Source organism: Electrophorus electricus, chromosome 4 (assembly GCF_041902795.1).
Source record: "Electrophorus electricus isolate QZ-2024a chromosome 4, ASM4190279v1, whole genome shotgun sequence".
In the NCBI taxonomy this organism is placed as follows: domain Eukaryota; kingdom Metazoa; phylum Chordata; class Actinopteri; order Gymnotiformes; family Gymnotidae; genus Electrophorus; species Electrophorus electricus.
This window is the reverse complement of record NC_137500.1, coordinates 12,018,862-12,163,040: the sequence shown is the minus strand read 5'-3', so window position 1 is coordinate 12,163,040 and position 144,179 is coordinate 12,018,862. Positions and strand designations below refer to the sequence as shown.

Below are 144,179 nucleotides of genomic sequence, written 5' to 3'. Positions count from 1 at the left end.
TGTGGGTACTCTTCAGCCATTTCCACTGTACTCTATGGAAAACAACACCTGATTTGGCAAATATCAGGCAAATGTGTGCTCAGCTCAGAGTGAACCAAACAGTGGCTTAGTAAGGTGGATAAATTCACATAAGAGCATTGTATGTGACAAATATTGTTTAAGCTTCAAACTGCAGTAAAATTGAGCTTGAAGTAAGTTATCAGATTCTTTGAGACTCAGGTGTTAGCTGTTTCACGTTATGTTAGGACATTTCCATCTCTCCTAGTGGAGAAGTTTGTTATTTTCCATATAGCACCACTCAAACTAAGCAGCAAAAATCACTGGTTAATATAACCCTATAAAGTCTTTCACTCAACAGAATTCAGAGGGGCCAGCATTCAGAGTGTGTTATAGTGAGCTGGTTTACAAACACATCCTCTTTCACATTATTATTCCAACACATATAGGGCAAACCTAAATAATTCTTTACCTTGTAGCAGTAAGATATTAAAATTAGTCATTTGGTTTCAGATATTAGTGATTTGGTCTCACATATGCCTTACAGTGATTTGGTCTCACATATGCCTTACAGTGATTTGGTCTCACATATGCCTCACAGTGACTTGGTCTCAAATATGCCTCACATTGATTTGGTCTCACATATGCCTCACAGTGATTTGGTCCACTGCCTACCATCCCTGAACTCCCACACAGATTAGTCTGTGGAACAGTCTAGGATATAGTGGCTGACCTCTAGTAAGTAGCTACTTTGTAAAGGTTAACTTTAAACAAAGTATGTGTTAGACAGATTTCTTTGTTTCTTGCCTGTCAGTAGAATTAAACAATTGTAACTACAATTGTAACCAGACATTTTGTTCACTCTATTACCTTGCAGGTGAATCTTGTGTGTCAATGCTGCTGCCATACTGGTATGGGCAGCTGCTTCTCCTACTGCATGTCTACTGAAGCAGGAGATCAATTAAAATCATCATAACTCACTGTTCCACCAATGTGTCATGAGCTTAATTCAGCAGAACACAGAAAATGGGAGATGCCTATACTATGACCCCTGTGAAGAGCTTGTGATGTTCTATTATGAAGTGAGTGGGCTGAGCCCTATATGAAACTCTAATGGTTTGGCACAGGGTGTTTGACATCTTATCCTGTGTATAATTACAACTGCACATGGTTTGGTTTGTCACAAATGATAGTTGTGTATGATACTTGATTCTCATACCAAAATACTCTTTTGTAGATGGTAACAGCAATATTTCTATAATATAACATTTAAGATGAACTTATTCTGTATAACACCGCTGATGCTGGTCCTAATCCCGGAGGAAGAAGGAGGAGGGTTTGGCGCCGGGATAGCAATTCAACCCCGTAAAATCTAACTTGCTTCAGAAACAGCAAATGAAAGGAGGTTAGTGCCTGGATATGCTGGATTCTGAGTGCCAAAACAAAACAAATATCTGAACAAGAGAAGCGTGAAGACACATCCACTGGCTGAAATTGTTACGGAATGGCATATAAAGTTGGATTCGGACAGCAAAGTATTTTTGGAACCTTTGATATTCCCTTCAGAAATGGGTTTTAAGAAGTTTTTCGGTGTATTGTGAACAGTGAAATGAAATATCTGCCCAGGCTAACCCCTCTGATCAATTTATAAGAACATTAATAGTTAATTAGTTAATTAATTAACCACTAATACACCCTTCACTTGAATGCAAGTGAAGCTTCACTTTAGACAGCATTACACAATGTAAATGCCAAAATATCCAATCTCTGCTGCTTGTCATGGAGGAAGCCCTTCACGAGGATCCCACATCAGGGGACTCTGAAGGCGATGAGCCCATGGTGCCTAATGCACCACGCAGAGCATGCCACTCTAGAGCCCACAAGCTCCTCCATGTTACTTTCAAAGAGGTCACATCATCAGTGCCCAAGTACCTAAAGGCTTACATTACTTCAAGCTTCCCTGGACTTATCAATTCTTTATCTGGCCCAATTTTCCACATACCTGTTCCTGTTACCGTCCCCATCTACATCACCATAACAGTGCCAGTCCCTTTGTCTCCCTTTGTGTTTGTTCCCCTTCCCATCAATGTGCCCATCCCTGTGTTTGTCATTATCTTGGTCCCTGTTGCTCAGTCCCCTGGCCTTGCCGTTTGGCATTGGTCTGGGGGCCATGGCCTGATAGGCTGGTTGTGCTTTGTCGGTGTTTGACAACATGTTGTACACACTCCTTTTGTATTACCTGTATTATATCATGCTCTACCATCTATTGTGTTTTGACAGTTCCAGATTTTTGGTGTGATAAGTTTTGATAAGGTTTTATTATGGTAAGAATGCTGCCCACATAGACAACTGTTGCAAGCTCAGGGTAAACAGACTCAGAAGAAAATCACAGCCTGCCTGGAGTAAGTGAGTATGTAAGTGAATGTGAGTACTTCCTGAATTTAACTTTAAGTAGCTGTGTGAGCATGCACAGAGCTGGTGTGCACTGTGCACATACAGACTCTCAGATGTTGCCACATCTCAACTTTCCAACTGGCAAGTGTGCTGCCCTGGGGCAGGCACCAAATAAATATAGTTGTTACAGTGGGCGATGGAGGAGTGCAAGGTGACATGTCATGGGCTTTGTGCTGTGTGTGTGACTGTGGAAAGGGATGGAAAAGAACAGATTATCCATGTGCTGCATGCTGATTTGATGGCATTTGCGTGGCATTCAGTGATGTGCTCAACATATAATGACTGCATTAGGAAAGCCCTAGACAATTTGGTGGCCATCACATACAGAACTGGGCACTGTTAAGTTGAAGTGGTTCCATGGAAGCACACATGCCATCTCTGTGCACCGATGTCCACAGCCACATCCATTTATGCTTAAAATCTAAATATATCTTCAGTTTTTCCTTAGCTTTTGAACCTTGTAAACACACAAACAAAGCAAAAAAAGATACAGTTTCAAAACCTTTTTTCTGCTTCTGAGTGTGAGTGTAAAGTGTCACCTGGGATAACTATTATTTATTCATGAGTAAAGTCATGCAGAATCTGATAATTATATGTTAATTATAAAGATGATTTTGAGCAATAGCACTAATGGAAGGTTTAAGTCCTTTTTTGCATCAAGAGAATAAAACTCTCATCCAGCAAAATAAAATTAAATTCACTTACAGTAAGACTCTCAAAGCTTTGGATATAGAGTGATCTAGTCAGAATGGAATGGCAACTGCACAACAGGGAACACAAGGAATGTGTGAATGAATGTGGGGAGGAATTGGCTTGTATTAAGTAAACTGCTGTGACCTACATCTTCTAACATCTTAGTTGCATGTCTTAGATATACTGGCCCTTGAAAATTTAAACAAAGATTCTGAAATGGAAAATATTTTAGAGTCTCAGGGACAAAACAGCAGCGACGCATGTTACAGTGTGCCATTGCAATCCTAGTGCCACACAAAAACTATTTTATGTCTCATTGGTACAGTGCTCATCTGTTATATGTCTCATTGGTACACTGTTCATCTGTTGTATGTCTCATTGGTACACTGCTCATCTATTGAACGTGTCATTGGTACACTGTTCACCTGCTGTACATCTCATTGGTACCCTGCTGCTCTGTTGTATGTCTCATTGGTACACTGCTCATCTGTTGCCTGACCTTTGCACAAACTTCGTGCACTTAAATCACTTGCTTATCAAAACCAGTTGGTAAATAGGCTACATACTAATGAAAGCTAAAGCAGCAATATGTTCAAAGAATGATAGTAAAAGGTAAGGAAAACAATTTTAATCTCCCTTGTCTTTATGCAACATAAAAGCTTCCATAAACACATTTGTGGCACTATTCATTGAGCCAGTATAACTACTGCTAGTGCATTCATTTAAACAGAGAGTACATGGCTCATAAAGTCTTATCTGCAGGTGATGCTAGATGGCATTTTCTTTGGGTAACCTTTGTGTAGAGAGCAGGAGACTTATCTCAGGAAATAGTGCTGAATGCTGCAGTGCCTGCAGGGTAGTGCACTTCTGTCATTGCCCCTGTCTCTCATTATAAGGCCTGATTAGAAATTCATGGCCAATATTAAATGTCACAAAAAGGGCAGGGAATTGTTATGCAAATGTTAAATGAAAAATATTTTCACTTCAGTGATATGTTTTCTTTTTCCCTAAATTTTAACCTGTAAACATGAGCTCATTGCGATCCAAAGTGTACCTGCATTGGTGATGTCTCCAAAGATATACAGTACCACCCAAGCAAACAAGCACTGTTGTCTCAAAAGACAAGATCTAATTGACAGTTTCCTTAAGTGGGTAAAAACAGCTAGGGTTTTGTACAGGACAGCAGAGTGTGGGGTTTTGAAGCCAAGTCTCACAGGAGAGGAGGGCCTCACAGGCACATCTAAATACACTCACAGACACAACTTCCAGTCTCACAAGAGGGCCTGAATACACTCACAGACTCTGATTGACATGATTCAGTAATTATACTAATGAACCCCGCCTCCACTGGCAGGCCTGGACACACTCTCAGGATCCTCACACACACCCAGCAAAAGCTTTTTCTTAATACCCTCATATGAAACAGAATTATGTATGTAGCAGTTAATTCATGTTCCACTTTTCATATATTTTTAAATGGAGTGTAAAGTGCTGTACATGTAAAAATCTAGACAAACATTTAATAAGCTCGTTTATGTAAATCAGAAAAAAAAAAAGCTATCAAACTGATTATGACTAAGGGAACCAATAAACAAAGGTCTAATCAAATAATAATTTTCAGACTCACCTTGAAGCTTATGGGGTTAAATGGTATTCTGCAAAAGTCATAGGCACCCAAGATTTCATAAGCTATTTATTTGCATGTTAAGCACCATATCAAACCTAAATAAATGCCACTACAATAAAAGATCACTATAAAATAACATGAATACAATATAGGTAATAACAAGATTTATTGGTGTTTTTAAATTGAAAGTATAGGCAAATCTATCCTGATTGGCATTCTACTTCCAACGGTGCCCTTTTGAGTAAGTACAAACCATTTTGCAGCATGGTAATGACTTCAAATATAGTGAAAGTCAATTAAGACTTAGACCAGTGCAGCTATAAAATGGACAGTACTCAACTTAATTAAGCTGTGGGATGACTTGGAGGGGGGAAAAAAAAGAAAAAAAAAAAGAGCCAAATTCAACAGACGAAGCTCAATCACAGTTTAAACACAGTTTTTTAGGTACCCAGGAATTTTGTGTTGTACTTTACATGATGAATTCCAAATGTGTGCAAAGCTTGCCTAGTTTGGAGTACTCAGTAAGTTTGCACATGTTCATATAAAGGAAAGTCCAAATGTTTGATTCAGCCACATGCACAGATGAGCAAGACCACTGAAAACTTTAAAAAATAGAAAACAACTAAGGTAACAAGAAGAAAATCTCTTCACTTACTCACCAGTACAGATAACCAATACAGATAACATTTGCCAAGTGGTTTGTTCCACATATGTTTTTATTTTTCCACCTTTATCATAGCAATATCTTTTTCAAAGCAGCCATGCTGGAATGTATTGCCATGCTGGTCAGTGTTCAGCAATACTCTGGCAAGTGCACATTATAAATGAGAACCCACTGGACCTACCTCACAATCTCTAATGTTCTAGAAATTTAACAAGGATTCCTGCAGCTCCTGGTCTGGGGCCAAGATGCTCTGTGTCACAGCTATCAAATATTATTACCATGGAATGGATGATGTGGTCATTATGGCAACATACCATCCCCTCTATCATTTTGTGAACATAAAAAAATGACGTTCTGATTAGATTTTTTTTCACAGGTGGGCTATAGCCATAACCAAGAATCACTCACCAAATAAGCAGTACATGTTTGGATGAAGTCATCTTATATTTTAACTCCTCTCAATCTTTCTCTTTTTAATGTATCTTCATAAGATTTCTTCAGATCTATGATATTTCTTAATATCCTGCATATTCCAGCTGTATGTGAAAATGACTCACTCAGTCTTTGTCAAGTAAGGAACAGTTTTTCATTGTTTAAATCTCATTTTCATAAAATTATTTTATAATGTTTCTTTTGTACTCTATTAAACAAGGAAGGGTGAACAGCACCTCCACAACAGGGGAAAGAAAAAAGGATGTGTCAAAGGAAGAAAACAATCTCTGCACTGCCCAAGTAGAATGCCATCCTGTCTCAAGTAACAGCTGTTTATAAGCCAATTATCTCAGACAGAGATTTAAAATACGTTAGAGCCAAATAATTTATGCAGTATTCAGATAAACCCCAGCGGGCCACTATGTCCAGTGAGGAAAAAGAGCTGCTGCTCAGCACAGCATTTTACATGTCTGTGTTTGCCTGCCACAGAAGTGCGTGTTCTGGAGAAGAAGAAAAAAAAACATTGCGTGACATCTGTGATGTCTTTGCACTGCTGAGAAACAGTCAAGTTTTCTCCACAATTATGAGGAGGTCGCTCTGGGGGCCAGCTAGGTTATGACAAGCTGCTCAAAGTAAATCCTCCGCTGTCCAGAACTCCTTCTTAAGCATACCAATGAATAATGCTTTGTGTTGATGCTCAAATCATTCCATTTAAGGCAAAGAACCAGTAAAGCAATACTGTCTTAAGAAGCCCAAGTGGCGAGGCTACAAACTCTTGCCCTGGCTGACAAAAAAATATTTTTTGGTCACAATTTTGAAATCCACGCTGTTTGAAACTGTTACTGAGATTTTGGTTCAGGATATGAGTGCAAATACAAACATCATCTTGATTTTTTATCCATACCAACATGTCCCACAAAATCTTTAATGTTAAATGCTTCTGTGATTTTCAGATCATCCTGGAAAAATCTTAACTGTGATGTGCTGTGTCTGTCAGATAGATTTATGATTTAAATTTAATTGAGCAATGTTCATGTGTTCAATGCAGCAGTGACTGAAGTCTTAGTGGGCTATGTTACATATGGTCGAGTGCTTTGGATAATATCGATTCAAGTTTGGAGAATACAAACTTAAATCAGAGAAAGATGTCCAAATGACTACTGTGTGAATTTGTTAACATAAAAAAATGAGATGATGTACAGTATAACACAGTACAAGATATTATGACATTTTATAACAGTATAATTTGAAATTTATTTCAATATAAAATTATAATGAGTAAGAATTACTTATAAGACAATATAGTGTAAACAAACATATAATATGTCAGTGGAATAGTTTTTAGAAGGGGGGCACTGTACTTCACTATACAAAAGTACTGCAATTTAGATTGTGATTTTCATATTCATGGAACTCACCATTATATCTAACTTGATCTTCAGTAGAGGTCATTAGAGTTGTTAAGAAAAACTGATTTCCCCCTTTACATGAAGCAGTCAGAGGCATATGTATTTGAAGGTCTAACAGATTATAATGGTTCCTACTTTCTTCACTGTAGTTACTATACAAATCAACACTAATGGAGTCAATCACATTTAGGATTTTGCTAAATGTGTTTAATATATTACAGATGTGCTCTTGTGCTCTTTGCAAATCACACCCTCTGTGCCAGGCCACAGAAAGGATTACAGTGAGGAGACAATAGTGTCTGCTGCCCTGGAACATCCATAATGGTGCACATCGCTTTCTTTGTGCTCTCTGTTAGTCATAAGCATCACTTTATTCCCTGGTAATAAGGCCAGCCCTGTTCTCAGAGCACATGCTGGAACAAATCCTGCACGTGGAGTGAAAACAGGAGTGGGGAGAGGCTGAGGGTTATGAGAACAAAGTGAAGTTGCGCTAACTGATCCCCCTGACATGCTGGTAATGAGGGCTGACATTTAGCACTGCTGATTGCGGTGGCAATTTGATTAGCCTGTGCTGCAGGTGCAAGGCCTGTGTCTCCTTCTGCTGCTAGGGCTCAGAGAGAAGTGTGCTGACCTCTGTACAGTTGTGCTAATGAGAGTTGCAGGTCACTGCATGAGCATAAATCAGCAGGGCAGCCCAAAGACAACAAAGCCAGCTCTTAGAAGCACTGGTCAAGGGATTGGTGCTAAGAAACTAATTTTCAGTCATTAGAAAAGGGAGAATATGTCATGGCCTAGTCTAGGCTTTAATTTTTACTACTGTAAGAGTTCTAAGGCATATAACAAAAGCATCTGGTTCTGAAGTTCTTCAACACTATACCATGAATCATCATATTATAGCCTTCTTTGGGAAATGTAATGAATTAAAGGGGAAAAAGTCCACAAATCTGCCTTTAATCACTATACTACTCTGGCATGAGTGCTATTATTGTGTTATCTATAGTTCTAGAAGTGCAACTAACTGTGTTTGTTTATTTTAGAAATGTTTTAGCAGAAGACTGTCTCTGGAAGTTACGGCACTGTAGAGCCAGTGGTGAGGAGACAGCCAGCATGGAACCCCTTCAGGTGGACAGAGAACTGAGCAGAGAGGCAAAGTAGCTGATCTGGAAGGCAGGGAAGCAGCAGGGGTCAGGAAGAAACAGGGATAGACCAGCTGTAAAAAGTGAATCTGGGAGCTTGGAACCACAAAACCAAGCATTCCAATTTGAAATTTAGTGAAGTGAATATAAACACATTACTTTGCATTTTGGCTGAGCAAGCTAGGTAAAGTGTCCTGGGCTTTGTCTTGGTAAAACTACCAAGACTCTAGAAAACAACACTGTAGACATGCAGGGACATAGACTGAGGCCCAGGCAGCAGTAAAGCAGTTATTACTGTCATTTAAAATTGATGGTACATTTACAAATAGAAATTGAGTTACATGGGCCTCAAGTTCAACACCATTCACTAAATGAAGTCTTCAGTTAATTTAGACCACAGCCTACATGATCAGTAATAGAAAGACACCTGCACAGGGCAACACATTTCCCAATGTATGGCACCTCATGAATACAGAGCATGTCTGTAACAAAATAGATCTGTCAAGGTTTATTAAGTCAAATCAGAGAATGGAAAGAAATGTACAACTCAAAAGTGTTTTGGCTAGAGTAATGTCTTGTTGGCTAGAGTGATGTCTTATCAGCACTATAAGTTGGATGGCCAAATACACAGAAAGTTTGAGAAAACAATGCTAGCATCAAAAATAAGAGTAGGCCTATGCAGTGATGCTCTATTGGGGAAAAATACTAAATTAAATGCAAAATTAAATGTAGATCTTTGGCTAATCTTATCACTCTCATAATATTTAACATTTACAGCATCTGGCAGATGCATTTATCCACTATGACAGAAGCAGACTCCCTGGGAACTCACCAAAGGTTATTAGCACCTTGCTCTACCAGGTGAGCTACAGGAGCAGCTAACCTAACTGTTACGAACCCCAGGAACAACCCTCAGACCCCGCACAGCCACGCCCACTCGCACACCCCTCCAATCTGACTCACCAGAATTCTAGCACACACCTGATTCCCATTTCCCTCATTACCAACCCCCCTTTATAAGCTTCCCTCTCCGTGTACACATCGCAAAGTATTGCTTAATCTATGTGGTGTACTGAGCATTTCCTTATCCTGTGTGTTTTCCTGGTTATTGACTCCTGCCTGCTTTCTAGACCTCATCTCCTGCCTGACCCTTGGACACCTCCTGGACACTACCCCATGTTTCAACCCCAGACTGTCCCGACTATGCTTACCTGTCTGACTCTACAAATTAGTTTGTTTGCTAATATAACACCTCTAGCAATTGGATCCTCTTCTGTGGGTGTGCAAACATTACACTAACCATCTTCTTAACTACACCTCAGAAAATCTCCTAATTATAATTCCATATTTTACACACCTTTAAATGTGTGTCATTTTATTAACACAGACCTCCCACCTCACTTAAAAGCAAAACCTAAACTTCCATCATATAAGTTATGGGCAAACAGTACTCTCACATTCTAATTGACTTGTGCAATTGATCTGAAACTCTACCCTCAAGGGCATTTTTTTGCATATCATGGACTATGTGACAAAATGCATCCTGTCATATGTGACCTCTTTTCTCAATTTGGGGTGATGAGATGGGTTGTATTACATAACATTAAGCAGTATTTAACAGAAAGAGCTGTCCAAGACAGCAGCATAATGGCTTGCTGTGTTAGGGACTCCCGATTTCTTACCTAAGGATGTGTGAAGAATATCACGTGTCTCCACTGCTGTTCATCCAGTGGGAGGCCAATTATGGCAGGGATTCTTCAACAGGAGTGTGAGTGCATTGAGTGCATGTGTATCAGAGATAATGGAGACATCTGACACCTTGTTCTTCTATCACTGCTCCTCACCATGCTCCCTTGCAGTTTGCATACAGGGTCTGCAGACCAGTGGATGATGCGGTGAATTTGTGCCTACATTTCATCTTGAAGCACCTGGGCCTTAATGGCCTTTACAACTGAAGGCAAATCAGTTTATCTGGAAATGGATCTACATTTTTCTTTCTAATGGGAACCAGAATATTTTAGGTGGTCCCTACCTATCAGCCTTTCAAACATAACAGTGCTCTTTCCATTCCACTGATCTCTGTATACCAGATCCCAGAGACTCATTGGTTAAATTACTTAAGCTAACAATGTCGCCACCCTTACAGGCTTATTCAGACACAGTGATGAGAGCATGTACAGAAAAGGAAGTAGACCGCCTCTCCATGTGGTGCGTCAGTGACAATCAGGACCTCAATACAGCTAAAACTGTCAAAATGATAATAGGCTTCAGGAAGCGTCCTCTACCAGCTGTCGCCACAGCAACTGCTGCTGTCAGTGTCAGTGCCCTGGAATGTTCAGCATTCCATGGCACTATCTTAGATACTCTTGGCTGGGGAGAATAAAAGCTTGAAATCTATCACAAAGACAACACAACAGCACAATCAGAATTTTGTCCACACTTTTGTCCATTTTTATAGATAACAGTATGTCATGCGGTTTTAGAAGCAAAATAAACAAGTCTACTGAAGACTATCCCAACAAGGTTTGAAACAAGTGCTGCACAGTGCTAATTGGTGGACATAAGGCTGTTAGATACCAGAGCAGTGGATCACCATTTTAAAACTAAAGAAGCAAAAATTTGGACACCAAGCATATTTTGGCGGGTCCAAATCAGGAAGGGGGCCGGGGGCAGCTGTGGGAATGAGATTTGTTGTAGAAATATTCCTTTAAGGCTCAGAGTCATATCTCTGCTTAAGCAGCACCATTACCCTTACCCTAGAAATCCCAATTTCAGCTGAAAAATGCCAAACTGTTATTAATGCTGATGGTCTCACACATCTTGCACTAAAGGATTGAAGTGTTTCACTGTAAATGCTTACATAACTGCATTATTTTTCTCACACCATATTCTTGCACAGGAAAATGTGTTTTGTGATTGCCCCTGTGCTTTATGTTTTATGTATAACTACTCTGGAAGTAGTGTCTGGACTAGTCTGCTCTTCTTGGTTACTGTTATGAAGCCAGAAAAGGCTCAAAACTCTGATAGATATAGCATAAAACATGAGAATATTGACTATTTTATATGATTTTGTTAATTTCAGTAAAATGTAAATGACCAAAATTTTGAAGTATTTACTTTTAAAAATACTAAATATAGATTTCCTCAAATGTTAAACTGCATTAGTCAAGCCATCAGGGCATGCTGTTAATTTCAAATGCATAATATGATCAAAACAGCAAACATTTTTGTACAGCATGTCAACACTTTCTCATTGCTCACACACCAATCTCCATTCCTAATGGATTTTTTTTTCAAAACAGATTTTGTTAACTCAAAAATCACATGAAAGTGTGTAATCGGATTTTTCCCATGCTGCATTGGCAGGGAAAATATTCTTTGCAATGTTGATGAGCACATGTATCTCAATATCAAGGAAATGCTATATCATGCAGAGCAAAAAGCAAATGGCAAACCTCTAGCTTGTGTTTTGTTATATAATATTACAGTATTTTTGTTTGTTTGATATTTTAAGTATGCCCCAATACTATATTGTATGAAGCGAAATAAAATAACTGTACTTACCCTGAAGATGTGTTTTCTCATGCTTTCATTTCACTTTGCTGGACCGTGTGTGTGTGTGTGTGTGTGCTGATGATTTTACTGTAGTTGAAATGAGTCATGGTGAATTACATCAGTAAGACACAACCATTGCACTTTAGAACCAACCCTAGGTTGTGATCTGCATGACTGATTTATTGCACCATGACTGATTTATTTAGACCATGCCACGATGTCACATTACATGCAACATCTAAGCTATCAGGTAACAAGTCTTGTAGGGCACTTTCGTCTTTTTTACTTAACAAGAAAAAGTGTCTGTCTGTGTGTGTGTGTGTGTGTGTGTGTGTGTGTGTGTGTGTGTGTGTGTGTGTGTGTGTGTGTGTGTGTGTGTGTGAGTGTGTGCATGTGTGAAAATGAGAGAGTGTCAGTGAGTTCAACTCTGTTTTTCCTTCTATTTTTTAATATGTTTATCTATTATAACTTTTCCAAGAAGTCTTTATAAATATAGAATACTTGGCATAAGACTTCTTTAAGACACCATTATTATATTTCTTTTAAGAAGAAAACAGAAAAGTATATGTGTGGGTGCTTTTTTTTTGGGGGGGGGGGGGGGTTTGCTTGTTTGTTTTTGTGGCCAAAATTAAACAGTAGTACATTGTCAGTGAGCACAGCTAGAAATACTATGCAGCCAGAATGGTCCAGAGTGAGAGTGACATTTAGGTTTTGACCGCTGATGTTATGGATATTGAGAAAGGCAATAAGCAGGCTCATACAGAGTTTAGAGCATAGTTTTAATGCTAAATGTTAATTATTTTTGACGTTCTATTCTATGGTAAACCTGTCATCATCACTATAAACATTACAAATTTTGTGTCCTATATAATTTTTATACACCAGATGTTTATCACAGAAATTATTTCAAGGTTTTGAGAATGGCCAATTTTGCTATAATTATTGTGAATGTTTTTAAAACAGGTATTGCACTTATCAAACGTGCTCAAATTTTCTTGTGTGACAGTCACTTATGATCTTTTTAGGTAAAAACAAAATATAATTATTTCACAGCCATAGCAAATGTAAGATATCAAAGTCTCGCTTTGTTATAATACAGCAAGACGGTCATGTCTGATGATGCAGCACCTTGCTTCAGCTCACTCAGGCATGCCAAAGCGTGGGTTCAAGACTGACTTGTTTCCATGACAACACAGCCTTATATACCTAACAACAGCAAAGAGTAACAGTCTTTCATTGTAACGACTGTGTTAATGAATGTTTCATTAGCAGTGAAATGGTTGTGTTTCGTCATGCCGGTATCACAATAGCCTTGACATTTTGTTACATGTGCTGGATACACACTGAAATCACAGAAAAGGAGGACGACTGCGCTCATTAAGAAGGCATATGAGTTATACTTTGGATTTAAAAATGTTGTCCTGGGTTTCTCACATATGCTACGCAACATGCACTGCCAGTCTTCAAGCTTGTCTGAAGGGTGTGCGAACTGCCGTTCACCATCCCAATGACATAGAGGGAGAAAAAAGATCATGTAACTGGTTGTTACTTCTGTATGATAAGTGTGTCAGGATTTTCTTCAATGAACAAGAAGTTTATTGAGTATTTAAACATTGCCTCATCAAAGAGACCAGTGCCACAAGATGAATGTCTTCCAGTTACTCAGCTGCTAGAGGTGTGGACACTAAAGGAGGAGGAGACAATGATGGGTGAGTGGATTGAGATGGAAGCTGCTGCTTATCCATATTTTGAACCAGCAACATCCAGCAGTCCTCATTTAATATCTCAAGCAGAGTTAAACGATCTGGTCGGAGATCTGATTTTATCGAAGGGTTGGGCAGAACTATCTGGATCAAGGCTACAAGGCTGTAATCTGTTCTCACCAGATATGTCATGAAGATATGAACATTTTTTTAGCCAAGTTGGCAGTCTAACTTTTTGCAACGATATCAGTGGATTGTTTGATATTTGGATGTGACTATCAGGCTTTGGCTTGTTTCCATGCAAAGAGTTTTGAATGTTTATTTATTCATTAAGCTTAAGTTTGAAGTTGTCTCATGGGCAATATCTGTCCTTCCATACCTGTTGAACATGCCACTTATATGAAAGGAACATATGAGAACATATAGCTTCTGCTAAGCCACATTCAGTACTCAGGGTACAACTGGAATATATTTTGTGATTTTAAAGTATTTGTAATTCTACTAGGTCTGCAGCTTGGCTACACCAAGTACTGTTGATGCCATGTGAGTGGGATAATTGAGCAACAAATTCACATTATGTCAGACAGGACTGTTCACTAGAAATTAGGGTTCAGGGCAGAAGAATGTTGAACATTAACCACTGGTGGTGCTAAAGAAGATCTTGTTCTAGATTTAATCCTTCAGCTAAGAGGCACCATATAGAGATGATGCTTCAGTAGAAGATTCACTGAGAACTTTTGATCCACGGAAGATATTACTTCTGCTTCTATACTTTAAACTTGGGCTTCTATATATTAAACTTTTTCTCAACCAACCTTGGGGCCATTATTCATGAACATCATGAAAGGCTTCACCAAGAATTTGTCAAGATGGACAAATAGTACCAGTGCAAATGGAATCTGTCTATGACTGACTATTGTTGAACTGTCATCTGTGAAGTATTGGACAGTGATTACAAATGAAAATCTACAGCAAAACATTTTTAATTTTCTTTATTGCTGCTGAATTGCATTCAAAAATGTATGCCACTAGAGATTTAACAATTTTTAAGCCATAATTTCATTTTTGTTTACAAACTTTATATAATACAGACATTATTCATATGTGTATTTAGCATATTTAGCAAAATGTTCTCTGAAATTTGTTCTATAATGTTACAGAGTAAGCATACTTTATCCTTCTTAGCTGTGGTAAACATTATCAGTGGACAGCAGTGGAAAATACACTTAGACATATTACTTTAGTAACAGATGTATTGAAAAAGTACCACTTTTACTTGAATACCTGCTTTTTTTTTCATTACAGAGTACTTAACACATTTTCCTCCATTTTTAAGACTGTTAAAAAATGAAGGAAACTATAGAAACTGTTCAATTAATTCATCCAGTGCAGTTCACTGCTATCCAGAGCCCCCTAAAAGAGAATTCAATATTTTTCTCAGAAAGCATATATTCTGCACCTTTCATGTGTTTTAAAATGATGATGGTGGCCCTTTTGAGAAATGTATAAGGTAAGATATGGCACAAGCTTCCACAGGGCTCAGAACAATAAAGCAAAATTACTTTTTTAGAAACTCTAATATACCATTTATGCAGTGACATCGTATTTCCTAACAGACATTATTTCAGTCTTCTGGTAGGATTTGATAGTCTCGATAGTCTGATAGTGATACATCACTAATCTTTAAATCAATGCTTCCTGGAACTGCATGACATATATAATTTGTAGATCACTGGGTGTGTACAGCACACTTTCAATCTTGGTGAATGATTCTTAAATTACAGTTGGCCAGGAAATTATTACAAATTTAGTTTAAAATTTACTTTATAACCATTTCAGCCTCCCACCCCTTGATTCAATGGAGAACTAGACACCTAATTCAAGGGAAAACACATGGCCTTTTTGAGATAAGGGAAATTATTCTTCAGAACACTGATATATTATTCAGAACACATATATCCTGTTGAAAACTCATGTGTTCTGGTAATAACTATACAGTATATAGCCTATACAGTTAAAGGACAAATTTCTGCTAACTGCATCCATAGAAAGAGGTGTCTGTAGCTATATACTCACACGCAAGTTTTTTCTCAAACAAAGCATAAATAGAACAATTTGAAAGATAAATTTACTAGTGCAAATATACTTATTTATTTCCCCAGTTATTAGAATTACTTTTCTCACTAATGCAGTTTAGCCTATTTCTCTCTATTTTACATTTCACTCAATCAATCAGTCAATCAATCAACTATCAACCAACCACATGACTGACAGGGCTATTAAGAGCTTCATTGGCTCAGTGGTCCAATTTTATCCTTTTCCATGGGACAATCTGACTCCCAGTCAAAGCATGAAACAGTGTTCTTGTGTGTTCTGAAGAAGGTGGGAAGTGTTGTAGCCCTCACTTTAGCACCCGTGCCGTTTACAGTCATCATGCTTTTACTGAGCCCAAGAGGCCCGTACTAAGTGCGTCTAAAAAATTTTTTGTTGTTTTTTTTCTGATGCTGGACATTCAGCATGATTTATAGATACATGACCCAAGTGGACTGATGCAACAGTGCAGTAACACAAATGTTATGACCATGAGAGCCACACTCAACTGGTCTTACCACTGATAGAGGCATCTGCTGCTCTGATGATAAACCCATATTTTATACCTCCAGTTTATTGCCATTGTAAAATACTGAAATAATTGAAATAACAAAATCTGCCCTGTAGTTCAAAATGGCTCCCTGAAGGGGTTAGTAACAAAAAATTTCCACAGCCTCATTTTTGAATTCACTTAGAACAATGAAGCCATTCAAACGAATTAAAGCCACAACCATGCATTTGTGAAATCAATTTTGTTTACATTACGATTGCTCAACTCCAGTCCTTGGAACTTAATTCTGTAGTATGGTAAATCCACAAATACTGGAGCTCAGTACCCCCCATGTCTATTATGTTATTGTGATATTCTGATTGACCATAAAAGATGACAATCTTTTAGAATCCTGGTGTGCCAAATCCAACTCTTATACCCTGCTAAAAGTCAAAATAAAAAAGCATTGCTTCTTTATGCGACTGACTTCTAGCATGCATAGTTCTAGCATGCAGAACTCTACACACTGATAGAAGGCACAAGGCCCTCAGCCCATTCATTCAAAGATGGATTACTGCATTTACATTTCTTTGCCCATCACACAAGTCTGGATGTGTAAAGAGGTTACTCCACTTCGGAGTCATTTGGGGAGAAGGGGAGCATTTAGCATGTATTGTGTTCTCTGTCTGATAGGTAATTAATTTCAGCCGGATCACTTGTCACACTGGCTGACATTTTAAGCAGCAGCACGGACACCAAACGTATTTGGGTTAAGTCTGAGCCGAAACTCCAAACATTTATTGGTGTGACCTAATTATCCAGCAAAAACACATCAGCCTACCTGAATACCAGTGCTGCATTATTGTTGCTGCCTCAAATCTATGGGTGAAACTTACAGAAGACCCAAGTGGTCATCTCATTGACCAAGAATAGTTATCTGCTCTCTGCTAGGATAGGCAAAATCTGTTTAATCATTATAAGTAAAAATATGTAAAAGATATACAAGAATTATAAATAACAATAAATAGACATCATAATGTTTATACACAAATCATATATGATGTTGGGAGAACTATGATGAAAAAGTATCCTTCCATATTCCATATGGAAGTATAACGGCATGGTTGTGAAAGTGGGGTAGAGGGATGTGAGGGCCATGTTTGGCAATCTTGGCTAGGGTGGCACTGGAAATAGTACTGTGTTGTACAGTCTCAAAGCAGAACGTGTTTACCCTTTCAGCTGCCAGGCCTTGTTGGACTGTCCAAGGTCTGCGGGCGTGAATAGAGATGCTCTTTTGGTATGTGGGCGAGCAAGAGAGTGTGTGTGGGCCAAACTTTTCATGTGCCCAGAAGCCCTCTCAGCATGGAGAGCCTCTCCTGCCACTGTCAAATAAAGCCTCCATCAGCCAGCAACACTCTCCAACCAAAACACCTCACCACTCTGCTAAGCGTACATTTTTATATGGATTTATTGTGCTTGTGTTCCACATACCAAAGTCTCAGGCACTCTGGTTATTATGATTAACAATGGGCACTATATTATCAAACAAGCTTGTATCTCAAGCTCTGGCTTTGATAAAGCATGCATCCATCATTAAATCTCTGCAGTCATATGCTATGAAACTATAAAACGGCAGGTAAAAAGTCTCATATTTCTGAGATCAGAAGAGGCTTAGGAATCCCTTTCATTTAAGGTACAGACAGGCAGAGTGTGGCTTTCAGAGAAGCTTCTCTGTCACATATTATTATTTTGGCCGCACAGTGCGCTCTGGCTCTCTTCCATTTCAGTGATTCAATAAAAAAAAGCACTCTCAAAGGAAATACAGCAGATCCTTTCTGCTGGGTAAGGGTTGTGGCATAGCAACACATGCTGCAAGGGAATGGCATTGTGTAAGTAATGTCTCATAGTTAATGTGGATAAAGGTAATAAATAAGACCAGATGGAATTACATTCCATTTCTAATAAATTATTCCTGACAACTGTGCACACATATAAATTATTCTTGACCTATAGTGAAATGTCCATCATTCTTATTCTTACAGTGCCTTGTATAAGTATTTTCCCACCCATGAACCTTTTTACATTTTGTTGTGTTATGACCTGGAATTGAAATTAATTTAATTGGAATGATGTATTATGAATCTACATAAAATCGCTCTTAATTTGAAGTGTAGGGAAGTCAATATAGTTTGTAAAATTATTCACACATAAAAAAGTATTCACTACCATTACTCTGAAAACACCTAGGTCTGGTCCAACTAATTGCCATCAGAAGTCCCCTAATTGATTGTACAGTTCACCTGTGTGCAACTCAATATAAACACACCTTCTCCATAAAGGTACTTGAGATTGAGAGCATACCTACACAAATGTCAAGAAGACCCAGAAGCTATTGAAACAACTCCTGGTACAACTTTACAGAAAAGTATTGATCAGTGTGTGGTTATAAAAAAATATCCTAAAACTTGAACACTGAATGAAACACTGCTAAGTCCATTATTAAAACATGGAAAGAATGTGGCACAACCACAAACCTGCCTAGACAGGGCTGTCCATCAGTTGTCAGTATACCAATTAAGGAGGGTAATGATTAGAGAAGCAACAATATGCAGAAGGTCACTCTAAAGAAGCCGGAGAGATCTACATTTGAGATGGGAAAATCTGTGCACAGAGCATCTATTTCCCAGACATTCCACAAAGCTGGATGTTTTTGAAAAAATCCATTTGAACTCACATTTTGAGTTTGCCAAAAAGCATGTTGGAGACTCTGCAAATTTCTAGAAATAGGTACTCAGGCCTGATGAGACCTTGTTGCAAAGCAAACAAATACTGCACATCAACTGGAGAACACTATTCCCACAGTGATGGCAGTATCATGCCATGGAGGATGTTTTTCATCTCTAGGGATTAGGATCCTGGTCAGAGTTGAAGGCAAGATGGATGGAGCCAAATACAGGGCAATCCTTTAAGAAAACCTGCGCTAGTCTGAATGAGACCTGAGACTAGGACAGCACTTCATCTTCCAATAAGCTACAAAGGAGTGGTTCAAAAGCAAGAACCTCAATTTATTAGAGTGGCCAAGTCAAATCCCAAACCTCAGTTCGAAAGATAATCTGTGGTGAGATGTAAAAATTGCTCTTCAACAGTCTCCAACCAATCTGTGAAACCTTGAGCAATTTTGCCAGGAAGAATGTACATATATATCAGGATCCAGATGTGTAAAGTTTATATACACATTCTAAAAGACTTGCAGCTGTAATTGCAGCAAAAGGTCATGGGAGGAAGTATTGTTCTGGGTAGGGGTTGAATACTTGTGCAATGAACAGTCTAATTTTTGTTTAATTAGCCTGTGTTTCACAATAAAAAGCATGTTAAAGTTGTTGAGGAATGTGTTAGTCAAATGGTAAACAAGCCAGTTAGTGTTTATTCCTAATTGTAACATTACAAAATGTGAATGTGACATTGCAGAGGTGAAACACTGAAGCAGGATGTAGGCACATGCCAGGGTTTATTGGGATGACAAAACAAAGCAGAAACTGAAACTCATAATTAATGAGGGTGAAAATAAAGATGCAAGAAACAAACTTCCAAGGCACATTAAACACAGTCACTAGAACATAACACACTTTCACATAACATGTTCGATAATCAACAACAAGGCTGAGAGAACACAAGGCTTTTATATACACATAAATGGGGAAGAAACAAGAGAAAACTGAGGATGATAAAGGGTGGGGAAAAACAACACAGGGTGAGGGCAGAGGCAAGGAACAAAACAAAAACAAAGAGCACATGGCACTAGGTACCCTGAGAACCTTCACAGTGAACCTTCATGGTGAATGCTTATGCAAGGCATTGTAAGTTTCCTCTAGAAAACATTCAAACTGCATATGCAAGAGCAAATCTACTGATTTGCTTGCATTTGAGCTACTTTCTCTGCAAGGTAAGACCATACAAATTCAAATATTGGATGGATTTTTCTTGTAATAATGAGTAAAGAAATTTTGCAATTATAAATGATTTAGGTAAAATTTGAAAATGCAGATAGTGCTCCAAACTGAGAGTACTTCATCCAACATCAGCAGATAAGGAACCTCTAAACAATATAGACGATCTGTTAAAAATATTTAAAGTACTTACATTTTTATATGGAAAAAAGATCAAACTTCATTGTTGGCTAAAACATACATTTTGATATATGTAGGTATTGTATGTATGAATGTTTTAACAATATAAATAATTCAACTTTATACTTTTGTAGAAGTTGAGTCAGTTAAGAGGAGCTATCTTATCCCATTTGTGTTAGGTGCTCATTTGTGTCCTGTGTCAAAACTGATGGATAATCAGCCCCTGGATAATGATTAGCATAAGTTCTGGCATAATGAGAGCTATATAAATATTTGCAACTTGATAAAGACAGGCATACTGTCAATTATTAAAGCAGAGGTCAGTGAGAGATGCAGGGGGCCAGAATGCCAATACAGAAGAGGAAACCAGCACACCCACTGTCAACCAGTGTGATAAATTATGCCATAAAACATCACATCATTACAAATACACTACAGCTCTTAGATGTGAGAGATGATTGTTAATCACAAAGGAGGTCTTTGTTTAGGTAAGTGGCTATTTTGATGAAAGCAGACCTGTTGAGTGGCAAGCTGTCAATGTCCTGTTATAACAGGTAGTCATGCCCCATCAAGTTCAGTGTGGCAACAGCAGTGTGGCCTCAGTGAAAAAAGCGATGAACATTCTTACTAGAAATTTGCTGTGGTGCCATGGGAGAAAGGATAGTGAAGATTGCTGAGGGATTGATGTTTACTTTAAGGCTAAAAGCCTCTGCTCCCCTGTCCCTATGAGACTCTGCCCTCCCAACTGTCCATCAGCTTCTGTTATCCAGGGCTTAACTTCCTGCACAACTCCTCAGAGAGAAATGGATCACCAGAAAATGATTTCATCTGCTTATGCAAGAGCTATCCGCAGAGGGGTTAAAACAATCAAATGCCCATTCGTATCCATTTCACGTCCATTCTGGAGCTTGTCTCAGCCAGGTTGGCCAGGTGTGCTTTTCAGCCTGACCAGGTTCTCCAGAGAATTGAAAGAGTCGCATGGCTTTCAGAGGTTTCGCTGCTGAGTGTGGCAAACATACAGCTCTATAGCCCTCTCACGAACTCTCTTATATTACCCAGGGAAACAGCAGCAAATTCTAAATTAGGACACAGAAAGCCTCGATACCAATAAAGCCCAGAATCCTGAGTCAATGGACAAAAAGATCAGGGTTTGCTGGAGGTGGTGTTAAATCATTCATCGCTTTATACGATTTGCTCAGAGCAATTCTCTCTCTCTTCTGCTCTCACTCTCTCTCTCAATTGGCACGCAGAGCACACGTTTTCCAGGGGAATAGCAGGAGCATGCATTTCCTTCCATCCAGACCCACATCTTCAGTTTTATACCACACCATTCAAGCTCGTCACACCAACAGACTGTATTCATGTAAATACTGTATCAAATGAAATCGATAAGGTACATGTTCTGCCAGCTGTGGCCTATCATATCCTTGTAGAAAGAAATTACATTACAGGCATACACACACTCAAGAAATCAATTCCAAAATAACCATATCTTTATTGAGCACTTTCATAACTTCACAGCCCACAGTCTTTCACCTTCCATCCTCCCACTATAAATGACCCATGTGAAGGCATTTTGTGTGAGCTATTGTTTGTTTTAACAAGTTTTGAGTTATGAATGCTCAATTATTTAATGATATTGTGGCATCCACCACTGGATCTAGGGATGGGCCAAGTCTGTGGATGCACCTCTCCACAGACTTGATATGGATTAATGTAAATATTTAAAGTAGTTGGTAGAAATTTAGATTTGTTTGTGTACATTTGTTTAGTCCAGTTTTGTCTTTTTAGTCTAATGAGTATATAAGGAATGTGTTTGCTATCTTTGTGGTGTGCTTGTCTTTTTGTTAACCTCTTCCCATTTACCCATTAGTGTTCTGTTTTTCTGTGTTTGCAGTGTGTCTTTTAACGCTACAAATACTTTAACATTTAAATCATTAACATGAGTTAAAAATGTTTAATTGTTTAATGTTTAAATGTTTACTTTTTATTTATTTATTTTGCAGTAGAGCTTATTTGGCTAGCATGTTTTGACAAATGGCATTAAGTCTCATTCCTCATTCTCTATCCCTTATTGGGACATTTAACGGGTTAAGGAGGATGCAGGGACGAGGCACGTTAAACAGAACATACGTTTTAATATCAAGCACGACTCAACGCACACACAAACACAGTACGTGGGTCATACACCGACAACTTCGACGATATGACACGAGACTTATATACACTCATCACAATTACACGCAACAAGGATCAGGTGCACAACACAAGAGGGCGTGGCAATACAGACGCACACAGACACACACACAGACACACACACAAGGGGGGGAGGGGCTGTACCGTGACACTTATTCTATACTTCTTCTCTGCTTTACGTACGTTATGAATATATTCTGAAAACTTTTTTTTTTTAAATTGTCCCCTATCTTCAACAAGAGCTTAAGTAGTACCTTTGTAACGGTACGGCAATGTTTTTCTCTCGCAAGTGCTGGACCCACTGAAACTAAACTGACACTAAAAGTGAAGCACAGAGACCACTCTCTTGTTTGCTCGTGTCAGAGGACACATGAGCTGAATGGATAAAGTTTTTATGGCATTGTTCCAGCTACAGTTGGGAAAACCTGTGTGCTAACCACTCTGTGTCTGACTGCCTTTCCAAACGGAATCAAGTAAAACACAAGATTAGCAATAAAACCTTTACTGAAAACGGAACCAATACCAACTGTCGGTCACTAAACTGCAGAAAGGGAAATGTATATAAAAATAATTATGCTAACTTATGTGTTTCTTTGCCTGTCTAGCACTAGCTAACACAAAGGTAATCTATTAGCTACATGTGATTTTCTAGAAGGTTATTGGTGTTACTTGCTCAACAAAAACTTTAATGCGATTAGTTTGTTAGGTGAATGTCAGTAAGATGTACTTCATCTTATCAATACGTAACGCAAGAGCAAAAGTCACAAAGGTACAGTTGTACTCCACTCATAGATTGTATATATAAATGGGCATTACATCTCTGTTGACTTCCATTATACATATTTGAAGCCACCAAGGTGGCTGAAAAGGGAGCTACCATCTTGTTTGTGCTTGCACAGTAGCATGCGCTGTAGAGACTGTAGGACAACATTCACCCAAATCCCAGCCATATTTGTTAGCGCACACCTCCTCTTGCTTAATGCTGGGAGTAAACACGATAAGAGATCTCATCTTTTACATTAGCGAGTGATCCGTGATCCATGATCACACAAACATTAAACAGGTTCCTTAATTTCCTTCAACCACTTTATGTACATTTGTTTAGTCCAGTTTTGTCTTTTTAGTCTAATGAGTATATTAGGAATGTGTCTGCTATCTTTGTGGGGTGCTTGTCTTTTAATGCTACAAATACTTTAAAATAATGAACATGAGTTAAACATGTTTAATTGTTTAATATTTAAATGTTTCATTTTTATTAGTATTATTATTATTTATTTTATTTTTTGCAGTAGAGCTTGTTTGGCTAGCATGTTTTTACAAATGGCTATTAACTCTCATTCCTCATTCTTTATGCCTTATTCTATGCTAACTCTCTGCTTTATATACATTATGAATATATTCTGAAAAGTTTATTAGTGTTGGATTTATTGATGTTGGGTTATATTGGTTTATTGGTGTTGGGTTTATTGGTTTATTGGTGCTTGCTCAACAAAAACTTTAACGCAATTTGTTTGTTAGGCAAATGTCAGTAAGAATGTCAACACGTAACACAAGAGCAAAAGTTACAAAATTACAGTTGTACAGTAAACATGTTCCTTAATTTCCATCAACCACATTCTGGTATAAAGCACTTCTTCATCACAAAAATATCTTAACAACTTAGCAAAATATTTGATATTTAGTATAAGCTAGCTAATTGAATAGCTAACCATACATGAAACATTTTTAAATTTATCATGCATATTCAGTCTTTTAAGATGAGATATTTAATAATGAACTATTATTTCTCTTTTAGCTAATTTCAGGACAGTGTTCACATTATTTATTTTAATGTGACATGACAACAATATTTTAATAATCAACTCAAATTAAAGTTTGATGTGAATTGCTTTAGTGTAATTTTGACAAACTAGCTAGCTTTTAAAACATTTTGTTCAGTGAGATAGCTTGCCAGGTAGTTTTCCAAGAAACTAAAACCATTATAAAAAGTATGAATTAAAACAAAAGGCAAAACCACAAATAAAATAGTAGGGCCAAAATAAATCACACAATGCATAAATGTATCTTTTCTCATCCTGAAGTTCAACAGACATTCTCTGTCAGTCCAGATGTTAATAATGTGTTCCCACCATGCTTTGGAATGTGGCTTAATCCAGTTCTTCCTGGAGGAAGAAAGATACATAAACACTTTCATCAGCACAATTAATGAATGATGTATGAAGTATTCCATAACCAAGTATGCTACAAGTATACAAGTATACAGATGATGTGAAAAGACATTTAACATATCACACTTTCTGAACACGCCTTTGGTTTACCATTTTGATGGTTAGCATATATATATATATATATATATATATATATATATATATATATATATATATATATATATATATATATATATATATATGAAAATATGAGGTACAATTTCCAATTTTAGAAATGTATCATATATCATGTGAAAACATTAATTTACTCATGTGAACCAACTGTTTTGGTGTTTGGCAGTTTAGTAAGAGTTTGGTGCACAAAAGTAGTGAAATATATGAACAAAGTAATATAGAAATTTGTAATAAATGTCTAAAATGACATTTTGTACAATTGTTTATTGTGTACAAGTGTGGTCTGTCACACTTTCATCAAATCTAAGAGGGGCTGAGATAAAATGTGACTTTGTATCAACCCTCATGTAATATTAAAATATCAAGCTTCATGTGTGCAAGTGAAAAGTGAGCATTGCATCAACTAAAAATCATATTACAGTGTAATAACCCATTGTAATAAGAGATTAATATAGATTAATATATATTAATATAATGCATTGTAATAATAATGTAATAGCACATTGTAATTACAAAGGTTATTAATATTGTAATTAACAAGTTGTAATAACATGTAACATGTTGTAATTACACTTTGTAATAACAATGTAATTACAAGGTGTAATTACAATGTAATAATATATTGTAATGATAGTGGAATATTAATGTAATACACTTTATAATAACAATGTTTTAACACTTTTAGAAATTGTAATGATACTAAAATGATGCAATAACAATTTGTAATAACACACGACATTTTGCTGGGTGTGAAGATGGTAATGTTGATAGCTAGACATGGTCAAGATGACCTGCTGAAGTTCAAACTGAGACTGGTTTAAGCCAATAGAAAGGCAGTAACTCAACAATTACTCAAACAACCACTTTTTATAACTGAGGTATGCAGAAGAGCATCTCTGAGTGCACAACATTTTGAACCTTGAAGTAGATGGGCTACAGCAGCAAAAGACCACATTGGGTGCCACTCCTGTCAGCTAAGAATATGCAACTGAGACTACAGATCAAGCTGATGGTGGTTTAATGGTGTGGGGAATATTTTCTAGGCACACGGTGGGCCCCTTAATACCAAATGAGCATTCATATCAATACTGTCAAACTGGTTTCTTGGACATGACAGTTCGTTGTTCTCAAATGGCACCAGATCTAAATCCAATAAAGCACATTTGGAATGTGGTAGAACAAGAGATTTGCAATGTGGGTGTAAATGTTGGTTTGCAGTAACTGCGTGATGCTATCATGTCATTATGGAAGAAAATCTCTGAGGAAGGATCCAGCACATCTATGCCATAAAGAATTAAGGCAGTTGTGATGGCAAAAGGGGGTCTAACTTGGTACTAGCAAAGTGTCCCTAATAAAGTGGCTGGTGAACATATGTATACATCATATATATATATATATATATATATATATATATATATATATATATATATATATATATATATATATATATAACAATGTTATATAAATATATATGTTGTATATATATATTGCACTTTGCGTGCACAGCTGATGAGGAACCTCTGTCCCAAACATCCTGTTTCTCTGGAAACGATTTTGAACATCTCTACTTCTTTTACAAAAGTACAACACTGCAAAATTCCATTACACCTGGAATTGTCTTCGGAGACAATTTATATGTATAAATCCACACACTGATCAGCCATAATATTCATCAGACCAGGCTACTTTCTTCCATGGTCCATGGTGCAGTTCTGATGCTCACATGCCTAATGTAGGTGCTGTATGGTGGACAGGGATGAGTATGGGCACACTGACTGGTCTGCCGCTATGCAGCCCCATACACAGCAACCTGTGATGCACTGTGAAATATCTACCGGAATGGAATGGATGGAATTCCACTACTTAATTTCAAGAGGAACAAGAACTTTTCAGAAATGAAGGTCACCTTTAACAGCAGAGCAAAACCTGGAGGAGACTAAAACTCAAAGTCACCACCAAGCTTGTCTAAAAATGAACAGTGCATGTACCTATATACTATCCCAACCTATAACTTATGGTCAGGAAGATTCTCGAAACTTCTAGAGTTTGTTCAATATATAGCTCAATTGTTGGACTTCCTCTGGCAAAACCTTACACACACCTGTGCCCAAGATATAATATGTGTTTATCTCTTCACATGAAAATCCCAGATGTCCTTGACCAATGTGTGTTGAAAACTGCATAGATCTGAACTGGGAAAAATATACACTTATTATACTTGCATTGTTTGTAATTCAGTAATTATAAACATAAATAGCACCTCTTTTGCTTATGCATTCCTAGGCACTGGCCTCTCCCACACTTCCTCCCCAGATAACTTTGGCCTTCAGAGTTGGCTTATCCTCTTGAATGAATCAGCTAGAGGACTGTGTGGCAAGGACCTGCAAGAACAGATTCTTACGTGTTACTTCTGTTTTTCCAATGTGGGTCAGATGCAAGTTAATCATGGATTGTTCATGGTTCACAAAGGATATGTTGGTTAAAAGAAAACCTTCCTACATAGAATCCTAATAGGTAAAGCCTATAAATATTAACCACTTTTCCCACTGTCTGTTCTGACACCTTTCTATCATATCCAGCATTAACCTGTTCAACAATCTGTGGTAGATCTTCTGTGTGATCATATGGGCTAGCTTTCACTCCCCATGGGCATCAATGAGCCTTTGGCTCCCATGACCCTGTTGCCAGTTCACTAGTTGTGCTTCATTGGACCACTTTTTTTTTAGATACAAACCACTGTATGCCAGAAATACCTCCTGCCATTTGGGAGATGCTGTGACCCAGTCAGTCATCCAGCCATTACAATTTGGCCTTTGTCAAAGATGTTCAGATCCTTTTGTTTGACCAATTTTCCTGCTTCCAAAACAACTTCAAGAACTGACTGTTTACTTGTAGCTTAATATATCCCACCACTTGACAGCTGCCATTGCTATGAGATAATCAGTATTATTCACTTCATCTCTCAGTGCTTTTAACATTATGTGCAGTAATATATATACAGTAAGCAAGTAGTGGCAAACCATCCAGACATCGTGAGAGTAGATAAGATGCAGAAACAACAGTGCTAATATATGTTGCAGTTTTTGGAAGCATTCAAAGAATGTATTATGGAAATATATTAGAAATTGGAATAATATCAGGAACTAAAAGAAGAAATGAAAAAAATGTGGGAGGTTGTTCCAGTGGTGTTCTACTATTCTACTATCTTGAAAAACAATTTCAGTGCAGTGTATTGTTTACTGGTTTGGGTGCAAGCAATTATTTAATGATACTGAATAACAAGCAGTTTGTAGTAACAGTTTCATGGTCCAGTCCATCCTCAAACACAGATGGTATAGACTCCTGACATTATGCTGTGGTTGAGGGAATGCCATTGAAACAGACATTTCAGTCGCATGGTCAAATTGGCTAATCACAGTTCTTCAGCGCCCAGCCATATGTTTCCTGGTGAATATCCACCCATTCCATTAGAAAGGCAAATTAGAATGCCACAGTTCGATCTTGAGAGATTAAAAAGTGTCCAGAACAGAGGTCTTAACAAGGGTATACATTTTTGCTTGCCCATTCCTAAATGTTTTTCTAGTGTCCCCTGTACAGTGTTCATGCTCTGTTTCCTGTCAGGGAAGTTCAGATTCCTCCAGTGCCTCTCTCCACTGTTCTATATCTCTGTGGCCATTAAGGCTGACTAATCTCCTCTTACTTGTTTCTGCTGATGTGGACATACAGATTTGTTGACCTTGACAAATGTTTGCATTGAAAAGACTTTGCGATTAGTTAACCTGCACACATATTTTTCATGCAAGGGCACCCCTGTTAGTTTTAATGATGTTTTACATGCTGCATTGTTTGAAATGAGACACGCCATACACTTCTGGGAGGTAAGAAAAATACATCTGGCAAGCCTTCACTTTCAATCTGCTTACTAGAACTGATCGAGCATGTTGGCGATAAGGTGTTGCCAAACACACTTAGGGTCAGCACACAAATATTTTCATCAAGAAAATATTTTAAAGCAGGCAGTTAATGTTGACTAAATACCCACCTCCTCAGCAAGTACTTATATGAGCACTAATTCCTGCACTTGACAATAAATAAATAAATCTGTACTTGTACTCTGCATATTTTTGAAGCTGTATAGATGCCTGTTTCAGATAGGGCTTTAGCCTTTTTGTATTGAATACATTTTCTAAAAGACAATAAAGCAACACTCCTGTAAGTCACTCTGGATAAGGGCACCCATTATATGCTGTGAAGGTAAATATTTATTATTATTTATGTCGTCCTGTTAATGTAAAAATCAGTTAAGAGCTTTTGCCATTATTTTTGGTATCACCTTAAATTTTCTGTGACTCCCCAGTCAGCACCTAGCCAGAACAGCTCCCACATATCCACCAATCACATGCCTAATCACTTTGCAGATACTAATAACCCATTTATTAGTTTAATTCCCATCACCTGCCACCTGTTTGTTTCTCCATCTCAGAAGCTTTGCATTAGTCTGACAGAAGACTAACACTACACAGCAGCAGCTAATGTTGACATGTTTCCTGCTTTCTTTCAATTTCATTTGGTATTTTCTTGGCTTTGCCTCTTTGTTTTCTGTTTAATAAACTGTGTTCACTTCTTCTCTAGCAGCTCATTCCCTGATTCGCACACCCCTTGACCATGTCACATGTGTTTCATTTTAATAGAAATATGAACAATTAAACTGTACCATAAACCATCAGATGCTCATTCACTGGTCATTCATTCACTGGTCTGGCTGATTAAAAATGACAGGAGAAAAAGCTCTTCAGTTTGGTTAGTGCTGAAAAAAGTGAAGACGGATTAAAAAACACAGAGGACCTGAGACCAAATTCAATCCTATGTTTTGACAGCCAACTTTCGCTGCCAAGCTCTGGCTCCGATGAAAATATGAGGATTGGATTTCATTAGTTGCGATTCTTGCAATTCTGAGTGCAGTTCAGCTCTCTGCCTCTCTCTTCCTCCTTCACTCTCCAAGCCACCCCTCCCTTCTTCTCTTTCTCCCTCCCACCCTCTCCATCTCTTCCGACTGCAGCTCCTCCTTCCACCTTGCAATGTCCTGATGCCCCCATTTCCCTCTCTTCTCCTCTCTCTCTTTCCCCTCTCTCTTTCATACTCTTGCTCCCTCTCTCTCTCTCACTCTCTCTGTGCTGATGGTACATAGTCTGTGTGTGTGAGTTCGCACGTTCAGAGCTTGTCTGTGTTCCTGCATGCCTGCACCCAACGGATGGATAACGGCCAGCTCACTTGACTGTCTCCCGCGATCTATTTATCAACAATTCTGGCTGGTTTTGTCTCCTGTGAAGGGTCTAGTGATGTACTGGCAGATTCTCTCTGATGGCATTTGCTGCCTTATTGCCCTGTGCTGGATTTAATAACTAGTGCTCTGGATACAGAACCAGACTAATGCAAAGAACTCTGCATTAGTTACTGATCTGGTAAGACCTTTTTCATTGGATTGTTCTGACAGCCAGTGGGTGGGTAAATTCAATGCCTGTTTAAGCAAAAAAAAAATCTGCATTCTGGTTGAGATGCAAGACAGGATGACTTGTCAAGCATAATCCCAGTGTCATACTAATCAGAATTCGATATGCTATTTCTTATGTGACTTTTCATTGTACAAGCTTTTTACAGAGGATGTTGTCAATGTGTGCATCTCATGTGTTTTCTGTTAGCAAATAGCAGTAAGTGAACCAATACATTTGTACATGTGAGGGGCTGGCAGGGAATATATGTCCTAACCCTTTGTAATTTGTTCTGAGCTAAATGCTTTGAAGGCCCCCCTGAGACCCTGGAAGTGCCAGATGTCCACTTTCCTTTCCATGCCAGACAACTCTGGACAGGTGGAAGGAGTCTAATAGAGATGCTTTTATCACTTCTGGAGTGTACTCTCTCTCTCTCACACACACACACACACACACACACACACACACACACACACACACAGAAGCTTGATGGTTTGATGATGTAGCACCCCACTCTTTAACATGCACAAACAAAATATGATGCTGAATATAAATAATTTACTGTGTCAACAATGGAAAATTTGCTTTATTTAGTACTTTAGCAATTGCAACTTGCAAGACAGGTTGAAGTCATCTGCACATTTGAAAACTATTTGGATGCCTGAGTTACAGTAGTGTCTTGCTTGCTCACATAAGCAGAGGTGGGTAAGGGGGAAGAAAGAGAAAGGAAACACAAGCCATGGTAATAGATTTTAGATCACCTTACAGGGTTTATCTTACAGTAGTTTGGAAACTATAGATCAGTTAACATACATTAAAAAAAGACTTATAGACTAGCTGCTACACAAATAACAATCTCAGCTGCTTTTATTGTACAGAACATCAATATTTATCACATTTCTTATTTCACAGAAGAAACCACAAATAGTCACTCTGGGCAGGAAAAATAATAAAGGCTAAATCAGACTAGCAGCCATGGGCAGGGTTCCAGTCCTGCTCCTTCATCCATTCTTCATCTCTACAGGTTCATAGTGGCTCACAAAATGGGATGGACAAAATAGTATGTGTGCATTTTAATTCAAACAATTTTTACATGAAGCATTTTATACCATTTTTAGACAGATTTAAAATGCCATTTATTTTGTGTTTTACCCAGTGAAAGATGCTGCTAATTATCTGCAGTATTTGCTAATTAATATTTATAAACCTAACTATTTTACTTTTATACCAAAATTAATTCCAAGCTGAAGGAGTATTGTAAATAAAATCCATCTTGCCAAATTTGGACTGTATGACTGGAACATCAAATTGGATAAAACTATTAGAATGTAAATCATGCCTTATTAAATCATACCAAGTCTTATTTGTTAATGAAAATGAAAGAAAGAAGCTGATCAGTAAAAGTTTTGCTCACAAAAATGGTCCCATGTGTTTGTCTTCACTCTGAAAGTGGCATCTAACCCATTTCATAAAGATTCATTGAATGAATCTTAATACTGATAATAATTACTCCTTTAACCCCTTTAAGTATCTAAGTATCTGACTGTGCTTTGTTGATGTGTACTTTGTAGTGAAATTTGGTTGTAGTATAACAACAGAACCCTAAAATCTGAACCCTGAGAATAGATTTTCTGATTAGTAATTGTCAATTAGGTGTCATTAACTGTTTATAATCCAGGCAAAATCAAGCAAATATGTCTAGCTACATTCATGATTATATGAGGTCGCAAACTCATTCCCTTAGTACCCTCCTCCATTTTTTATGATTACCAACTGTTCATCTGTGCAATATGAAATGATAATTTTAAAAGCCATAAATAGCCTTAAAAGTATTTTCCTATTTTAAACTCTGAATGTGTCCCACTTGGATACTGAAACATCACTGGAGATAATCAATAATAATGATATCTCATGCATATTGCACTTGTCTAACAAACAAAATTGCTGTACAAGTTAAGCATTCAGCAAGGTGAAAGGAGAAAAGATCAGAGAAAACAATCCAGGCAATATTGATCTGTCTGAGTGCTGGTAAGGAATTCCTTTCTCTCTGTAAGAGAAAGCAAGTCTGTAAAGTGCTCAAGCATGATAACCACTGGATGATCCAGTGTTTCACTCAGACAGCCCACACTGCTCTGAGCAAAGGTTTGGAGAGATGCCATAAACAACATTAAACTGTTAAATTAAACCATAAAGCACACTGTGGACTATCTAATTCAGACTAATGAAAGAAATTCACGAGTTCGCTGATTGTGTGAGATGAGCCGCTTCACTTTGACCTGATATTAATGCTCTTCGCTAGTGATTGATTTTAATCACTTTGTTGAGGCCTGTCGAAAGGAGGATATTAGCATCTTTGAGCCAGTGATGTTGAATGAGCTAATCATTGCTAATGGAGCTAAAGACACCTGCTGCTAGCTGTCAAACAAAATGCAGGCCACTACTCCTGACATAGCCACTGCTGTGTGACAGATGAGATTCAGTATGTTAAGCAATTATTTGCTTTACCAAAGTTTATAAATCTGTCCTGTCATCAATATTAACCCAAAATAAATATAAGAACTAGATGTGATGGCTATTTGATGTTATATCTTTATAGCGAAGATATATTCTGTAACCCTGTGTCAGTCTCTCTGTTATATGGAGACCTATTTAATATATAGCTTAAACACTGCATGCAATGCTTTTTTGTCACCTGTGTTAGCAACCACACAAATCTGTGTAGTACTGAGAGGAACTGGGACTATGGTTATGGATGAAAGAGCAGGTACTAGGAAATACGTGTTCAGCAATATAAAATTTATTTTCTTGAGTGTAAACAAGACATCTGTGGAGGAAAAAGTACAGCACTGATGGCCTGAACTATTTCCGCATGGCTGCATGCTTACTTACAGTGATTAATTCCACATATGTAAGTAGAGAAACGAACATGTGACCTCTTGCTGCATTAAATCATTAAATCCCACTTTACTCACTAACGTTTTCTTTCACGATTTACAAAGGTCAGATGGGATTATCAGAGGTGTATATATGTGAGTGTGTGTGTGTGTGTGTGAGAGAGAGAGAGAGAGAGAGAGAGAGAGAGAGAGAGAGAGAGAGAGAGAGAGAGAGAAATGGTAGCGTGGTGGCTAGGTTGGAGAAGCAGAGAATAAATTAAGGTAGGGTGATAGTGAAATAATTGAAAGCTTTTTTTAATGTATTTGGATGTATAGGGTTCATATGCTTTCAAACAAGCTTTCAAAGCCATGTCAACTGCACTTGTCCTTTTTGACTATCTATTATAAAATAAATATTCTAATATTTTAAGAAATCTGGACTTTAAGGGAAATAGTATATGGTTTCTGAATTTGCAGCAGGCATTCACTGCAGATTAACATGGGCATTAACTTACGACTGGTGGTTGTTACTGTTTTTTTTATTGTTTACCTCCTAGAAGAGCATGAAGAGCATTCTTTTGTGCATACAGGTCAGTTTAGGAATGTGATTTGTTCAGACTAACTGATCAGACAGTTTAGACTGTTGGATATAGGTCACATTAAAAAGGTATTGTGTACAGCCTGTACTTGCTGTGTAATAGCAGACAGAGCTTATAAGGCATGTGCATAACTAGTTGGCTTTTGCTAAAACAAGAAGGAGGAAATAATGTATTGCTTCATGTGAATAATTTTAAAAATGCATAATTGATCTAATTCCTAGAAACCTAATTCTGGAACTTGAATTTGTGAACTTGGAAAAAGTTGCTTTAACATCTAAATATAAAACCTGTTATGAAAAAACCTTTCAGGTTATTCAACAACAGTTTTTTTCATAACAGGTTTTTGTGAAAAGGTGTCGGCAGTTCTAGTCAGGCTTAATTCATTGAGCCTTCACTGGTTATCATTATTTTTACTGCAAAAAAACAAAACAAAAACAAAAACAACAAAAAAACCCATTAAAATTAAAAATAAGAATCGAATCACAGCTTTTTGCCTGTATAGTTTAACCTTCGAGGAATTAAATTCATCATTTCTATTTCTGTACCTTAATGGCCATAGAGAAAAAAACAAGCAATTTAGATGAAAGCCAAACTGGTTTCATTGGAGCTACATGGTCACAAGTTTAATCCAGTTTCTGACATTAATTTAAGGGTGAATTGGGGAAGACAATAAGTTGGGTGACTGTGAAACTGGAGTGGAATAATAGCTTCGTTTCTAATTCTGGAGACGTTGGTTACTCATGGCTCCTTTTTATATTTGATATAAGAGCCTTCTGTCTACAGTCACCCAAATGTATTTTGGAGATATATTTGTATATCATAGTGAATATTAGGAAGGAAGAACATGTGTGCCATAGAAGTGAATAACTTGTTTATGATCTCTGAAGCTTGTGTGTGTGTGTGTGTGTGTGTGTGTGTGTGTGTGTGTGTGTGTGTGTGTGTGTGTGTGTGTGTGTGTCTAGAAACTTCCCTGTGATTCCCAATCAACAGGATTGCGATATTGTGAATGAGATATAAACACATAGGGTCTGTGCCCATTCAAGCTTTATAGTTACTGTTCATGTTCTGTGATTCTATAGAATATCAATGTTTGCATAACATTGATAACTCCATTAGAAGTCATATTCTCCTCTGGTTGCTTCATAATTGTAAAGGTTCTTGTACTCTTTATTGCAGCATGCATTATTCAGAGCAGGAATTGCTCCATTTGTTCATTTGCCCATTTATGTAAACAGGATGTTTCCATTTCTATCCTTAAAGACTGCTGATGTGAAAAGGGACAGCTTGCCTTGTCTTCGTGTTGTAGATCACTAGTCTCTGAACATCCACAGCACATACTGATTACGTGTCTTCATTTGTCTGTCATTATTTTAGCTTCACTCTGATTGTGTTAGAGTTGGATGTGGTAATTCACTCTGACTGGGTGAGACTTAGATGTGGGGATTGCAAGTATTGTACCCAGGTTCTCCTGTACCTAAACATAAAGCATCATAAAGCTGAGAAATAATCCCTTTTGTCTGATACCTTGTCACTTTTTTCATTTGAGAGCTATCTTCCCTCATCCCCCGGCATATCATTTAAGAATAAAAATGGCTGGATTCTAGTCATTAATTTACTCTGAGTGGAGCAACTGGCCTCTATCATTTTATGTGAAGTCTTTTAGGTCTCCACTGGACTGGACAACACTGGAGACCTTCAGACTTCATCATAGTGACAGACAAAAAGCGTTCTTTCTCAGTCGACAGTGTATTCCTGTCATTGTTAAAACTTAAATTTGTACTATAATTTAACCACATGTTGTCAACTTGCCGATAAAGTACAACATTAAATCCACTGACAGGTAAAGTAAACATTGATTATCTCATTACAGTGGTACCTGTCAAGGGGTGGGATATATTAGGCAGCAAATGAATGGTCACTTCTTGCAGTTGATGTGTTGGAAGCAGGAAAATGGACAATGATTAATTTTACCACTATTTAAATAATATTGAATGGTAATACTAATTAGAAAATTGCTCTTGGGGTGTAATCTCTGGTCTTCAGATGTAATCCCTGGGTTGATCACATTAAAATGGACAAGATCTATGTGACAAAAGCCAAATAGTGATATCTAGATGATTGGGCCAGAGCATCTACAATACACTTGGTCTTTTGGGGTGTTGTTAGTATGCAGCAGATACTATATACCAAAAGTAGTTCAAGGAAGGACAACCAGTGAACCAGTGATAGGTTGATTGGCCCAAGTCTCATTGATGTGTGTGGGGAAAGTAAGATAGCTTGTCTGGAATTATTCCACAGAAGAGCTACCGTAGAAAAAATTGCTGAAAACATTCATGCTGGTTATGTCCAAAAACACAATGTCAATGCTTGCTTTGTAGCCATAGACCAGTTAGAACATGTTACTTTTCCATGTACCACCTACCTAAACATTGAAGCAGACTAAGTACACCCCTTCACAGCAATGGTATCGCCTAATGGTGGGGGCCTCTTTTAGCAAGACAATGCACATTGCCACACTGAAAAAAAAATTGTTAAGAAATAGTTTGAGAGACTTGGCTTCCAAATTGTCCAGATTGCAGTCCAACTGAGCATTTATGGCATGTGCTGGAAAAATATGTCTGATTCAATGAGGCTCCACCTCAGAACATACAGGACTTAAAGGATCTTTTGCTAACATCTGCCAGATACGGCATAGCACCCTCAAAGGTTTTGTGGTGTCCATGCCTCCACAGGTCATAGCTGTTTCATGGACATGAAGTGGACCTACGCTGATTGGTGTATAAAGGTTTTTCCTTCTCTTTAGTAGAGTTAAACTTATTTCCTAAATATATTTGTGACTGCTCACTTACTTATTTTCAGTGTACAGTGTTTCAGGCTGTTAAGGCAGTGTTCCCCAACATGTACCTGTGCTCATATGATGAACCTGTGGGGGGGCCCTCATCCCGTCCCACTATAAGTAATTAAATCCCTGTAGTGGACTACTAACAGGCAAATTGTCTACAACTTCTGTGTATGTGTCTGTGTTTGTGTATATCTATCTGTGTGTGTGTGTGTGTGTGTGTGTGTGTGTGTGTGTGTGTGTGTGTGTGTGTGTGTGTGCGTGTGAAGAAGGAAGACCATTCCTCAGTAACTTTTATTTCTGCTGAGTGGGAGCTGTCCGTGGAGAGAGAAATCAGTGCTCAAATGGTGTGATCTATGTCTCAACAAACTCCACTCCCTGAGAAAATAGCACAGATCCCATACTATTAATCAGCCCTGAGATTACATCACAAGAGCAATTTTCTAATTAGTATTGCCATTTAATATTAATTAAATAGTGGTAAAATTAATCATAACAGCACTTCACTAATGGTCTTGTAAAATACTCATATGAAAGAGTGAAATAGCTTAATGTAAGCAAACCTCTGTTTTAATTTAGATTTTATCTCACTATCTGTGTGAGCTTAATATAATTATAATGTATTTATATGTATGTCTTGGTAATTGTGTTTCTTTTAACCAATGCTTCCTTTTAATATAAAGAAAGTGCATAAGTGACTTACAATCATTACACATCCCCATTCAGAATATGAACGGGAATATATATCTTTTGTTTTAGAATTAGAGATTATTTCTCACCTCACAACAATGGGCCCACAAACAAAACTGCAGAGAAATTGCAATAGCACATAGGTGGACATTAATTATCAACTTGACAATGCATACTTAATTGTACAGCTATATGAGTAGACACTGTATAAAAAAAAAAATTGCAATTATTTGCAGGCTTGTGTGTGTAATAATTTCAACCTATTGAACAGTGTAAAGGTAAAAGGTGACAGCAGTATGCAATAACCTTTGAATAAAGCTCTCTGAATTAATAACTAAATTGTTAGTCAGGTTTAAAAGACTGTTTTAACTCAGTTTTTCTAATATTAAGTAAGTGCCCAAAAAGTCCTTGTAGAACAAGTTCCACCCAAGAGACACTCATATCTGTTAATTGATTTACTATCATAGATGACATGTACTATTGACATAATTAATTAATTAATTAATTAATTAATTCCACTAAATGTTTTGTGCTGCCATCTGACTGAATGACAGCAAACTTTAGGCACTATTAAACATGTGTGTGTTTGGGAAAGCTAATTAGTCATGCCCTGTTCCATCTCCCAGTCAAGGCTGCTGTTAGGCTCAGGTATGCCTGAACACATGTGCCCTGGGGTCAGGTTTTCTGTAATGAACAAAAGTCTTTGTTTTCTTTTCCACACACTAATAAAGCCAAGCATAAGAGACTCACTAGGTAATTGGATAAAAAATTACCCAGACATAATTAAGCAAAGTGGAAAGTACTGCTATATCAGGTCATTAGTGGCTATTGTGTTAAACAGCTGAAATATAGAAAGCAACATCTAATAAGACAAAAAATAATTAATGATATTATACATCCAAGCAAAACAAATTAAGAATACTGTATATAGTACCCCACTGTGTCAATATGGAAATGAAAGAACCTTTTTTACTCAACAACAAAGAGTCTCAGACAGCTTTGGAGGGGATTGTTGGCACCATACTGAATTAATGGAATCCTCAAGGTGATCTTGGTTTGTTATATTATCCTCTGTTAGTAATTAAGACCTTATGTGAAGTTGCTCGTGGTGTGTGTTTGTGAGGACGCACAACAGGCCTCAATACTATCTCTCGAAGGTAATTAAAATTTATCTGATTATCAGGCAAAAGAAGCTGAGTGACTGAACAGCTCTGGCAATGTCATTACAATGTCATCACAATTTATTCCTTGGGAATCAGGGAATAAGGGATTGAACCTGCCTTTTCTGCTGCAATTGTCCCAAAGGGAACATTAGTAAATACTGCAGGAGGAAGCCTAATGATTGAGTAGCCATGACTCACACATACTGAAATAGAAAATTTGAACAATAATAGCAGTTACTCTAACAGTGTTGCCAGCTTTTGCCAAGAGGCTAATATTGGTCATTGTCCTTTGACAGGGTTTTTATCAGATATAGCTCCCTATCAATCAAAGAGATATTAGCCACTTGTGAATTCCTTTTTGGTCACATATTAGCACTTTTTTGCCAGGCATTTACAGCTATACTACAGTGCTGTGTGAGTAGCATCTTGAAAAAAAAAATGTGATTGACTGCATGTGCCCTGGAGGAAGCACCCTCCCAAGTGGCAGCCTCCAACTCTGTCATTCAAAACTCTGCTTGGGAATTGACGACTATAGGGAAATGTGGGGAAAGGTAACAAGCAAGTGTTCAGGGCATGAGCCATTTTATCTACTAAACTCACACAATGGTATATTTACTTTTTATAATAGCATTTGTGATGTCTGTAATGCCTTCCCACAGGATGACTTTGCTCTTTCTGCAGATCATAAACAGAGCTCCTCTGGCTCTTAATTAAAGAGGGATGGCAAACTGGACCAGGGCGTCAATTATTAATTCTGAAAGAACCACCACTCAGGGGCTTAGAGAGAAAGAGAGAGAGAGAGAGAGAGAGAGAGAGAGAGAGAGAGAGAGAGCAGGAGAGAGGAGGGGAGGGATTGCGTATGTGTGTAGTGATGACTTAGTCACACTCTCTAGGGGCATCAGTGGGTGTCAAGACAGAGTGATGCAACAGAAAACATATTTGAGATAGTAATTTCTACCATCTTACAAAGAAGTGTTTCTTCACTAGAGATAATAATAGCTCTCAATTATCATGTCTGTCACTACTTCATTAACAAATTCATTTCTTCAGTTGTCTGCTCTGTGGACTCTTGAATCTACATGTAAGCGGGATTGACACAAGTGGGGAAAAGGGGCCCTTTCACCTCAGCAGAAAACATAAACATGGTTTCCAGGGAGACATTGCATTGATGTTTGCAGATGGTTTAAACTTATGAAATGTGTGCTGTGGCTTTAAGAGTGGGCGGTGACATGGAACAGGTAGATATGATTAATGTTAGTTTTTACTTTTATATAACAGGAGGATACCAAACAAGAGTGGGCACTGTATTGACCCCAAGGCTTATTTCCACATTCTGCAAAAGAACCTTTTGAAAGTGGATGCATGGTTTCCCTGATGATAGTTTGCGGTTGTGCTGAGATGATTTTCACTTGATGTGAGGAGACAAGACCAGAAAGTGTTTGGCAAGACAAGTGAGTGTTTAAGGAGGTTGTTGTATTATTCTATTCCCTCTAGTATTCCGCTATCAGTCTGTTAAAATGTGATGATATACTTGAATAGGGTAAGCAATGCCATCAAGTACACTAAAGAGAACTGCACTTCCCCTGTATGCTCCATTGATCACACTTGCCATTCCAGTAAACCAAGCATGAACTACTGGAAAAGTAATGTCTTATGTAGTCCTCATAGAAAAAACAATGCATGCAGAGGAACAATGGTATTGTTAAACACATTGAAGAATATTTAATAATGGCCACTAAATAAATATACAACTCTGGAACTGAACTGACTGTCACTTTAGTACAGATTCCTAATGAAAAACTCCTAATTTACAAAACCTCCAAACTGTGACGCGGGGTGGCCCGAGTGCGAGGGCGAGGGGCAGGACGCACAGACGTGGACGAACATTTATTTACACAAATCGACAACAGCACTCACACGTATTACAAAGGCAGAACATGAACATATAATGGTGTACATTAAACAAACACGATGAACACGCAAACGTTTAACAATGACGAAAAGACCATTAAACTTACATTAACACGTTACATCAACAATGACCAACAACGCTGCACACCCTGACGTGGGTTTAAATACGCACAGACGTATTTATAATCATTATTATTAGATATTGTTATGATCAGTCCCTCCCAGTTTCCGTGTTCCATGTTTTCCCTGTCTTGTGTTTTTTAGTTCCGTTCCATAGTTTCGTTTTCTCCGCCCTCGTTTGATTTTCCACACCTGTCCGTCGTTTAGTTGATTGTATTTAAACGCTGCCTTGTTCCTTTAGTTTTGGCTGTTCATTGTGTTTGTTTGTTGACTCAATGCATGCGTGTATATTTTAATCATTGTGTTGAGTTTGTACTCCGTGCCTTTGTGTTTCTTAGCCCCGAGTTTTCCTAGCGTCTTTTGTTTTACCCTGCTTCCCGTTTGCCTTCGTGCGTTTTTGTTTGTTCATCATGTATCCCCGTACTCTCCGTGTTGGTAATACGACCCTGGACCGTTACACCGACTCTCATTCTGGATTTGTCCTGAATAAATCTCGCTCTTCTCCGCACGTGTCCGCCTCCTTACCGCTCACCGTTACAGATTATAAATATATATATATATATATATATATATATATATATATATATATATATATATATATATAACTGTTGCATAAATAATCAGTAGCAAATAATAATGTTCTCTATAATGCTGTTCGTAAAAAAGGTTTATTAAATGCTCAATAAGCAAATAAAATATCCCAAAGTCGAAAAAATCTTTGTATGAACAGGAAATAACTATTCACCATGTCAGTGAAGCTGTTGCATCATGGTAACATTAAGTATGGCTTTATTGTGGTTTTCATTTTACAGCTAAAATGATTTTAATAGAAAATGGGTCTTAGTCTGTGTTGTTATATTTTTTAATTGCGGATCATTTAACCCCCCCATAAACAGTTTTTTTTTCCTCAAAAATAATCTTTATTCCATTCATTTCACACAACAAAAAACATTCAAACACTTAAATCATAAATCATTCATAATAAAATATTAAAACACTAAAACACCCCCCACCCCCAAATTGGCTAAAAAAACACTTAACAATTCAAATAGCTGCAGAATTAAAGCATGGAAAAAATACAACCATAAAATCAATTAAGATCACTAAAACAAGAACCCTCCTCCCATTTATTCCCCAGGCCAACTAACCCCCTGAAGCCCAGGTCATTCAAATATACTTCGGTCCTTCACCAGGGCTTCCTGGGCACCTCTCCCCCATTGTCTTCGGAAGAGTCCAAGTCTATGACCAGGGGAGAGGATGATGGAAAACTGCCCGTGCTATCCAGCTTGGGGATAGGGAAGGGAAGGGGAGGGGAGGGGAGGGGGGCCTCTGGGCGCTGCCTTCTCCGTCCAGCTGGCTCTCCTCACCTTGGCCACATGCTGATAATCCCTGGGGGTCCTCCAGCCATTCCACACCTGCTTCTGAGCCACTTCTTCTGCTACTTGGGACTGCCCGGATTCCGATGACCCGCTACTCTAGGGGGAAGACTGTATAGTGGAGGTGGTCATCTCCATCATCTCTTCCTCTCCTGGAGTTGCTGCCTTCTCCTACCAGCTCGCCGACCCTGTCCCCCCATCCAGCCCACGACTCCTGGAGACCACCTCGGGGGGCCATGGCTCCTCCGCTCCTGCCCCTAACCACCACGGTCGCATAGGTCCTCGAGTGGAGCAGGCTAGATGTCCCTCGCTACAGCACTGCCAGCACCTCTGGGGTCTCTTGCAGTCCTGGTCCATGTACCCTCGGTCCAGTTCAAACAAGTCATTTTCAGGCAGTCCTCTGTCTTATTTCTGTGGCCCTTGCAGCTCCTACAAAAGACAGACTGGTCCCTATAAAATAGATACCCCCGGTTATTTCCAAGGATAAAGAGGCCTGGGGGGTGTACCAACCCCCCCCCCAACCATCCTCTTTAAAAGTCATTTGGAATTGGTGGCGCCCATTCCACACTCCCAGCTTTTTACGGACCATCCTCTCCCCTGGATACACCACACCAAACTGTTGGAGGAACCTACGGATAAGATCCATGGGCACATGGGGATTAAACATGTGGGTGATCACTATACACCAGTTCCCAACCCACAGAGGTTCCACTACATAATACTTGCCCACGGGGTGGAGATGGAGTTGCACGCTCTGCTCCAGAACCCGACGGTAGATCTCCGTGGAGGATTTTTACGTCGTAAAACCCCAGGGGCCCATTCCACTGGGCACAGTTGAGGTCCCCCGGTGTCAGCCCCAGAGCACCAAAAAGAACCTCCCCTGCCGAACCTGGCCATATTGAGTAGGCCACCGCCTGCACCCAAACCAGGTCCCGCCTCGGGGTCTGGAGCCTCCGCTGAGGCCCCACTGGTCAGCTCAGGGCCCCAGGGTCCACCGTCCGCCATCCGCCCCCCTCCAACTGCCAAGTCCAGAACAGAGATCCTCCGCAGGTCCTCCAACCCGTCCACGCCATCGAAATCTTTTGGGTGCTCCAGGGGCTGCTGCTTCTGGTCTGGATAAGCTGGGTCTAAAACACAAAGATAAAAGCAATTAAAAACCATGCAATAAAATCCCGTAAATAAAATCAAGATGTGGTATTGAAATTCTCATCAAAATGATAAGAACAGATACTACATTTTATCTTAGCCAAAAGGCAGAGAAGCCCCATAAACAAATATATGCAAGTTATGTAAAGCAAAATTAAAGAGAAACTGTTGTTGAACACTAACCTGACATCACTCTATAGCCTTAATACTGTAGAACATAGAGTAACAACAAAGTGACTAATGTCATGGCATGCCCCCCTCCTCCTAGACACCTCCCTATGTTCGTTCGACGTCTTTTTTGTGTTGTGTGTGTGTGTGTGTGTGTGTGTGTGTGTGTGTGTGTGTGTTTGTCTTCATTGCCACATCCATCCCATGTCACATCTGTCTCTTGTTATCTCTCTTGTTAATGTGTGTATTTAAGGTCCTGTTTTAGTCTTTGTTGGTGTTTGACCCATGCATGCTGCTTCTCAGCTGCCCTGTTTTGTTTTGTTATATGTTGAATAAATGATTGTGTCTGTGTGAGCATGGCTCATCTCTGCATCCTGCCTTGCCTCACAACTAAACAACTACAACTCATGTGCCATCTCCTAGAAGATGTGCAAGAGAAATATAAACCAAAGGTGTACTGAAAGCACTAATTGTACTAATAATCTATGTATTTTGGACATTGTATTTATGACCGTTATAATTTTGAGTTTCAACATGGGTTCTTAAGTGATTTACAATGCATACGTGATGCATCTAATGGCTACTCAACACAGAAAGCTGACTGTCCCTTTCAAAAATGTTTGCAGATGTACCCAAAATATTAATATATGACCACAACTCTCTGAATGGTGGTTGTGCTGAAGGACCACACAAACAGAGAGCATCTGTTTTGTGGTGTAAACAATGAATGTAAATGTAAATATGTAAAAATACAAATATATTAGAGAACAATGAAGAACCTTTGCTTAGTTGCTTAGTTGGTCTTAACCATAGAGGAAGGCAGTAAAACAATTTAATATCAGGATTATCAATAGCGGAATACTCATGAAACATTTGTTTAGAGAACAAAGTTGCATATGAAAGTGATGGGTTCTCCCTGGCCTACAAGTTGACAGGTTATAGGATCTAATGTTGTGCCTCATTTTCTAGAGCCTATGTTCTGTGATGTCATGTGTTCCTGACTTGCCATGTGCATCACTGTGATAACTCAGGTTTACTATGATATTTGAAACACTAAGATCAGTCACAGATCCTCAGGCTGGGAAATATAAATTCCTTTCCTATGTTCCCTTCCTGAGCCTGCCCTGTTTCCATGGCAACAAGAGAAGAAGATGAAGGACAATCTGTTGGCTCTGAAGTCTCTAAATTTACTAATAAAAAGGCTCCAGGAAGTACGCACACACACGGACATACACATACACGCGTAAACCTGAAGTTGAGGATCTTGCTAAAAACATGAGGAGAAGATCTTTAGAAACATTTCAGTGGACTTTCAGTCACACTGATGTTCATGCATGAGAAGAGAGTGTGATTTCAGTAGTGCTACTGTATCTGCTGGTTTTACATCTTTTTAGAATCTCTTCTGCTGAGAAAAGAACATTGCATTCTCAGTGTCTGGCATTACTGAAGATGTTTTTGCTGGTATCCAGAGAGTAGACATTCCTCTGTGGTCTGTGGAAAATCATGTTGTTTGCATTATGAAACTTATGCAAAGAAAGAAGTGAAATACTATCTTTAATTGAATTCTAGGTGGTACAAATTCCACATTGTATAACAACATATAATTAAACATATCCTAGACTGTTTATACCTAATATATACTTAAACCCAAAAAAGTAAGCAAATTACCAAAAACCACAAAATATTTTTGTTTCATAAAGTTTTGTTGTTCATAAAATATGAGCTTATAAATAGCACTTGTAATCAGCTATGAGAGGCACCAATTAGCAAGTGTTCCAATTTTTTTGTTTGTTTCCTTATACATGTTGTTCTTATATTTAACTTATGATACTTTAAAAACACCAAGTATCATTGGAAGCTTTGACATTGGGAAGTTTCAGTGTGATTAATTTGAAGGTTCCTCAAATTCCTTGATGCTTTCTTCACATAAAATCATGCAGAAAAGTATTGAAAGCATCTCGGCAGTTGCATTTTAACTCAAATCAAGTGTATCAAGTGTTTGTCCTATGAATTTATCTACACTCATTGGCCACTTTATTAGTCATACCTATTAATCTGCTTGTTAACACAAATATCTAATCAACCAATCACATGGCAGCAACTCAGTGTATTTAGGCATATAAACATGGTTAAGATGACTTGCTGATGCTCATCAGAGTGGGGAAGAAAGTTGATTTAAAGAACTTAGCATGAATGTGTCATGGTTAATGGTGCTAGATGTGTTTTGGTCTGAGTATTTAATAAACTGCTGATCTACTGGAACCTTCATGCCCAACCATCTCTAGGGTTTACAGAGAATGGTCCAAAAAAGAGAACATTTTCAGTGAGCAGTAGTTCTCTGGTTCAAAATGAATTGTTGATGCCAGAGGACAGAGGAGATTGGACAGACTGGTTCTGATAAAGTTGAAACTTGTTACGACTGGAATATGCAGAAGAGCATTTCTGAATGTACAACACATCAATCATTGAAGCAGATGGGCTACAGCAGCAGAAGAGCATACTGGGTGCCACTCCTGACAGCTAAGAACATGCAACTGAGGCTACAATTGGCATCAGCTTACCAAAATTGGACAATAGAACATTTGAATAACATTGTCTGCACTGATGAGTCTCAATTTTGGCCACATATTTGAATGGTTGGGTCAGAATTTGATGTAAACAACATAAAGACATCAATCAGTCCTGCCTTGTCTCAATGGTTCAGACTAGTAGAAGTGGTGTAATGGTGTGGGGAGTATATTCCAGGCACTACTTGGGCCCTTTAATAGCAATTCAGCTTTGTTTAAATTCACAGCCTACCTGAGTATTGTTGTTGACCATGTCCACTCTTTATGACCACTGTATACCCATCTTGTAATGGTTACTTTCAGGAGGATAACTCACAATGTTCCAAATCATATCAAACTTGATTCTTGAACATGACAATGAATTCACTGTACTCAATCCAATTGAGCACCTTTGGGATGTGATGGAACAGGAGATTTGCCTCATGGATATGCACTCACAAATCTGCAGCAACCCTGATATCATAGAACAAAATCTCTGAGGAACGTATCCAGCATGTTGATGAATTTATGCCATGAAGAATTAAGGTAGTTCTGAAGGCAAAAGATCCAACCCAGTACTAACAAGGTCTACCTAATAAAGTGAACAATTTATTTCTTTATTTTCTTTATTATCTATTTATAAATAATGTATAAAGGTTTTCATTTGGCTATGTTCATTCTTCCAGAAAAACAAACAAAAAAAACCCAACAAAACAAAAAAAACAGGAAAATTATGGTGTTGGCAGTTATTAAAAAATATTGTGATTCAAAAAATTATTCACCACAATTTCCTTCCATTCTCTTTAACCAGTTTTGAGGAAACTTTTAATGCAATTTTAGACTTGACTATGAGAACCTATTTTTATATATAGCCTTATGTAAATGACCACCATTCCTGAGGACTGGTGGTTGTACCAGGAGAACGCACATTAAGTTTGAAGTGTGTGGGTTCCCCTGCCTCAGGGCCTAATTTAGAGCCTCCTCCAGTTCTCCCACTTCATTCTGGGGTCCAGAGAATGAATGATAGATGAGGGTAGTTATTTTTGTCAAGGCTATTTTAAATTGAGAATTGAAGGGCAAAAGAAGAAAACAGTGTTGTCACGTAACGGTACAAAACAATCCAATTTGGCAGGAATTCATATTCAATCACTGATAATTGTTCTGAGTAGGATTAATACCTTTGTTATTTTGTTTTCCAATTAGCAATGCTAAACCTGAAACAATCTTACTGGATGCATATGCTGATTTTATTTATTTGTTTATTTAAGTTTTTGCTGTTTTTAACAATAAAAAATCCATTGAATCAATATACGGTACACTATTTAAATATAGCATTATCTTGCTATTTTATCTAGGATATATATTTGAATAAACAGAGGCAATTGTCAATCCAAAACCAAATCCAAAAACATTGGGTAAACTAGGTAAATGTAAATAATATAAAACCATGATTAGTTCTTCTCAGTGTTCTTGTGTTCTGAATGAACAAGAAATCTGCCAATGGAATCCCAAATGTGATGCTAAGTTGCAGTATAATTAAGCAATAATGTACAGCTAGTCCAATATTAAGTCTTTCTTTATAGTACTATCAGTACACTATTCCAGTGAGGGTTTGTATGGGCTTAAGTGATAAAGTGGCTCAAAATAATTTACTTGACACATACTGCACAAATCCTTTCTAAATTGCACTCAGGTCTATCAGGACTTTTTTTCTCTAGGACTTCAGACATTGGTCATAGACAAACAGCTCTGCTAGAGCTGCACAGTTGAGGCAAAAGGACCATACATCTGCACAACATAAATATAGTTCTGCTTTTGGTGTCAGCAGGAAGGTCTTAAAGGTCATAATTATTCCTGTATAAATATTGTAGTTGTTTTACTTGTGATGGGCTTTAAATATGTACTAAATCTAAAGGTGAAAATTGTTACCATGCAACAAGAGTGATTCGTATCAATAGAGTAACAGATGCAAGGTGATTAGGTCCCCAGATGACATGCCCCAGCTCCTCCCAAACACTGTGAGTGTATGTGTGTGTGTGTGTGTGTAATCTCTGATCTTGCCAGAGATGGACTCTTAGAGAAGAATGGATTTGCATATAAAGAACCTAATTACTTAGAATATGGTAAAATTATTCATTTCATGCTGTGTGAAGTTGATGAGACTCTTGTAAGACAATTTGATATGAATATGTTCACTTTTGAGTGCAGTTTAGTAATCCATTGAAACAGGTTATTAGTTTGTGCTTGCCTGAGATGTGTGTTAAAGAAAAAAAGTAAAATTCAATACAAAACACTATTGTGATGAAGATCTATTACTAATAAGCACACATTTATCTATGTGTATGTATATGTGCCCAAAATATATCCATTGCTGCACAGGATGTTGCATACTGATGTAAACACATGATGTTGTCCAGGTTTTGAACTATAAGCGGATGCTGGGACACCAACTGATTATGACTGTGTATACATCTCTAAACATTATGTACACATTATTTATGGGAAGAATTTGTAAAACCTTCTAAAAATATTCCCTTTTCCTCCCTACTTGATCTCCCTGGAGAGAGAGGGAGAGAGAGAGACAGAGAGATCCAGGGGGAGAGGAGGAGAGAGAGATACAGATATAGATAGAAGGAGAGAGAGTGAATGAAGCTGTTCTGTGCCTCTCCTATCTTCCTCTCTCATGGTCTCCTTCTCCCGCTCTGTCATTGATGTTCTCTATGTTTTGCTAGCTGCCAGCGGAAGGCAGCAGCAGTGTGAGTGAGCAGAGAGAGGAGTCTGGAGACTGGGAAATGGGCAAGATGCACAGTGCTGATGCGTGACATTTGCAATCCTCTGAACCTCTCTTCAAACTGCATCTAAATGTGCTCAGAGCTAACTCACTCTGGGATAACTGGATTGCTGTTTGACAGTAAATTAATGTAAGGGACTGAGTATGTGGAGCAGAGGTGCATGATATAGATTGCTTCTTTTAGCTCATTTACACCTGATGGTTAAAAGGACATTTTCCGTATCGGAACAGTCGTAATCGAGTAGTTCTCAGATACCTCTCCTGCATTCACATCTTAGATTAAAATCAGTTAAAAGGGCCTACCAGATAGCCATAGTGCATTCATTGACAAATTTCCTAGTTTGGCAGATCCAGTCACTATCAGATTAAAGTGCTTCTGATCCTAATAAATCTGCATTTTGTAACATTTAATTTAGTATCCAGAATTTGTAATATCTCAGTCTAGTGACTGAATCATAGATAGATAGATAGATAGATAGATAGATAGATAGATAGATAGATAGATAGATAGATAGATAGATAGATAGATAGATAGATAGATGGATAGATAGATAGATAGATAGATAGAATCTGTGAATCAGTACTAGTGTTAACTAAGCTGTGAACAAATTAACATTTTATTGTTAAAAAGATGCTATGTGTATTCTCCACCAAGGCCCCTTTCCAGTATAAGTATACATTTTTAAATATGTCCCCCACTCCCCACGCTGTGAACTCAACCCTTACCTCCAAATACATTAGAGAAAGTATGGACAGCTAATCATGTTACCTTCCCCCACTACCAATGATCCACTTATTTGACTGTGGAGAATCAGTAGTGGTGGCGTCTGATGTACACTTATTTGACCTCCATACCTGCTGGGAATGCCTGAAATAACACTGGCATGTGGTCTGCCTGCTCATCTTTGTTTTAAATGGTAACAAAATGGATAGAAAAGTGTATCAGCATCTTTTCAATTGCGAGAGACGCAGAGATGTGGGACTGTGAACGGAAAGGGCATTGATAACAGGTTTGCCACTCCTCTCCATCTTGTAACTACCCCACGCAACATGTGGTGCACATCAAACCAAAAGCAGTGACAGGCTGTCTCCTCTGTCAGCCAGAAGAGTCACTAGAGCCACTTCATCTGACAGCACCATAGGCTTCACATGAAATGCAAGTTAGTAAATTAGGAGTGGCATGTACCAATAGGCTTTGGAGGTTTTGAGGTCTGAATACACCATTACACTGTGAAGATGATGTTCTTGCTTTATGACTAGATGCAAAAGCCAAGAAAAAAAAAGGGTTAATTCTGTCTTAAATAAATAACACTAATGACACTGTATGTCATTGTTGCAGTTATGTCAAGCCTCTGAAAAAAACGTTGTTACTCTAATGGAATGCGTACTTCCAACACTGAAAAGAAGCAGTCTGTGTTCTGCCACTTCTAAACATGTGCCCACGCTCACTCAAGATTTGAGCACAATGTTCAGACAGCTGACAGACGGCTTGGGCAGCAGGTCAGGCTTATTTTATGGGAAGGTATACAAGTCTGATTTTGCAGGCAGATATGTTTACTGATGGCCATTTTTTTCTGTTGAGAAAATTAAATTCCCTTGACTGGACCACAGACTCTGTGGTCTGCTATATCAGTAGGGTTTGAATGTGTAGTGCTTAATTATTTGCAAAATGTTCATTTGGCTAATCAGAATTAGATAAATAGATAAATCATAAATAGATAAATTGGGGGCTAAGGAAAGCAGCGAGGATGGAATTATAGTTTTTATTTGTTTTCAAATAGCTCTTCAATTACCTACAAAATTTCCAGTATTGAACTCCAACTGGAAATAAATAAGAGTAAGAATTATTTAAGCACACAGGATTTTGTTGTTCAGTAGCTATTCATTTGGGCCTGTCATGGTAGGCTAAGACAGGTAGGCTTGATGCCCTGCCCTGGGGATTATGTGCCTTGCCAATAATCACTGGAGGAGGGATCTTTAGCTCAAAGTGCAAGATTTGTTACCAGAGTTACACCATTTTAATATCAAGTTAGTAGACATAACATCTTCTTAACCTATGTATAAATTTATTGTAAAGGCTTGCTATTGTACTAAAGTGGATCTCAATTTTAAAGTGAAGGATGGAGGCAAATCAGATTTGTGTCTGAGGAACATGGAGAGGATGGAGAAGCTGATATGCTTAAGATGGCAGGTAAAAAAAAATATCAGTTGTGTTGGTTCTGGCTAGTAATGGCTGTCAAGCCTCTAGATATTGTACTAAAGTCACTGCCTCTCCACTTATAGGATAAAAATGATAAGTTAAGCCTTTTCTGTCTTTATCTTTCCTGAGTGAGTGTTAAGCATGCATCTGATAAGTAAGCTTCAGTCTGAAATGTTTTAAATAGAAAAGTAGGAAGATGGGAAAGGTGAAAACACTCAGGCAATCAGTGAGGAAGACTCGCATAAATCTAAAGCCACAACAGACTTAAATCAATTTCTTTTTATGGGCCAAGTCTGTGAAGTGGTGCAAAACACCTTTCTTGTTCATATATTGAACAAGACTGTCATTGCATTTGTTGCTAATTTATTATTATTATATGGAGGAAAACAAATAGAAAACAATAAAAATCCTATTAAATCTCTCTTTCTGTCTTAATCTCCCTGCAGGATGGCCAGTTGTTGTATGGCTCTAGTTTGCAATCGGTTCATTTATAGTGTATGTGTATACATGAATGTGGGTGCGTGGGAATATAAGTCTTCCTTTATGGTAATGTAGCATAGAAATGAGCACTCAACTGCCTGCCTTAGCGGTGACACTGGTGATGCAAGAAGGTTGCTGTTGCTGTTGTCTGTGTAAAATGTCAGTGGGTAATTTTAATATGATAGATTAAAAATTGCTGTCATTGGTTAACTCTGAAAGAATATAAAACTCTATTTGCAATTAACATTTTACTACCTGTAATGATAATGTGCTGTAGATTATGCCTTTCTTATAGTGTAGCTTATGAAATGTCACCCTTATGTGAAACCAAACATCAAGAAATTCTTGACTGCTCCAATGTTTATTTGGATTCAAGTACTGGTACTGAATAATGGTCTCTGAGTCATGCAAAAGCCCTGCACTGTCTTGTTCAGGTGTGCTGAAAAGCTCCTTATTCCTGATCTTGTACTGACTAGTTGAGTACAAAAAACAGTGGAAACTCCAGTGCTGCAGCACTTCTAGTTATGATGAATGAAGGCCCTGATTCTGGGCAGAATCCGCAATCACTTTCCCCAGACCATTCCTGTGGAGCGGCCTGCTGTTCTCTGAAGGACATTCAGGTGAGCATAAAGTGTTCCCCAGCTGTGCCTTCCTTTCGTTTTTCTCCACTTTGAAAAGCCACAGCATGAGACTCTTCCATGTTTGCATGTTTTTTTGTTTTGTTTTGTTTTTGTATTCCACTGCCCAGTAACATGTGAATAGGTTACAAAGTTTCCATCTCACCTACAGATGAAGCAGAATCAAGCACACTGTTTAATAAGGTCCATCTGAGTACCCACTGGGGCACAAGAAGTCCCCTGAAGATGTAAACAGTTTCCCTCACACTTACCAATCAGCACAGCATGGCCTTTTATTACTAGACTGAAAAAAGGCCACTTCCATTCTGGCTGAAACAAAATAATTGTGGTCTCTTCAAGCATACCGGAATCAAGCTGAGGGAAAAGCATTCTTCTATGTCAAGTCGCTCTCATTTTCTTTCCCTCGCTGTGTCTCTCTCTCCCTCTGTTTCTCTCCCTCTATCTTTTTCTTGCCCTAATGTTGTGGGTAATTTAGTGAGTTTTATTGAACTGAACAGTCCTGAGGCAGTTTTTTTTTTTTTTCCCCACTAAGTAACTGTAGTGATTAAGCATGAGTGTTTATCCAAGGCAGCAAATACAGCGTCCACCCACAGAACATACACTTCCTCCTTAAGTCTGGCATTTCTCTATTGGCAGAGTGCCCTAGGGTTTCACTGCAGATATCAGGAGAGCCATGGCAGGTTCAAGAGACTGAATCAGACTTGCAGGTTATCTGCTTGTAGTAGGCGGATAGCAATTATTCCCAGCTCTTCCATACCGTTAACAGTTCTATTTCTGAAATGTTACACTGTAAACAGACATGTTTTCAGCACCTTTTTTTGTGAAACTAACTTGCTCATAGAAGAATATCAGAGCATACTACATCATCAGAGAGTAACACAATCTCCAGTCTTTTACATGGCAACTCTTAAGTAAGATAAATGAAGATGTCATTTTATGGACGTCAGACCACCACAATAATTAAAATGACTGACTTCGTTGTGCCCCTCAACTTAAGTGACAGCTCTTATCACTCACTGTGAGTGACAGCTGGTCCGAGCTCTGATCCTCTGACTGGGGGCTCTTTTGGTTGGTCATCAGGGGTTGATCATTGATAAGGTCATTCAGATGGCAAGGATCAAAGCCCTGACACTCTCCTCACGGGATACCTCCATGGCAATACCTTTATCTTTTATTCCAGATCACAGATTATATGACTGCATTGACCCAATGGCGTGGACAGGGCTCATGATTTTTCAGTGTGGAGTGGTCATCACAGTGCAGTTGTATATTAACTCATATTCATGATAATGACACAACTGTTGTCTCTGAGCTCTTGCTTTTTAACCATACCAAATTTATAGCAGTTTCTCATATATTAGACAGTTTGATAGTTCATTGAATGAATGACAATGCAACAATTCACAAATGCCCAAGAAACAAGTAAACAACTAGATTTCCCCTTACATAGAGCCCCTGAAAATTACAGACAGGTATATAAAAAGGGCTGGGATTTCTATATTGTTCACCCAATATGGATGTCAATACCCTCATGTTAAAGCTGAGCTATTGTACCTCAGTTATTAAAGCAGCAGTAGGTAACCCATATGAAACAACTTTATCAAATTTGGTAAAACTGTCAATGTGCCCTGACAGTAGTACATGAGATAGATAGTCTATGAAAAAATCCAGTTCTTCTGGATCCACTTTCTCCTCCTAATTCCATTTGCAAGAATCCACTGTGCCCAAATCAAAACAACCTATCAGAGTGTCTGACGGAGTGTCAATTATTGCTTGTGCATCTCCTTCAGTCTAGCGCAATCAGTGAGTGGCTCCAGGAGCTTTGCAAAAGCAATGGCGGATAAACAACCACCATCAGTGAAAAAACTTCCTATCCCTCCTTTGCCAACAACAGCTTACATTACAAAATGAAGTATACAGAAGATTACAAATGAAGAAAAACAAGCGAAAAAGAAACAATTAGACTGAACCTAAGATAAAACAACAATAAACATCAGAGCAACATTTCAGAGGTGGAAATAGCTATGGGACCTGAAAGGATTCAGAACCGATGCAGAGTTCGCCACATTTCTGCTCAACAATCTAGCTAATTACCCCTGCCTGATTTATTTTTGATTTAATTTTTTTTTAAAAATCAGACTAGCATTAGCTTGTTTCAGGTGCTAAGGTTCCTGTTTAGAGTTGTTTTATTTGAAATTTGCTGAAAATCTCTTTGTGAGGTGCCCAGGCAGTCATATTAGTTTGTCATTTTTTCCTGATATTGATGTGTGCCTTTGCTCTCAGCTAAATGTTCTCATAACTGGGTTACAGCTTATTTAGCACTATTCATGAGAGATTGTGTTATCAAACAAACATATAAGAACTGAAATGTGTGTGCTAGTTCTTTCTTCTTTTTCCAAATAGACATTACCGTAGATTACATTTCATGTCTAAAAGATTTATTTCTGTTTGTTGGCCAGCAATGTTGAAATGTCTCAACATGAACAGCAGCCTACTCTGCAGGGAGGGACTTTGGAGGCGGAGCTGAAGCACAGTGGAGAGGGAGGGAGATGGGCCTGGAAGTGGTACTTGTTCACATTTTTAAGATAAGGCCGCTTTCTTTTTAATCCTACCAACTGCAGCTTTAAGTGTGTTTACATCTTTTTCCATCTAACCCATCATGTAAACACCAGATTTGTTCAATTTGGATAAGGTCCTAATTTCAATTAATAAAACCAGATGACATTAATGCTTAACAATTTTAGTAATCTGAGCATGTGAATAGCTTTACAAAAATGTTAGAATTTTATTTAAATAGGAACATCTGACAAAGTAACAGTGCATATATGTGGCTATGTAACAAATGCATCTGCTTGAGTCTGTGAAAAGAAACCCAATTATTTCACTGATGCCTTGTAAACAGGGGTTTTCACATAATTGTGGTATTGCTATTCATGCAAACACTTCATCTGAACTCTTGCCATAACCTGATCTTTTGCCAGTAATTGAAGTATTGTTGTGCACATAAGACACTCATTATTTCATTTTGATTTCAGTGTGCTTGTTTACAGGGCCAAACAACATAAATGTGTCACTGTGCAATTACTTGTGGAATGTTGCCATTGTAAACCCCCAAAAGGGGAAAGATCAAAAAGCCATATGATACATAGGTTTGAAATGGTCTACTCTGCTTGCGATTCTATATCTTCATCCCTGGCCAAGCACAATGAGCTGTCACATTCTATCTGCTCCCTCTATTAATCTAGAAGCTAAAGAAAAGTGCCATTCTGCTAAACCTTGTCTTTTCTGCTTATGAGTTAGCCTAAACTCCCTCAGCCAGCACTTTTATTCTTTAGATTTATGCAGAAAGTCTAATGTCCAACTCGGACCATCTGCTGCTGCAGAGCACTTTCATAGGTTTTCTTTTCCTTTTGTCCCAGCTCTGCATAGTTCTCACACATTATCTTAAAGTTCCTGAATCTGATTTGCACAAAGCATTATGCATCCGGTAATTCACAATAAATTTGGTGCTGGTTGCCAGCCTCCCCATAAATCACAAGGAGTTTGTGTCTAATGTATAATGAGAATGTGGAGCTGCTCTCTTTATGCGCAGTCAGTCTAGGTAGCAAGCAGGGAATGGGGGTTGCTGTGCTCTGTGAGGAGACCATCCAGCCTCATATAAATCCATCCCTAACCAGCTGAGAATGCTCACACCCAGGGGCTAAAAGTGGAGATGTGCTCATGCTTCAGTGTGACAATGTGTCTGTCCTATCTTGGACGAGATTAGGCCTCTGATTAGCCCTGATCAGCAGACACAGCTCAATCCCTGTTCTCATGTGGCTGGAGTCAAGACTGCTCCACAAGCAGATTTATTGGGACACATTACATGCATGTGCACAGACCAGAGGATTTTAGATTGCAAGATGATACAGTACACAGGGAAGGTGAGAGATGCTGATAGCCTGCTCCTGAGGGATGTTTTAAATTAGCAACAGGCTTCATACAAGCCTGAGGTAGATAAAGGATACATAAATCGTTTTCTGTGTGGAATTACATCTTCACTACACGGGATATCAATATCCCATCTCCAGGCAACAAAGTGGCGTGCTTCATTTACTTCTTTTATGTCACTCTACTTGGAGCAGCTGACTCACTGAATGCTGCTGTGTCAGTGATATAGCCATGATTGACAAATGGCTGAGTTTCCATGTACAAACACACAATGCACACACCCGGATTAATGCCATCCCTAATTTGCCAATACATGTTGTAGATTTCTTATATTTGGGCACACAAGTCATCATAAGTCAACTGCCTTGTTATAAAAAAATGTGCATTATGTCAAGTTAATGGCAAAAAAAGACAATATCTACACAACTTTTATGTAATATGCATGGAGATGTTGGTATTACATTTCAGTCAGTTCTTGGTGCTAAACGGGGATATTAAGAAGTGTTTTTCTAGTCTAGCTATGGTACTTCTCTCAAACAAAAGCCAGCAAAAAATGTGGTTACTCCTTGGGTGATGTTTAGCTGGGTTTGTGCTGAACATGGAACTTACACAAAGCCTGCCACATTTTATTACAGACGGTGCATAGGATTCTTCAGAAAAAGTAATATAGGATAATGGTCCTTATAGTTTAATTTACACACTTTTGGAAATTAATGAGTGATCGCTCACACATTTATCACTGAAAGCTGTATTTGAATATGGGCTGGCCTTCACTAGTTATAGGAAGAAAGTAAACATTTTTACTTTATAATTCAGTAGTCATCTGTTGTAATAACCCAACCAGGGGTGTTTGGGGCTTAACAATTCCCCCCCCCCCATATCTCAGATTTATTAAAAACAGTGCACTTTAGCACTACTGACACTAAAGTTATGCTACAGTATCATCCAGGCCCAGTCTCCTCCTCTAAAGGCATCGTAACACTGGTAACACCATGCAACGGATCCCATTCACTTTCAATGGGAAGCGTTGGTTCCATCAGACTAGACCACACACACACACTACATGAGGAGTCTAGCACATCAAGTTGCGGGCATGCATAGCTGCAAAATGTTGAGCCCAGCTGAAATTTATGTAAGTGAATCCTAGGAACACTAGAAAATAGCTGCTGTTTGCAAGCTTAGTGTCAACAACGCTATTCCTGAAACATTCGTTTGGTTTTAAAACACTCCTGTGTGATATGGAGGGAAAGCATCATTACTGCAGCATCAGGATTCCCTGATCTTTCTGATCCATTCTTGCCAAATTAGTTACTGGGATCAACACAACAGTGACTGGAGAAGAGTTGCAGATTGGGTCTCCTGAAGGTTTTTAATGCTCAACAATTTTATTTGAAAGGTTAACCTAGATTCTGTTCACTTGTTGGTTAGTTTAATGTTATGAAACTCGGTCAAACTTTAAAATTTCATATGGATGACGCAGGGGACCGGATTGTTCAAACCCACGTGCTTGCTAGCCGAAGAGGAGGCATCTGATCATGTAAATGCACAATTAGATCGCCCACCTCACTAAACATGAAGGCAGAAGATGGATGACCTTGACTTACGTGCATTCTTACAATAGCAGGATAAAAAAGGTGGATGAGGAGATTTCACACGTTTCAGGCTCCTAAAGTACAAGTAAAGCAACCAAAATTAGATAGGTAGTTTAACGCGGCAGAAGAAAATACTTTTTACTGTTGGGGAACGTAAAAACGTGAACCGATAATCCTGTTAATATAATGATGTCTGCATTAGCCATTAGCCAAATTTATTGATATAATAGCTCTCCCTGTTCACTGTGGCATAAACCTGTCGATTTACTGATGACCATTTCTACTTGCCTCTTAACATTACTGGAAAAACGTTTTCAAACAGACATTCAAATACCCTTTTTTTCCCCATTTTAAGCCGATGTTTCACTTAATCACGGCCGATAAAATTCTAACATTCGACTAATGTTAATGATTCAGGTGAGAATCCGTTTTAGAGGAAACATATTTCGAAAGGCCAAGCTCGAGTAGCTCGAGCATGAATTTAAAAACATCCCTGACGATGGGCTACATCTGTAACGCCGGTGGCCCGAGGGACGTGGACGAACATTTATTTACACAGAACGATAACGGCGCTCACTACTATGACACACGAAGAACAATAACATGTAACAGTTAACAATAAAGACCATTAACCTTGACATTAATACATTACATCAACAACAACCAACGATCCCATACACTATGACGAGGGTTTAAATATACAGACAGGACGAGGTGCAGGTGTTTGCAGGCGTGACCACAAACGAGTATCCTCCCACTGTAAGTGGGAAACCACGTGACTCGCGGGAGGCGAGCGTTCCGTGAGGCGAGCGTTCCGTGACAAGAGCTCAGCCAGACCGACATAGTTTATAGATTATCCCATATTCTATATTACTTAAGACTTAGCTGTTTTAATAATGTTGTTTTCTTTCACAGAAATACTTTTTAGCAGTTTAATGTTCTATATATTAAGACATATTTTCATAGTTTATTACCCATAAACCAGTGGCATATTAAATGCTTGATTCACTGTTAATTAGGCAGCTCTTATGTGAATGCCTAATTAAGTCGTTATGCTTAGTGTTGTCTGTTCTGTTTTCTTCTTTGTTACAACCCCTTCCAGAATGGTCAGCTCATTTTGCTCTGTTACACACTGTACGGGTGAGAAAGAGAACATAGACATTGCCAACAAAGAGTAAAGAACAAAACCCCACACAAGTTGAACTATTCCCAAACATAAATATAACAGCTGCACAAGAAGTAAACAACAACCTACCTACGTTACGTAGACTAAATAATAGGTACAAGTGGTTGCACCCGCCCTCTGACTGAATATTTGTACAGTTACTTTTTCTAACGTGCATTGAATGTGCATGCATGGGCTTTCCTCTCCTTTTGGGGTAAGTGGTAGTTATAGATCAAGTGAGAAAATAGATCAGTTTGGTTATGAGTAAAACTGTGAGACAGTTAAGAAATTGGATTACAACAGCATGCAAGTTTACCCATAAACATCACTTATTAGCAAGTTATTTTTAATAATTACCAGAACGTTACTAATTACCTGTATTTTGCTAAGAATTATATAAAGAGTGAGGTGGCTAACAAAACATTACCAAGCTACAAAAACCCTGGATGAAGAGAGGTAAGAACAGAAGAACAAAGATACCACAACCAAAATGTAATTCATATCCATTCATATTTATATCTGGGGTCTAATTTCCTAAAACGCTTTCCTCATCTTTGTTAAGGTTTCCATTTGCCTTCAGCAGGGTATCCAGGTAACCTATAGGAAAAGAACAGCTAACATCTTGGCATCCAGGCAGCCAATGGGAAAGCAGGAGGCACAATCAACAGAGGCAGAACATGACAACCAAATAAGGAATTCAGTGACCTAGCAATAATAATATTATACTCATGAAGTAGCCACAGCCAAATATCTACAACGAGTGAGGCAGGACCTGAGAAGTCAGGTGAATGGGAAGAACAAAATTCAACACCTATGCTCTACTAGTCATCAGATACACTGCTGGCATAATCAGCTGGCCAAAGGAGGAGATAGAAACCACTGACATCAAGATAAAGAAACTGCTCAACAAACAATGCATGGAAGTTTTCAACCCAAATCCACCACTCTGAGACTACACTAAGAAGAAGGAGGGGGGCAGAGATATTAGTGAGCACCAGTGCCACTATCCAGGATGAAACATTAACAATCCAGGAGTACACCTGGAAGACTGCCCAAGTAATGAACACTATAACCAAGTGGCTAGCATATTATACAGAAACATCTGTGAAAAGTACAGGCTGGATGTTCCGAGGTCAAAGTCTGACACGCCACTAAAATTGGTGGAGAATGTCTGAGCTAAGATCCTATAGGACGTCCAGATCCAACTGACAAAATGGCAATGGCTAACCAACCAGACATAGTAGTGATGGATAAAGAACATAAGAGGGACATAGTAATATATGTATCAAGCCCAAGTGAGTGCAATATCAGGACCAAGGAACACAAAAAGCTCAAAAAAATACCAAGGGCTGAAAGAAGCGCTAGAAAATATGTGGACAGTAAAGCCAATAGTGGTTCCCATGATATTAGGAGCACTAGGGGCTATGACCCCCAAACCAGGAGAATGGCTATAGCAAGTCCCAAGAACAACATCTGAGATCTTAGTCCAGAAGAGTGTAGTCATGGGAACAGCCAAGACTCTGGTACAGGACCCAAGATTGAAGGAAAAAAGGATGGCAAGTGGGAGATATATATATACAGACACACAGACATGCACACACATTTATTCACTGACTAATTGCCCGTGTATTAATCATCACTGTTATATTTGGGGATTGCTTTTATATTCTACATTTTACATTGTTGGATATATTTGGAATTATGTTTTAATCTAAAATGAGAAAGAAATGTATATTGAAAGCAGTACAGTGAAATAATTACAAGAGCAGGAAAGTTATATGCATTAGGCAAGTCCATAAATGTCACATAAAGTCATTTATATCTTGTCTTTCAGTAAAAGACAAGAAGCACAGGGTTACATATATTGCCCATTCTTATAAAATATGTATGTATGCTATAAAAAATTAGTATTATGTAATGGTGGTTTAATTAAAGTAGATGCTGCTTTCCATCTGCATAGAGAGTTATCCACAGCTAGAGCTCATAGCCCCAGGGCTCCTTCCACCTTGACTGTCTCTTTGCTGATTATCACCTGCCATTTCTATGATTTATTTTGTGGCTTTTAAAAGAAATAGGCAATTATTCTAAATCCCAAACCACTACTAAGAGCAGGGAAGGATGATCACCTTAATTATTCCTTAAAATAATTTAGAATTCAAATAATTAAGCTCTGACAGCCATACACACATAGACACTCCATGCACACATACACAAACTCATTATTAAATAACCTAGAAAGAATAAACAGACTATGCTAATTCTGTTGTTCCTGGAAAGCACTGCCCTAACACTTCACTATGAACAATAAATTGGGCATGATGGCAGTAAACTGTTTAGATTAAATTACAAAATGGGCCAGAGTTGGTATGTAGAAGTCCAGACTATTATCTGGATATTAAATGTCAGTGTTTGCTGACAGTTAATATATAACTGAAGATTCAAACTATCAGAAAATTTTTTTTTTAAAGAAATTAACTTATTATTATTTAACTTAATTTATAATGCATTGCTCACATAATCAATGCGCATGAGTCGAAGCAAAATGACTGCTCCCCAGTTTTGATACTCAGACCAAAGGGGATTTAAACAAATATGCTAGTTTTATGATACACACTATTCTAATTTTTCGGACCTAAATCAGTGGTGGGCAAATAAAGTTTAAAATGGGAATCCCCATATGGGTATTGTATGTCTATTTAGTATTTTAAAAAGATTTGTATTAAAGATAAAGACTGATAACCACATGCTTTGTAAGATATGTGGAGATTTGGTAAATTTGCCAACGACTTCAGCTTGTTCATAATGTTCATAGGATTTTCAAATTCCGTACCTATTTAGACATTTGTCAAGTATTTTGTTAGTAGCCTCTCTCCCTCTCTCTCTGTCTCTCTCTCTCACACACACACACACACACACACACACACACACACACACACGCACATACACACACAAAAATCCATGGTGATGAAGAATTTTGGAAATGGATTACTGGGTTTTTGGCTAGGGAAAGTGGTGGTATGATTCTCAGGTGGATGACAGCATAGGGTTTAGCTCTCCTGGAGATTACTGGCTTCATCTGCCACTTACCATGTGGGACTTTAAAATCACTGAGCACATTTTCAGGAAACATTTGTCATGTTGTCCTCTGCAGTGTAATTTATTGCAATTTTGTAACAAATCAGTTGGCATGCTTGCTATGTAGATTTCACTGTTGTACATGATATTTCAGAGTGTGTATCAGTTTCATAATTCATAAGTACTCAGACTGTTTGTTTGACATTTTATAACAAGGTTATAACAAGTGGTAACAGATTGCTTAGTCTTTCTTTCAGTTCTTTTGAAGTGTTGCCTGTGAGTTGTTGAGGTGGAAATGGATGAGAAGCCCTAGCCTTTCAGAGGCTGGTGGAAGAGCATCAGAAAGACTCTTTCAAACAGCAAGATTGTGCCCAGCTTTGTGGCACAAAGGCACAAGCATTCAACAAGGTCACCTCGGGTGGATTTGGGCAAACGAGAGAGTACACCTGATAAAGCTGAAAGTGTACTGTGGGAAACCAGTGGTTGCATTTTTCATACAGAAGTTGTTTGGATGGTGTTGAGCACAATTTATTATCTTGTGTTTATTATTGGAAAATATTGAATGGAAGCTTTAAACAAAGTGGGGGAGCTCCGAAGGTTTTAGTCAGAAATGTAAGATTACGCTGTTTGCTGATAATTGTGTAGGACATGTCTTGTTCCTGTGCTACTATGTTAGATGGTATGACCTGAATATGGCTCTTTGCAGGCAGGTGGCTCAGGGGAAAGTAATCCAGTTGAGAATAGACATGTTTTCCATTGCTGGATTGAGTGAGGAAGTGGGTCAGTGATGATACCAGAGGCCCAAGGAGCCAGTCATCCATGTGCAAAATGAGATAGCCTAATCTTGTCACAGGCACCAGCTGTATAGTGCAGAGTCTCCTCGAAGTGATGGCTGCTGCTCTGGAGAAACAATTCAGGCCTCCACACATGAGGAAGTTTGCGAATGTTTCAGTGTGTTTAATCCTGTAATTCAGTTTCTGGTTCTTATCAGTTCTTAACCTTGATATCCACCCTGAGGGTCTGTGTTTGTTTGTATGCTGGACATAGCTCTGTGCGTTTCCAGAAGACTGGTGGCATTTGTCCCTTGTTAAATATGTCTAAGACCAGGTGATATTCATCACTGCTTCCCAAATTCTCATTTGCCCTATCCAGTTCCAGCAAAAGCAGGTCTCCCTTTGTCTTCAAAAGAGTGCCCCTCCTGAGACAGCTGGATCTGAGCACAACCTACACACTTCCACCCAGGCTCAGCTATCCATCCCAGTCCTCCCTGACTCCCCCCTCCACCCCACACAGTAGCAGGTCTGGCCATTATTACACACACTTTCAAAGGGGAGGGCCAGCAGACGGACCATCACTCTGATGGCACCCCAGGAGTAATTACACCCAGATTGATAGATGGCTGTAGCCATGGGAGGTGAATGGAGTCATTCTCATATCCAGCCCTACCACAAAATGCTAGCAGCCACTCGAAAGTCAGGCAATTAATTTCTCTGCACAATTTTAACAGGATCTTATTTGCTGCGGAAAGCCTGAATATTGCCCTGGATCAATCAATTTAGTTCCAGATCTTCCAGGCTTTTTGACTGACATATAGTATGATACAGTCATTGTAAACAAGCATAAAGTGCACATTTTTACACATTTGTGACCCAATCTTGACCCAAATTTAGGTTTAAACTGTTAGTGATATTACATGCAGCATATAATGGAAACTTGACAAATATTTTTACTACATCAGGCAATTGTCTAAATAGTAATTAACACCTTTTCAAAGTGTAAATTCTTAATGATGACAGTGATTTCAATTATTTCTAAAATAGTGTTCATTATACTACTTATCAACTCTGCAAATAACAAACTTAAACATTACTTGTTATCAGGTTTTGCCATAACTTAATATCATATTTAGTACTTTTAATTGCTTTTCAGATGCCTGGCAGTGTGACTCTAGAGCCATACAAAAGCAAGTTAACATAGGAGGGCTTGTAATTGCCACTTTGATCTTGCTGAGTTAGACCACTTACATCTACATCAAACTCACAAGGACACAAGGACTATGCAGATGGTGAATGAAATAAACTTAGGCTAAATGCTGAGAGAAGAGTAGAATGACTTTGTTGGGGCACATTGTATTTCTGAAGATCAATAAAATTCCAAGTGTACAATTCTGCATTTGTTGCTATTTCTTAGTGTAGCACTACACTCTCTAAATCAATTTTCATGAAGGTGAATTTTAAGAGTAAAAAAGTGGTTAATTTCTAGTCTGCGATTTGTTGTACACTTCTTAAAATGTAATATAAAAACTGTTTTTAACTTAATAGAGGCCTTTGGATAACCTTTACATGCAAAAGTCATGAAGTCAATATACTGTGTGCACAAATATTAGGCAAGTTGTATTTTTGAGGATTCATTTCATTATTGAACAACTACAGTGCTCTCGGTCAATCCAAAATGTTAATAATTCTCAGACCTGAACATTTAAGAAAGTAAAATTGAGGTTTTGGCTTTCTTAAGAGAATGTGTGTGCATAATTTATTGGGCAACTATTAATGTTCAGAATAATGCAACTAAATGAAACATGGAAATGTTCCCATCTCACTTGTTATTTTCATGTTAAAGTGAGAATAATAAACAAACAACTCAATTTACAAATAAACATTTCTGACAAAAAAAAATGGACCAATATAGCCACCCCTTTTCAATAACAGTCATAAGCTTTCCATTCATAGAGTCTGTCAGTCTCTTAATCTGTTGATGATCAACTTTTCGTGCAGCAGCAACCACAGCCTCCCAGACACTGCTCAGAGAGCTGTACTGTTTTCCTTCACCATAAATCTCCCATTTAAGAGGCCCACAAGTTCTCAATAGGGTTTAGGTGAGGTCAGGAAGGGGGCCATGTCATTATTCTTTCATCTTTAAGGCCTTTACTGGCTAGCCATGCAGTGGAGTACTTCAATGCATGAATTGGAGCATTGTCCTGCATAAAAATCAGGACTTTTTCCTTGTACCACTGCTTAAAGAAAGTGTATTCTAAAAACTGGCAGTAAGTTTAGAAGATGATTTGGAGTCCATCTAGCTTATCTTTAATAATACTAGCTCATAGCAGTACCCCACTTCCACCTTGCTGGTGCATGTGTTGGTGGAGTGCTGTGCCCGTAACTGTTCCAGCCAATGGCCCATCCATATGGTCCGTCAAGAGCATCTCTCACCTCATCAGTCTATAAACCCTTTGAAAAATCTGTCTTCAGATATTTCTTGGCCCAGTCTTGAAGATTCATCTTGTGTCTTGTTCAGTGGTGGTCAAATTTCAGCCTACCTTACCTTGGCCATGTTTTTGAGTACTGAACACTTTGTACTTCTGGGCACTCCAGGTAGGTTGCAGTTTGGGAATAAGACAGCACTGGTGGACAATGGGTTCCTGGTTGCTTCATGTTTGATTCTGCTCAAATCTTTGGCAGTTAATTTGCATCTTTTTTCCTCAACATGTTTCTTGCGACCCTGTTGAATATAAAATATTTGATGCTTCTGTGACCATGCCCCAATATCTTAGCAATTTTAAGAGTGCTGCATCCCTCTGAAATATTTTTTACAATGTTTGACTTTTCAGAGTCAGTTAAATCTCTTTTTTGGCCCATTTTGCCTAAGGAAAAGAAGCTGCTTAATAATTATGCACACCTTGATATAGGGTGTTGTTCTCCTTAGGCCACACCCTCCCTCATTACAGAAATACACATCACTTGATATGCTTAAATCCAATAAGCATTCAAGTTTATATAGCTTGGAGTTGGAAAATATGCATAAAAATGATAATATGGCTTGCCTAATAATTGTGTAGGTCAGTGCTTTTAGACTGCTCTCTTCAATTCATACCATAGATCTTTAATTGGATTTGAAATCACATGCTGAAATAGTCACTGCAAGATTGTCTTTGTAATTCTGCATTGTGGTCAAGGTCAGAACGTTGACATGCTAGAAATCCCAATCGCAACCTCATTGTTTTCAGAAGGAGCAACTACTGCTGTTCAGTGGTCTTGATACTAAAAGTACTGACAGTACAATTCAGCATGCCAGCATGATCTTAGCAGCCTCCAAACCACTAGGTTTCATAGTCCAAAGCAATATTTTCATTATATGTTAATTTATTAAAATATGGTATAATCATATTTGTATCTGGTCCTTATAAATTAATAAAAATGCATAAAACGAATGTAAAACACAACCAAATTATGCTCAGTTTAATTATAATAATTTTTTTGCCTCATTACATTTTTGAGGGTAAGAAGTAACTTTTTTTATGTGATGAATGCACTTGTAGTTTTCACAGAGCCTGTAGGGCAGCAGCTGTTCCCTGGAGTATTCAAGCTTATAGGCTATTGGCTCCATTTCTGGGTTAATCAGGCAGAAGGTATACTTCCAATGCTCAAACTGAGGAGATGTCTGTATTATCTCACACAGACTAGCTGAGGGAAGGCTGTCTGACACTGCACATTACACCAGTAATGATGAACAATTGGGGAGGGATTAGCACTTCTGATAACTATTTATCAAACTGCAAACTGCAATTTTGTTGATGTATGTAGGTGTAGGTAGACTAGTATCGCAGGAACATGGTTGACATGAGGCTATATGGTATAGTTGAAATAAATATCCAGGGTGTGAGCCATGGTTGAGAAGAAACATAAAGGTTTACATAGTGGGATGTGGACAACATGACAGTGTAGGCTGTAGTTGAAATAAGGCTGTAGAGTGTAGTTGAGACTGAAAGATGTGGTTGAGATGAAACTGTATAATGTACTCATGTTGAAACTATAGGATGTGGTTATTTTGAGACTGTATAATGTCATGTTGGGACTGTAGGATGTTGTTGTGTTGAAACTGTATAATTTGGTTGTCTTGAGACTGTAGGCCATAGCTAAGAGGTGGCTGAAGGTCATGATTAAAATAAGGCTGCAAGGTCATTGCTGCAAATTTTCAATAAAAAATTAAGAGACTTTAACTGTTTAAAGAGAATTTATAATCTGTTTGCACAGATAGTATTGTTATTCTAATTGACATGGCCATATTTGGTTGCTTCCTCTTCCCTGTTGGGACGTCCCATTGTCCTTATTACACCGACTCCCCTCTTTCCTCTTCCTTGTATGAATCTAACTCAGAATATTTTGGGATGCAGTTGTCTTTTAACTGATATAGATATCACTGGAATAAATCTTTAAATGTGAACATATGCATATGATATTATATGATACTTTTGTACTGCTGATCCCCATATACCAACCATTGCTGAAATAAAAAAGTCAGTTATAAAAACCATTGAAGTGTGGCCATATGGAGCGGTTTTTACTCTGCAGGGCTGTTTCAGCTGCCCTAAAGCATGATAAGGATTCTGCTTCTTTTGGGGACCATACAGACATCTAAGAATAAGCCAAACTTATGGCTCTGGTCAGTTTTTCTGAAATGCATATAATACCATATATGGAAGTGGTGACCAAAAGAGAAAAAATGCATAGTACACATGAGCTTTAATGTTCCAAACCTTTTAGCGCAGCACTTATCTGGTGACTAGGATATCCTATAAGTTTGTCTACATGACTATAAAACCAAACAAGCAGCTGTGACTAAATGCAGGTGTGTTTCCTGCTCAAGACATGTGATAATACATTTCTGATCAGGTGACAGAGTAGCACTCAGTGCAGCCAAGAACAGACTAACCATCAGTGCCAAGAAAGCCAAGGCCTGCTTTGGAATAAAATTTCAAGAAAACCACATGCTCAAACTCGCACTGAATACAGGAAGAAAACTCACCCCATGGGCACCAGCGATGCCTCCCTTACATACAGTCACCTTCTATGCCCGTTGTGAAGCATCCAACACCAAAGCAGCAGTGAGGATCACATCTCTAACTAGTGACCAGGTGATGTATGTTACTGCAACTCATGTAAAGTGGACAAGGAGGTTCCCTAAAGAATGCCATAACCTCTGCCTTCCACCTGGCTATATCTCACTTGGACAATAAAGTCATTTACATTAGAATGCTGTTTATAGTGTTCAGTTTATGCTTCAATTCAATCAAGTTTTCATGCCATTTACACTGAGTAGGGAATCAGAAAGACCTGCGGCATCAGGAAGCATCTCTCTAACCTCTCAAATGGTCTGTTTACAAGGTTCCAGTCAGGACAGAGCATACGAGCCAAGTCCTTTAGACTTAGGAGCAGTTTCTTCTCACAGGCAGCTTGACTCCCTCACAGGCAGTCAACTCCTTATCTGCCAAACAGACACTTGCACACTCAAATTGAACTGCTACCTCAGTTCTGCTCTCGTATCTAAATGTTCTACCTCTTGCACTCAGTTACTTTACCCTTGAGAATAAACTTTGCTTACTTTAATTAGTAAACACTGTCTGCTCCTCTGACAATGTTGGAGCTGTTAAAATATATCAGAATTCATAAATATGCACTGTATAATACATGTAAAATAGCAATCCACCCATCATGATACTAACTGCCTACCATACTGTATACTGTTCTGTCCTGTGCAAAGTGATTGTTTAATCTGTGTAGAGATTTATATAGATTAATAATAGTGTTGTGTACAGTTTATAATGCATATTTATTGTATTTTTTGACTGGTTGCACTGTTGCCGGTATTTATTGTATTATCATGGTTGACCTGTTTGCACAGTTGTTTGCTGCTATTTCCTGCCAAATGTAGTATCATAATCTGGAGTAACTACTTCCTTCCACACTCAACATTTCAGTGGTGAAAAGGAATAAAAATAAAGTTGACTTAGACTCTGACTTTAATAAAAATACCAGGCAATACATTATATGACAGAACAGATTGATTGAGGTGCAAATATTTATAGCACTTTCAACAACAGATGTTGATGGATTCAGGTAGATGGCGTGTTGGTGGCTTTACTAGGCACGATCATTTTAAATCCATACCAATACAAGCTCAATCCATAACTCAGCTTTACTAAAGATTCTTTAAGTCCCAGTGAGCCCATTGATCTAATCAGTGACATGTTTAGCAGAGAGGAAGCAGTACTGGAGAAAATAATGTCCATCACCTCAAGCATTGATTTCTTAGTGATACTATTCAGGGTAAACTAAGGGCTAGCATGACTGACATCAAACCAGACACATACACATTTAGAAATTGTTGAGTCTGATATCAGTGAATCACCGGTGTTCAGAGGGAATGGAACTGAGTAGTTCTCAGTGCAGGAGTGGGAGTAATCCATGAGAGTATATTTAAGAAAGAAGGAGATGATAATCCATGAGGGTGAATCTGAGAAAAAAGGAAATAATGGCACAAGATGAAGAAGAATTGAGTAGGTATTGAAGTATTGATGCACATGTGGTTAAGGTTTGAAAAGTATGCCATTAGCTGACCTTACTCATGGTCCCAAACCCATCATTATATTCTTAAACAGCACTGCAAAGCACTGCAGATCCAACAATTAATTTCTGGATTAGATTTTAAAAAGCTGTTTATATGGCTGAATGACTTAAGAAAGGACTTGAGAAATGACAGTTATTGCCCTGACCCTGAACCAGCAACCAGCTCTGACTTTCAAGTGTAAGCCACCAGAGGACTGGAATGCAGTGAGAGCAGACGAATACCATTCTCTGAATCATACAATCAAGCTATTGCAGCACATATTGGCATAGATGTGGCAGTCTCATTTTTCACAGTGCAGCTGTAGAGAGGATGATCATACCAGGCCAGGCACACTGTGCCATGTCGGTAGAGATACAAACCACGATACTGTCTCCTGCTGTCACAATAATCGGCGGTGCTTTAACTGTAATGCTCAAGGTCACAGAGTTTCAACTTGTCCAGTGACTCAGAAGGCTATCTTACAAACAGCACTGCACTCTAACAGCAGGAAAACTAGATGGTCACACATGAAGGAGGGACTAGTGTGAGCATAAGACAGTTATAATATATGATGCTGTTTTTCTATCACACTCTCATTATTGAGCAGCAAAGCCATGATCTTATCCAGGGCATTAATATTATTTAACACTTAATGCATGAACATTTAGTGGGCATGGTCACAAGTTGCGTGGTTGCATGGTCAGAGTATCTCTCTGTGGTAGTACAATTATAGTTGAACCCAATGAAGCATACATTGTGTCTTGAACCATGCTGGTTGGGGGGATGTGACACCATTATGCAGAGAGAAGGCTTAGTGAAAGTTATTAACCTCTTTAACCATGGCAGTTACACTAAGATGCAACTGGAAACTAGCTAATGTCTTTACTCCCATGGCTTCAGTTCTATAAACTGAAGCCTAGAGTGAAATGGGACTTTCAGTCCTTTGGAAGGAGTATCACCTTGGCACACCCAGATTTTACTAGACCTGGAATCTGTGGAGCCAACAGTGGTTTTTGAACTGCACTCTCACGTGTCTCAAAGAGAAGGCATTGATTTTGCTAGAAAGTCACTAACAGGCTACAAATTTTACCACTCAAGTGGGTGGAATGTAATAAGTTCAATCTCTGGCTGAGAGGTCATCTGTTTGCAGCATGGATCAATAACAACCCACTGACATACATTATTTAGGTCTGAGCTCTGGGGCAGAGCCTCCTTTGAATGCTATCACTGAAGGATGTACTGTTGTTATAGGGTCATGTCCAGCTTCTGCATATTAGCACTGCTTGCTTATCACATAGCAAGTCAAGACACTCCTACATCTGGTCTCATGATTTTCTGCTTCCCAGACACAGCTAACACAGACAATGCAGTTATCTCAGCCACTACATATTCAAGCTTTATGGAAATGCTGCATGCTGGCAGATGCCTGAGCCAAGTTCTTTACTTTGTTGAACATAAGCAAACTCTCAAGGAGGGTTTGAACATGAATCAATGGATATTCTAAATATCCCCTGACACTATGACAAAACACCAGATAAAATGGGTGTTGGGCTGAATCAAATCTCTAAAGAGGTTGTCTCTAAAAAGAAGAATCTTGAGTATGTTGCTCCTGCGATCCATTAGGGAGACATGATGAAACTGGACAACAGTCGCAACAGAGACAGAAATCCACCTGATGAGATGACTGGTTCTTCTAACTTGTATTAGAGAAGGATGTGAAGAAGTATGATGCTGTAGGAGGTGTATCTTTAGAAAGTGTTTTGAACCTGAAGAAGAAGCAAGATAGCATTCCACACATCATTACAACTTGAACTAATCTGCATAAATGTTTGGTCTGATCTTGGTCTGAAGAAGACCATGATTGACCAAGCTTTTTTTTCACCAAACTGATACAGGGAAAACTATTGCAAAGAAGACATAACTTATTTTGTATTTTGATTTCACAGAGGGGCTGTATTCAGATCAGGGTGCTAATGTTGATTGCATTCTGATTCTCCAAGATGTTGAGGGTGAAAGGTTACACACAGCCCTATATGACTCAATGGACCTCAGGAGCACTGAAAGATTCAATCAGACTTTGCGAAACCTGGTCCAAAAACCACCAAAAGCCCGGAACAGATGGCCACACATATTACACTTTTACGTTTTCTATACTTTCACAATGCACAACTGATTATGCCCCATTTCAGCTGATATTTGGCAGGACCCCTTGACTATCTGTTGACATGATATTTGAATTTGTGCTTTGGGATGATCTGGGATGATCAGATGTTCAATTATGATGAATATACATTGCCATTCAAGATCCATTAGAATGCATAAAACCTGCACATATATCAGCTAAAAAGCAAAACTTTTACAACAAAATTCCTATGGGTGTGCCTGTGGACAGTGGAGATCAAGTTCTTCTAGGTAGTAAAGGTGAGCATGAAAAAGGATGATTGTTGATTATAAGGAACATCATCTTTATATTGAAATGGGAAATATTTAAATATCACAATATCACACATTAAATATCACACATTTATTATCAAAGATTGTGCAATATGATCACTGAAAGTAGTTTAACAGTACCTAATATCATGCCACTTCCTGCTAGTCCAGTCTAATGACTGAGGGACTATTAGTGTAGAAGGAGTCTCAGGAATGGACTTGGAGAAGAAAATCAACAGTTGTGCCTAACTCTGCATTCAAGAACAGACCGGCAATGAGGGTGTCATTTCCAGACAGGAATGTTTTGAATGCCTTGGATGATGGTCTGCCTGACTCAAGGATGCTTCATGCTGACACATGGACTGGCGCGACAACCTGACTCAGTGAGTCTTTTGGTAAAGAACAGCTCCCTGACGTGACTGTCACTGACCTGCTGACTTGCTCACCTCCTTTGGACACTTCATCTAGCCCTCACACTGCTGCAGAATTTCATGACAGCATAAGGGAAAAAACTTACCCCACTACACTCACAGATGACTGTGGATTCAACAGGAAGATTCTTTGAATATTTAATTATCAGATATAGAGTTTTAACATTAATATCTACATTTCTATAAAATATATTAAATAAATGAGCAATTCAAATTTATACACAGCACAGGCACATCTGCAACTGTAGGTTTCTACTGAACTGATTTTTCCTGAAATCATTCAGAGCTTTTGAGTGTTCTAGAACTGCTACACATTTATAATAAATATGTATAAATGTTTACGAATTATATATATATATATATATATATATATATATATATATATATATATATATATATATATATATATATATATATATATATATATAACAGATTTCAGATGTTACTTATAAAGTATTACTTATAAAACTTTATTTTGCATTTTAATGGTTCTTAAGTGGCTCAGTGTATCTTGATTATAGTGTGGATGTATAGTAAATACACACATTTAAACTTTTAAACACATTTAAGACACTATGAGCAATAGCAGTGATGGGGATTAATGTGGTGTTAAGGAAGAGTCTCAAAATAGCACTTCTATGAAGATCTCTACATTTAACTTACTGCCATACTGTTTTATCTTGTATAACTCAATGTGAGTTTTTGCTGTTCCGTTATGACTGTTATGGAAGGCAAAATGTGCACCAAATATGTCAGGTGTGATTTATAAGTGGGCCACAGGTTGGTATGGGAAAAACAAAGCTATCCACTGGTACAGTCATATCTTCTTGTGTGGCAGGAAAAGGCTAGCTGGTCGATAGGGTACTGTGGACGGAGGAAGAAGAGGGCATGTGGACCCAGAAGCAAAATATTCTCTCTCACCTGGTCTGCACTGTGTAAACGAACCTGCATCCTCTACTGCAGACCAGCAGTCACTGTCTGTGAGTATTGCTGTTCGTCTTGTCTAAAGCATTATTTGGAGTGTTGGATATCCAGAGCCCTTGACAGCTTGCACAAAGCATTTTAAAGTTCGAGGTTGCAGTTACATGACAAAGGTGAGATTTGCTTCAGCTAATCTCATATCATGTTTTTTTACATGGCAAATTATTATGCTCTGTGCAGACACTGATAGACTGTGTTATGAGGTACAGCACATTGCTGAAAAATGGGAGGCATTATTGAATATACTAGATCAGATTATGTAGTCAGCCTTGTTGAAACAAGATGAAAATATAGGACATATATAAGAATACACAAGGCAATCCCTGTAGAACCAGTGGAGCATTTATTTGCTTGTTTGTTGTTGTTGCAATCAAATGACTATTTAACTCTAAAAATTACTGGTCTGTATAGTATATTGTAACTCAGAGGAAACATATGGGTACAGCTTCCTCTTTAAATTATTTGATTAATATGCAATTATATGTATAGTAGTTAACCATGATGAAGGACTCCAGTATGTCTGATAGATTGCAAACTCTGTAGGTGTGTGAAACAACCTCTTTAATCGCTGCAGCGCCAGAGGTTAACCAGCCAATCTCTATAATATGTCACCGCCCACATGAGTATTCTGAAAACATCAGCACCACCTTCCTCCATCCAGTTTCACTAATACTATGCCTCTTTATTATATGGAATAATAAAAAAAAATTCTGCAATATGCTTGTAATAGTTTTTAAAGCCTATAAAATGTGATACTAGGATCTCCCATTTTGGGTAGAAACAAGGACTGGGTCACAGCATAGGCGATCTGTCCACTATAAATAAATATGAGGCCTGTATAAGTTTGTGATTCTGAACATAGTCGGAGCGCGTCGGCTGCTTTCCCAGGCCCGGGTTGTTTTCCTTCTTGCCGTCAGGGCTAACCGAGGCCACTGCCCATCACTCCTCCTCACTGCTCGATGAGGAAACGGGTGCAGTAAAACTGATGGACAGCATTCTGCATGGCTTAAGACATGGTACTTCTGCCACAGCATGTATGTCTCTATAGAAGAGCTGCATGTTTACAGCCTGAAGAGATCATGTAGCTCATCCCTGAAAACAGGCTAATGACCCAAACTGATAGTGAACTGTGTGCGTGTGCCATTTGTTGAAGGTGTTCTTTTTTTAATTATCTGGTTAACCACTGAGAATGCATGACTGAATAAAAACCTGCAAAAAGTCTGCAAAGGTTCCCATGTTCTGTGTACTATTTGGAGATCTATTGCAACTTCCTGTTTGAACCACAATGCCTCACGCACTTCATAACTTATATGTACAATACAGTACATATCAAGGGCAGTCACTAAATTCCTATCATTATTGTAAATTATTTTTTAATGCTTAAATCTTCATTTAATTTTATGTAATTAATAAAACTGTAATATAAATATAGGATCCCCTAATTTGTATAAAGTCATCATATAGTGCAGGCATTTAAAAGATCCTGACAAGCTGGGAGAATCTCGTTTGCTTTCAGATCATGACCTGTGCTCATTCCGTCAAATCCTTAGCCTGTGTGCATAGGCATCCCCACTCTAGAAAAGAGTCATATCTGACTGTTTCATGTCCCTCTTGCTCCGCTGGTCAAACACATTCAAGTAGCATATAACATCAGAATAAAAATCAGAAAAATGGCCAGTCTCTGCTTCACTAGCATGGATCAAGGGCAAAGAGTATTTCCCCTCCTCGGTTGAAATGACGATACTAATTTAATCTCCTGTGACTTCCAGTGACCTGTCACAGTGAATCGGAATTTCTCTGATGCTCCACAGGCATCCCATAGCTGTCAGCAGACCCCCAGAGCAAAGGCCTTTCTTTGACAGCCTCCCCCAGTGACCTGCTGAGCTTGGCTTGTCTACGGCCATGGCCCTGCACAGGCTGCCTGTTGCTGCATGTTTCTCTGCGCTGCAGCAATCACATGGCTCTTTAGGTAAAGTACACAAGACCAAATTGGTGTGTTAGCGGACTTTTACTGTCCTATACTAATGTATGTATTCAGAAAGAGTATGAAACCCTACTGAGGATTTTTTTTTTTTGTTACAGCTATGCTTTTCACTATCTGCAGAAACCAGTTCTAGAGAAAATAATGCTTATTGGTTCAATGATCAAAGCCACCTTTTAAGATATTAGATATTAATCCTTACTAAAAAAGTAAACTGCATATGAAACAATCCTGAAAACTCTTTTAATGTGTCGGTTAAAAGTGTACAGAACAGCACACTTATTTGTTTTCATATTCACACCTTGCTTTGCCATCAGACAGTGTTTTTTTTTCCCACTTAGCTATTGTGAAGCACTTGTGCATCAGCCAAGCTTTGAACAGTCTGTCACACAGTGAGATAAACCATAAAAAAAAGGGTGATGTCAGCATTACTGAAATATTGTGCTGTCAGTCATGATAACCCTCATCATTATATAAACTAATCACAGGCTTCAAGCCTAAATTTGGCATGCCATTTTTTAAAATGATGTGCAGAACACTTTTTTTGACCAATGGAGAAAGGCCATTTAGGACACAAGCAAGTGGAGTAGTTATACACCTCTTCAACTGATGGTAAAAGAGAAACTTCCTTTTTTATTACAGTCTAATTTATTTGATCAGTTAGATTAAAGGACCCAACTCTGTTCCTGGGAGTCTAGCTCGGTTTAGTGATTATTCTGCTTAAATTAATCTGATGCAACTCATAATGAGGAGTATTATCAGGTGTGTTGGAGCAGTGAAATGTTTTAAATGTGCTGCAGGCCTTCAAGCAATCCAGGACAAGAGTAACAGACCATAGTTAGATCATTAGAAGAACTTGGAATGTTCATGACACCTTGCATGCAAGTCCCTCCTTCTAATTCTTCTAATTCTTTATTTTCTCAGAAGCATTTCAAAGTAAAATGTATAACTTAAGTTATTTCTGTGAGAAAATAAGCAGAATGTTATTCTTATTGCCTCCGATTGACCTTATACCTTCTTGGATTGATTTCATTTTGTTTTTCCTCAATTTCTTGTCAATGTCACCATATTTCCATTTAATGTTGCATTTTGTTGATAGCAATACTAGTCAGCAGTATAATAGGATATACTGAAAGTGTAGTCACAGTTATATGTTAAACACTAATTCCGAAATTATTTTGAGCATGAGTATGAAGAAATTCGCAAACTATGTATGTTTAAGACTTCAAATTTTCATTTGAATTCAGAGTGGGTTTTGATGCTTACCAACAATAGTAAACATGGCATAAAAGGAGCTGTTCTAACTATTCATTAGAAAAACATTTTAAAGGTAAATTAATTTTATTTTATTTTATTTTTTTGCGCACATACTACCAAAAAAAATAAACATCCTTTCACATTTTATAGTGTATTTCCTCACCACGAAACCAGAAGCATGTGACTTCCCAAATAGCAGGGAGGCGTACCAGCAATGAAGGGAGTGTCCCACTGGCTCCACCCACACCCATCATGCCTGTGAATTAAATGTGTTTGACACCTGATAGTGCATGAGCTACAGCTTTCAGCTAAATTTAACAGTACTTGTAATTGCTTGCGCTAATATTTGAGAAATTACCCTTGTTGTCAGTTTGTTTGACATTGCAGCAATACTAATCATTATGTATCCAACATGTCTGATAGTTTACAACTGCTGGCCAAACTATTTTGAATTGAGGACTTATACAATAAGGTTAAGAATATCTACATCTGAAAAAATGAAATTCTACAGAAGAACAGTACAATCCAAGGCACGCTTAGTGTATCACTATTATTACTATGTATTATTGGAAACAGAAACTTATACATTTGCATAAATGTGCTTTTATTAGAATTCTGTGTGATGATGTGAGAAAATGAACGGTTAATGTGATTCATTTGTTGCATTGAAAGTACATATATAAACTCCAAAAAAATAAGAAAGAAGAGAATGTCTCCCTTTGCATCCTTCCACTTAACTGTTCCCCTACATTTAATCTTCTGTGTTTTTTCCAGTTATTTTCCAGGAAAAAAATTGAATGTCAGATTTTCTCAAATGCATACATTTTGGCTTCATTCACTTTGTTCACTTGGCTTTATTCACTTTAAATGGAGAATATTTGTGAAGTCAATTAGTATTTGTCATCTCTGTAGATATATAACACACACACACACACACATACACACACGCACACACACACACACACACACACACACACACACACACACACACACACACACACACACACAGACACACACACACACACATACTGAATGGCCACTTTATTAGAAACAACAATCTAGTTCCATGTTGGACCTCCTTTGGCCTTTGAACCACTGCAATTCACATGGCATTTCACTAGGTGTTGAAATTGTTCTGCAGAAATCTTGGCCCTTGTGAACAGGATAGCTTCTTGCATTTACCACAAATTAGATGAAGGTACTAACTTGCAACTCTAAACAGCCCATTTGACCTCCCCCCAGAGATGCCCTATAGGATTAAGATTTGGGACTGTGAAGGCCCGGAAAGCAAGGAAACTCACTGTCATATTCATAAACTAAAATCTATGATTATATGACCCTTTTGGCATGGTGCATTATCCTGCTGAAAGTGTCCTTCTGCCATAGGGTAAACAGCTGCCATGAAAGGATGAACTTGGTTGGAACAATGCTTAGGTAAACCATATTATCCAAACATCCATCCACAGGTGTGCCAAGGAAACATTCCCTACACCATTACTCTACCTCCAGCAGCTTGAACTGTTGACATCTGTTAGAAAGGGATCATCAATTTATGCAGCTTGCACCTTTCTGGATTCATCTGAACAGGCATTGTTTTTCTATTGCTCAGTGATCCAATTTTTGCACTGTTTTCCCAACTGGAATCTTGCCTTTCTGTTTCCTTTAGACAGAAATGACATTCTAACTGGTTAACTGCTGTTATAACCCATCCGTGCTATGGATTGGCGAGTTGTGCATTCAGACACGTTAGTTGGAGCACCAGTATTTTATTGGGCTACAGTTTATTGACTGTGTATTGCCTACTTGTCAGAATGATTCTTGCCATCCTCCTCTGAGTTATTTACTCCCACAGGATCCCCTTTCACTGGATGTTTTTCTACAATCAAACCATTCTGAGTAAAGTCTTGACACTATTGCATGATGTTTGAATTAGTGGTCCAGGATAGTCTAGCGCTGATGACCATGCCTTGTTTAAAGTTACTCACATTTCTTGATTTTCCCATTGTGATATGGATTCACATTGAAACTCATCCACAGCAAACTTGCTCACCTGATTGTATGCTTCACTTCAGGGTCAAGAGTCTAATTTTCATACAGGCAAGCTCCAATCATGAAAGGCAGGTGTCTCTAATAAAGTGGCCATTCAGTGTATATACTCCTTTTGTTTTCCCTTGCTGTTTCTTTAGCTTCCACTAGAAAGTAAAGTAATGAAGGTAAAGTCATTTGAAAATTGTGCTTAATCAGCTGAGAAAAAATATCTGAACAATGCAGTCTGATTCAGTGTATCAAAATGAGTGATAATAACAATACCCAATATTAGGTAATAGTGAGAATAGTGAGCTAATATTGAGGGTGAATAGGTAATATTAAGGATGAATAGCTCATATAAAAACCAATCGGTAGGGTAAAATTAAAGACAACTGTGCAAGACCTTTTTGTGAATATAGTTTTTTTTTTTAAAACACATATAAATAGGGGCTGCAAACCTCTGTTTCTTCAGTCTTCTTTCATTATTAACAGTTTTGCATTCCAGTGAAATATGGTATCTAAAGTTGGTGCAAAAAATGAAACCACCCTAAATGGCATATCACAAGCATTTATAAATGATTGAACATGATAGTTGGAAACCTCAACCAGAAAACACTCTCCTGCTTCTGTCCTTCCTGAGTGCTTTTCGTAAGTGGTGAGTGAAGAGACAGGAAGGCTGCAGAACCTGGTTACCACAATATCAAGCTTAAGAACCGGAAATAACAATGGGAGGGAGAGACCAAAGGGCCCCCTTCTCTTTTTCTTCTTCTTTTTATTATTATCAATAATATTAATAACAATACTGTTTGTTTATTTATTTTGGGTATTTTTAAAATTCAAAAGGCATTTTACAAAAAAATCTAAATATATATATTTTTAAAAAGTGTTAAAATTGGATTTTGAGAAGCAGAATGTATGTTTGAAAAAGATTTGCTGTAATCCCAGCCTTCGTGCAGAGTCAAGGTCAGCTGTTCCTTCCAGAGAGGACACTTAAGTAGGTGGTGTGAAGGACTGCAGAGTACAGACGTCTCTGAGGCTTGTAGAAGAGAGGAGAGAGGAGGGGGTGGGCCCACAGTAGGGGAACTGGAGAGCTGGTGCAGGCTTTGAGATTATCTTGAATATGCATGTATTCGGAGAGCAGAGCTTGCAGAGCCAGCAGCCTTAGCTGAGTTCAGCACGAGGGTTGCCCAGCTCCAGAGGTGTATAGTATAGATGTCCCAGAGAGCCATGTCCATGCATCACACCTCTTCAGCAGGCCAGAGAATAGAAGACACAGCCACATTATCTGTTTGTTCAAAAAACACACTAAGGCAGCTCAGTGTATGCTCCTAAAGTTTTGTTCTTATTCTTTCGAATTCTGTTTCTGATTCCGTCAATCTTTATTATGACTTCTCATCCCCTCTCATATAAACTCTTAGCTTAGTGTTTGAAATATGCCTCTTCCTGGTTTAGTGAACTCAAGCATGACTACCTGCTGTGGTTCTCAAAGAGTGTTTGTTTGCCCAGGTTTCCATTGTTCTCTGTTCCTGACCAACTTAATCCATGATAACTCAGATAATTTGATTAAATAAAATTTAGGAACTGGATTAGTAAACTCATGTCTCCCTCGAACTATTTTATTTACTTGTTTAGATTCTATGTCTCAAGCTTAGCACAAGCCATCACTATCAATTCTACACACTGAGTGCTGTGCCCAGAGAGTTTTTGTGAGTAGATTTTCCACTTTCTCAGTTAGCCAGTTCTTATGGTTGTTTTGGGAAGGTAGTCTCAACTACTTCTAATCATAGGCTTCTGGTTAGCAATTTAGCAAGTTTACAGTTAGCAAAGTTTTTTTTTTTATTTGGCTGTGTGTGGGTGTGTGTGTATATATATATATATATATATATATATATATATATATATATATATATATATATATATATATATATATATGCAGGTGCAGTTGTCTCAGGAGATTTACAGTGCGTCGATTTTGGTGTAGCCTGCTCCTCATTACGTCCACCTTGGCTTTCACAGCAAATTCTGCATATCTGCAACACATTCCAACCATCTGGTTATCCTCTTCTCAGCAAGTTCATATGTTTGAAATAGAGGAATTCACTTACACAGTATTCTTCCACTGGATCTTACACCAACAAACACCCCTGACTTAGTCTTATTGTTTATTTTGGATAGTGTCTTCTTTATTTATTTATTTTTACCACAGTTTTGTCCCAATAGTAGTCATCTCCAGTTCCACCCACTAGCTATAATTGGTTTTCTTTCTGCTTCAGCCAGCCCATTATGACCCGCTTCAGTACTGCACATACAGGCATGCTGGCGCAAATAAATAATAAAAGTATAGAGCAACAAGTACTTATTAAAAATCATACAACAAAGTAGAAGACATAAGCATAATACATCCCTTTCGCATGCCTAAAAAATGATTGTTACAACTGCCATGAGGAAAGGGCAAAAGTATTTATTTTTATTGCACTTCATACAAGAATGTTCCATAAAAGTTTGCTGGACATTATGCGGAAGATGTCAGAAAGTTCAGGATTGTTACTGTCTTGTTCTTTGTCTTCTTTTATTGTGATGTTCTTACATTATGTACCAGCAGGAAGCAGTAATTGTCACGGTACAGCCCCTCCCCCCCAAACATCTTCAATGTGTACGTTCATATGATATGTATTGCCACGCCCTTTCATGTTTCACACCTGATCCTTGTTGTTTGTCATTGTCGCGCGTGTATAAAAGTTGTTTGAAACCATAGCCTGCGTACTACATCTAAGTGTTAAGTGTTAAGGTTATGAATAAATGTCTGTTTCAACGTGCCTCATCCCTGCATCCTGCTTAAGCCTCCAAACGTAATAGAAGCACCGACCGACCAAGGGAAAAGCAAAAAGAAGAAGGGAAAGAAGGGAAGTCAACACCCTCCCACAGCCCATGCAGCGAAGCCCCCCCCCCCCCCCATGTTCTTGGGCACCCTCCTGACTCCAGGTGCAGGTCCAGGTGAGCATGGTCCAGGTGCCGAAGAAGGGGAGTCGTACGTAACTACTATCCCACAGAGAGACCTTCCCTCATACTGGCCTCGCTCCAGGAATCCACAAGAAGGGAGGAACCCGCTGAATGATTTTGGGGGGGCCCTGTATATGGTCTGGTGTCGGACTCTGCTCTCCTACAGAGACCAGCCAGACTATGAGAACCGGCACTCGGATGTGGACTCCGCTGGGTCCTACGACCCCTGACTGGAAGATTATGTGGGCTATGCTGATTATGGAGAGAAAGGGGAATGTAGCGACATCAGTCTGTGGTCAGACATGGGGTCCGATCGTGAGGAGGACACTCCAATGGAGGTGGAAGAGGACCCTCATAGGGATTTAGCAACACTAAAGGCTCCCAGCACCTAAGGCTCCACCTAAGGCTCTGCCCACAGCACACCGCCCCAGAGCAAGCAAGCTGCCCCAGGTAGCTAGCAGGGAGGCATCGTCGTCAGAGGAGGACACTCCTCCAGCTAAGGCGAAGAGCCTCAGAGTGCATGCGCCTAGCCTAAGCCTCGTGGAGGCAAAAAGGCAGCATCACCAGTGCCTACATCGGAACCCGGCAACACAGCTGGTGCATTTCCCAACGTGCATGCACCAAAACCAGGACAGCTGCTGCTACCCAAGCCAGTGAAGGACAATCCCCCCCAGGCAGGTCGGTCTCTGACCCAGCCGATGACTGGAGGACTGGTTGGGGTTCCTTTCCCCTTCTCTGGACTGTTTAATATGTGTGGTGCTGTTCATGTGCCTGTCCCCATCACCGTGTTTCTCCCGATTACGTTGAATGTACCAATTGCTTCGTCCCCCTTTGTGTCTGGGCCCGTCCCTGTTAGTGTGTGCGTCCTTGTGTCTGTCATCGTCCTGGTCCCTGTCCTTCCCCCCGCTGTCCTGCCCGTGCTGGCCCATGGCAGGTAGACCGGTCCTCTTGCCTCGCCATTTGGCATTGGTCTCAGGGCCGCAGCCCGATAAGTTGTTGTGCCGTTGGGGTGGGGTGGGGTTGCCATGTTACGTTACACCCCCCACCCCCACCAAAAACGTCTATGTGTGTTCATCTGTTTTGCCACGCACTCTCGTATTTCACACCTGATCCTTGTTGTGTGTCATTGTCGCGCATGTATAAAAGTCTCTTGTCTTATCGTGGATGTTATCAGTGTTTGAAACCATAGCCCGCGTCCTACGTCTAAGTGTTAAGTGTATGAATAAATGTCTGTTTCAATGTGCCTCGTCCCCACATCCTGCTTAAGCCTCCGAACGTCACAGTAAGTATTTTATAGTGTTCTAATTTATAAAGGTAAGTTACACAAGTTCTGAGAAATAACACAGTAAATAATAGGAAGTTACACTGTAAACCATATGCTGTATTATATAGCGTTACCGGCCTTTCGGTCTGTGATGTGGGAATAGCAAATGATTGCCTGTCCCATCGTCATCCTGTTTTCTTCAATGTCATTATCTCATGCCTATCTTGAAAACCTAGTCAGCCTCTTTGCTTTTCATGCACCAATAAGCCAGATATTGCTAGTCAGTTCAAAGCCTTCAAAGTTCCTCTGTTTTGGACAATTGAGAACCTTCCGCAATGTCATAGATGAGCTGATTTCTTTAAATCTATTTGCACTGACATTTTGAACTATGTTGCCTCCTCATTGTCAAAAGACCCAAAGTTAGACCTCAGCGATGGCTTAATGAGTCTGCCTGCCTTCCTGGAACATAAATGGAAGGATAATTTGGAAATGTATTACCAGAAATTTAAAGAATATTTGGCTGCATATCAGCAATCTGTAAAGAAAGCTAGAGCAAACTCTGTGACATCATTTAGGAAATTCTACACCTTCACAGTTTTTTGAACACAATTACAACTGTTATGAAGCCTGTTGTTACTGCCATTCTGGAAGCAAATCCTGAGACTCTTTGATTTTTTTTACTTAGTTACTTAGGTGTAGTTCCTATGCCTTTTCTTAAAGACGTGTTGCATACTGTGGGTGCTATTATTTTATCCATAATAAACATCTGCCTATTAAATGATTATTTCAAACAGGCAATTGTTCAGCCTCAATAGTTTTAGACCAATGTCTTTTCATAAAAAAGTAATCTTTGTTCAGCTTTCCTCATTTTTAGGAAAAAAAGGTTTAGTTCAGTTTTAGAACACATCACAGTACAGATTCTTAAGATTAAGGTAAGTTATCAAGGTAACATATTAAGGTAACTTATTACACTTTTATTAGGGTAACTAATGACATACCATTAACTGTAGCTAGGCTTATGACTGGTGCCAAAAAAAGACTGGTTACAAGTTAGGTACAGAATACTGTTTAAGGTTTTATTGTTTGTATTTAAATCTCTTCACAGCATGGCTCCAAGGTATATTTTTGACCTACTTTGGAATTACACTTCTAGAGTTTTAAGGTCTTCTAATCCATTTCTTTGACCTATTCACTGCTTTCAGTTGAGAAGGCAATCAAGTTTTTTCAGTGGCAGCACCCAAATTATGGAACAGATTACAATTTTAAGATTGGTTGACACTTGTGTTTAATACCACACTTGTATGTCAATATAAATTAATATATTATTTGTTGTTATACATAAACACTTCTTACCTTTTACTTTAAAAAGTATGCTAACTTATTTTCCTTTTACTATAAGTGAATATCCATTTGTCCACCAAGTTAGTTAATTGTCTTAATGGAATTATTTTTCAGAATAAACAAACAAAAATAAATAATTAAATAAATAAACAAAGCACTGTAATAATTGATCATAACAAATAAAATTGCTTTCTGACAAGGCCACTCTCTAGTGATGTGTCAGCAGAGGAAGAATAAAGCTTCATATTGTTGTAGCTTGTTGTATTGAGGTAGGCTCACACCCTCAAAGGGGCAAAAGGACATCATTACATTTCTAAAATGCCATTATGATGTTTTAATCCTGCATGGATTGCGTAAGGCTCTCAGTGGGATTTGCTCTCCAGAAGCACTGTGCTTCTCTAATTATATGGCACTGTTGTTAGCTTTGGTCTGCTAAATGAGGATGCATAGAAGCTACACAACACAGATAAATGGGTTGCCTATTTTGCTAGTTTAACCACTGAAACTGAGATTGTGAGGGTTTCTATTATCATTTTATGCATGGAGACACTTTCTCAATCAGGTGTGTTGCAGGCTGAGGAAGTCAAGTTGAGGGGCTGTGACCCAGTAAAGCAGTTAGGGTGTAGTAACATCCTTAAAATGTATGCTTTCTGAATGTCTTCAAAGTGTCAATTCTAAAAGATTTGTAGCATAATTTTGCATCTTACTATTCAGCACTGCTTGGTGTGCAAAACAGCTTTATGGAATCGGAACGACATAGAGATCATATTTGTTTAAGGTATTTGTGCTAAAGGTATCTAGAAGATCCAGCAGTGTGTTCTTTCTCATGGCAATATGATATGTGCGTTGTAATGTGTGGCCTTGTCAAGGGGCCAAGAAATAACTTTGGCATCCTTGTAACATGCTGCCAAGAGTGATTCTGAGCATCCACCCTGTTTGCTATACTCTTTAAAAAGCTATTTCTCTGCATTCCTCTTTCAGCCAATGTTATTTGTGCCTCTGTGGTTCACTACTTTGCACGTGATATTAAAGAATAACTCATACACACACACACACACACACACACAAATACACACACTCACAGCACATACATACAAGCAAGATGGCTCCCCAGCCTGGTTATTCCTCCTGCTTACTGTGGTTTGACAGGTTGGGGGGGGGGGGTATGGGGAGGAGAAAGAATGCTCCTGTAGGAGAGAGGAGAGCAGACAGGCAATGAGCATGACATTTTTCAAGGTCAATGCCATACAAAGAGAGATCAATGGGGGAGGGAGGGCTTTGAATGGCAAAAGGAATGTTGCACTGATGCTCTTTTTGCAAATTCACAGCATGTTTCTGCTCACTGCTGCCATCGAGTGTCTTTGCTGTATGCTTCTTCAAATTAGCTGTGCAGTAGTGTTGGCAATTTCTTCTGATGATAACAGAAATGATAACAGACAACTCTAATTAATTAACTATAATAACTGAATGTAGATTATGTGAGTTTCCAAAGGGCCTCTAATTTTATGCTTTTAGTGTCATAGTGATGCTTTATGGCAATAATAGGTCTGATAGATTAATTATTTTGAAGCCATTGCACTACATATGTCTTTTTTGTGGGATTTGGGATATTTTCAATAGATGTTTGTCTTATAAAGGGTGACATTTTCCAGGAATTCTCTGGAAGTAAATCAATGTATCTTCTACCTTTCTCTCCAGACTTAATCCTTCACAGATCAGATCTTAAATCATTAGCAGAAGAGAGGACCATCAGCTAAGCTACAGTATATCCTCAGAGATGATGCTGCTTCTTTTTAACAAATTCATTAATTGGATATGCCAACTCTGTATTTCTATGCTATCTAATAAACATATTATAAACAATATCTTGAAAACTGGTTCGGGTCTGTGTGTGTGTGTGTGTGTGTGTGTGTGTGTGTGTGTGTGTGTGTGTGTGTGTGTATGCGCTTGCGTGCTTGCGTGCTTGCGTGAAGGTGCATGGGTGCATGTGTGTAATCCATTATAAGTAGTATGGCGCTGAGTGACTGATGAGCAGGCAAACTCCTCCATCATGCTATGGAGTGCGAGGCGCTCAGAATGTGATGGAGTGTGAGAGTGTGACAGCAAGCAGAGCTGTTATAGATTCTGCCAATTACATCCGCTATGTGTCCAGCCAGGGCGATTGGTCACAGTAGGGCGAGCAAAATGGGACAAGCCCAGAGCAGGGTGGGCAGCCTAGCTGGGCTGGGCAGGAGCTGATGGGCTCTGAACCTCTAATGGCATCAATGACACCAAGACCAATGATGTGTATCTGTTTCTGTCTCTGCCTTGCTCACTCTTTCTGTCCTCTCTCTGTCCTCTCTGTCTGACAAGTTGGTGGCTCTATAGCTATTTCAATGGGATAGTTGTAACCATTTATTCTTCAGATGACTGACCCATGCCCCATCACTTGGGCCATTTTTTATTTTTTTTACACAGGTCTTCCAGGTAGTGGCATGGCTGTGGGTGTTGCGCTGGTGCAGGATAATCAGGCTCAGCAGTGAGGAGTGATTTTTACTTACCCCTCGTTGTCACAGCTGGTTTGAGAGTGGCCCATCCAAAAATGTTCAACCAACAGCCTCTATTCCTGACCACTGAGGATGAGGGACTAGAGGGTAGTGTACCTGAACCATGCAGCGTAACGTATGGGCAACAGACTAACTGTGCACCTAAGTTGTTCTAACATGTTTTAATAAAGGATTCTAAAGTGTTCACTGATGAGTGAAGAAAAATAACACTGATTAGAAATCACTCAAACAGCAGATTTGTTTTTCACTTCTTCTAACAGAGACGTTGAGGGATTGTTTTTCAATACAGAGATAGTGGAGTATGATCTGGGAGATACTATGGCTGGGAACACGTTTGTTTTTACAATCCCTACAGAGGTGTTTCACTGATTAATCATTATGCAGATTCATTAGTGTGAGTTCTATCCTGGCTCTTGTTTAGCTCAGAATTCCTGTCGGTGTCTAGGACTCTCACAGTAGCTGCACCACGCTGATAAATGTCAGCATTGACTAGGTTAAGCCAATCCTTGCTAAAGCACACTTGAAAATGTCTTCCAAAAATATAGCCATATATTCTGCAGACACACATTTTAGGGCTATGAAAGTTTGCTTTTTTGATATTTGCCAGAGCCCAGTAATAAATTCCACCAAGTTGACCCACACCTTTCACTTTCACTATTTATCTTTCAATGAAAAGTATTGTAGTGCGATGTATGATCATCACGGTCTCATTATTATCATTGTCATCATTATAATCATCATCGTGATTGTAATGCTATTTTAAGTCAGTGTAAAGTACCATTATGTCCTTGATACTCCTGCCAAATATCATCATATAACTGGTCAGACTGAACTGCATTTTTATGTGGTGCCATCAATTGAAGAAATAAAAATTCTTTATATGGGACAGTGTTGTAACCACCTGGCACTTCCCAATGTACTGATACATGTACATTCCCAATGTTCCCAATGTACTGATACATGTACATTCCCAATGTTCCCAATGTACTGATACATGTACATTCCCAATGTTCCCAATGTACTGATACATGTACATTCCCAATGTTCCCAATGTACTGATACATGTTTAGAGAAAAAAAAAAAAAAGTTTAATTAAGACTTTTGAAAAGGCTTTTGCCTTTCAATACAAAAATAATCAAATAAATAGGTAACTAAATAATGTGGGTGGGGCAGGATGCTCGCAACACTTGTCAAGAGTGGTAAGCTTCTTTTGCTTCATCTAGGAGGCCAGTCCTAGTAGTAAAGTTTGAGATACAGCTCACACTGTTTCACGCTGTTTCACATCTTCTGGGTGCAGGTGCAAACAATCTTGTGATTGTATCTGGTTCACACACACTGCACCTGCCCTCTAGCAAGTTGCTCTCACTCTCTCTCTCGCTGCGTTCCTGGCGTGACCACCTGCCTCCAGGGTTCAGAAAGAGCTGCTGGTGCTTTCACTGCTCACCTGAGCTGTCTACAGGAAGCTCAGTGTATGATATCCTCGAGCAACAACCTGTTCACTCCCACACCCCACAGAACAGGACTGCTAGTGGATTTTGGGAAGATTGTTTGTTTTTCCTTGGTTTGAACAAAACCTTTTGAGGTTATTAGAGGAGATTTGTAGCATCATGTGTTAACAATTTTGCAACTACACAATGGACAGGCACCACCATTACATTGTAGCTATTCATTTGATATTGTTGATTTCTTATGATGTGTGTGTTTTTCATGGACGTCAATGAAGTATTTTGGTCTTCAGAGGAGTATTACTGTTAATACATATTAATGCAAACTGATCTAGGTTTAGTGTTGCACTTCAGATAACAAAATGGAAAACTTCATTAATTTAAATATCAATATTTCATTACAGGTGTACTCTCCCAAATTGCATTCATTATAGCAATTGCTGTGCCCTCTATTTTCATAGCTTTTTTATAGATTTTCCAAATGTCTGGGAATGGGACTTTTGAAAAGAGTCTTACTAAAGAATCGATTTACCACAATCACTTAATGCTATTTTAACATGAAAATCCTTTCATTTCTATTTTAAGAATTTACACCAGTTTGACATAGAGTCTAACATTGACTCTGAAAACAGTATAACAAAGCAAATCAGTGAAGAGAGATATCATCTTCAGATCTACATTCACTACATTCACTACATTCACTCTCATGTAAAGGTGGCCCAAATTTAATGTACTGTCTAAATTAGATTTTTTTTGTTTGCTTGTTCACAATGTCTTTTAAATGTGGCCTGTATCTGACATTAGACTGAACAGATCTTATCTTACCTGGACTGCACCTGGACTCACTTGCACCTGGACTGACCCGCATGTGCAGTGGACCAGTACTTCACGTGATATGTTCATCTTGTAACTTTAGCCAACCATAGCAACCGCTAATCGAATGCTCATGCTAATGGGGCCAGCTGTGAATTCAGCAACACATTATAATGAGGGCAAGAAGGCAAAAGGGGGGCAATATTTTAATGATGGCTCTCAGTGGAGTCATAGCAGCTACTTCACTGGAGAGGAACATCTGGATGCAGCTGTTGTCTATTTTGTTTTCCTGCCAGGGCAAAATTGTGACTAATGTTGAGTTCATATAAAAGTCAAATGAATTCTGATCCAGCTGTTCAGACTGTCGCATTGCCGCATATCGGATATGTATCGGATGTCAGTACCACATAGGCCAAAATGACTCAAATCTAATTTTTTTGCCTTAACATAAGATAAAGAATGTATCTCATTAATTATTTATTGGATGGATGTTGGCAAAAATGATCGACCTTCCAGCTGATTATAGTATTTAATTAGCATTGGTTTAGCATTGGTTGTAAAGTGTGTCATACAGTCAAGCTTCCAGAAGGTGGCTTTCCCACTGAGACATGAACCTCAATCTATAAAAAAATATTTATAAGGCTGATGCAGGGTCTGGTGTCCTAGAGCATGGTATGGTAGCATGAGAATCAACTGTGATAGCCGATCTTAATAGGCCCACACACCCGCACAAGACACAATCCATAGTCCTTCAGTGGCCACAGGGTAAAGCAGACAAGTGGCAATCTATAGATGATTGGGTTCTTTAATTGGAAACGTCACTATTTAAAAGCAGTCATTAGAAATGCCCATGTACAGACCAGAAGTGCCAGACAACCTGAGCAGATGCAGAATTACAGTTTTAGGTATCAAACAGCAACATGAAAACAAACAAACAAGGATACATAACACACTAAAATATATCACACAATATAAAATAGGTTAACCTACTTTGTATTCACTTTGAAACCACATAACTGACATGTTGAGAATGAAGCTGCATCAGTTTTCTTACTTTGACTTTGGCATGAAGATCAGCAGAGAATGGAAGGCAATGATTCTTGTGATTTGCAATATTTGGTATGAGCCTTGAGGACAAGCCAGTTGCAGTGAATAGAGGAAAGTGTGTTGGGTCAGAGAAATGAAGTGAACTGCCACTGTTAATGAAATAACAGCCTTCTCCACCAACTGACATCTTAATTTAAAAGATCTGTGTGGCAGAGAGAGCTCTGGGTGGGTAAACCATAGGCTGCTGTCTCTTCAGAACATATCAATGGCCTGCCCTTCCAACAAATGGAGACATATGCTGCAGTGTCTTATGAAATAAAATGACCCAAAATGACCAAAATAATGATTTGTCTTTATTGATTACCCTCATGATGAAGTGGTTACAGAACCTAACAGGGATGACCAATAGCAAAAGCAGAAGATAATGAAGGCAAGTGAGGACTGTCGAACAAAATGGTGTGTGTGTGTGTGTGTGTGTGTGTGTGTGTGTGTGTGTGTGTGTGTGTGTGTGTGTGTGTGTGTGTGTGTTGTAAAAACAGGATGTTTTGCATGTGATAGTATTTGTGTTCTCATTGAATGTGAGTGGTGAAACTGTGGTACAGAGGCTTATACTGGTATCTATGGGGTATCAGACTATGTGTTTGCAGAGTCCAGGAATAGGAAAAATTGGAACAACTGTTTTGTGTTCTTCCAAAACATTTACACATTTTAGTACAGGTAACAAACTACAAAACATAAAAAAGAAAAAGAAAAGAAAAAATCTCTCACAGCAGAAGTGCTGATCTCTGGAGGTTCACAGGGTGGGGAGGAGGGGCACTGACAGGTCAGAGAACACATGCTGATCATTCTGACCACTGGGAATATGGTTTTCAGCATGCTGTTATTTTCTCAAGACAAAATAGAAAATAGAAAATTGGATTGTTTAGACCAAATGTTAAGTTCCTTAATACTTTTTTATATGGGTAGATGTAACATTTACACCAATTTTCTGTTTCCTGATTCTAACCACAAAACCAGCATTATTAAACATGACATGAACCATGCGTATGTGTGTGTATGTGGTGAGGGCTGAGTTCACAGTGTTCTGCTGGTGAGCAGTCTGGACAGAGATCACTGAATGCACGTGCGTCTCTCTAGGAGTTCAGTGTGTGCTGTATGTTCAATACTCTATGCCAAATTTCCAGAGAAGCGTTTACAAGAGCTCTGCTTTGCAAGTATTCAGAAATCCATGCAAACAGAGATTTTATAGTGGCATGCTTTGAGAGACCCCCAGCCCACCCACTCACCCCACTTTTGTATTCAGCATTTCAAAGCATTGGAAATGGGATTTGGAGTGAGTATGATGGTGCATGTAACACCTCCTTTCAGTTTCACACCAGCCGGCCTACTGTGGTCTTCTACATGTCCAATGTTCACTAAAACGAATGGTTCAGACAGCACAGCACAGCCAGCAGCTTCCAAATATCTGCAAACAGTATTCATGAAAATAATTTTATTGTGATTATTATCAGATACAGCCACTCATAGCAGACTATTATTCTTACATATAGTGTTCTCAGTTATTGTCATGCCACGTGACCTGACTTCTATTTATGGGCAGAGACATAGTATTGCAGTTTTCTTTAGAAAATGCCCATAATCTTGGGTGACTTTGAGGCTGTGTTTATGAATTAGCATTTTTCTGAAAACCTCTAAAAGCCTCTGAATGAGTGATCCCTGCCACAGAGCTTAATGTGAGTGTCACCCAAGCTCCCCTGGGTGTGCCTGAGAAATGAAGGGATGAGATTTGATTGGCTCCAGATTAGATGAGTGCCATGTTGAGATTGGCCGGAAACATCTTTTATAGCAGCTGCTGGCATCATCAGGCTATTGTCTCTACAAAAAGGTGATGGGTAGTGAGACACGATAAATTGCGGTCTTGTGGAGGAAGGAAATAGCCGCATGCTGGGCATTATTTGAGCCTGGCAGGGAGAGAACTGTCTGGCAGTTTGGAGGCTCGGAGGTGAAGGTGATGGAAGCTCACAGAAAGAACACATTAGACAGCCACTCCAGCAGGGAAAAGAGAGAGAGAGAAAGAAAGACTGAGCAGCAGTGAAAGAGAGAGACGGAGAAATGGAAACAGCAATAGAAAGAGAGGGAGAGGAAGAATCTGGAGTGCAGGTAAACATGTCAACAAAAAGCAGTCAGAGTGGGACAGCAAAATAATCATCTGTCTGAATGCTTCTGAGCTACATGCTACACTCTTCAAAGTAAAAGCACTAAGTTGAACCATTCTGTGGTTCTTTAGCTTGTCCCAGGGGAGCTTTTTTCATATCTGCTTTTTTTTCATACAAATTCTATAAAAACAGTCAAGGTTTTATGTGGTACTAAAGGAATCATTTCATCACAGTCTGGAGATATGAAGGGTGAATTCCACTGTAAGATCTCCATAGCTTGTAACACGCCTTCAGGGATCCACTTTGTGTTGCTGTGACCTTTAACATGGCTCCTCAGACTGGCAAAGAATTCAGATAACCCACTCGTAAGACAAACACTGCAACCAGGACCTAGTAAAACACATTAAGAACACTTAAATTGATTAAGAACTTTTTTAAAGAATTATCTTTAAGTGTCTAACCTCTCCTTTTCTCTCTTATCTTCTCCTTCCCCCTCCTTTGCTCTCCTCTCACAAGGCAGATCTAATTATTCCCCCAGAAGGTCTAATTTTCAGTCAAGTGTTGTGCTCCGAGTCACACTGTACAGGTAACTCTGAACTGTCTATAGGTGTTACTAAGAGCTGTTGGTTGTATTGAGAAGGAAAGCTGTAGCCTACATACTGTTAATGTGTAAATTACTTGACCTTCATAATCCAAGTAAACAAAAATTTTTGTTTAAAATGTGTGCAGTAACGTCTGACTTATATATCAACATTAAGGATGCTGTGTTTTGTTTTGTTTTTAATTCTATATTGTCTAATGGCTGAGTTGGTGTTGTGTGCTTTTATTTGTCTATATTATATCTTGGCTGAGTTGGTATTGTTTTTTTTTTAATCATACTATATTTTCTTTTGGCTGAGTTGGTGTTCTATTGTGTGGCCTGTCCTCCATTGTGCTTAGCTGATTAATTCTAATCAGAGGACTTTCAATTGTCTCAGACAGTTTGCTCCTTGTGGTACCTACTGCTGGCTGAAAATGAAATAAAGAAAAACAGTTAAATGAGGTGTCAAAGCCCTGGAACCAGCTCCGTACAAAGATCATGCTGGCCATCTGCCCTCCCTAGAGCTTTCACTGTGATTTCGCTCTCTTTCTCTTTCTCTCTGTCTCTGTCCCTCTCTCTTTCTCTGGTCAGTATGGCTGAGGGCTATTGACTGTGCAATTAAGTTCAGTCAATATATTGTAGACAAAGCTGGATTGTAGAGAAAGTTGAAGCATATTACCACAGCAGAGAACGTATCAACTGTTTTATATATATATATATATATATATATATATATATATATATATATATATATATATATATATATATATATATATATAGACATATTGCTAATATGGGTTAAGAGTCTGTGGTAATCCATAATCACCTCATCTGTTAATGCACACGAGGTTGAAGCATCGCTTTGATCCAGACATGTCTGTCGGCACAATTTCCTGGATGAGCCCTTAATCTGATTTACACCTATAAGGAGTGAAAATCCCTATCTGTGTGCACCCAGTAGATGAAATGCAAATGTGTGTGTGCATGGAAGACTGGTTGACCTCTGTCAGAACAGACATCTGCTTTTTTATTTGAGGTCTCCCTGTTTATGCGGCATACTGCTGCTGTTTTCCACAGAGGTCTCTTGAGCAGATGCTTGAGAGGTTTCTGCGAGTGATTTTAAAAAGGATTCTTTTCCTTTTCTAAAAAGGATTCTCTTTATTTGAGTCCAACAGTGCCACCAGGCCTTCAGACGGCGTACTGCCGGCCTAACCGAAACTTATGCCATACAGGCTCCTTACTCTTGCCAAGTTCAGAATAATGTCAGGGAAGAGAAGCTCTTCACCTTTTTCAGTTATGATGAAGACTGAAACACAAACGAATAGTTTTTCCTGTTTGTTGTTGTTTAGAAGAAAAAAAAACATACCAAAAAGTGTTTTCTGTTTGACCAATTGTACTAGGCTAATATTTTTTAATCACGGGATAAATTACATCTCTCGTTCTATAAACTAATTCTCTCTCTCTCTCTCTCTCTCACTCACTCACTCACTCTCTCTCTCTCTCTCTCTCACACACACACACACACACACACACACACACACACACATACACAAACAAAAACGACTGTACTTTTATTTATAAATGTCCTTTTTTAATTCGTTCCGTTCATCTGCTTAGTTTTGCGGGTGAAAAGCTGGCGGCCGATCCTGGGTCTGCAGTTCGCACAGTGCCCCTTTTCGCATTTACACATTTAAAATAGTTTTCGTAGCGTCTGCCACAAATTTGTGTTTTGTTTATTTATTTTTATTATATTTATTGCAGTTTTAAGTTTAAGACCGCTAAACATACAGCTGTCTGACTGAATGCTATTACATGGCGTGGGAATCAGTCTCTCTCTCTCTCTCTCTCTCTCTCTCGCGCGCGCGCGCGCGCACCCATCCACCCCTTTTTCGATCTAGCGCTAGCAGGCGCGTGAGAAACCTTTCTCTAATCGAAGGATACCTGCCACCAAGAACCACTGACGAAACAATGACTTTGCAGATAGTACAGACTTTTCGTTTATAGTAAATTCCACGGTATAAACAGATAAGGACAAATAAACTATTTTCTTTTTGAAATGCACTGTCCAGCGATGGTCCTGAGATAGTGTGAACGGTCTCTACTGCACAGGGAGTTGCCATTGTATGAGATGCGTGAGGATGCTTGCAAGCGGCAGTAGGTGAGTAGCTACAGACTCCAGAAGCGTGCCTGCGGCGGGAAATACACGGGTGAAGTAAATGTGATACTTTAAAGTCGTTCATGTCGTTAAACCGGCATCAGAACCTTTAATAGTGTAGCGATTCAGGTAAATGGCCGATGAAGTAGCTGGGGGCGATAGGGATATAGGGTTCGCAGGGCAGTGTGAAATCGAATGTTCTAAATATCAAGGGTGTTTAACGTCCTTATGTATGAGAGGCATTTCTCTTCAGTCTATTACGACCGCGATATTTCAGAAGCACCCACCGTCCTGGTTGCTGCGAGGAATTAATAAAAGATCGTTCCGCAGCGGATCACCATACAGAATGCTGCAAGTTTAGAAATCGCGTACCAAAACGCGTCATTGGATGGTTATTGCTAGGCGGCAATTAAATGTTGAATAATCGAATGTAGATTTTTAGGCTCAAACTGTGTAGAAAAGGACATTGTTGTGAAACAACATTTTAGTTTCACATTACTAAAATATGCAGCTGTCTACTGTGTTGTCAGAATCTGTCTAGTTCTGTGTAGGATATACGTATGTTCAGATAACAGACGAAGAAAATAATGCCTTTTCACTTGTTAGACAGTCAGTCTGTCCTAAGAGTCCTTTGTCCTTTTTTTGTGAGGTAAATCGGACAGCTATCAACTGTTGTTGACGTTCTGCTGATTATGAACATAGATTGTCCTTTGCCACGAAATTGAAATGTAATGGTGGACATCTTCAAACTGCTTTACGGAGACATGGTGAAATTGTTGATCTGTACTTTGTTCAAGAAATCATTACCACACTGCCTGTTGTGTCATTGTTAAATTTGTTTTGACAAATCCTTGATGGGTGAAATCAGTCTGACATGTGTTCATGTTCTGTAATTGTCCCTATGCCTAGAGTACAATATTGTAGCCTGCCCTTATTTTTTCAGACCGGCAGGAATTAAGCTACATTCACATCAAACATGTTTTTGATTTATTAAATAGGGTGTGTGTGTGTGTGTGTGTGTGTGTGTGTGTGTGTGTGTGTGTGTGTGTGTGTGTGTGTGTGTGTCTCTGTGTGTGTGTGTGTGTGTGTGTGTGTGTGTGTGTGTGTGTGTGTGTGTGTGTGTGTGTGAGGGAGAGACAGAGAGAGACAGACAGACACACATTACTGTGTAACTGCGTGTAACTACTAAAAGCCTTTCTGACATCAGTGAATGAAGTGCTAGCTTCCTGCTTGGTTTGTAAATCATCTTCTGTTCTGTCACATTCTGTTCCAGTCAATAATCAATGGAGAGGGACTCTCAGCATAAGTATAAATGCTATCCAATACCAAAAAAAAAAATATATAGAATCTGCATAGTCAATGTGGTGGTTTTATTATTTTTAAAGTTTAATACTGGACTAATGCTGAAGTTTATACTGCAGAAAGATACAGTGCATCAGGAGAAGATGGGCAGTGGAAAACTAAAAAACACAGAGAGGTCACACCTACACACTCTGCCACATGCTATGCTGGTAGGAAATGCAAGCATAGGCTATTGTAAGATAACAGCCTACTGGGTTGGCTATCACATTGTTATTGTTGAATAGTAATATAAGAAACAGAGATAGAGAGAGAGAGGGAGATTGATTCACATGCCACGAGCCAGCTTAACTGAGAGTTAACTGTATGTGGAGAGTGCTTACATGAGGTCCCTACATGCCTGTTCCATTTGGTGGTCGTGGCAACCTGGACGTTCCTTCACAACTGGGTTTTATGCAATTTGGAAACAACAGTATCTGAAGCAAAGCAGCCTACTGGCCTAATTGTGCATGCTCTACAATGTAGATTGCAAGGTTTCATTGTTCGAACATTAGAAAATGTAGGCATCTGAAATATTCTTTAATCTGCATGATGGATTGACACTGATTACGTAGATATGCATGAACATCTCTATCCAGACATAGAACATTTAAAAGGATGTCATGAATTATGAGATTATGGCTGATAAATCATTGTTGCTACCTGCCTACATGTGAATCAGGTGCAGAATATAGATAGAGTACACAAAATCAAAGCAGGTGTCTTGTTTTCTTCTCTTACCAGAATTTGAAAAGCATTGGATCAATATGTGGTCTTGTCTGAGACCTTATGATCATAGGTAGCATGCAGTTCTGCACAGTAATGCCAAATATGTCTGTCTGTGTATGTGCATGTGTGTGTGTGTGTGTGTGTGTGTATTTGTGTGTGTGTGTGTGTGCGCGCGCGCGTGCGTGTACATGTGCATATCTGAGAAAGATATATTTAGAAAGAAAGAGCCTTATCCTCTGTGTCCCCTCTCATGAGATTGTTCCCATGTGTCGAGTGTAATGCAGTAGGTCCATTACAGTTGTGCATAGCTTTTAAGCTGCATCTGATACATTCTGTAAATACATTCTGTATTCTATAAACATCAACGCTGGCTCCTTTGTTGTGTAGCCTGCAGGGAAAAATATGGTAAAGACAACCTGTCCCTGAAATCCACTGTGTTGGGGTGGGGGCAGGTCTTTTAACTCCACCTGAAACTTCATGGCCCTCATAGCTAAGTTTATCCTCAGTGGCCCTCTTTATATCACAGCAACAGCAGGCGCCCCTGCACTGCATCTGAAAGCAGACAAGCGCTGCAGCCAAGAGGCCTGACGTACAAGAGCGCTTCGCTGCTGAGAGGAACCTAATTTTAGGATGTGGAGTTTCTTGCCTGCTCTGCAGGACTCCACCATTACCTCCCCTCTGTTTATGTCCCAAGAGCTCAAATCTTGGCCCGATGGGAGATGGGAGCATTCCCTCTAAACTGTGAGGGTTTTACCTCCCTTCCTCTCCCCAGATACCTACAACCTAACTGCCTCCTTCACTCAGCACTGACACAGATAAAATCACTCAGACCGCAGGAAGGGGGCGCTGTGGAGCATGCTGCAGACATGCCATAAATGCTTAATTTTTTTAAGCTTGATGAAAAGGTCTCTTAATGCAGAGATCCTTATCTGTATCTGCATTGATTTCCAGTCCGGTCGTATCGCCCCTGTTCCGAAAGGTCACTCCCACTCACTCGTGTCCCTTGAAAGCCAAATCACTTACAGTGACATTCTCGTGGAGAGAGGGGGAGCAGAGAGGGCAGCTTAGCGCTAATCTTTAAATGAAATGCATTTCACCCGCCAGAGGAGCCCTGCTGAATAACTGTTATTTTATCCATTAGTTTTGCTTAGTTGCCTGAAATTTAAATTGCTGTCTGTTGAAGGAAACAGGCTGGCTTTGAACGATCAAATTAAATTATTAAAATTGTTGCTTTGCCAGTGCAGAATCCAAACAGGGCTCCTTGCACATTATGTCTTGATTGTGTAAATGCTAGAAGACCTCTGCAAGCTTTTTGTCTTGCCATAATGCATACATTTGCTCATAAAGCCATAATGCATATGTGTGTTCATAAAGCCAGCTTTAATCACCATTAATTTACTTTCATCAGTTTAGGCTGTTGATGTTTGGATCACACAGTAAATAGAAGCAGCGACTAAAAGGGATCTAATATGCCGAACTTCATGCTGTATGCAGGGGAAAGTGATGAGGTTTCCAAACGCCTGCCTTAAGTGATGCGTGAGGGTCTGAAACCGACCGCCAGTCCCCTGTGGCCCACCCGAGCTCTTCTGGAAAGCTGCAGTCTAGCCAGCTCCGTTGTGGTAAATGTTAATTAAGATTAAAGGCTTGATTGAATGGGTTTGAAATGTCAGATTGCAGCATGGACATGGGAAAGGGCCAGACAGCGTGGAGGGTTCCGTTGTCGTGCTGACCTGAAGCTGGAGGCGGCATCGAGCGCAGCATGGTCCAGCGGAACTCTGGCAGGCAGACACACGGATGGCTAATTGCTTCCTGCATGTGGGATTGTTATGAGACAATGCACCTGGCCCATCTGACTGAAGCTTTCCAAACCCTTTCTGATCCAAAAGCACACGCCTGCTACAGTGTGGCCCACGAGGCCAAGAACAATAGATTTTTTTTTTTTAATGGCAAACTCACCAGATGGTTGAGCTTGATGATATGTGTTCCCTGTGATATTTCCCATAATTTTGTTCATGGTATGGGTGCATATATATGTGTGTGTGTTTGTATACCTGCTTCTGTTCGAATGTTGAAACTGTATGATCTCTTGCCATTTCCAAAGCTCAGTTCTGTCTGTAATAAACTGCAGCATTTAGAGGAAAATATTGCATATTTGAAAGGATAAGGCTTTGCCTTAAAGTAAAAGATTCAAGATAATTTCACTCCTGAAGACCTGGCATTTCAAAGAAGATTCTGGTATTCCTGTAACACTCTCTCTCTCTCTCTCTCTCTCTCTCTCTCTCTCTCTCTCTCTCTCTCTCTCTCTCTCTCTCTCTCTCTCACACACACACACACACACACACACACACACACAGAAACACAAATGCAGAGAGAGACAGAGAGAGAGTCAGAGTCTAGGGTCAAGGGTGTGATGGTGAATCCTGTTGAATGTGTCAGATAGGGAGCATTGATCAGTATTCTTCTCAGGGCAGCAGATCGATGGTTGTCCTGCTGCAGCAGCTATAGCTGGGAGAACGAGAAGGCCACACCCATCCTATGGAGACAGAGCGATGGGCACAGGCATGCGCAGTAGGTCAGAGAGGTTGTAAATTACAGACAGTTGCAGGTGGTTTAGCAGGCAGCATGAGGCTGAAGGTGGGGGCCTGGTAGCTCTGATCAGTGTGTGTGCGTGTGGAAGAGAAGCTGAGGTAAGCATAGCCCTGCTAACATGCTCCTTAATTGGATTTGTTTATTTATCTACAGCAGCCGTGTTGATTTACGCCGTATCCTAAATACGTCATCCTGACAGCGTCAGTATTCATTATGTATCAAATTCTGATTGCAGTATATGTGAGGGGGTATGAAGTGGATAAAAGTGTAACTTGGTCATTCATGCTTCCAGTGCTCAGCTGGAGATGAAGGTGCAGTCTTTTGATGAAGATGTAAGAAGCTGAAAGCAGGCTGTGTGACAGATCCATGTGCTTTGGTGTTGTCATAGCCCAACATCTCTCTTCCTTGTGTGTTCCTGTATGTGTGTTTATGTGTATGTTTGTGTATGTAAGATGGCAGTTTTTTTTCCCCCTAGAGCTCTCCAAATGCCCATTTACCTGCCTTATGACCTGTTAGTCCACTGTGAAACAGAAGGCCTCAGAGTGCTAACAGCACTCACACACTCTCTCACTCACTCACTCACTCACTCGCACGCGCGCACACACGCACACACACACACACACACACACACACACAAGTTCTTCTTCAGGCCTTGGTCAATGAGACCTGAATGACTGATAAGAAATTATAGATAATACTCAGGCTCCCTCTAATGGCTGCAGGCACTTTGCTTTTATTTCAGAGCGCTTTAATGGGCCTTTTCAAATGCCTCTCTGTTCTTTGATCCTTTGCTCTACACCTGTCCGTAATGTAGACATGCACACTGAGCACATTTCACACACACAGGCTTCTCTATGAGAAACTCTGTTTAGATGCCCATTTAAAAAAACATCCATTATGAGCATTAATCGCATTAAAATACATTAAGGATTTGAGCTTTTTCTCTTCCATGTGTACAGCACAGAGATGGGTCCCACTGTGGCACATAAACTGGGGCTTCTCTACTAATTCTCTCTGTTTTAATGCTTATTAGGCTCTGTCACCATTGAGAAGACCAGTGTGTGTTGCTTTAAAGCTGGTTTTTAACAGACATACCCCAGACGTTCGCTCTCTATGCTCTCTATCGCTCTTTTTTTTAAGGAACAATACAGTAGGCTTTTAATACAGTCTTATTGCTAATTTTGAGTGACCCGGGGAGACTGCTCATGCATTAGCCTCTAATTAGAGCCTCGAGCACACAGGCAGGGTTTGCGGGATTAGCCAGACACGATCACAAGCACAAGCTTGAACCCGGAGCAGACTCTGCTGCAGGCTGCAAGTGCAGCGCTGCTCACTCTGTGGACAGCACTGGGTGACTCCCTGCTGAAGTGAGCTCCATTTTCTGCCGCCTCGCTCTCAAACTCTCACACTGTCGTTTGTGTGCTACGGATACACGCGTGCAAGGGTGACAGCTTCTGTGTGGCGGCTGTGTTTCCCCTAAGCACTCTGTCCAACGCGTTCCTCTATCGAATCCTGGGCAGGGTAGCCTTCAGCCTGCCCACCAGTCCTGGCAGGTGTCCTTTAGGAAGGAAAAATCAATCATGTGCGCTTAGAATAGCAGGCTAACGGACCGATGCCTAATGGATGGATGGGGAGGGCAAAGCGGTGTCTCAGAGTAACTCTAGATGGGGTATGGGGGTGGGGGTAGGGGGGAAGCAAAAGGTCAGGTTACCGGCGGGCAGAGTGAGGCTTGACAGGAGGAGATGTCTTGGAAAACCTGGAAGAAAGAGTGGAGCAGGCATGGCGAATAGGGAGAGAGATGCAATGATGACACCCTAACAGATGTCAGAGCTCCACTGGGGGAGCTGGCACATACAGCTCCACTGGGGCTCACTGGTGAAAATTGAGCTGTGAGTTAGGGTGTGTGTACATCCATGTGTGTATGTTTGTGCACACATAGGTGTGTGTGTGTGAGCTCACCAGAGACTGTTGGAACTTCACCAGAAATGTTAAAGACATGATGGACTTGTTCCATTAACAAAACCTCGATAAGAGAAAGAAAAACAGAGAGTAAGAGAGAGAGAGAACCTATATCGCAGCTAGAGGCAGAGGGCAGAGTAAGCTAGACGAGTCATGATCTTGGCATTGGCACTAAAAATGCTACTTATTGAGCTGTAGAGCTGTGAATGGTGTTAGAGAAGGAAACATAAGGTAAGAGACTACTGGCTCACAGAGAGAGCCCCTCTATGTGACTCTGTTGGCACTTTCATTGTTCTGATAAACAGAACTAGATTAAAAAAAAAAAAATTCTCAATATTTGGCAGCTGTCTTACTCTAGAGCATCTTTCATATCTTTATCACAACAGTGCATGTACTGCCTGGGAATCAAACCTATAACTGCAGTCTCATTAACACCTTGTTCCACCTGCTGAGCTACAGAAATACTCAGAAGAGCAGCAAGGGCACTTACGTGCCTTTTCCTAAATACGGAGCAGGGGATTTTAAACATATAACTGTGACAACTATTTCATCAGCAGTTGTCAATATGGCTGTGGAAATTCAATTAGACAATTCCCAGTAATTCTGATTTAGATTGCCTTCTATTAGATTTCTATGGATGCTGGATAAGTTACAGAAGCACTTTAAAATAAATGCTAGATTAACTTTTTTTGGGGGGGAGGGGTGTTGTTTGTTTGTTTGTTGTCTTTCACTTTTGAGGAGCTGTGTATGTCATTATACATAAGTATGATTAATGTACAGGATGTTTATTGAACATGCAGAATTTAGCCTTCTAAATCAAATGTACTGCCATATTCTTTGCTACTGTTTCCAGAGGCTTTGCAGTTTATATGTGTACCCCTGATGTCATAGGTACTGTGTGGTACTGAAGGGAGAGAGACTTATTAATATATACTAATCCCACAGAGTGAGGTACTAATGCCACTGAGAATGAGATACTAATGTCAGTGAGAGTGAAGTACTAATCAAATGACAATGAGTGAAGTATAAATGCCAGTGAGATTGAGGGACTAATGCCAGTTAGAGTGAGGTACTAATGACAATGAGAGACAGGTACTAACACCAGTTCTGACTAAAAGAGAAAAGGACCAGGCATTGAAGGGTGCCTCAGAAGCTGTGTGAGACATTGCAGAGGGGGTGATGCTGGGGTCCAGGGTTCAGAGCCCCATCCCAGGAATGCGTGCTCCTGAAGCCTTCAGACCGATAAAGCTCTGAATGAGAAGAAACCTATGGCTTTAAACAAGTGTGTGCATTCATCTATGGTGTGCTGCTCCAGTCTGTAGAGACACTGCACAGGGGTATGTGATTTCCAGTGAAGTGATGACTTTTGGACTTCTGAATAAGCCGACACTTCCTTTTCAGGCATCTCATTTTTTACTTAAGATAACATGCAATGGTCTCAATAAATGGGAGAATCTGGTGTCAACCACACAAGAAAAATGGCAGAATTAATTATGCCTACTAATATAATCCCCTCCTGGGCCGAGCCCTTGGCAGATATGCAAATGTCACATAAATCACTTTGGTCTTTTGCACTTCTTCCAACCATTTTAAAATTTGTATTATTTTTTTGTGATTGGAGCTTAATAAGGAGGAAAGCACCAGCCTACATCTGTGTGGAGCAGGACAGTCCCTGTGAGGTGATGGGGGCCATCAGCATGAGCAGAAGGTTGAGCTCCTCCCACGAGTCCCCCTCCCAGGGGACTTCCTCTGGCCATGTGTGGCAGGCCATCGCACATGATGGTGGTTCTTTGGGTTGGGCCTCCACCAGACACGAGACAGCCTCCTACTGAGAAGTGGACTCCCACTACCTCCATCTGTGGCTGTAGCTATTTGTTGGCTAGTTGTGAATGTGCCGAGGAGTGAAGAGTGGATGTAGCTGTGCACGGGCTGTGCTTAAAGGCACCTAGCCCACGTCATGCTTGTGGGAGCAGCCATGTTGGATTCCAGAGCCAAAGCCAGAGTGGAGGCTGCCAGAGAGGGCCAGATTGTCACAGGCCAATGCTCTTTACATGATACTCTTTAGATGATGCGTCTCTGAGGCAAGAGAGGGATAACACAAGGACAACATAGACAAGTAATTGCACCAAAAATTGCTCGCAACTGCCCCACATTTAAGGCCCGGCAAATCAGCGCTGCACTGTGGCCCATTACTGTTGTTTTCCTGCCCCTTGTAGTCTTTGCTAGAGTGGGGGGTCAGCATTCCCTCCTAAGCCACTTAGCTGAAGGGCACAGGACAAGGTCGTCCACCAGGCTCTTGCTGGAGACCAGAGGGGAGAGTGTCCTGCTGTCTGAAAGTGCACCCTCAGCACCCCGAGACCCTTGCATATCGCATCACTTTCTGCCTCGTCTTCACTTCAGCCACCGTCAATAGTCTTCTCCAGATCGGTTTATTGGCCTACTTAAGACCCCCTGCTGAATTGGACAGCACTGGCCACTGAAAGAAGCGCAGCCGGGCTCTCTCCTGGGAGGAAGGGAGGAGACGGATGCAAGGAAAAGTGGAAGCCAGACTTGGAAACACGAATGGACCACAGTGATGGATGACGTAGGGTGCCGTTTGATGATGCACTTGGCTTTAAAAGTGCACATTACTAGCCACTGGCAGAGCAAAGCCAGAGTTATTCTCATGCTAATGAACAGAGCATCTCCTCTCCACAGACACACTCAATAAGAGTATACTGCATGTTTCAGTACTTTCCTAATCTATGGCCCTGTGCTTCACCATTATCTATTAAGGCCTCTTGATTGCTCATGGTGCTCCCATGTCATTGTTTTTAGATCTGCAACCCTCCCACACATGTAGTTGTCTGAAACAGCTCAGAGCGCTGTCAGTAATCCACTCCAACTGAGTTCATGTGGATAATACTCACACTTTTAAAGGGTTGGTGCAGTCCAAGCCGAAGCCCTGCTCCATTTCTCAGTGAACGCTGTCACACGAAGCATCCCGACGCCGACCCTGAGTGAGATCACAGCGTGAATCTAAAATATACTCCTCTGCCTCTCTCAATGACTCTTTGCTACTGCACTTGGCTTGGTCAAAGGGAACACACAAAGAGGACATTCAGTCAAAGAGCCCAAAAGAAATAAAGAGGCCTCAGTATATCTGTTTATTCAGATAACTCTCTATATGTTTATAGACGAAATCCACAGTTCTGTATCAGCTATCAGCTCAGAAAGGTGAGATGAAGCCAGAGGCATTTTCCATAGCTTTCTATCAGATGATACTGCAGAAGAAAAACCTTATTCTTATTCATAATATAGCCTCTCTGTCTCTTTCCCTCATTGTGGCCTATCTTTCTCTCCCATCCCAGTATGTGGTCTTTTATGGGCTCATATTATCATTCAACTCCCTTTCCTTTTTTAGATGGAGCACTTATGAAATTTTTTTTTTTCCTTTTCAACTCACTGCGTCTGGGAGGATAAATTTTAAATGAGTACACAGAAGTAACTTTGCTGAGGCACTGTTTATATATCATCCAAGAGCAACTGAATTTTTGAGCTATGAATCACAACTAACTTGCAAAATGTTTTGGTTTTTTTTTTATTAAATGGAACCTTTGAGTTTTATTGTTTATTTTATTGTTTATTTTATTGTTTATTTTATTGTTAGAAAGACAGTCAGTTAGCTCAAAGCTCCTCGGCTTGGGAATGTACAGGATGATGTGTCTCCTTCCCAAATGGTGTGTGCGTCTGTGTGTGTGTCTGTGACAAGACTGTCACTCAGGAAGGTGAAATGGGTGCTCTGGCATCTGTGCCAGAGAGCAGGCTCTTTGGTCCGGTGGTCAGGGCACACATGTACCAACAGTTGGACCTTGGTTCCAAGGTATGGTATGGTCGTTGCCTTCAGCCTTCATCACAGTGTGTTTGTATGTGTGAGATCTGACTTCCAGCCCAGCCCACCTCGTGACTCACTCACTACCACCCCTCAGCACAGCACCTTTTTATTCATTATTCAGATAACACTTTAGAGAGAGAATATTTTAGAGAGAGAGAAAGAGAGAGAGAGAGAAAGAGAGAGAGAGAGAGAGAGAGAGAGTAACATACAGGATGTAGAACAAAGAGCAATCTGCATGCATTTTATCTCCTCTATTTTACAGACAATTTGGTTTGGACTTAATCTGAGCAGGGGTGTATTTACCAAGCAGAGTGCAAGAATTTAATCTAATAGTTCACAATGTGATAAGCTCTTTCTGCAGTAATGATATGCTTTTGCTCAGTGTGCTATTTATACATGACTCATTTATTTTTATGTTTGTTAAAATTATTATTTTTTCCCCGCAATCCAAAAGTAATAATAAATGATTATCTTATATACACCAACAAGATTTCCTTGAATTTCCCCCTGTGTAGACACCATTGTGTAGACAATGCAAAAGTTTAGATATGGTCTTTATAAAAGTTTTACAAAAGCCTTTGGCTAGTGAAGGGTGAAAGGTAGAGAAAATGTGGAGAGGTGTAGTTCCGATCTGAGACTTTAGACACTATGGGTGGTGACACCTGTTTCCCTCCTCCAGAAGCACACTTACCCATTTAAGACTGCACAGATTAGAAGCCAGCTCTTAATGACCCGGGAACATTCATCTATAAGCGTTGCTGAATGGTGATTTGGTTTTGTAGATGCCTGCAGAGAGTGGAGGAGTTTTTGCAGTGTGGAGCTCCTCCTAATGGTGCTAACAAGAGGGTAGAAGACCCACAGTGTATGAACTTGTGGATTTATTATGGATCATTGCTTCTCACGAAAGATCATTTACTGGGCAGTAAAATATCGAAACATACATAGACTTTAGGAAAAAAAAGGAATGACAAAAAAATTAATAAATCACACAAAACATAAAGAAAATAAACATAATTTCTTGTTTTGATGGGAGATTTTATTTGCTCTTTCAAAGGTGGCAACTGCTTTCAGACGGAAATCAAAACACCAGCATGTTCAGCCAAAACCATCCAAAGAGAATTGCATTTTCCTGAATCCCTGAGAAGTCAAAAAGTCAAGAAAATGTGCTGAATGTTTGGAGAAGTTTAGTGTTAATTGATTTCATTGCTGGCTTAGATAAAGTATGCTGGTTGTTGAATAAAGGATGCAGGGTGAATAATGGCTCCCATAATGACCAGGCCATGAATGACATAACAGGAGTCTCAACCCCTGCTGCTCCACTATGACCTCCACATTCTGTTGTTCCACTCTGTCTGTTTCACTTGACAATGAATGAAGCAGCAGAATGAGATGACTTCACTTTGGCAGCTTGAGGAGCGAACAGTCTTACCGTTGGCACCCATAACAGTGCAAAACCATCCAAAGTCTTTCTGAAGTTCTGCAGTGTGCTTCTTGTGTGATGTTCCCATTTAATTCAGCTTTGATATTCAAGCTCGCTTGGTGGGAATTAACAGTGAATTGTTTGACAGTGAATAAATTCAGCATTCACTTCATCTGTGTAAGACAGATGCAACTGTTTTGGATTGTGGTATGATTACACAAGGAACTTTCTATGATCCCATACTGTGGTGTTCAAGGAGGTAATGTAAAAAAAAAAAAAAGAATAATACATAAATAAACCTTTGAGGACATGTGTTGCAAGATAATAAGGACATGGTCAATTTGGACATGGTCAATGTGGAGTCACTGTGGAGTCCCTCAATGTGGAGTCACATATTTATTTGCAGCAAATTAATAATATGTTGACCAGTCAAGCAAGTAATTGAAACATGTAGATATGTTTTTGGGCATGTTTTTGTATTTTGCATATCAGACCCCAGCAATGACTGTAATACCAATAATAGTCTTATTATTAACATATTCTTCCCATCTTTGCCATTTACAGCAGTAAAAATAATACACTGTTACCTGCTGTATACTATGCTGGTATAACTCATGCGATAACATTTCACACTGCAGAATATAGTGTTATAAACTGTATATGATGCTGGAGTTACTTAAATGATAAAATTTTCCTGCAGGATATATTATTACATACTACACACAATGCTGGAATTACTCAAAAGATAGTGTTCCACACTGCAGAATGTAGTGTTACATACTGAGCACGATGTAGGTTTTTGGATCTTGTTTTTTTTTTTTCACAGCCAGAAGAGCACACATAACATGACTCATTTAACAAGTCCAGGAATGCTCAATACATATTCACCCAGAATCAAAGTATCAAAATATAGTTGTTTGCTGTCTAAGATGTTCAGTTGTTGTCTTAGAGGATCATGGACACAGATTGTTGGGTTTTTACTTGCGTAAATCTTTTGCATTATTTATGTGCTTGTGAGTGCAGGGCATGTTTTGGTGTCCAATCGCACCAAGAAACACAGATAATAATGCTCATCCACTGCAGATACCTAATCATGTTGGTGTGTAGGGCGTCTGCTTATGTGTGGGGCCTCTTTGAAAGGTACTGGCAGGACCTTGTTATTCCTCCGCACTCCAGCACAAATGGTGCGTGTTACATGCATTCACAGGCTGCCTGTGGAGCAGAGGCCACTTGCAAGAAGTAAAAGCAGGATGACCTTTGAGGCAATTATTCTCTTCATGCTTCACTCTTCTTGGCCATGCTGCATCCGCATGGGCCAATTTACCATTCATGTCAGTTCACCGGGAGAAGGAGAGAGGAAACTGAAGGTCAAAATCTTCACTGCTGTGGACTCAGAGAGAAGGAAGATAAGGAGACGATGCAGAGATGCAAAGCTTTAAATAGTCCTTGACCATGTGTGTGGAGAGTGGTGTGTGCATGCATGTGCATGTGTGTGTGTATGGAGAACAGATAAATGCAATTGACTCATATTGACTGATATGTGTCATGGTCATAGGTTAGGGAGAAATTAGCTGTAGTGGATCATTGTGTGGATAACTCTGGGTCTTTACACCAGCTTCTGGAACTAGACTTTGGGTCAGGACACCAGCTTCTGGAACTACACTTTGTGCCAGAAAGTGATGAATAACAAACTCTAGTATTTATTGTTTACTACACTTATCATTGTCTAAGATAGAGCTTATGTATTTTGTACTTCTAGGCATCAGAATTGATCCCTGTATTTCTACAGTATTCTAGTTAATTGGTGTATTGGACTCTAACCTACTATACTGGCTAGGATTTCTTTCTGTGAGTCAAAAAAGAACTTTTACAAGTCGCCCTGGATAAGAGTGTCTGCTAAATGCCGTAAATGTAAGTGTGAATGTGCTAGGACACCAGCTTCTGGAACTACACTTTGGGTGAAGACACCAGCTTCTGGAACTACACTTTGGGTCAGGACACCAGCATCTGGAGCTAGTCTTTGTGTGAGGACACCAGCTGGATTTAGACCTTGGGTCAGGAGACCAACTAAATTTTGGACCATTGCATAAGTTTCAGCGTAGTTTGGCTTTAGTGGACTTGGGTTATGTTAGCTCTCACTGGTCAGAGCAGATTTCCTTTATTACTTTAAACTGTAAACTCTCCCTGCAGTCCAGAATCGTCCTCTTCAATTTTCGGGACTAAGTGGAGGGATAGAGCCATAACTATCAACACACACACCATTCCAGTTACTGTACTGAGAAAATATAAATATCTTACAGCAGTGTAGGTCAGGGTTTTGGTTAATTGTTTCATTATAATGAAATAGTTACTTTTTCTGAGGCATGTGTATTGTATTTGCTGCATCTGTGCAATTTATGTGGTAATATCGAGATAATTCCATATAAAAAGTGACTATTAAAGATCTCTTAGTGATTTTAGAGTAAGCTGAGACAGAGCTGAGACCCCACACCTTCAAAAATGATGGAGCAAAATTTATGTTACTGAATTCATTTTCTGGTGACAGTAGTTTGGAACTATTGGTCTATGTAGCTGTATTTAAGAGTAAATTCCTGGTGACTGCATGAAATTATTTTGAAATTTAATTTCTGATTTTAAAGCACCAATCCACTCAAAACATGGATGAAAGACACAGTCAAGGTTGTTCACTCTGCAGTTATCTTGATAATACCAAAATTATTTCTGGTTACACAATTCTATCTACTTGAATGGGATGAGAGCATGGTATTATCTCAAAAGCAGAATTAAAACCACTTGTAAAATCTGACATAAAATGATGAGGCATAAATAATTTGTGGTCCTTGGATCAAATAATATAGACAAATAGTATTTTCCGCATACTATGCATACACAATACAAGGGGAACTTTTTTTTCCATGGTTTCTCAACACAAGCCTTTTTTCACTGGAGGGTGAATGTTCCTGTAATTTATCCACCATGTTAAGTCATCCTAACTATATCCTATTCCATTCAGATTTGAACCATGGAATGACCTCCCCCTCTGATAATGGTTTGTCATAATTTCAGAAGTTTAATAAATTGGCTAAGATACCTGTCCAGGTATCATCAGAGCTTCATCTTTTTTTTCTCTGCTTGACAAAAACATCTTCATTGTCTATAGTACTGACTAACTAAAACTTACTTTTAGCACATGTACTATAATGCTATAACGTGCCTAACTTCCAGACATTCAAATATTCAAAGTATGTTCAAGTATATCCAAAGTATGTGCTGTATGTAACTTTTTTTATAGCCATATTTATAAAACCTCACAGTACATACATTAATCAGACTTTGACTGAAAAGGCTACATTTAAAATGAATAAACATATTTTTTATTCAAAAAATATACTGTTCTTATTGGTGCTACAAATAAATAAACAAACTTTTGCCTGTACTGGCATTAGCAAGCTAGCTAACAAACATAAATTCTGTGTAGATTGGAACTGTTTTATCACCTCTTTCATCCTTTACTTCTATAAGTGACAAAAAACCCATCTGGGTCATTTTCTATAATACTTACTGCCAAGCTAAGCCTTACTTTCAGCATTACCAACAGCTTAGTTTATACTATAAAGCAATAACATGTCTCAACAACCCTTTTTACGAACAATGTCAGCATTGTTTGTTTTGCTCATTTCTTTGTGCTTCCTCAAATAGGTAACTACTAGATTGCATGTGTAAAGAACTTTAAATATTAGCTTAATATTAGCTTGGCAGCAGCATTTAAAAATGCAGCAGAAATGTATTAAATATACATAAGGTGATAATACAAATGGCAGCCAAGTGTATATTAGCTCGTGCTTTTTTTACTGGACAAGCGAGCTGGTGAAGTCACTCATTGTCCAACCATGCTGCTTTCACATTTTGGAGAATGTCCCACCCCCCATTTCAATTGTATTTTGATTGGCTCTGCTACTAACTGTCGGTTAATGCCTTTAGGTCAGTGTTACAAGGTATTAAGAAGAATTATGTTTTTTTCATTTCCAATTAAAACAAAAAAAAAGTTTCATCTTAATTTAAAAGGGGTGAGGTATCCTCCCAGAACTGTTAGGTCAAATGCCCACTCGCCCCCTGCTTCCAGCAGCATTGGGACTGTAATAAAACAATGCTGACTTCATTTTGTGAAGTTACCTTTTATAAGTATAGTCTTTGTGGATTCTTGTGTATGTTTAAAATAATGCGCATAGTAATCCTGCAACCAATCTGTTGGAGACTTGAAGCATTCAAAGAATGCAGAAAATCTATCAGATGTGAGGTGTGTGTGTGTGTGTATTTGTGTGTGTGTGTGGGTGTTTGGTAGTGTGTATGTTGTAGAGCTCTGCTCCATTCCAAGTGGTTTTATCCAGCCTAATTCATCTATTTCTTCATGTCTGCTCAAGTGCAAACACATCCTGTTAAAGCCATAAATCCCCTGTTCATTTTACCATGTCAGAACAAGTTTCACTCTAGCTTAGGTGGTTGATGTATCGTATTTTCACAGATTTACTCTTTGCTCAGGAGTGTCTGTGTTTAATAAGGGTTAACAGGTTGAGTTGGAAGTGTACTGTCTTATCTGTTAGGAGCAGGCTTGTGTGTGTGTGTGTGTGTGTGTGTGTGTGTGTGTGTGTGTGTGTGTGTGTGTGTGTGTGTGTGTGTGTGTGTGTATGTGAGTGAGAGAGAGAGAGAGAGAGAGAGAGAGAGAGAGAGAGAGAGAGAGAGAGAGAGATGTATAGGAAGCAGCTGGTCTCTGTTGGAATCCTGCACCTTGTTGCACAGAGCAGGATGAGGATAAGAGTCGGTCCCATCTGTCCAGCATCAGCTACAATTTAAACTGCTTTACATCAGACCCCATGTGCCAGGTGTGCTGAGGCCAGGTCTCCGTCATCATGACACCCACGGTCACCTTTTACACCCGCTGCAACAGGCCCTGAGCATGCAGCGTGGGCATGACCAGGCCACAAGCATAAGAACAACCTCAACAATCTACAACATCAATACCCACAACATTAACATCAGTGCCTTTCCTGCATAAGCAATGCTTGAAGGGCTTTATTATACAAGTGGCCATTAAAGAATAACTAACACATGTTTTGGGATATTAAAACAATCCTACTAGCCTGTTGTCTCTAATTGTTATGGATGAGTGTCTTTGGGCACTGCTGCAAGCTGACTCTACACTACAGATGTCGCACAGCTTTTCTGCAGGGCTCTGATTCCATGCAGAGTAATGCTCTTCCTGCTGAAACACAACTGACTCAACACATAAAGGGCCTGATAATTCAATGATAATTACCTGAGTTCAGTCAGGTGTGGTAAAGTAGAGAAAACACTTTACACTGCTGAGGCTTATCGAGACTAGCATTTGACATTCCTGCTCTGTTTTGTTTTGGTGCTTCGGTTTAAGAACTTGCACAGTTAGTGTTTTTTGAGCTCTGGAGTACAGGAGGACATCATTGAGTGGGTTGTGGTGGTGGGGCTAAACAATTGTTTAAGCTTATTAGACTACTAAATCCTTAAAATCAAATCCATGGGCATGAACAGCCCTAATATGGCACACTATGCGCAAAGAAATGTCGCTGCTTCTCTATAATCAAATCCGACATGGGAATGGATCACTGCTCCTAATAGTGCTGGGTTCCTAAAGACAGGAAAGCGCAGAGTGCAATAACACTGGGTGATGAAATGAAAAGAAGATAATGGTGGGTGGGTGTTAAAATTAATTTGTCTGTCTTGCTCTGGCTGCATATGAACATGGCATGCAATCATGAAACAGAGTTTCAAAGGAATGCAAACTGAGAAAGACGTGGAAGAGAAGCAGGATGAAGGGCAAGTAGTGCAGTGTCCTGCAACAGTGTTTTCCTCTCTTAGAGCAGCCGAATAGCATTTCACAGCACATCCCAGCTGTCCAGCAGCTGAACTCTGTCACTTGTGCGTTCGGATACACGGCACGCTTATCTGTTCCCTCTGGAATTCCACAGACAATATGCTTCGCCGCAGAATCTCTGATATGGTGGGAAACCAGAGTCAGATTGATTTGAGCCCATGCTCTGGAGGACTTTTTTTAAAGACTAAATGTCATCACCAGACTGCCATTCACTTTTGATTTTCTTTTTTTGGTGCCAGTGTTTGATGCAAGCTGTTTGCAAGCTGTGTCCAGGAGCCCTGTCTCAGTGACAATGGTTAAAGGTTGCATGGCCTCAGTCTGTGGGCCAAATTACCATCGCCCTTGGCTACAGCATCTCTCATCTCACTCTCTCTGAAGAGGGCAGGAGCAGCTGTGGACATGTGGACATCAAGGCACACATAGATTACTAATAAGCAAATTATACTGTAAATAAGATTGTAATATTTTGTTAGTATCCTGTCAGTAGTGGTGTTAAGCTTTTTTAAAAGTGTTATTAACACTTTTCCCAGAGCTTAGTGGCAGTGTTAAAAAAGTGATGAAAATATACACTTTGTGTACATGAAGTCTTTGTTCTTTTTGTGCTTTTTGTGATTTTGAGGAGGGCCTTGCTGCAGTTGTATATGATCACCCTCACTGTAAATGGTAGGAGCAGCATGACAGTGCCTTCTTGCTTGCTCACACATTTGATGAGAACAAGAAGATGACATTGGAGGTATTGGTTAGAGAAACAAAGAGAGTTGATAAATGGGGGCTTTTTAATTCTCCTGAAAGGCTCTGTGATTAGGGCTTAAGAAATAAATCAGTTAACTTTCTAAAAGAAAAGACTAATATGAAATTGCTTCTAAATGCAAACTGAAGTGCTGTTATAGACCAATGAACGTGGACGCAGATGTAATTGGCAGTCTTGACATTTTAATTCAGTTTTGTTTTGTGCGCACAATAACTGCAAATTCACTCCTGCATTACATGAACTCAGTAACACTGACACAATAACATTCACTTTCTCTCTCCTAGCCCCCATCATCTAGCATGAATCTACTCAAGAACTCCAGAAAACCAGTTTAGTTATGAAGTTTATTCCAGAATTAGGGATCCATCACCTCTGGCCTGGAAGACAAGAGCTATTTCTATGTAAATGCAGTCAGACACTGAAAGAGCGTCCGGTTTAATATTAAAGTTCTTTACTGGCTTTTTGTACACAAGTACATAGGAAATCTTACTTGTTCTAACCTGTCAGTAGCATTAAACCTAGAACATAGTCACCACAATTACTAGACATCAATGACAACAAAGTGCATGTCTAGAGACCCAGGATGAGGCTCAATAAATTGCAAAGACATTTGAAGGACATTTATGAAAGCTATGTATCTACAGTAAGTGTATACATTCACAACTCACTTCATTAGAAACACTGCATCTAATAAAAAATACATATGGATCGCATTTATTAGGAAGACCTGTCTTATAGCTGTATTTTACTATACCCAATCTTTTGCTATGCACAATTTGTCAGCTACCCTATAACCTTTTAATCATTTCTCAGTTTCTGACCAGGTCCAACACCACTGCCGACAATATATTATTTGGGCTGCAGACCAATTTCAGCACTGACAGTGGTGGCATTGTTGCGGATGTTGCACTAGTATATATGTATCAGGCACAGAAATGGTGCTTGAGTTTTTATACATTAATGTCACTGCTAGTGTGCCACCCAAAACATCCAGCTAACAGCTGGCCTGTGGTCAGAAACCAACCATTTGTAATACCATGGATTATGGCACATACTGGGCATGGCAACAGATGGACTGTATTCTCTTTCTCTGTTTTTATGTGAGTGACTAAAAATATCACTTTTTTCTGTAATCGTGATATTGTTAAAATATTACTGAAATTGCTTAAAAAGCACTTTATAAATAATTTCATTGCAAACATTGAAACAATATGATTATCATTAAAATTTATGCCATCACCTTAATTCCAGTAATAGCCCAATTCAGGTCATGTTGTGAAATGATCCCCTACATTGGTGAGATTAGTCCCTCTATCTATGAAGTATCTCTACGGCCAGCTAGCAATGGTAGTAAGAGTTTTCTCCTGCTAACAGTGATATATGTATCACCACTAGCACTTTCTGACTTTGTAATCAAGTCGACTCTCCCTCATGCAGTCTCTGTCTTTTTCACTACTTTGCTCTTTCTTCTGTCAGGACTTAGCTGATGCAGATGGCATCCATAGTCCATACATGTCGCCTGACACTGCACAAATTGGATTACTCTCTGAGAAATGCTGATAATGGCATTAGCACCTGTCCCATTCTACAATGCCGTCATTTCATATTGGCAAATGTGCATGCAGTGATTAATGCTGAGCAGTGCTCTGGCTTTAGAGATAAAGCTGGAGTATGGTGTACGCCGAGGACACCAGACTGACAACGCAATACAACACTAGTAAAAGCCCATAATCCTCTGCTCAGCAGGTCGACTACACCTCAGCTTTAGATCTGTCATGAATATGCTACAATGGTGTGATGCAATATTTTCTTTCTTGCCACAATCTCTCCTCCATCTGCAAACTGGAGCTTTCGCCTGCAGAAGGTTTGAAGTTAAGCTTAGCAGGGACACAAAACAGAATCCAAATATGTCAGCTCTCACTATTATGCAAGTGAACACACACCTTTCTGCTGCAAGTGGTCTCCCCCCTTTTCTTCCTGTCTGTTCAGCCTTCATTAATTTTGCAGCAAATGTTCATAGTTGTACATTTTAGCTGGGTCTAGAATTTATTTCATGCACCTTGCATCATCTGACATTTTGTTGTCTGGATATTGGGATATTCTAAAAAATAATGTGTAATAAATGCCTGCTTTTATAAACAATAAAAAAGATCTTGTTATTTTGCTATTTAGGTTTCTTGTCTGGATTAAGATGAAATCCTCCTCACTGGTAGTCTTTCTTTTTCTGTCTCTCTCTCTGTCTGCACAGGTAACCGGTAGGATGGTGGCAGGAGAAGCAAGTGGGCACAGCTACCTGGTGGCGTGCTGGCAGCCCATCCTCATTTTAATGCTGGGCACTGTGTTGTCTGGCTCGACCACAGGGTGCCCGTCTCGCTGTGAGTGCAATGCCCAGGAACGCTCCGTCATGTGCCACCGCAAAAAGCTGATGTCTGTCCCTGAGGGCATTCCGTCTGAGACCCGAATGCTGGACCTCAGCAAGAACCGCATCAAGACCATCAACCCAGAGGAGTTCTCTGCCTTCCCCAACTTGGAAGAGCTGGAGCTGAACGAAAACACCATCTCCACCATTGAGCCTGGAGCCTTTAACAACCTGTATGGCTTACGGACTCTTGGACTGCGCAGCAACAAGCTGAAGCTCATCCAGCTGGGTGTGTTCACGGGTCTCAGTAACCTCACCCGGCTGGACATCAGTGAGAATAAGATTGTCATCCTGCTGGACTACATGTTCCAGGATCTGTATAACCTGCACTCTCTGGAAGTCGGTGATAATGACCTGGTGTTCATATCCCACCGAGCTTTCCACGGCCTCAACAGCCTGGAACACCTGACCCTAGAGAAGTGCAACCTGACCTCCGTTCCTACGGAGGCTTTCACCCACTTGCACAGCCTCAACACTTTGCGTCTTCGCAACCTAAACATCAACAGTATCAGAGATTATTCCTTTAAACGCCTGTACCGTCTCAAAGTTCTGGAGATCGCCAATTGGCCCTATCTCGACACCATGACAACCCACTGCTTATATGGGCTGAATCTTACCTCCCTGACGATCACCAGCGCAAACCTGACTTCAATCCCTTATGTGGCCCTTCGACATCTGGTTTACTTACGATTTCTGAATATGTCCTACAACCCGATCTCCATCATTGAGGGAAACAAGCTCCATGACCTGCTCAGACTGCAAGAATTCCACCTGGTGGGTGGTAGGCTGTCTATGATCGAACCATATGCTTTCAGAGGTCTTAATTACCTGAAGATCTTGAATGTGTCCGGTAATGCTCTGACCACTCTGGAGGAATCCGCATTCCATTCAGTTGGAAATCTGGAGACCCTTGTGCTGTATGATAACCCTCTGGCATGTGACTGCAGGCTTCTCTGGGTGTTCCGCAGACGCTGGAGACTCAACTTCAACCGCCAGCAGCCCACATGTGCTTCGCCCGAATTCGTCCAGGGCAAAGAGTTCAAGGACTTCCCTGACATCTTACAGCCGAATTATTTCACATGTCGTAAGTCAAGGATCCGGGACCGCAAAGCACAGCATAAGTATGTGGATGAAGGAACTACGGTTAACTTTGTGTGCCAGGCAGATGGAGATCCAGCTCCAGTCATTATGTGGCTTTCCCCACAGAAACACTTCATTACCATGAAAACTATAGGAAGGCTTACTGTGTTCCCTGATGGAACTCTAGAGGTGCGGTACGCTCAGATCCATGACAACGGGACCTACGTGTGCATCGCAAGCAATGCAGGTGGAAACGACACCACTTTGGCTCATCTCCACGTTCACAGCTACTCCCCTGACTGGCCTAACCAGCCCAACAAAACGTTCGCTTTCATCTCCAACCAGCCCAGTGAAAGTGGAGCCAATGAGACGAGAGCCACCGTCCCTTTTCCCTTTGACATCAAGACCCTTATAATTGCCACCACCATGGGATTCATCTCCTTCCTTGGTGTGGTACTGTTCTGTCTGGTATTGCTGTTTCTGTGGAGCAGGGGTAAAGGTAACACCAAACACAACATTGAGATTGAGTATGTGCCACGGAAATCAGATGCAGGGCTAAGCAGTGGTACTGGCGAAGCTCCTCGCAAGTTTAACATGAAAATGATTTAACCGAGCCAGGGACACTGAAAAACAGTGACAAAAATATGGACCCCTCTGTGACTGACTTTTGGATCCTGGGACTTTCTCACAGAGGAAGTGCGTGTTTTATTCCTCCCTGTCCTAAAAATGGATATGTGGCACATACATTCTTTGTTTTTGTTTGATGTTGAAAGTAAGAGGGGAGAAGTGGCATTTTTTTCTTGGCCTTCAGGGACCATTTCTTTGAAAGAGAATTTTGTTGTAAGACATTGACGTTACAGTGGATTTTTATGGGCAAAAGGAAATATATAAATGACTCAACCCTTCTCAATGTTTGTGTCAATCTCCAAAATACAAAAGAAAGACCATCATCCTCCTTTGATGTCCTTTTGCCTGCATTATATGTTTTTGTATAATTTCTTTTTAATATCTAAACTTAAATAGTTTTATCAAACAGCAACAGGAGACATTTCAGGGTTGATAAGCACATTAACTAGTGCAATGTTATATCAAAAATACTGTGTTTTTGCCATACATTTGACTTATCCATGGCCCCACATACTCCTTGAATATTCTTGATAACCAAGTAAAACACAGTAATGCCACATTAAATTAAGTGATAGTACCATATAAACAGCACTTTTCAAGACAGAGCCATTGTGTTGTACTAGGCTTTTGTTGAAATTGTAGTTACAGTCTCTTTTCTCATTTTCATTCTGAAATTCAGTGCAGATAAAACCACAAAAAACAAGTGAAAAAACGCAGCCTTTAATGCTCATGGTTTGTGTAAACACAGCAAATGGCTCAAAACACAGTGTAGTGCTTTTTACTTTTTATTTCAGTGAGTGGTTTCACTGAAGTTCTGGCTATGGATACATCAAACTAAAGCATTTTCCAGCATTATCATTGTTTGTCTCATTGCATTTCTGGAACTGGTCTAAAAAGTAAACCTTTCATGCTGATTCTAAATCATAAGTTGCTGCATATTATGATCAGGAAAGAGCTATTCAAAAGAGCCACATTGTTCTGTAGTGCTTATTATATTACAGTTCACTATAACAGCAACTTTGAGATTTAGAATCTTAATATATTAACCAGCAAATATGTTGGATGTTTATGGCTGATCTTAATTCCTAAGGGTGTAGAGTCTATCAATGCTATGTTTGATTTAGAGGTGACATCATCTCAGTGTGATCAGAATGTGGAATTGTGAAAAACAGAATAACTGCAGCTGCATTGTGTGATTTGTTAATGCCATTATATGTTTATGTAACAATCAACCATAGGATTAAATGTTTTACAAGTTCTTTAAAAGGTTAAAATATGCCTTTGTACACATTGACTTGTCCTTGTAGCAATTGTGTTAGTTAATGCATATGTAAAGACAAATAGGGGGGGGGAAATGTTAACGTGCTTGACAACCCTGACATGTTCAAACGCTGCCTTTAATAATTCTCAAAATGGTGAAAAAATGTTTTTATTTGAATAATGTTCAAATCTCCCTCTATCGCTATCCAAATAAACATTCCCAACAATTTTAAACAATTTCATTTCATCTGACTCGTAAAAAAAGTTCTTTACTATGTTAATGTTAAGTCACACAACTGGTTGAAGAGTGTGGTTAATGATTGTGGTTGAAGAGTGTGGTTAAATGACTGTGTGCTTGTGATTTTACAGGATGGTATATTTGTGTGACATCTTTACCTTACTGAAGTCCTTTGTTTATGGGTGCGGGGACATTGTGGAATTCGGGTGGATAAAGAGAGGCCATTGTATTAAGGCTAATGCTGAGTCAAGTGTTAGTGTATGCACTGATTGTTCTATAGTGCTGACAGGGTGTAGGACATGGGGAAGCCCAGATGGTTTGCTGACTACCAAACTGCTTTTAGTGTAGCTCCACCCTCAGCCACAGAAGCAAGGCTCTCCTCCTAATGTTTCCTCCTACACATTAGTTTTTTATGTGAAAGCTCCAAACCTGCAAATATGCTTCTCCCACAGCCTCTCTCAGTTCCAAGGGGGGGAAAAAATCAATTTTCTTATTTCCATTCATGCCAGGACTATGTCAAATAACGTACTCCATGACCTTCTGTTTTACTGGGGGAAAAAAGTTCAAGCACACTGAAAAATATGTTTAATTTGTTCTGTGCAATAAAAGTAATATGCAGATTCCTTTTTATATTAACACAATTTTCTTGATGTTGAATTGTTGAAAATATGGTATGTTGTATTAAACAATCTATGGAGATTTTTATAAAATATAAAAAAGTGTATCTTGATTTAACTTTTCAGCTAATTTTAATTACTGAGAGGAAAATCACTTTTAGACAGATATGGAGCATGCTAAACGGTCATACAATAACATTTTAAGTAAAATGTCATAATTTTCTAAGTGACCAATACTCATATGACAGTCTAACACAGATACACTTAATAATATGATAACTGATTAAATTCAACATATTCACTGAAGTGAGATTTACAAGAAACTGTATAAACACCTTTTCCCCTCAGAATGTGAAATCAGTTTGGCTACTTTTTTCATTAAGCATTTATGGTTGTCTCTGATCCCTATAAGCCCCCCATACTTTGTGAAAGTAACTTCTGGAAACTTTATTATTCTGAACATTATGCTCTTCAGGGACTGAGTCCAGAGAAACTAACAGGTCTCTTTAGTGGCTAGAATCAAAAACCATAGATCCTCTCAATTGAAAATTAATTTTGACAGAATTATATCCCATTTCCAATTTTGAAGATTTTTTTAAAAGAAAGAATTACATTTGTTTATTAATTTGGCTACTACCATGAGTTTGATTTAAAATATTGTGTGCTGGAAGGAATGTCCAGTTATACAACATGGCTTCCTGTGGGATGATAAACACTATGAGCTTTCCCATGGTTGCACTGAGTACCTTTAACGTTCACAGGCGGGTGAGAGAGAGGCGTTAGAATCACACACCCACCAGATGCCTTGTCACGACAGACTAAAAAGCCATGTCTCAGCCATTGCCTGAGCTCATCCAGTCATGTGAGTTCAGGATAAATTCTAATTCATGACCAGTCAACGCTGGTCAGACTATGCTTAGAAATATTCCTTCATTTAAGGTAGAAGCAAGGTTATGGTTCTCATTTCTGTTTTTGTGGTAAAAACAGCAGCTACCCAGTGTTCTGCATAAAACACTTATTTCTACCCTAAAATGCTTTCATATAAATGCACCATCTACTTTATTAGAATATAAAAGGTATACAGTTAGAAACTATAATCCATCTTTTGCCAATCACATTTTTATGTGTCTTCTATCTGTTCCTCAGTGATCAGTTTTTGCTGTTGGCTGGATATTTTTACATGATAGAGCAATGTAGCAGTGACACTTACACAGGTAAGCTCTACATAAATACTGTACCTAATACACACAGTTGTCCACTAGAACAGTGTATCTGCTATGTTGACAATAGTCTGCCACTCAAATAATATCAGGTCAGCAGTGGTCCAGTGGTCAGAAGCAGATCAGTGACAAACAGAGTAGAGGGTGACTGAAAAATTATGCAAGCCAACAGATGGACAACATTATAAATAACTGCTTACTCTGATGATTCTTGGACAGCTGTGTTTTTGCATGTACAGTGGAACTAACAAAAGGTATACAGTGGATTCTAAATGTAGCAGCTTTCATCTGTTGCTGCTGTCTCTTAATGTAAGGACCAAAAACATCTTACTTACATCGAGCTGGAAGCTTTACTTATGAGGCTCAAAATGACAGTATGAAAAAAAACATTAGTGGCACAGGTATTACAAAAAAGGATGACCAAAGAATATGTGCAGATACGAAGAAAAATGACTATGGATTTTTTTTTAAATCACAATAAAGGCATAGATATGATAGAAAATTCCCCCAAAGAGATAAACCTATACCAACACAACCTCAGAGAGTTCACTGAAACATGCAAAGCACTGGCAATCCCCAACAACGGAAGATCCAGGTTATAGTTTGAGTAATATATCAACATATAGTGCATCCCATAGATGTTGAGACAAAGATGAATCTGAACTAGAGTTCCGGTAGGAGGAAAGAGGAGAGATCCACCAAAATGTCTCAAAGCTGGAATGCATTTTACTTTGCAACAGGCCAATGACACAAAACATTACTGCTGGAGCAGCTATGGAGTATTCAGAATCAGAAAGGTAGAATATTTTCACCTGGCCAAGTCAGTCAATTGACCTAAACTCTGGATATGGATTTCAAATAAGACAAAAGCCCCCATAACAGACAAGAAGTAATAATGGTTGCATTTCTAGACCAAGTAGATAATCACAATGAAAGATCCCCATGGGTGATGTCTATGGATCATACACTCCAGGAAGTCATCAATGAATAGAAACCACAAATACTGAACATTCGTTTTATTTAAAATTAAGTTTTATTTAGTAAAGCGCTGTCTAATTTTCCTGTCTGGAGAATTGCTGCTTGTGTTCAGACTTGTAACTTGTATGTAAATACCTTAATAAAACAAATAGCCATTGTTCAACTTCAAATCTAATTTTCAAAACAACAAAAATGTTTGAAGGTTCAATTATTTATTAACTGCACAATAGTTTGGAAACTTGTATCTGGTAGGTTCTTGGGTCCATCTTTTAAGATAAGATGTTTCTAGGTCTTTTGTCCAAGTCTCTTGACTAAGAGCTGTCCAAGCAGGGATTCTGAGTCTAAACCTTTACTCCAAGACCAGAAGCACTTCTGCTGTGTTCTCTGGGGATTTATCTCCTGTGAAGAGTGAGCCTGAATTATCCACTGGGAACAATTATAGAAATAACAAAGTTATTCACATAAATACAGAAATTAATTGAAAAGTAACTTTAGAATTTGTTATAAGGTTCCTGTTAAGACATGAAAATAGGCCTATTCATAGATTAAACATCTTTTTCAAGAATTTTCTTTTCGTCAGCTACATAACAATCCTAAGTAATGTTTTGTTTTTATTATTTGCAGCGATGCTATTTGTGATATTTTTGCAAAAATATTTACCATGAGATTTGTGATCTAAAGGAAGGAATTGTCACAGTCTGTCAGGCACCCTACCATAGGGACATACCCATTACTACACACACACACACACACACACACACACACACACACACACACACACACACACACACACACACACACACACACACACACACACACCCCGCACCTGTACCACTCCCAATCACCAGATCACTGATCATATTCACCTGTGCCTTGTTCTGCCTTCTTTGTATCTTTCCCCTATTAAAATCCCACAGGCACTCTCCTCCAGTGCTGCACATTACTCGTCTGTCGCACAGTGAGACTCTCTGCTGCTCTGCCGCGTCTTGGAGCTCAGAGTTGTTTTGCCAGTGATTACTCTTACTATCGTTATACTAGCCAGATCACCACAGTCATGTCTTCTTTGTTGCAATGCCCAATAAAGAAATTCCTTATTCGCACTTGCGTCTCGCTCCCTTTCTTTCAGCATCACTGGAATATTACAAGACCCATGAAAGAGAGCTGCAGCTCAGTCTGGGTCCAAGTCTGGATCTAAACAGCAGATTATGCATTTAGTGGAGAATGTGAATACAGCCATCTCTTTCCTCTCCTCTTCATGCCTCTCACGCCTGTATGCTGTAAGTGTAGCTACAGATAATACTGAGAAAAGGCCAGCTTGATGCCTTCTTCCAGTTACTTTATGGAGGGTCCAGTATTGTGTGTGTGTGTGTGTGTGTGTGTGTGAAATAATTCAGAGTGAAGCTGTTTAACCTTGGTGGATACTGGCGCTGTGTAAATTATTTGGCTGCAGGCCCCTGCACTCAAGGATACCACGTTGCCGGAGCTGTGTATGGATGGCTGTGGAGTGTCGTGCTTTATTCCACCTGTGATCTATAATCAGCCACACTGAAACAGCCTCGTCCTGCCTGCTACATCTATCACTTTCTCAAAATATTTTCCATGTCCACAGGCCATTGTATGAGTGATGTGACACTTGCTTTGGTCATCCATTTCTGAAAATCCAGTGCTAGCAGTGAAGCCAACACCTTTTTCACCCATCAATTACAGCAGAGGTAGTCAGGTCTGGCCCTTAATTATCATTCTCTGGTCCTTGAGTTTGTAATCATTGGTGGTTGACTGAACACTTAATGACTTAATGTGACTGACTGGCCACTGTGTCATCACATCTGACTCCTAGATGAAGCTGGGGTAAAAATCTGTACTAATTGAACCTTGAGGACAGTGACTTGAATATAATACTTGTTTTATTATATAAATTAACTACCGGTGATTATAAAATTCTTTTTGAGGTCTAAATACCAGCAGTAAAATATGTTTCTGACTGAGTTGGACACAGTCAGACTGAAACACTTGTTGTAAGGTGCTCCCTAGAGTCATGTAACTAACCAAGCAATCTCAGTTTTTCATGTGGAAGGATTGATATAAACTGGCCACAATGTTGATTTATTTACAGTCCCACTGGGTTTGTTAGTATGGAGTTTTGAGTCTGTCTGTTTGCCAGCGCCTGATGGAGGTATTATTTACACAGTGTGGTGAAATTAAAGATCAGACAGATGGTCTGGTCCACATTTCCTAAGTTAAATATTTACAACTGTACTTAAATGTAGTAACTAAGTTAATGAATAAGTAAAACACTTTTTCACTAATCATCAAAACATACAGTAGAGAAATGTTTCACAGGTATTAAAGAGTGATTTGGAACTGCAGGCATGACAAAGAGAAGAAGGTTGAGATTTGAGGTTAGTATTATCAGTCAATCTCGCAACCTTTCCAGCCAAAGTCCTGTGGAAAAGTAATACAATGGCTCAACACCACCTTCATGCTGGTTATTACAACCATAAGCACTGGGGGATTCTTCAAGAAAAGAGAATCAGGTATTTAGAGGGACATTTTCTCACAGAAAGGCTTCGAGAACCGTTCAGTCTTGGTGGCCTCTCAGATCTTTAGAGAGGAGTGAAAGCGAGTGCTACTGGCTGAGAAAAACTCTTCTGTTGTTATGAGCATTAGAAAGATGGGCTCTGGAGAACGCTCTCTGTCTCACGTAATGAGATGAATGGAGATGAATGGCAGATGAATGGAAAATGACTGTTTTGGGTTTCAGTTGTTACCACCAGACTGATGGACATGAGCTCAGATCTTTCTGATGCCTATCGCTCTCTCTGTTTCAAGTCAATTAAAAATATTTTCTTTGTTCCCTCCATTTTAATAACTCATTTATGATGATTATTTCATTATTAAACTTTACAAGCACAGAAAAAGCCCTAATTAGCATCATGGTGAGGGCTGCCTGTGCTCTTCCTTTTGACATATGTTATGTACCTTCAAGTTATTGTATTTACAAAAGACTCTGAATCACACTGATTTTGCTACTATTCAATTTTTTAAATATAGTGAAGAAAACATCAGTATCAGTAGATTCTTGAGGTAAATATGCATTTTCTCCATGACTGGCAATTAAAGATGAATGTCTGTGTGTGTCTGAGTCAAATAAACATTTTTAATATGGGCCTTTATTCAACTGACAAAGCCATTAAACCATTGTTGTTTTTCACACATACATAATTTTCCATCCCAAAATCAATGTTCAACTTCCCGTTCACTGCAGTACAATGAATGTCATTATATCACAACTTTAATTTATACTTTTTGTATATTATATATATTCTTATAAAACATCTAAAATGAGAGCTGTTTATAATGGTAAAAATTTCATAACCAGATCTATATTCCTGTTTGCTTACACTTAGATTTGCCTGAAAATTAAGCAACTGCCATTTTGTACTTTCTCTGCAACTATAATCAATACCAAACATAAAACTTTTTGATGTATAGAATCCTCAACACACTTTGGGAACAAGATACTGAATAAATCAAAGACTGACTTAAGTCAGTCATTCTAAAAATTTTCATAGTCCACAATACACACACATCACTGACATTTCAATTAATCACTGATACAAATGCACTCACAACTACAGCACCATGTAAATTTCTCCATAAGAGATCACAAGACCATTTGTTTAGTGGAAGATTGTATAGTCCTCTCCAAACTGAGTTTTGCCTGCCCACATGAAACTTCTCCCTCCATGCTGTGTCAACCTACCCATGCAATAACAAGTTATTCAGTACTTTCAAACATATATACAAAACTTTTGTAGTCACCATGTGGAGTTTTACACTTTGCAGTCTGTGTAGATCTAACGATAGTCCCTGGCATGTCCTTTAGAAGTAACTCCAAAACCTGGAAAAAGATCATCCCTAATGGGCACTATGCTTCTATTCCAATAGTCTCATAGAGTCATTACTCCCATATTCCAATAGTCCTATAACAAAGGTCATTCCTCCCATGTCACTCCTTCCAATAACAATGTTGATTAAGTGAGTTGACCTTGGCTTAGTTGAAAAGCTTCAGCTGTACATCTGGACCAGTCACATACACATAAGTGTGACAATTTCGCAGTTTCCATAGCATACAGCCTGTGACACCCAAGTGTACCCCTTTAGCCAATGGTTCAAAAAGGTTGAATGTTGTTTCTAGTTTGTTATATTCATCTAATCCCAAATGTTAAATAGCCCACAGTAAAAATAAATAAATAAATAAATAAATAAATAAATAAATAAATTTTAAAAAAAGGGCAATCCATTCAGTCTTATCTAGTCTCAGTCCATTGGTTTTTGTGCACAATAATGTTGCCCACTGTACCAGCCAGACTCAATAAGTGGGAGAGAGAGAGAGAGAGAGAGAGAGAGAGAGAGAGAGAGAGAGAGAGAGAGAGAGAGAGAGAGAGAGAGAGAGAGAGAGAGAGAGAGAGGAGGGCGGTGTTGTGTTTGTTTATTTACTGGCCTTTTCTGACTCTGTCTTGTGTCCTCATTAGTCCCTGAGGGAAAGAGAGTCAGAGGCACAATCACTTTTACCCACTATTATGTGTAACATATGTGGATTTTGTACATCCACTGCTGTTCACCATAGAACATAAGAAATAAGAGTAAAGAGATGAGGCATTTACAAATAGATGTCACAATGTTAGGAAAGAGATGATACACACAGAGAGACCAACGAACATGCAGCAAGCAAATGCAATATTTCAGTCATTTAAGATAAATCTTACAGAATAAAGTAATAGTCTTGGGAGTAGTATAATGTAATAGTACATATACTTATAATAGCTATGTTTAGGAAATGTGTAAGTACAGTATTTATGATATTCCTAGTGTGTCGTTTTGATGGATTAAAGAGGTGTTGTGATGACACTGGCTGTTTAGGAAACTGAATACAGGAGACAGCTCTGTGCAAGAAACCACACAAGTGACTGATGCTTCTGATTTTAATGGTTATAACAGGCACATTTCTATGACAGTCTTATTACACATCTTGCTCTGAAGTCAAATGGGTCTACATATGCAGCATTGCAGCTAATGTCTTTCTCAGTGCTCTGTAATGGGCTACCGCTGCGGACAAGCAGAAATCCACATTTTGCTTCTCTTTTTTCCTTTAATAATATGCTTCAGGACATTGTTCTAAAAAGGTGCCTATCCACTTGGTTTGTAGATATTTGCTGGAATGGAGCAGGTGTGTCTGCTGCTATTACACACAGCAACCCCACATGCCCATACCAGCATGTTTCACAGACACAGTGGACCTTCCATGAACCATCCATAACAGACATTCTGCTTTTTGCATCACAAGAAAGTCATGGTGCCATTTGCAAGGGCATGTTTGTATTGTTAACTTATTCCTTATTTTATTTTGGACTTCACTATTGTGAAGTCAGCTTGTTTAACTGTGTCAAGTTCAGTATACATGTGACAAGGGGAAACAAATTACTCATGTTGTTCACACTGTCACTTAAGGTCTGTACTACCTGTCAGCATCGCAGATATGACATGATATGGTTTAATATAAAATAACAAACAAACAAGGGGATATATGATTACAATGGGAGGGCATCAAGGGAAAAGATGGATGAGAGAAATTGTGACATGAGAGGTGATGTTGCTCTATCAAGTTGCTCTATCCCCCAAGGATGTTCCCCCAGAAAGAGACTATCAATATCAATATAGCAAAGTGTTAAAAGATGTAAATTAATTTTTAATGAAGGCTAATTTATCAATTTGTCTAAAGGGAATGGGCAGTGTGGTCATGTGCAGCATTAAAGCGCCTCAGGCCTAAACAGATCCAATAAATGGATACTGTAGCTATTTAGATTATCAGAGTAAAAACATCAAAAACTGCATCACTGTCCAACTACTTACATGCTGCACTGTGTGACTCCACATGTTTGAGGTGGCAGTGAAAGCCCAAGTTCAAGGCATTGCCCACAGATCTTTTAACATGTAATGAGTTGAGGCAGGATGCAAACACACTGGTGAACAGTGTTTATCATAGGTAATTCTAAAATGATGGATGAATGGCCAGAAGGAAAAGATGTATGAAGGTGCAAAGAAAACTGTAAGGACCTGAGGTGATTGATGTTGACATAGCTGATATAGGTGAATTTTAAGTGTTTTTATTAACATTGATGTGAGCGCAACAGGTCTGTGGCTGTCAGCCGGTTATTTGTTTGGAACTGGGACAGTTATAGATTATTTGAAGCAGTGCACTCAGCAAGGGATATACTGAAAAATGTTCATGGCCACAGGAGCTACCAAGCCCAGTATTCTGATATGACAAGTAAGACAGGGTCAGATGCTTACCCCTTTTATTTGTGTTTGTTAAACAGCCAGAGGATAGAGGTAGGGGGCAGACTTGCAAAGGTACTGTAAAAACAGATGTGAATCCTTGTGATGTTTTATTACTTTGCTTTACTTTTATTTTTACAGGCTGCTCTAAAATATAGCTTTATAGTTTTATAGTTGCTCTGAAAAATGTGGCACTTTTGAATAGACTAGTTGAATATACTAGAACAGACCACATACTTTCAGTTTATAAATTAATATTTGAACTTAGACTCAAGAAAACAAAACAAAAAAGACAAATAAACAAAATGAAACAGCCAAGTGGAACCATTGTCAATAAATCATTTACAGGAATCTTGGTAAACAAGATACAACTCAATATTGTGGTGCCAGGTTGTTGTCGTTGTTCGGGGGGGGGGGGGGGGGGGGTTGACACTGTAACCTAGTTATTATTAAACAAAATGAATAGCTTAATTTAATATGTTACACTCCTACATTTTAAAGGAGAAACCATATATCAGCCTTAGCAGACAGTATCAATTTGATTAAATGTCTACTCATCCATGAGATCCATAAGCTTGGTATGACTGCCTTTCCACCAGTTAACTGGAGTCTCCCTTAAATATTCTCCTGAAAGACTTGATGAAACTGCCTGACTAAGCTGTTTCATTCAGGTCTTTAACAGTCCCTTTTACTTACAGTATCCTTGTGGTGCAATTTACAGCTCTTTAGGAGTCCTGCATTTTATAGTGCACAGGCAAGGAATGAACAGCTCAACACAAACACTAATTATGGAGGCGTGGGACCTGTGAGCCTTTCAACGTTCTTTGAAATTTCTCTTAAGCAGAAAACAAATGTGCGACTGATCCAGATCTGCCTTGTACAGCTGTTCTCCAAGGGAACAAACTTATGTGGAGTCACCGTTAGCTATCTTTTTCTTGAATAAATGTAAGTATAATATAAAAATGAAACTTAATGAATAATCACATTGGAATTATCCTTTCTGACACTAGTAATGAATGTTTTAAATTTTTTGCTCCATCACAGAAATTTAAAGTGTGAAAATAGTCATTTATGTGAAGTTATCAGGGTTATCCCTTTAGTGTCATGGTTCACAGTACCTGTGCCATGTGTTTTTTATTTTGTTTTGGTTTTTACCCTTTCTCCAGTTTTATGCACTCAGGCTCTAATATTCTTCAGCTGTATTTTATTAGTCACTCATTAGTTTGTGTTTTACTGCTAGCTGCGTTCTCGGTCTTTGCACAAATTTGTCTTGTCATTTTGTTTTCCGCATTCATCAAGTCTGAGCCTTTTTTCCAGTTTCAGGTTTGAGGGTTTTTTCCCCAATTCCATTCTTCATTGCCCCTTTGTTCATATGTTTGCCTGGTCCCTAACCCCCATTTTTTGTTCTATGGTGATTATTTTCTCTATAAAAATGCCAATTATCATGTGTCTTTCAAATCAATGAAAGGAGGATCGCAGACACGTGGAAGTCAAGGGAATCTACCGAAACTCTGTAGCTGTTTGAGAAATCATATACTAATGATTAGAATATATTCATTATCTTATGTATGTGCAGTTTAAGAATGCCACTAGAAAATGTGTGGTTCAATTTCATTTTACTGAACATTTAAAAGATATGACGGTCAATCCACTGGGTAATCAACCAAAGGAATTTTTTTTTGGGGGGGGGGGGTTGTCTCCAAACCTGACTACTGCCTCCCACATAGGGTGTACTGGCTACATGGTGCATTCAGCAACAACCACCCAGCAATCTGTCTCTCTGCTCATTGCTGCTCACACCTCTTCTCTGGTGGTGCCTCCTTCAACCCTGTAACACATTCATGAATTATTTTTTTATTTTTGTAGAGATGACTGTATGCCTCCAGCTCCCTTGTAGATAATGAGTCCTCACCCCACTCCTGCACAGGACCAATGGCTTCATAGTGACAGCTGCTCTTGCTCCCTGATGCTCCTCCATGAAGCTTCAGCATGGGGCAAGAAGCTCACAACACCTAATTCTGGAGAAGGCAGTCAAACCTTCCTTGACCCACTGTCCTGCGAGCTCCCAGATCTACCAGCCTTCTGAGGTTCCAGTTCTGTCAAGGTTCCCTCCACTAGGATCATGGTTCCAATATTGCCGAACCAATTCAGTGAACTGGTTATTACTGAATTTACTCTAAATAATAACTGATTTACAAATTTTCTGCTTGTTACACAAGGCCTGATTTGCCATATTTCTGCACATGGCCATGCCCATGAACTTTTAAAAAGTGACAAATTAGCCTTTGATTAATATTAATTTAGATCATTTAACATTTCATGATGTTAATACTGACAGTCTCTGTCCAGGGCCATATCCTGAACTGCAAAGCCCGACAGTGTGCAATGTCACCTGTCATGACATGTAATTTCTTGTCTTCCTTCCCCCTTGACCTCCTGCCATTTTAGTAATGTACTGCCTCAATCTGGAAAGACATTTTTATAAACTTGATTTAAATCATGTCAAACCATGTCATATATTTATATCAGAACATGAACAACAATTTATTGCTGCTACCATTGTCTCAGCTTTATTAACTCTTAGCTATTCCTAATGGGTGGCTTGGTGGGTAGCCTGTTTGTCTCTCAGCATTAGGGGCTTGGGTTCAAGTCTCTATCTGGGTGGAGTTTCCATGTTGTCTCTGCATGGGTTTCCTTCCACAGTCCAAAAACATGGAGGTTAGGCTGATTGTCGTGTGTGTATATATACACTGCCTGGCCAGAAAAAAAAGGCGCACCTTTTTTTTGGACCACCTTTAGCTTTGATTATGGCATGCATTCGCTGTGGCATTGTTTCCACAAGCTACTGCAATATCACGACATTTATTTCTGTCCAGAGTTGCATTAACTTTTCCCCAAGATCTTGTATTGATGATGGGAGATTTGGACCACTGCACAAAATCTTCTCCAGCACACCCCAAAGATTCTCAATGGGGTTCAGGTCTGGACTCTGTGGTGGCCAATCCATGTGTGAAAATGATGTCTTATGCTCCCTGAACCACTCTTTCACAAATTGAGCCCGATTAATCCTGGCATTGTCATCTTGGAATATGCCCATGCCATCAGGGGAGAAAAAATCCATTGATGGAATAACCTGGTCATTCAGTATTGGTACAGGTAGTCAGTTGACTTCATTCTTTGGGCACATAACGTTGCTAAACCTAGACCAACTGCAGCAACCCCAGATCATAGCATTGCCCCCGCATGCCTAGGCACTAGGCATGATGGGTGCATCACTTCAGCCACCTCTCTTCTTACCTCGATGTGCCCATCACTCTGGAACAGGGTAAATCTGGAATCATCAGACCACATAACCTTCTTCCATTGCTCCAGATTCTTTATGCTCCATAGCAAATTGAAGCCGTTTTTGCCGGTTAGCCTCACTGACAAGTGGTTTTCTTAAGGCTACACAGCTGTTTAGTCCCAATCCCTTGAGTTCCTGTCGCATTGTGCATGTGAAAATGCTCTTACTTTCACTATTAAACATATCCCTGAGTTCTACTGTTGTTTTTCTACGATTTGATTTCACCACACGTTTAAGTGATTGCCGATCACGATCATTCAAGATTTTTTTCCAACCAAGTTCCTCGAAGATGATGTTTCCCCATTGTCCTTCCAGTTTTTAATCATGCGTTGGACAGTTCTTAACCAAATTTTAGTAGTTTCAGCAATCTCCTTAGATGTTTTCTCTGCTTGATGCATGCCAATAATTTGACCCTTCTGAAACAGATTAACATCTTTTCCCCGACCATAGGATGTGTCTTTCGACATGGTTGTTTAACAAATGAGAAGCTACTCATTGCTGCATCAGTTAGGGTTAAATAACTTGTTTCCAGCTGAAACATAATCACCCATGCAGTAATTATCCAATAGGAGGCTCTTACCTATTTGCTTAGTTAAATCCAGGTGGTGACCTTTTTTTTGCCCAGGCAGTGTATATAATGTGTGCATGTATGTCCAGTGATGGTTGGTGCTTTGTCCTGGTTTTACCCTCCTCCCCTTCCCCTGCACCCAGGGCAGTCCCCCAGGGGGCTGTGGTTTCTGCTCGAGTGTACGCTGTGCACAAATTGGCAGCTGCTTCTCATCAGGTGTGGATGTGTAAAAAAAAAAAAAAAAAACAAAAAAAAAAAACAACAACAACCTTGAGTTTGAGAAAGGTGCTATATAAATGCAACTAATAATAATAATTTCACTGTTAATGTTACAGATGCTTTCAATTACTGATCTCTTGAAAGTTTTACCCTTGCATTCTTGCATTCTTTTTATCCTTGCATTTTTATAAATGACACTACTGGAAAAACTGAGCAGGATGCTTTGCTTTATGTTATTTTTCGAGAGTTAAATATCTTAATATCCTAACAGTTCTCATGAATGTGTGCACTTGGAAGAGCTATTGAGAACATGAGAGAATTTGTTGGGTCAGTCCTGCCTCAGTTGTATAAATTTGTATTAAGACAAAAGTATGAGAAATGTAATAAAAGGATAATGAAAGTGTTGCATGGGGCGTAGAGTACAGAGCTCATGTGTTCTCTGATTTAATAGAACATGAAGGAGGAGATGGAAAGACAGCACAACAAAATGTAAACAGCACCCTTCTTTTTTACTCCATTTTCCACAGTGACCTCTGTCTTTTTAATTAGGGAGACAGGAAGGGAGGGAAGGAGAGAGAGAGAGAGAGAGAGAGAGAGAGAGAGAGAGAGAGAGAGAGAGAGAGAGAGAGTGCACATTCTTCAGCTGAGGTTTTACAGTATCATTCAGATTTGAATCTCATTTGTATCATTATGCTCTTTCTGCCTCTGAAGCTGAGGTCTGCATGCCTCTGCAGCTCATCTGAATGTCAAAAAGAGAAGACCACACATGAGATGGAGCTGGAGCCTTAGAGGAACTTCCTTTCTCACACAGACATTTGATCCCAAAAGTAACTGAATGGGTAGATAGTCACACACACAGACTCGAGATGATACTCTTTTAAACACGGAGAGGGATTTGCAGGACCATGTGCAACCGATGGAGGAGACAGGATTATTGAGTGTTTACAGGCTGCCACATGCAAAGGGTTTCCTCTGTAGCAGTGGGCTTCCTGGCCTAGTACACAGTGCTCTGTGGCATAGACAGCTGTCTCCCCTGTGCTAAATGTGCCTTTCAAATGTGCCAAATACTAGAATATACAGTAACAGGCTTGCAATGTAATAATGCACTGTTACAAGCCTAGCTGAATACAGCAAACATCTTTAAAAATATTTATACACATAATTCCTTGTAATGTGCACACTATCACAAGCATATGTCTCTAGTGTCCCTGTCTTGGTGTGTGTACGTTACAGTAATACCTCAAACTAGATCCAGATATAGAGTTTACGCTCTAATCGTCTCCATGGAAACTGTTCTCACCAAGACTGTGTGCATCCAGATACAACAACTAGCAGATAATACAAACCATCCAGCAAATTAACTGCACATGATGGTATGCACGCACACATACACACACACAGACACACACTCAATGTATACCTTCTGCTTAGGTGTTTATTTTGCTGTTGTTAATTGACCATGGCTTCACTGTACAACAGCAATCACGAGAAAACTGCACAACAAACAATAATAGCAAATTGTTTTCATGCATATCAATATCAATATCAGGCTTACAGGGTTACAGGCCCACTGCAAGCCCTTCTTTTCCTGAAGAGGAAACTGAAAAACTGGATTTGAATTGTTTATTATAATTTCCTGATTTCTATTTGTTTTTAAACTTGAGGCTGTGCTGCAGTTTACCGCTGAGGTCCAGAGCCTGTGCCATGCTCTCAGAGGGTAAGGACTGGATAGTCGTGATCTCTGTCGGGCTTCGAAGAGCTCTTTCATGGGCTGACAGTGAGGACAAAACCCAGCTCCCTCTGCCTTTTCTGTGAAAGAGAAGCGTCAGGGAAGTTGTATCCTTCATGCTTGGATTACTCACTTAATGCTTTCTCGACTGTATGAATGGATATATTCTCCCCTTTTGGAAATGAAGTATCAAGTACTGAGAATCTTATTTTTTCTGACTTTGTGTCCTCGTAGACCATTTATTAATATTAAAGAGAGAATAAAATTTCTGCTTTGTTACACCATAGTCATGGTTTTGCGTTACATTAATGGAGCTAACAGCTGATAAATGTAGTCAAAAGCCTTGGGCCAATAACACCATGTTAACATCAGTTATACTGGAATTAGGATCATTTCTAATAAAGCTGGGTCCTTTCTCTTTCTGCTAGATTCAAAATTTCACTTCAGGGTCCAGGTGAATGAATAGAAAGGGACATTCTGTCAAAAATACACAAGGTTTAACACCTCCTGTTTTCCCCTTTAATCCCCTCTGTATAATTAGCAAAATTGGACGATATATTTATAATGATAATTATCTCTAAATATCCCGGGCCGGAGGATGGCTGGCTGCCTAATGGGAGGGTGTGTATCTGTGCTTACACTGCTCAGCACTTAAAACTCACCTTGTGAAACCATATGAAAGCAAGTCCTTGAATATGTGAATCTCTATATGGTCAGGCATCTAAACACACACAGACACAAATATTTTAATCATGTTTTTTACTGCTACACTGCACCACTGCTGGATAACCTACTCCTAAAGTGAGACAGCCTTCAGATTCTGCATCTGAGGCACTCCATTTTTGTCATTGCTAACTATCATTTTATTTGCTCAGCACCTTTGTACAGTGTTCTACCGTCATAAAAAGCACAGAAAATAAATATCCAAGATGTAAGATGAAGAGAACTGAATTTTAGAAAGGCTTAATCTGTTTGCATAAAATAAAAATAATCTCATTAAAACTGCTTTACATGTTGCTATGGATGGGATGCTATTCACTGGTCCCCAGCATCAGCACTGTGTGATGCATGAACATTCCAAGACTCCGCAAAACAATTTGCCAAATGAAAATGATCAAATAAATAAACTGTATAAATAAGACTTGAGTAACAAGAGGGAGCAGACCTCTCCCACTCAGTAGAGGGACCAGTGTTTAGTCATCACAGTATCACCTATACATATAGTGCTGGTTAGTTTCAAGGATCATTTTTCATCATTCTTGAATCTCTAAATGGGCAAGTGTGTGTGATACATTTACATTTTCATTTATCGCATTTAGCCTTTACTGTCCAGTGCAACTTCCAATTTTTCCAATAGTGCTTTGTTGTGTCCATGGAAGAAATCCTTATGTTAATGCATGTTATATTCTCAATTCTCTGAATAGAGATGTATGCATGCCACATGAGTATACATGCATGAAATAGAGTGAACATGTGGTTGCGTGCAGAGCAAAGAGAGGGCAGTGGAGAGGGAGAGAGCGGACCAAGACCTGGGACAAGGGAAGATAAATGGCCAGGGTGGGTGTCGCACCAGCCTGGGTCAGCTGTTCATTAGCTCCATGTGGAATGCAGAAGCACGATGAGCTTTGAGGCATTCAGGCAATGTTGATGTACAAACAAACAAAGAACACACACAGAAACAGACATCCATAAATACCACTGCCACTTCATTATGCACACTGTTATATATGGAACTGAGTTATGTGTAGGGTATCACTGTAATCTCTTGCCATTCAGCTTCATTAAAACATTATATATCACAATGCTGAAAGCAGCTCTCTTCCTGTAAATGAAGGCCCTACAGAAACTGGAGAAACATCTGATATTCTGCCATATGTAGATTAGGCTTATCTTTTTGTGCATGAACCGGGGGAAAGAAAAGTAATCCTTAAAAAACCTGAAAAGTTGGAATCACTGCAGGTTTAAATTAAGAGGTGAACAGCAAGCTCTCCACATTTTAGAAGGATATTGCTAAAGTAAGCTTCGGTTTCAAATTGAGGCATATATTTCCAGTTGAGCAATTCCTCTAGTTTTCACATTAACATGGTTCACATTAACATGGTTCACATGCTACAAATAAGAATTGTCAATCACCAAAAACATGTGTGAGGAAAGAACAACCAAAGCATGAAAAAATACAGTAAACAAAAGTGAGCAAAAACTAATTTTCTGTCCCTTACTGGGAAGTCCACTTCAGGAGTTTATATCTTCCGAGTCTAACAGCTTAAAAATTATATATATATATATATATATATATATATATATATATATATATATATATATATATATATATATATATTAATACATGCCTCAGCATTAACTAACCCTTTTGCTGTTATTACACTATTAATTTTTGGCCTACCATTACATAAGGCTTGTCTTCTCTCCTGGTTACCTATACCACACGCAGAGCAAGCAGCCAGCCAGGCCACCAAGCAGACCCTGAATGCACAGCAGAGCTGCCTTAATATGTAAATAGACTCCCTGTATAAAGAGGGTGACCTGAATCACTCAATATATCAGTAGTTGTATTGATTAGCATTTTGATTGAATCTTTTGAGTGTATGGTAGCAAAGGCAAGTGAGAATGATGTCTAAATACATGCACTTGAAAGATGTATTACATATGTCTGCATTAGCAGCTCTGTTAGCCCAGTTCCCACTTGGTCTTAAAGAGTGCTTACAGGGGACCAGAGGTTATCAAGATGCTCCTTGCTCCCTTTTGAATATATAAGGAGCCTAGTAAGAGACAAGCCCCAATCACTCATGTACCCTAGACTTCAGTAGTGGAGCATACCTACTACTGTGGTTAGTATCTGTTTGAATAAACCAATAGGCTATATGTAAAATTGTCATTATTAGGAAAAGGATCGTGGCACAGAAAGCGTTCCTACTAAAGGATGTTAGGCTTGTAAATATTTGTTGTGTACATGGTTTAATTTAATATAGTTAAACTCTTTTAATAACAGATATTGTGTGAAAGCAGCTTTCCAAGAATGCTGGTCTAAATCCCTAATGAACAAAACAAAGGCAGCAGTGGCAAAGACAGACTCCCTTAAAAGAGAAACCCTGGAGGGGGCCAGACTACATAAAACACCGTAATTCATGTTCTACATATTTGAAAATATTCAAAATACATATTCAAAAATGGACAATTGTCCACTTTATGGACACAGTGTGCACAAAAAAAAAGCTTAAAGGAAAACAACTAATACATACACGTTACATGCGTACACATTACATACATACACTTTACATATATACACATTACATACATACGTGTTACATGGTTCAGTTTGTGTAGCCTGTGTGTACAGAGTTGTACATCTTATTTGCCCTGTCTCTGAGCTGTACACATTGTGGGTGTGTCAGTTTGTCCTCTTGTGCTTCATTTGTGTGAGTTGTGTGGGTAGGGTGGGGGGTTGTCTGGGCTCACAGCTTCACTACTACCGGTAGCTCATCACATATTATGTTTGTACCACAAAGAATGGATTGTAAACTCAATGATAAGAAATAAATACATAAACATAAATAAGAAAATAAATTAAAGTTAATCACCCTGGAACAGGGAGTGGTGTTGTGGCCAAGGGATACTGGCCTGGGTTTGAAAAATCCCTCCTCTAGGTGACACTGGATAGTAGCTAGTGTTCATAAACACATGAATCATAACAGATAGAAAGAGAGATGCAGCAACTCTGCAAATTATTGTAGTCCAATTAGAGTAATTATAGTCTGCGATATCCAGTTAGGGTTAGTTTGCTAATTTGCATGTGAATGCCGTTCATAGCAGTGGGTAACTATTATATTAGGCAGGTCCATGAGGGAATCATAGAATTCAGGCCACTAAGAAGACAAAGTGGACCAGAATATGTCAGGCAGGTCTAGGAAGGATGGATGTCAAGACTTACTAACTGTGTCCTGAGGACGATATGCAAACAAACAAACACATAAACACATATAAATGATGCCGTTTTTAGAACAACTGTTCTGATGGTCTATGTCAGAAGAATGATATGTTTATGTACCCCAAAACCAAAATCTCAGAGCAACATATAGAAATTCAACAAAATACAATGTGTGTATGCTTCTTTGCAGCAAGCATGAAACAACTGATCAGATGGCAAATGGTAGTCATACAGGTACACACACACTGAGAACATTTCCATCTTTTCATCTTTAAAGCATGCCACGTCCTATGCTGTCATATCTTGCTGTTGTGCTGTTACCTTCTCCCTCAGTCCTGTTTTTACAGAATGGCTACAGAGTAATCATCATTACCCCAATCAGAACTGCTAGCTAGCTCAAATGAGCTTTCCATTCAGATCAGGCATTGCTTTTCTCTATACTTATTGATATACTAATATGCATCTTGCAAACTACAGAGACCAGAGACCAATATATGAAATAGAATTTATAGCCCTATAAAACTATACATAGAACAGCTCATTTGTCTATTTTTTTTTCAAATACTGTGGCAAATATACTAATTATTATATAGCACATATAAACTTATTGAGCAGTCATAAAATCTAGTTAACCAGCTAAATTTTACAAGCCTAAGTTCAGATTTTTTTCAATAGAACAGGTATATTACACTGACATCATCTTTTTGAAAATATATTTATTGATTTGCATCTCAATCAATATTTTTGTAGGATTTCTGAGAGGCAGTCTACAAATTGACGTTTACCCTGAAAATATCTGTTGTTGGCAAATGCAACTAAATAAAAATGTGTCATGTAAGCCTCCTTGGGCAGGCTGGTGAATGGGTTCACTTCGGCAAGGATGTCACTTGATGCTCAACCTTCTCCTAACTAGACAGCTGTCTTCTGAAAGGAGCACACTGAACACACTAAAATGTACTTATGTGAAACATCTTTCTATACTATTGTTGGGTGGTTTAAGTTCATTTGAATGAGTAAATTGAAGTATATTTTTATGTCATTAGGTACGTGTTCAGCCTCAATAAATAAGGCACCACGCATTTCTGTGTTTGTTGAAATTTGAGTAAAAATTAAGAAAAGAACAGCACCTCATTGGTAGAGGATCGTGGCACCAACAAACTCATTTTACTGGATATAAAGCTGGACTGGGCTAAACAGCCAGGGGCATGTGGTCTAATGCAGCATTCCCTGAGCTGAGATGCCTTTGAAAAGCAGTTATCTAAACACAGGCAATGACTATGTTCTTTTCCCTGCTCATTCTACAGGAGTTGGAACAAAGAGAGAGGGAGAAAGAGAAAGAGAGAGAAAATAAGAAAATAGGAAAAAAGAGAGACAGATAAAGAAAGACAGGGAGTGAGACAGAGAGAGAGAGAGACAGGGAAGAGAAAGAGATAGTGAAAGAAAGAGAGAGATCCAGCTCTCCTGCTAAAAGTAGGACAGAGGAAAAAGAGGCCAGCACTTGACTAGGCAATGGCTGTCTGCCAGACTCTGGCTCAGCCAGGGCAGGAGAAGAGGACAGGGAGCAGGGAAACTCATACGGATTAGCTCCGTGCTCTTGCCTGTCTTTGTGCGCCACATTGATTTAAAGATCGCAGCTAATAAAAGATGTTTTATTCAAATTCATCCATAACATGTTAGCAGGTTTCTAATTGGTGCATTGCAATTTTATTTTTAGAAATCAATCCAATTTTTAGATTTTTTAGTCAATTGTCATTCAGTTGGATCCCCTCTAAATTCCTTGTGAAAGACACTTTGTAAAAGCTTTTTGGCTGGTGCATGGCAGTTAAATGGAATAATTGTAGCTATTGTGTTAAATAGCAGTGAGATGTAGCTGCTCAGCAGTTGAAATCTTGGCCCTCTGAAAGCTTTTCTTGATGTTGAAATTACAGTGTTTATCACGGTTCAGCAGATGCTCTCCTTCAAGGCACCGAAGCTGAGCATGGGCCAGGAAATTACATGTTTCTTAGGCTATGTTCTCAAATTTATACATTTAATGCACCATAGCTAGCTGACAGTTTATTTCTTACATTATATCTAACCCTTTCACCTGTTATTCATGTATAGTTGTTGAATAACGATAGAGGACACTGCAGGTGACACTCACATGATGAAGGGTTTCTTGTCTAACATTTCCACCTCTTGACCTTGTTGTGTAATATATTCCATTAGCTCTGGGAAGTCTGGAATCTGTCATTTTACTCAATTACATAACTAGCTTGATCACAACAGCCAGTGGACATTGCAGGGCATAGTGCTCTCACCTCAATTTAGTCCGGCCATTTCAGATATATGCAACCAATCAAATTAACCCCTCACTTCAACTTGATACTTGCTTTCTGTTGCTAGGTCAAAACTCTTAAGGCCTTGGACTGAGAATGTGCACTGTGTGTATATGCATGTTCTTCCAATAACATCTGATGCAAAGCGGTGAATATATGCAATTCTCCAAATCCATCATGGGTCAAGATTTAAAATGTCTATTTTAACATTAAGCCCCTTAAAGGTTATGGGTTTCTTACTGTGTCCAGATAAGTGCAACTCTGTGTGCATGTAGATGGCTCAGGGCTGGGGCCATGGGGAGGGGGAAGCTGAAGTTCGGTATCAGGCTCATTTCACAGGCTGTTGAGCTCTCGTCCGTGTTCGCTGGCCGTGTCAAAATCCAGTCAGCTTTGTGGCCTACAGCCTGGAGTCTGCCGGAGAGAAGCGTTTACACTAGGAATCAGACGGAAGAACAGCAGGACAGACACGTGACTGAAATGCTAATAACAATAATATGGCATCAGAAAAGATGCCACACACAGTCAGGATATTCCTAATAATTCCACTTGATGGACATTCAGCAGTATCTGTGTTGGACCAGTAAGGATGGATATTGCAGTGTGTGAGTCAAAATTGTGTTAGCAGTTTGCTTTAGCCAAATCCAATTTCTTCCTCCTGTTGGCTATAGACTATGAAATGTCAGAAATATTGTTTCATTCATCCACTATATTTCTACAACTGTATGAAATATCTAGAGTTTCTAAAGAAAATAAATAATACTACTAATAATAATAAACAATTACTTTTATGAATCGTTTCTTTGATAGTGAAATATTTGATATGACAGTATATTTGTAGCATTTTATCCTTGGTTAAAAAGGCATGAAAGTGTCTACACCAAAAGTGATCCAATTTAATGTTTCCATCAGTTCTGGCGTGTGCTGACAGTGAATGGTGCGTGTGTGTGTGTGTGTGTGTGTGTGTGTGTGTGTGTGTGTGAATGTTTGCGTGTTGATGAATAGTTCTGACAGAATGCCTCAATTCTGTTCATCCTAGGGCCAGAGGTCTCATTCCCTGCTCCTCTGAGATCCTCCCAAGTGCTGATCTCCCTTCAGTGTGCCACACACACACACACACACACACACACACACACACACACACACACACACACAAATACACACAGACCTTTATATAAAAAAGAAAGCAAGAAAAAAGCTATTAAAAAGCCATAGTGTTACAGTGTGTCTTAAATTTATATATGTTAATCTGGCATTTTGACACTAACAAACATGAGTCAAATGTCCTAAAAAATAAAATGCACAGTTTGTAATGTAGTAATTGAACATTAGTAGGTAGCTGTTTTGTTTGTGCCTAACTTCGGGCCATGACAGTGTTTGATTATTTCAGCAGTTTGAATTGATACACGTCTTTCTGATCTTATGGCAAAACCCTCAGCTATTCAACAGGTAAGGTGGCCCTAGAATGAATAGGGCTTACATCCCAGACACACCAGGGAGGACTGCTGCTGTAGCCTGAAGATGTCTGGCTTGTATTGTCAAGTATCTATCTGCAAATTATCTTGACCTTCCATTATAAATAATTCCATTAATGAGCAAACCCTTTCACATGTCGCCATTAGCATGATGCGTGGGCGGATGTGAACATGTCCTGACTGTACTCTCTTGTACAGTGTAGTCATTCATAAGCTGGAAACAGCATTATTCTGGGCACTGTCTTCATACATGAACAGTGGCAAACAGTGGCAATCAGCCTAATACATGTCCTCCCACCACCGGGCACAAGTGTCAGTCACGGCCACTCAGCTCCGAAACTCGTCGCCAGTGTTCCGGTCGTGGCAGCCTCCACACCTGCCGTGTTCAGCACTGTTCATTTGCATAACTCCCCATCATATATCCTCATTTAGTTCAGCTCCTCTAGCACCTCTCAGCTTGGCTGGAGAGGGCATTTAGTGATCTACGTCTCTTAAGTGACATTTGCAGTGTGTGTGCATGTACCACATGTGCATGCATGCACTCATGCACGTGCATAGCATCAGAAGAATAACGTTTTCATGGGTGGATGCACTCTGCTGTCCATTTGTATGCTAAACAGGGTAACATGGACTGGAGAGCATGTCAAAGATCACTGTGCTACTGTACATTTTGTTTCTAATGCATTATGAGATGGTTATGTCATACAGACAAATGATCCATGTGAATAGAAGGAACTTTTATCGAGTGTCCTTCCATTAGGACGATCCTTAAGATGGATTCACATTGTCAGTGTGTGTCTTTAGTTTTGATTTTATCAATCACTGGAGTTTGGTAACTCAAGTTATAAAGCAGGCTGTATTTTCCACTGCTGAGCCTTTTTCCTGCATGCATGGTGAACAACAGCAATCTGAATATTTGTGATCATAGTTAAGACAATGAAGAAGCAGGATTTCAGGACCAAGGATAGTATCTCTGTAAGTACATTCTGCCTCACTTGTACTACAGGCTCGGTGCCATGAAAACAGATCGATATATACCAGCTGCAGGCCAGCGGTCATTTGATTCATAATTCATGACTTGATCTGTAGTGCTGCATTCAGATTATTATTTGGATTCTAAATGGAACTGCTGTGTGGCCTAGTAGACCTTATGTGAGTAGAATCATATCTTATGTAGGGCTAAAATTTTCTCGGACAGCACACCTGTGATCATTATGCAGGGTTTATTGTTCTTGCAGGAATGTAAATGCTTGCTGTAATGTGCTGGAACTGCTATGAGCAGCATTATTGTTTACAGCCCTGAAACTATCAGGGTGTTACCACTGTTCAGTTTCCAGAACAGTGACTTTAAATAGATCAGGTTATTTGGGGTTTAGCCCCTTTGTAGCTATGAAAAGTTTGGGGCCCCCTTAAAATTAAGATTTTATATATGCAGTATAAGTACAATAACAGCATAATAAATGGGCCAGTATTGTCACGTCTGCCACACCTTAAACCATTCCGTCTCCTCCTACTCCGCTCCTGAAACAAGCAGCCCATCATCACTGAACAACTGACTACGCCTCATTCACCTTCACTAGAATTCTAACACTCCCCACCCGTCACCTGCTTATCGTCTCCTCTATATAAGCGATATGTCAAATATATCAGTTCCTCCTTGTGAGGTCTTGTTTTACCCTGCCTTGTCTGAGTTTTATACATTATTTCATTACTTTGTGCTTTTTTCTCTTGCTAAGGTTTTCATTTGCACACCCCTCTCTCAAATATCCTAGGAGGGGCCATCGTGAGTCACATTTTGCAAGCTTATCTAAGGAACTGCTAAATGAAAAATAGAATCTAATAGTAATTAAGTGGGTATTTTAGGACTTTATATCTTGTGAGATGACAGGGTAAATATGGATGAAGTAAATGCCCAAAAAGGGGTTTTCTTTTTAATTTTTATTTATTTTTAATGTGAAGGCAGCAGGGAGGGAGTGAGATGCAAGTGCAATTGAGGAGTGTCTTTCTCCATGATAAAAGTAAAGAACAGAGCACAACACCGAGCTGGCTATCAGCAAAATGAACCCAAGAAGCAAAAAGGTAAATACATCGTGGTGAGAGCAGAGAGCAGGCTACTCTTCAGCAGCATCTTCAGAAGTGCTGTCGGTGAGCAATGTGCAGCACTGGAGAGTGCCTATGGGCTTTAAACAACACTGGAGGAGAGTGGACAAACAAGGCACAGGTGCTCGGGGTTAATAATTGGGTGACTGGGAGCGATGTGTGTGTGTGTCAGTGGGCGTGCCTCTCCTACTGCGTGTCCTGTGCACCCTGACATTTACTCATTCATGCAAGGCCCCCTGCCCTTGTGAGGCCCCTGTCTGCAGCCTGTATATACACTGGCAATCTGGCCATGTTGGTATATAAGGTTTGGTCTTGTTTTGCAACATATTTCAGGATGAATAAACGTCTAGATTCTGAATGCATGTGCACAAGTCCCCCTCACACCATACTCCTGTCATTCCTATCCAGCTATTTGTTACTAGTATAAGGATGTCTTCCATTGAGACAGCAAAGCACTGGAAATGACTCTGGACAGGAATATGCACTAAATGCTGTAATGTAACTGTCACTTTTTCATAGAGCCTTTTGTAAATTTCATTTATCTGACCCTTCCCTTGTTATCTGAGTATGTGACAAATGCTGATAACTGATGTTTG

The 144,179-nt window shown here is 39.3% G+C and overlaps 1 protein-coding gene and 1 pseudogene across 6 annotated transcripts; one reads left to right on the top strand and one right to left on the bottom strand.

Annotated features, from left to right (window-relative positions):
• Positions 1–29,981: 29,981 nt before the first annotated feature.
• Positions 29,982–119,434, top strand: LOC113573671 (leucine-rich repeat and immunoglobulin-like domain-containing nogo receptor-interacting protein 1). 6 transcript variants are annotated; one of them, XR_003410227.3, is made up of 4 exons: positions 29,982–30,378; positions 72,793–72,934; positions 74,747–74,904; positions 76,324–76,965. XR_003410227.3 is itself a non-coding variant. In XM_081712431.1 (3 exons), exon 3 carries the CDS (start codon positions 115,374–115,376, stop codon positions 117,219–117,221), a length of 1,848 nt encoding a protein of 615 aa, XP_081568557.1. In that variant the 5' UTR covers positions 29,987–30,378; positions 72,793–72,934; positions 115,362–115,373; the 3' UTR covers positions 117,222–119,434. The 6 variants fall into 6 exon arrangements, 3 of the variants coding, with proteins under 3 accessions (XP_081568557.1, XP_081568556.1, XP_026859830.2); XR_003410228.3 differs by lacking the exons at positions 74,747–74,904; positions 76,324–76,965 and adding an exon at positions 85,505–85,627; XR_014123169.1 differs by having other exon boundaries at positions 74,747–76,976.
• Positions 43,141–43,242, bottom strand: LOC113573677 (U2 spliceosomal RNA; annotated as a pseudogene).
• Positions 119,435–144,179: the final 24,745 nt, after the last annotated feature.

What these genes read in the sequence shown, in the direction of transcription:
- LOC113573671 (XM_081712430.1), top strand. Translation starts at nt 98,148, where the DNA reads ATGCGTGAGGGTCTGAAACCGACCGCCAGTCCCCTGTGGCCCACCCGA. An exon ending in GTCTAGCCAGCTCCGTTGTG is followed by an intron (nt 98,235 to 115,361) that starts GTAAATGTTAAT and finishes CTGTCTGCACAG; the next exon opens with GTAACCGGTAGGATGGTGGC.